This window comes from Pseudonaja textilis, chromosome 4 (genome assembly GCF_049901715.1).
Source record: "Pseudonaja textilis isolate UNSWEBS1 chromosome 4, rPseTex1.2, whole genome shotgun sequence".
Lineage (NCBI taxonomy): Eukaryota > Metazoa > Chordata > Lepidosauria > Squamata > Elapidae > Pseudonaja > Pseudonaja textilis.
Genome location: NC_141993.1, coordinates 19,540,696 through 19,684,874, shown reverse-complemented (window position 1 = coordinate 19,684,874; position 144,179 = coordinate 19,540,696). Strand labels below are relative to the sequence as shown.

Genomic DNA, 144,179 nt, shown 5'->3' with positions numbered 1-144,179 from the left:
CAAACTATAAGACTACCAAAGCAACCCTCCACCATTTTTATTTAGAATAAAATGGTAAATGCAATGCAGTATCTTCGTGTACGTCTTTAGAGTTGCAAAGTAAACAGTATCTTTAAAAAGAAGCCGTGTTAACGTTTTTCAGGTTTTTTTAAAAATGAAACTAAGGGATTCTAGAACAAGCTATGGATATAAACCAACATCAGGCGACGGTCGGGAAAGGGGAGGGGGAGCAGAAGGGGATATTTAATCCGAAAGTAAAGGGTATTAAAACTTCTTGATCACCCTCTAACCTTTTAATCCGGGAAATGCTGAAAAGCGTGGCTCTGCTTGCAAAGACAGCAAAACACGGAGACGCAACAAATAGGGCAGAGTCAAAAGTTAAATATAGAGAGCTGAGAAGATGTGACCATTCACTGGACGTAGTGATTTCAATATCAACGATAGTCAAACGCACCCCTCCCACTTACTAGCCTTGCAGCAGCTCCCAACAATTCCCGCCAGCAGGAAGTATTGCATTGCAGTTCCGCCACGAAGGGGTAAGCTTTGCTACCGCAAACTACGTTGACCGTAATGCCTCGCCTTGGTACTCCCAAGACATGTGAGCGTATGTTGCGTTTTAAATGCTGGAGTCTTTAGAAGTCGCAATTTGTTTAAAGCGCCCTGCTGATTTTTTTTTTCCTTTAACGATAGGATTAAAACAGCAAAGGAGTTGCTAAAAATTGTAAGATTAACGCTGCAAATGCTGAATAATTTTTGCCCAAGATAAAATGCAAAAACAAAAAAACAAAACCATTAAACAAACCGAAACGCTGGTTCTGTTAAACCAGTTTAAAAATAGGCTGCTCAAGAATATAAAAGGAAAGTGAGCTAGCTCCAAGCTGGGATCGATTCTGATAATAGATCTCCGTTTAGCTCCAGGGCTACTCAACTGTAAAAGACGCTCCTCATGTTTCTAAGATAAATGGAAAAACTAGTTTTACCCGAGGATGAATCGCCAGAGAGACGGTTGCTAGCAGTTAATGTAGACCTGGGTTGTTGTTTTTTTCATCTTTGCAGCTGGAAATTATATGAACGTCAACTCCCAGAATTCCCTAGCCAGCCCTGACAGTAGACGGGATAGCTAACTACATATAAAACAGCTTGTCAATTCTCCATGCTAGAATATTCTCCTAATAAACCTTTTAAATCAACATTAGGTACTAGGCTAATTTAAGAGGAAAGTATACAGGCGTAGAACAGAACGGAACAGTATCCTGTAATTTCAAATGTAATGGTCATTTTTAAAAAAGTATTGTTAGTAATAACATTAAAAGAAAAAAGGGTTCCTAGCAAATTCTATTATAAACAACTCCAAACATTTTAATCCTGTTGCTCAAAAGATTTCTTTCTCCTTTTAAAAAGAATAAAACCAAACTCCAATTTAAATATAGGCAGACAATACGTTCAATAATCCATAGCTGCAAATTTGTTTTAGGTTTCTTCTAGTGTTGTCCTGTAATTTTTTTAGCTAATCCTTAGCCCCAGGTTTGTAATTATTCATATTTTGATAGGTTCCAAATACCAAAAGAACATACTACCTAAATTGTGGCAATTTATATGTTTCATTGACAAAGAACATATATATCGTTAGCATGCAGCAAATCATACATGTTACATATGATTAACAAAAACAAAGTTACATAGTTTCAAGTCTAACAATGTCATCCCAAATCTGTGACAATAACAGGACAAGACCAAACCATATGAGTTAGGGTCCTTGGCACTCTCTGAGCTTGGCTGTTTTCTTGCAGATGTTTCACTACCCAACTAGGTAACATTGTCAGTGCTAAAATAGTTTCCTTACAAATAATGTGAATTTGGAAGATTTATGAAATAGAATGTATAGCCACAGAAACAAGAGCACCCAAGAAATATAGTCAGCTTTGTGGTAGTGGTATTCACTATTGGGCAGAGCAGAATAATATCCTAAGTGACAGCTATTTATATAAATGACCCCTTGTTTCTTCACTACCACTGTTCCTGGTTCATCTAAAAATAGTTGTCTCTATGGTTATTGCTTTTGCCTGGTTTTATGAATGTGATATAATTTGGTGGGCTGTTTATTGTTACTTAATTTTAATTGTACCGCAGACTTTATATTGTTGTGATTAAAACACATTGTTTTAATCCCATTAAAACTCATTGTGCTGTAACTTAAGTCCTACATAATAATAAAAAATCAGAAGGGATTTTAGAGACTGATGCACTACTTCTGTGAAGTAAAATGTGAAATACATGGATACTCCTAAAAACAGAAACTAGGGCACACCTGGAGCGCTTGCAAGTAATTTCCCCAGGTGCCTATAAAACTCTTTGCTGATGCCTGTGATTCATTTTTATGTTTAAATTACTTTTAGCTGGGTGGTGAAAGTAATGACCTATGGCCACTTAATGTCTTGATTTCACAAATATACTTTTAGTAAGTAAATCTCAATCCAAAAAAACAAATTAAAATGGATTAAATCAATAAAATAAAATTGTATCGTGCATTGTAATGTTTTTTTTCCTGCACCCTGCATTTCCACTGTTGAGGAGCCAGGATGCTTGAGAGTGATTGCAGGAGAAGGGTGATTTCACATAATGAAATGAAGAAGTGGGAGTCTGGGAATGGGAAGAGCTGAAGGAAGAGCTGAAATATTGAGAAAGTAAATGAATAGAATGGAATAACAGAGCTGGAAGGAGCCTTGGAGGTCTAGTCCAACTCCTTGCTCAAGCAGGGGACCCTGTACCATTTTAGACAAATGGTGGTCCAGTCCCTTCTTAAAAGCCTCCAGTGTTGGAGCACCCACAACTTCTGAAGGCAAGTTGATACGTCTTACTGCCAGAAAATTTCTCCTTAGTTTTCGGTTGCTTCTTTCTTGGTTCACTTTCCATCCATTGCTTCTTGACTTGCCCTTCTGGTGCTTTGGAAAATAGGTTGACACCCCACTTCTTTCTGGCAGCTCCTCAAATATTGAAACATTGCTATCACGTCACCCTTAGTTCTTCTTTTCTCTAGACCAGACATATTACCCAGTTCCTGCAACAGTTCTGCATATGTGTTAGCTTCAGCCCTAAAAATAAAAAAAGTTTGTGTTTGTGTATGTGTGAGAGAGAGGGAGAGAGAAACAGGGAGGAGGAAGGGAGGAATCCTGAACAAGAAAGAAGTGACATTATCTTGTCCCAGACAATATTTATCTTCCCAAAATACCTGGGATAAGGAGCTAAACACTACAAAGGCTTCCATACAAAGTTTCTTTATTGGCTTATATCAGGCATCCTCAAGGTATAACTCACAGTTATGTTGATATTCATCTAATGTCCAATCTTTGCATTGTCGTCTTCATAGTGTGAAAAGATAGTTATCTTCATCCCATAATGATACAGCAAGGAAAGACTCCAGCTCGTTGCTGGGGTTCAAGTAAGAATGAACAAAACTCCCCCCAATCCAACCAGAGGTCAATTCAGTGACCAATCAGGAGTACAGGTGTGACCACATGACATGAACTACATCTCCCAAGAGGCATTAACTACATTTCCCATGAGGTATTCCCTTAAGGGGACAGCTCTCATTCCCAAACTAACCAGCACAGACATGATAAGTTAGGATAGTGCAGCAGAAGTTAAAGATAAAAGAGAATTTGGAACAATTCATCCTCCATATCCATCAGTCTCCCAAGCGTCCCCTATGTCAGCTATGTTTTAGAGATATTCCATGTTCCTCAGGAGCATCTTCATAGAATTATATGGCTTCCAGAAAAACAGGGTTTATTTAACAGAACATTTTAAAGATAAGATTTTCCACATTTACAACTTTCCTAGCTGCCACACAAATTAGGCTAACTCCATACCTTCCAAGCAATGAATGTAAGAACACACAGTTAATTTTAGTTGGCATTGTTTTATTTGTATTGGAATTATGGCTTAACAATCCAATTAATAGAAGTCACATACCTATCAAACTGCAGCCAGGGTTGATCTTAACCACTGAATAGTCAATTCAACTTACAAACATAAGCAAGTACAAGAACAAAAGTAAAGTACTTGTACATAGGTTTCATTAGACAACCATACTGAGAATAACATTCTCAAGTGCTCTGGTTAGGAGTGTGCACTCAAAGCTGGGGAAATGTGGGGAGGTTTTTTAAAAAGAAAGAAACAACGAATGCTATAGCCATATGATCAAACCCCATCTCTTTTTTATCACTTATGCTACAGTAGTAGCACATTAGTATGTCCCCTTCTTGACTTTTATACAAAAATAAATTGGATGTTTACAAAACATATTGGAACAATGTCATCCCTTTATTGGTCTATCCTCCAGGAGAGTAATAAAGATTGTCAAGTATTTCATTAGAAGACATATCTTCATAATGTAAAATGCTGCAATAGTTTCTTACGCGCTAACAAGAGAAACTGAGAAAACCACTCACATTAATCTTTCGTTAATGGGAGGTGAAGCTAGAGTAATTTCTATTATAACTGCTATAAAAAATTCCAGCTTGGTTAGCAGAAAGGTATTTCCACTGATTAACACATGCATATTCTAGCACAGCTAACTTGAACAGATACTTGCTTTTCTCTGGAAAGCTGCCAGAGAAAAATGTACATTTTACAAGCCATAATACCAGAATTCAGTCATTCATTAATTAATCAGTACACTTAAAAAAAAGTAAGGAAAGCTTTGTACAAAGAGAAAAATCTAAACAAATGTAAATCACTGAGCTCATAGAATACATCAATACATTTTACTTTGAGGCTAAATCAGTTGATTTATCACAAGCACCATCAGCATCGAAATAATCCCAAAATTTATAATCTTTCTTATTTTGCATTATTTATATCTTAAGGAGTTCTCAACTGTGGAATCATAAGCAATTCAGAGGAAGGAAGGCACAAATTGTTTAAAAACAGGGTCATCTTTGTGAAATGCAGAACGGAAAAACCACTTTCTGCCTTTCTTCCTTGTTTTGTTTGCACAAGCCCAGTTGTGGTTTTGCAAAATCTCAGAACTGCATGGAATATAGGTGAACATTTAACAGAATTGGATATTTGTTTTGCCCAACTCTAACCCTAACTAAATACTTTTATTTAACAATTATTTAATTATTTGATTTTATTCATGGAGGAATCACACACACACAAAAAATTTGGGAATCTTGTTTCTAAATGTTTAAGAGACTTGTACCAATTAAAGAACTATCTTTCCCTAATAATGAAGTTGTTTGTGTGAATGCCTCTTTCTGTTGCTCCAAAGCTTTACCTATAGTATTGTTGCATAAGTTAGTGGTTTTATCTGATCCATCACATCACCTGGAATGAAAACAACTAATCCTAAATGTGAAAACATTCCATTTATTTCAACCCAGTCATACACCTGCCTATGCTGCATGCATACATAAAGGAAGTCCTCAACTTACCATCATTCATTTAGCAACCATTCAAAGTTGCAAAGGTGCTGAAAAAAAATGACGTGACCATTTTTCACACTTATGACCATTGTCGCATCCCCACAGTCATGTGAACAAAACTTGTGTAGTTGGCAACTGGCATGTATTTATGATGATTGCAGTGTCCTGGGCTCACATGATCACCTTTTTCAACTTTCTGATATTCAATGTCAATGGGAAAGCCAGATTCACTTAACAAAGGTGTTATTAACAACTGCAGGGATTTGCTTAATAACTGCTGTTAAGAAAGGTTGTTAAATGGGGCAAAATTCACTTAACTGTCCTGCTTAGCAATATAAATTTTGGGCTTCATTGCTGTTCTAAGTTAAGAACTATCTGTATTGGCCAAGCAAAATTTCTCCAGGTCAGATAGGATTTTGGTTCTTAAACAAATCATTTTGTAGTTCTTTAAACAAAGCACCTGTAGTATTCCAGTTGGCAGTTTATAATTATGGCCAGTGTCTGTATAATATTAGGGATTTAATGGTACATTTATCTTCTTATGAAATATACCACGTCTATACACTGAATATACAACGGCTTGTTTTTATGGGACTTACTTCTCCTTCCTGACCCAGGTTGATGTGATAGTATTTGGAAATGATCTTGGAAGATGGAATGGTGAGGATGAAAAGATGCTACCTAGGGAATGTCAGATAAGAGAGAACATAGGTGCATAATGGGCAGAGAAAGTGGCTCAGAAGGGAAACACCCCCCCCCTTTCAAGTTCCCAGGCTACAAAGGGGACAGCAAGAGAAATATATTTTCAGATTTGCAAGTTTCTATGAATGTAGCCTTATGACAGAATAGAATTAGCTCACCTGGTCATGTTTCCTATCTTACTTGGGAAAGTATTCTGTTCTTTCTAACTGTAGAGAATAAATGCAAATAAGAAATCTTTATAATTATGAAAAAAATATGTTGAATAGAATGGCACTTATGTCTTTTAGATTGCAAGTCAGCAAATTTCTTGTGTTTTTCTTCCAATTGTGTCTTCATATTAATGGACCTACTGCTAAATCAGACCACTTTGAATTTGGGACAAGGATAGAATTCTCGCACCTTTGGTCTTTTGTATGTGTTAAGGATGATAAAGGTCTCCTACAATTTTAGATAATATGGACCTTTCTTCAAAAACAGCCAATCAACTTGCAAATGTTTGTTCTTCATTCTAAAGGCTGATGGCTTTTTTATGATAATGCCAAGAAGCAACATCTGAAAAACAGGATTGCATTGGTTGCACAAATTAAAATGGTGAAGTATTTTGCAATGGGCCCACTAAAACAAAGAAGCCATCAGAAATTCTAATGACATGTACTCATTCTAAATGATGTAATTGCCTAAATGTTACAAGAGACCCTTTCAGATTGGAAAATAAACTATGGCTCTTTGATTACCAGAAAAGAGAGAGTGAAATATTATTAGTTGATTACAACCCGTTTAATAATATTTGGGGAGGAAGAAGATGATACAATCAAACATAAATGATGGCAAACATAAGCATTCCTTTTAAAAGTGTTGAAATAAAAAATAAATTGTTATAAGTTCACCAATGATAAAACAAAGATTACAAATAATGATCATTGCAAATCACAATTACAGCAAAATAATCAGATATTCTTGCATATGGAAAGGCATCATAAACCTAGGAATAGATGGTTGTTTGAGCTAATCTACACATTGCATGGAAGAGGATACCTATCTACAGTGCAGATAGTTCTCACTTATCAACTACAATTGGGACAAGTAACTCCATCACTAAGTGCTGCAGACACTAAGAAAGACATCATGTAACAATGCCAGGCTTACATTTCTTCTTCCATTGTTACACACCATGATTGAGTGAGACATCCTATGACTGCAACTTGCAATTTCACTTCAGCATTTTCCATTAATTTTGGTTATTGGAAGCTGGTTATGAACCATGCAAATAGTGATCATATGACCACGGGATACTGTGATGGTCTTAAATGTATGTTGGTTGTGAAGCACCCAAATGGTAATCAAGTGACCATGAGACATAACAACCTTGGTGGCTTGGAGATGGATGTTGTCAGGAGCAAATAACCAGAGGCATTTACTGAGTTCAAAGCACAGAAGAGTTTATTGTTGACTAGAAAAATGTAGTCAACTAATGGTCAGTGCTAAATTGGTATTAGATAAAAGTCAATGAAATTCATGGGGGTGGTGGTGGTGGTGGATTTGAGTCACTTGTGGTAATGCAATGACCAATTAATGACGTTTTACTCCATCTTCCAACTCTGCCTGCTCTTCTTCAATATCTTCATAAATGACTTAGATGAGGGAATAGAAGGGGAACTTACCAAATTTGCAGGTGGGCAGGAATAGCTAACACCCTTGAAGATCGGCTCAAGATCCAGATGGATCTTGACAGACTTGAACACTGGTCCCTACCTAACAAAATGAAATTCAATGTAGAGAAAAGTAAAGTCCTACACTTAGGCAAGAAAAACCAAAGGCACACATATAGACTGGGTGAAACCAGGTTTAATAGCAGTAACTGTGAGAGGGATTTTGGAGTCCTAGTGGACAACCAACTAAATGTAAATCAGCAGTATGCAGCGGCAGCCAAAAAAGCCAATGCAATCCTAAGTTGCATTAACAGAGGGATACAATCAAGATCAAGTGACATACTAATACTATTTATAATACTATAAAGCCTTAGTAAGACCACACCTAGAGTACTGCATCCAGCTTTGGTCACTACACTATTAAAAAGATGTTGAGACTCTAGAAAGTGTGCAGAGAAGAGCAACCAGGATGATTAGGGGACTGGAGACTAAAACATACGAAGAACGGTTACAGGAACTGGGCTTGGCTAGTCTAGTAAAGAGAAGGACCAAGGGAGACATGATAGCAGTGTTCCAATATTTGAGGGGCTGCCACAGAGAGGGAAGTGGTCAAGCTATTTTCCAAGGCACCCAAAGGCCAGACAAAGAACAATGGATGGAAACTGAACAAGGAGAGATTTAACCTGGAAATAAGGAGAAATTTTCTGACAGTGAGAACAATCAACCAATGGAACAGCTTGCCCTCAGCAGTTGTGGAAGCTTCATCACTTGAGACTTTCAAGAAGAGATTGGATTGCCATTTGTCAGAAATGGTGTAGGATCTCCTGCTTGGGTGTGGGGGGCTTGGACTAGATGACCTACAAGGTCCCTTCCAACTCTGTTAATCGAATTCTACAACTGTTCTTCAATTCTGTATCCCAGAATTCACCAGCCACCAATTCTATCCACCTTTAAGCCACCAAGACTTTTGTTGATTAAGATTGAATGCTGCATCTTTCTAATTTGTTTGTACTTAGCAAATAAGATATAGGGGGAAAAAGATATTTAGTTGAAATGTTAAATAAAGTGAAAGTTATTGAAATTGTTTGTACCCATCCTGATAAAAGCAGAAATCATTTCTTTAAATATCTTTACTTTACTTTTTTTTACATTTTTTTTCTTCTCCTTTCCTTCCTTTTCAATTTTTTTTAACTGTTCATCTTTGTCTTGGTTTGTATTTGTTTTGTAAAATTTTCTTTAAATCTTTAAAAATATCTGTTTTAAAGCTTTTCATTTTTAAAGTTTAATTTAAAAAGTATTGCTCTCATGGATGATTTAAAGGGTTTGTCAAACACATCCCCGAGTGCGGATCAGTATTTCCCAAACTTGACAACTTTTGAGATGGGCAGACTTCAACTCCCAGAATTCCCCCAGCCTTGTACGGTTGTCTGGAGCATTCTGGGAGTTGAAGTCCACCCCTCTCAAGGTTGCCAAATTTGAGAAACACTGGACTAGATGATGCTGGGGAATCCCTCCCTACTCTAAATTCTAACCCCACTCTCGCTAGTAACTTCCCAACTCCCCTACAGGGAACCCCACCCCATCCTAATCTCCTTTTAAAATCCCCCCCCCCCATTTCATCCGCTACTCGTCTCGCGCGTTCCTTCAGAGCAGGCCGGGGACCACAGAGGCATCGCTCGCGCTTGCGCAGTTCTAGGCCCGCTCGGCCGCCTGTGTGTGACCCACCTCACGTAGGCGCTGCCGCCGCTCCGCTCGCGGCCGCCGCGTTCCAAGGAACGCCCCCCGGAGTCTGGTGGGCGGGGCCAAGTCGAGAGAAGCATTCCGAAAGGGGCCTGCTTGGGAGCGAACGGCGAGAGTTCGAGCGGCGGCTCTTCTCCGAGGTAAGGTGGCCGCGCTGGCGGACTCGATTCCCGCTTTGGCCTGGATGAGCAAGGCTTCCGTTCGCTTCTTCCCAGTAAAGCGAAAGCTCCTCGTCTTGTTTCCCTTTCGCTTCCCTGCGGGGAAACCCAAGTTAGATGCGGGACCAGCGCACGTCTGAATGTGAAACTTCCCTTGAGGATGGTGCCTCGCGTGTCAAGCCTCTCTTATCTTTTTTCCCCCCTCTTTTATCTCTTGTCACGGAAATTCCCCGTGAATGCTTAGCCTTCCTTTGCTCCGATGTCCTGGGGCTCTTTCGTTTCTCTCTCTTTTTTGTTGTCTTTTGCAAAGGCGCGTTGAGCTCCCTTGTGGTGCACCCGGAGTTGATCGATGGACCGATTTGGGGGAACCATCGTTTCCTTCGGATCCCGCAGATAGATCTTTTTTTTTTTCCTCCCCTCCGTGAACCCGGGAGTTGAGCCAACGCTGCAACCGAGGAGCGTGCGAGCCCTGCAGGGATCATTTCCTAGGGATAACTTAACTCCCCGACTTGTCCCCTCTTGTCGAGAGCAAGCCAGAAGATTGCTTTTCTCCCTTTATCCTCCGAAAGGACGGAGACATCTGTGGCTGACGTGGACGGGGATCCTTTTCATACGTTCTAACTTTGGTTCACAGCCTTCCTTCCTCAAAGCAAGCACTTCAGAGAGTTCTTCGCAGTCCCGAAATTATTATTATTTTAACAGATTAAGTGCCCCTCGGGAAGAAATCTGATCCTTCCTAGACAGAATCTCCAAATCTCCTCTAAGATTTATTCGGGAAAAGAGATGGATTATCTCATGCTTCATCTTATTGGCGTTGTCCTCGTTTCAGGATGGATGCAAAACCACTTTATAAAAATCCTCCAGCTTAACTAGATTTCAAAGCTTTGCTTTTGAGGTTAGCCAAGTGAGGGTAGTAATTTGATTTCTTAAAAAAAGAAGATGATGAAATGCACCTTCTAGAAAAAGTATTGGACTGATACTTGGAGAAGTTCCTATGCTGAAATCTTCAGTATTGAAAGTACTGAAAATACAGTAGATCTTCTTGCCAATAATAAGGAACAAAAGAGCGGGGTATGGGTGGAAAAGGTCATAAAAAATAGTTTACGTAGTAATTTAACCTTTTTGTGTTCGGTTGTACTTTTTCAGACTTGGCTAAGAAAGAATTTTGAAGCCAAGTGTCCATTACAGGACATGACTTGGGAGACGTGGCAGTAGCATTTTTCCATTAACCTTTTGCTGTCACATTAGAAATTTCTGGCAAAAAAGTTTTTGCCTTCTTACTATTTGCTTACTAAATATGAATAATATGCACTTTCGGGCCAATGAAAAATCTACACTTTCAAAAATGCGTAATTATGTTGCTTTTTTTTCCCTTAGCCCCTTTGGATAAATTTGGATAGAAAGATGTATAAATCCAAGTTTAAAAATTGGATAAAATCATTTCTTGATTCTCTGTAGTATTTGATTTCCCTTCAAATGTTTCGCAATACTTTTTTGAGGAAGTTGTATTGCCTAATACTAAGTAACATTTTTGAGTTATTAAATTCCGCATGCTTTGTCAGGAGGATAGAAAAATGATAAGAGCTTTTGTTTCATAAAAATTTGTATGGATGCATTATCATTGATTGACCTTCACAAATTCTATTAAATTGATTTGAACCTGAAATGGGCACATAACAGATTTATTTTTCTTGCATAAAAGTATCTGAAGATACTATGTAACTAAGTTATGAAGCACTCAATGTAATATTAGTAGTGATTATATTATCCAGGATGTGATTATATTATATTTTAATTATATTTTAATTCTACGGTATATTGGATTCTCATAGATGTATACAATCTCATCTAGAATGGCTTCCATGTTAATGTATTGTAAAATTTCTTATAGTAGTAGTACAAGATTCCATTGTAATTCAAAATAATTAAAATACAGATGCAGTATCCACAAAAACAACAAAAATATTTTGATAATATGTTTTTAATGATTACACTTTTATTGTACATACTAACATAGATTTTATCATATGGTGATTATATTATCTGGGATGTGCATAGGATATGGTCAAAAGATGGCTTTCCTATGTGCTGGGACTTTCAACTCCCAAAATTAATTGCCACATGGATTAGTTATGTTCGGTGGGAATTTTGAGAACTGTAGGCTTAATGTAAGAGGTAGTTTGTTGTAGTGGTTAAGGCATAAAGCTAGAAACCTGGAGACTATGAGTTCTAGTACTGTTTTGGGCACAAAACGCCTTAAGCCAATCACTTTTTCTCAGGAAGGAGACAGTAGTAAACCACTTCTGAAAAACCTTGCCAAGAAAACTATAGAGTCTTGTCCAGTCAGTGTCCAAGAATTAGACATGATTGAATGGAAAGGAGTGGGGCCTTAACACATCTAAAAGGCAACAATTTTGAGAATGCTATGATTTACATTTATTTAGGTACTTCATATAAATAAGTCTGTCTGTCTGTCTGTCTGTCTCTATCTATCTATCTATCTATCTATCTATCTATCTATCTGGTATCTATCGGTGTCTATCTGTCTGCCTGCCTGTCTAGCTATCTACCGGTGTGTGTGTGTGTGTCTGCCTGCCTGCCTATCTATCTATCTATCTATCTATCTATCTATCTATCTATCTATCTATCTATCCTGGATTGCATTCTAGACTATTTTGTGTTCTGTGTAAGAAAATGTTGAAACTATAGAAACTATTCTGGACTATAGAAGAGCAGTAAAGACATTTGAACAGGGGTCTACCGGTCCATGGTCCATTTGGAACTGGGCCATGCAAGCAGTGGGGGAGCACACATGCGTGGGTATAGGCACTCGCGCATGTTCACTGCTTACATGGAACTATCTCTTCTCCCCCCCACCCTTCTGTGGCTGCTGCCACTGGTCCACAAAGCCAGACTCTAGTTAGACATTTACTGTCCACTCACACACTGTTCTGTTGGAAGAAATAAGAAAAATAGGAGGCAGATGAAGAAGACACCAATGTCTGTTCCAGCTAGACCAGGGGTCTCCAATCTTGGCAACTTTAAGACTTGTGGACTTCAATTCCCAGACTCTGGGGATTGAAGTCCACAAGTCTTAAAGTTGCCAAGATTGGAGACCCCTGAGCTAGACTGTTTCCCAGCCTTTCCAATGTCTTGGGGCCCTTGTTGAAAGGTCTTGAATGGTCAGCCGTCTTTTGAAGTGGTTTCATTTTTCCTTCATTAATATTGTCCTTTTTTCATGTTTTTAATGAATTCAAATCCATACAGACAGGATACTGACACAGTGTAATAAATTATCAGGATCTTTATAATCTGGTTTTGATTTATTTGGAAGATGGAGGCAGCAAAATATGCTAACCCCAAATGCCATATTACAAATAGCACTTGCTCCATCTAGAAAGGCTTATTGCATGATCGCAAAGTTGTTTTAAAAAGGTAAAACCTCCGGGGTCTAAATGGATTCCTGGCAATTTCATTGGATAATATCCACGTTGTTTTGTTGGTGGCAATCCAGACATCGTTTGCCAATTTTTCCAGGATGTTTTTCAACTTCCCAGACTTGGTCCACACATCTGAGAGTTATGATACAGGGGATAAGTAAACCTTTCTGATGTCCACAAACTAGCCATAATATTGTGTAGTGGGACGAATGACAAAAGTGGGCAAACTTAGGATTTTCTTGAATTTGATGCACTGAATGTTCTAATTAAAAGTAATTCCGACAGTGTCTTTTAAAATTGCTTGGAAGAGCTATTTTTTTTTCCTAACAATAATCTTTTGTATACTGTGGAATATTTTACAGCATATGCCTGAGAAAAAATATTTGGAACAATAGGAAAAGAAGGCAGGACAGGTCCCAGCAACAGCTAGTTCATTGCTATCAGTGATTCCCTTTGATCTTAAGCTCATTTTAACACTGGGATTGGTGACTACTGAAATTTAAGTATTCAACTACGGTCTCAGAAATCTTTGAGAACCTGCAGAGGTGAAGGTATTAGGTGGCCATCGGTCATAACTTTACAGGTAGTCCTCAACTTACAAGAGTTCGTTTAGTGACAGTTCAAAGTTACAACAGCACAGAAAGAAGTGACTTATGACTACTTTTCACAAGACGGTTGCAATGGCCCATGGTCCTGTGATCAAAATCCAGACTCTTGGCAACTGGCATGTATTTATGACTGTTGTAGTGTCCCCAGACTGATGTGACTTCCTCTTGCGACCTTCTGATAAGCAAAGTCAATGGGGAAGCCAGATTCACTTAACAACTGCAGTGATTCAGTTAACGACTATGGCAGGAAAGGACATAAAATGGAGAAAAACTCACTTAACTTTCTTGCTCAGCAAAAGAAATTTTGAGCTCAATTGTGATCGTAAGTCGAGGACTATCTCTATTGCAAATGCATACTTTGAGTATATATGATATCCACAGATGGATTCTATTTTAAGATATAACGAAGTTTGAGGCTGATGGGCTGGAGCTATAGATAAGTGAATGAGCTTTTTCTATCCCATTAAAGGAAGTTTCCTGCCCCTTTAATTATCCCTTGAAATTTATTTATCCGTATATAATTTCTTTATTAAATCACCAATCTCCAAATGCTTTAGGGTTTTCTTCTACATAGAAAATACAAGTACATTTAAGATTGTGGTAAAATACAGATCTCTTAATTAGAAACTAAAATATAGTTTCTAGTTTGCTGACATAATTACATTGGAACAGAGATTGTATTATGACCTGCCTAATTAATGAAGTAACTTACCAAAAAACATGTAAAATATGCAGTTGGTACCTCGGTATTCATCGTTAATTGATTCTGGGAGGCACAATGAGTAACAAAAAGATGAGTGCCAAACAGTTTTTTCCCATAAGGAATAATATAGTGAGTCACACAGCAGTCAAAACTGAAAAGTTCTAGCTTGTATGTTGAGTACCAAACAACCAATGAGTACCCGGACATTTTCACAAATTCAATGTTATGCCTAGCAAAAAGCAAAATTGCAGTGCAGAATTCTATAGTAAGTTTTTTTGGGGTGGAGGGAACGTAATACAGTATAAATTTCAAATGATGTTGCTGTTTGAGAAGAGGTAGTTTCTAGTGGAGATTAGATATGGTTGCATTGTACCAGTACGGTGCCAGTTTCAATCAAAGATCCTAAAATCCCTGAACCATAATGAAAATTTGTTTTGGATAAAGTTAATACAGAAAAGTTTTGCCAAACTGATCCTGTCTATTCTAACAAAAGAACATTCTTAATTAGTTTAACACTGGATGGATGGATATAAAATGAAAGAGGAAGGGAGGGAAAAAACTAAAAATGCTGAAAGAAAAAAGTAAATGAAAAACAGAAAGAAACAATATAAAGATAAAGAAGTGGCTTCCAATCTTCTTCAGAACAGTTATAAGTACAATTATATTTTAGTTTCTCTTTCTCTCTCTCTCTCTTTCTCTCACGTTATATTCTATTTTTCCCCCTAAAATGTATCCTGTCTAATCATCAAAACCACTAATAAGTTCATTGTTCTTGCTTTTACGCAAAGATTCTACAAGAGGTTTCCAGTAACTTATAAAGGCAGATAGTGTCTTTTCTCTAATCCAGGGGTCCTCAAAATTCTGGGAGTTGAAATCCACAAGTCTTAAAGTGGCCAAGTTTGGAGACTTCTGCTCTAATCTAAAAAGTCAGTTTAGCCATTTAGAGCCTTGATGGTGCAGTGGTTAAAGTACAGTTTTGCAGGCTACTTCTGCTGACTGCCAGCTGCCTGCAATTTGGCAGATTGAATCTCACCAGGCTCAAAGTTGATTCAGCCTTCTATCCTTCCGAGGTGGGTAAAATGAGGACCCAGATTGTTGGGGACAATAGGCTGACTCTGTTAACCGCTTAGAGAGGGCTGTAAAAAGCACTGTGAAGCAGTATATAAGTCTTAAGTGCTACTGCTATTTCAGCAAGTTCAGTTGTATTCATCAACCATTCCTCCATTGTAGGTATTGCCAAATCTTTCTGCCTTTGTGCATATAATATTCTTGCTGTTGTTATCATATATAAAAACAGTATTTCATGGCTTTTTTCTATTAGTTCAGTTATTAGTTCACTTTTTCTAACTATTAGTTATCCATTAGTTCATGGAGTAAAAGTTCTGCTTTCAATTGAATTGAATTTTTAAAATCCTCTGAATCAATGTATGCATTTGAACCAGATATTTTCTAGCTTTCTTACATGTCTGGCAAACATGACAAACTTACCTTGTTCTTGATGCTCACATTTCCAACATAAATTTGAAGTACTTTCATGCATTCTGGATATGGTACATGGTACATCATTTTATAAACATTTCCTTAAGAAAAATTTCAATGAGTTTGCATATTTTCCCATTGTTCCATTTGTATATTATAACCAAAGTTTTAATCCACTTTATTATGCATTCGTTGATGTATTTTTCTTCTGTTTCAAATTTTGATAAACATTTATATATTTTAGCAATTATTTCCTTTGCATCTTGCACCCTGATTGTTGGGTGATATTATAAATCACCCAGAGAGTATTTTAAAGCACTATGGGGAGGTATATAAGTCTTAAGCGCTATTGCTATTGAATAAAATGAGATCAGGTATAGTTCTTGTCCTGTAACGTCATATTACTTTGTGACTGTAGCCTTCAGTCCATTTCTTAAAAATAATCCCAAGCAGGGAATAATTTTGCTTTTGATTTGCACTGTTGTTTTCAGCACCCTATTCTGTCCTGATGTATTAAAATTCTTTTTTTTCCAAATGTCAGCATTCAGTTAATGCAAAAAATTATGAATTATATGTTTAAAGGGCTGTATGTTGTTTTCTTGATTGATCCCTGATGCTTTCACACCTAAAACCCAGTAAACAGAATCGTGAATATTATATTTCAATTTCAAACGGTTTAGGTGTTCATGTATATAGATATAGGTATTCAGGAATGAGAACCTCTTTTTTAATAAGTCAACTTTCCCAGGTTTTGCACGGTTAATAACTGCATCATTTCTAAATGCCAGAGTAAATGGGACAAAAGTCAGAAATGCTTCTGTAAGAGCTTCGCTGAAAGAATGAAAAATGTCTGAAATAATGGGCTTATGAGAGAGAGGGAGAGAGTGGGGGGGGAGGAACAATATATATTAAATGAGCCTTGAATGACTCTGGAGATAAAACATTACTCATGTGTAATGACCATGGTATGATTTGATAGGACTGCAGCTGGAATAATCATTAATAGAAAAATGGCTTGTAGAAAGTACACAATGTGGGAAAATAAGCAAGTCCTTACACTGACTTCTCCTAAACCAAGTGTACAGTATTTGATAGTTAGCTTGTTACAAGGTTGATTAAATTTTACCGTAATAACATTATATCATCAATTCTATTACAAAGGAATAACAAAATAAATTGAGTTGCTAACATGTACCCCCAGAAATGTTTAGCTGTAGCTTTCATAATTCATCTGATAGCTTGTTTACTGCATAATTCTGCACCAGATAATTTACTATGTTGAGGGCAGATACAGTGTTACGCACAGGTAATAGGATGGCATATCTAAGAACTGATTTTTATCTTTGAATGTACTCTGGATTACAGAAATACAGCTGAATTTGGATTTCAAAATGCTTATTTTCACCCATGGAGTTTACAGGTAGTACTTGACTTAGAACCATTTGTTTCTGAAGTTATAACAGCATTGAAAAAAATGACTTAGCCGTTTTTTACACTTACGATCGTGATCAAAATTGGAACGCTTGGCAACTGGCATATATTTATAATGGTTGCAGTGTCCTGGGGTCATGTGATCACCTTTTGGGACCTTCTGACAAGCACAGTCAATGGGATTCATCTAACAACTCTGTTTGCTAATAACTGCTAAAGCCAGATTCACTTAACAACCAGTGATTCGTTTAACAACTGTAGCAAGAAAGGCTGTGAAATGGGGAAAAATTCACTTAACTGCCTTGTTTAGCAACAAAAAGTTGGAGCTCAGTGGTGGTTGTAAGCTGAGAATTATCTGTAGTAATCTTAAACAACAAAGTATTCTGAAAAGAGCCTTTATATTCTCCTCTTTAATTGTTGAAGGAGGAGGTAGAAGTTGTTCCAGTACAAGTATTGAAATATTGCTCAGGACAAATATTGTGATGTAAAATAGTTTGGGTAATTGAGAAATGAACCTTTCTTCATAATTGTATTAAAATTGTATTTGTAGGTGTGTTAAGGTAAATCAATAGCGAAACTATGATGGTCTCAAGGGAGTGGTATCTTCTGGTCCTCTGGATTCTACTACCTTCTTCTCATGCTCATACAGATTTCTTCACTTCAATTGGTAAGTGATGTTTTGTAAGCACTTCTAACAGATTAAGTAATAACAGCACCAAAGGTGAGATAAATCAATTGCTTGGATTATATTAGTTATCCATCTGCTGAAGGCTAGAATAGTCACAAAATGTAAGCGTTATATAAAAATACCAGCAAATGGGGACTGTAGTGGCTCATGTGGTAAGACGCTGGGCCTGCGCACTGCTGAGGTCGGCTCGATTCCCGTGAGCAAATTAGCCGCGTAGGGACAAGAAAGGAGCCTCCCCCAATTGCCTACTGGCACTCAGGCATCCTGTATGTAAAAAGATAACACTGCCCGAAAAAATTCCATTCACAGAGGCAAGCAGCCACCTCGGTGATCCCTAGCTAACACATGCCATATGCTTAAAAAACAACAACAACCAACCCACCCACCCCCAGCAAATAATAAAATGCCGTAGGTTTAAGCTCTCAAGAAGCAGTAAAAATTTGTTGGAAATACTATTACCAGTTTACATGAATTCTGTTGTTTGTATTTTAGTATTGCTTCTTATTGGTAAAGGGAGAACTGCCTAAGAATATGTGTTAAGATCCGTTGGTGACATTTCTGAATTGGTTGAATATATTGTTTGCAATGTCCAGCAAAATGGCTGGGCACATAATCTGACTGTTATATGCAATAGCACTTTGTCTATAACTAATTTTATTTCAATCCACAATCAGTAAATTATAAAAATAATCTTAACTTTTTGTTCCTGTTTTTACATGGCACAATTCTGTTTCCATGGCATTTCTGGCATCCACTCTGCTATGTTAACATTTACATTAGATATATTTATTTACATTAGAACAATTAATGTAACAGTACTTTATCACAGTTCAATAAATGTCAATTGCCTTGTTGTTTGAACTTATGAAAACAATCGACATAATTCACCTGTCTTCAGTGTTAAATTAGATGTGACTGGTGGCTTTATACTAGAGTATTTGTGCTTTTTTGGTATACCTGCAGGCTCTGCAGACTTAATATCTAGAATTAACTTGAATGAATGTGAAGCTAGAAAGAATAAAAATTAAGATTCTAGCTATGTGCTTACTAATCTGTATGAAATTCTAAATTTTTGTTTCATTGGCTTGTCCATGAAATGACTATTTGGATTACAAAAAGCAAATAAGATAAGATAAGAGCTGCAAAATTATGAGTGTAGTTAATCTGTTGTACACCTTCCACTGAGAAACTGGTTTGTGCATTCAAAATCTGGGACAGTATACCGGGATAATTTAATTTCAGCAGGTCAGTATGAAATTATTTTTGCTGTATTTGCCAGACATGAGTGGCAAAATAGATTGCTGCCTTGCAGCTTGCAATTTATTCAGCTGCAATTTATTCTAGTAATAGTCTTCTTACCTAACAAAATAGGAAAGATTAATTTAATGGTTCCATAGTGAAGAAAAAAATGCTCGTGATAATTTAAAAAAACCTGCAAGAAAGTAAAATTACTTATTTGGGCTTGTTGGCTTTTAAAAGTTAAAAGTTTTGTAATTTCTGTTCTAAAACTGTTAGAATTTCATAGGTAAAGTTCCCCTCGCACATACGTGCTAGTCATTTCTGGCTCTAGTGGGCGGTGCTCATCTCCATTACAAAGCTGAAGAGCCAGTGCTGTCCAAAGACACCTCCATGGTCATGTGGCTGGCATGACTAAATGCCGAAGGTGCATGGAACACTATTACCTTCCCAAAGTGGTCCCTATTTTTCTACTTGCATTTTTTATATGCTTTTGAACTGCTAGGTTGGCAGAAGCTGGGACAAGTAACATTATGTGGTGCTAGGGATTCGAATGTGGTGACTCAGTGGATAAGACATGAGTTTGTCGACCGGAAAGGTTGGTAAAATTTAATAGCAATGTTCATAAACATACTGATTGTATTGATCTGTCTTTTAGGTCATATGACAGACTTGATTCATACAGAAAAGGACCTGGTGATATCACTGAAAGACTATATCAAGGCAGAAGAAAGCAAGTTGGAACAATTAAGGCAGTATGTAATTCTTTGAATACTAATATTTAGCAGTGTTCTATACCAGCCAAAATGAAAAAAAAGTTATGCTAATTAGTTTCATGGCTCTTTTGTGAATAGAACTATATCTATCATTTTTTAAGGGTAAGATTTTCTCTACAATTTTTGTAAAAGTGTATTTGAAGATCTTCAGAGATAAATATCTATGTTGAGTCATGACGTTTTAGTAAGTGCTCCTGAGGTTTGTTCCCTCATTTGTTTCATATCTTTGAAAAAAACAAAAGCATTGTTAAAATCAATTGGGTAAGTTCAGTCTCTCTCAGCTCATCCTACCTCACAGTGTCCCAGAGGGGCTTTTTCCAAAAGGCAACTGGATTTTCTTTGTTTTCTCTTTGAAAACGTTTCCCTTCTCATCCGAGAAACCTCTTCAGTTCATGGGTTCGGTTCAGTGGATGAGAAGGGAAATGTTTTCAGAACAAAAACAAAGAAAGCTCAGTTGCCTTTTGGAAAAAGCACCTTTGGGACAATCGTGACATGGATGATTGAAAATCACCATAGACATCTACCTCACAGTGCATAAAATAGAGGTTTTCATGTAAGCCACCTTGAACTCCTGGAGAAAAGATAGGATATGTGGTGTAGGACAGGGGTGTCACAGTGAGGTCACATGACATATTGGGACTTCTTTCCCCTTCGCTAAACTGGGTGGGGGCGGGGCCAGCATGTGACTCATCCAGCCCACGGGCTGCAAGTTTGACACCCCTGGTATGTGATATGTATCAGAGCCAGTTTGATCTAATGGTTAATTCTTCAGGCTAGAAAGTGGAAGACTGTGAGTTCAAGTCCCCCCTTAGTTATGAAAACCAACTAAATCAGGGGTCCCCATCCCCTGGGCCTCAGATCAGTACTGGTCTGCAGCCAGTTAGGAACCAGGTCGCATGAGTGGCAGACAGGTAAGCGAAGCTTCATCTGTGCTTGCATATGATCTAGGTTGCGCTTGTGAAACCATCCCCCGCTGCCAGTCCATGGAATATAATTTTTGTTCCAAAGCTGAGCACTGAAACCAGGAAGGTTAAGGAACTGCTGAGCTAAATGACTTTGAGCCAGTCACACACACTCGGCCCAACTCAGCTCAGTTGTTGTGGTAAAAATAGGAAGAGGAAGCTGTATTGCATATGTTCACCGACTTCATTTATTTGTATACGTTTTAAAGGTTGGGTAGTAAATATAAAATAAATATAAACAAGAGCAAACTCAAAAACGTATATACCTCACGATAGAGTGTGTATGAGCATGCATGTGTGTTTGGATGTAAGTCTTCATGTTATTCGTAGTGTTGGCTTAACAATTTACTAAGCTTTTATTTCCTATGCTTAGGTGGGCTGAGAGGTTGGATAAGCTGACAGATACTGCAACCAAAGACCCAGAGGGATTTTTGGGACATCCGGTGAATGCATTCAAGTTGATGAAACGACTGAACACTGAGTGGAATGAGCTTGAGAATTTGGTCTTGAAAGACATGTCTGCTGGTAGGACTTTTGGAATCCTTTGAAGCAATCGATCATTAAATACATTGAGTAGCCAAAGAAATCTCGATTTCAGTTCACGTCTTAGGGATGAATTCACTGGGAAGAGTCTCAAGTATGCTTAACTACTAAAAATTAATTTGGTATTAGATCTTCCAGTCTAAGCAGCGCAACTATTTGTATTTTGCCCAAATGCCAGCGTAATGGATACTTCTGGCTGGAAGTGACCAGAGGATGTAACTATAAATAAGTTTAGAACACACCAAGGCAGTGTATACTAATTACATCTGAATGGGAGCCTCTCTCTTCCTGAGTTCAGTTGTTATTCTTCATAATAACATAAAATACCAACAATGATTGGTTTCCTTTGTGATGAGATTGGAATTACATCAAGGATAATATTGCAAATTACTGATGAATGTCATTATCAATAATCTGTTTTATTCCCTTGCAATTAAGAGCATTGGCTTCTTAGCAATCACATATTCAAAAGAAAAGAAACAATTAAGTTCAGGTAGTCCTCAATTTACAACCCAATTAGGACCAGAATTTCCACGCTAAGCAAGTGAGTTGTTACACGAGTCACGTCTTTTTGTTACAGTTGTTAAGTGAATCATGACAGGTGCCAAGTGCCTGGATGTTTATTACTTGACCGTTGGGATGCCACAAGTGTGGCAACCAGTCACTTTTTTCAATGCCGTTGTAACTTTAAATGGTCACTAAACAAACGGTTGTAAGTTGAAGACTACTTGTGCTTTCTTTGCTTCTGAGCTTGCTTAAAAATCTAAATTTTCTTCTTGTTGGAATGACTCCTTTCATTCCTCTGAACCTGCCTTTCTGGCCAGGAAAGAACAAATGCCTCTTTATTGACAATAAAGAGTTCTGCATTAAATGTATTGAATTTAATTTTAGTATTGAGTTATGCCTTTACTGTATAAGTAATTAAATTCTAATAAAGTGTTAAATTGATGGAAGACAATTTTTGTAGCTCAGGGTTGAACTGTGGAGTCTTTTGATGCTCTCTGAGCTTGGTTGTTTCCTTGAAGACATTTCTTTACCAAACTAGATTACATCATCAGAGCAGAAGGGAATGGGATTTGCTCTCATTTTATATACTAATGACTTGCTCTGTCAGTGTTGGTGGGAAAAGTGTAAAACCATTTCCTTTTTGAGAAATCTATGGAACTATCCCATCATTTATTCTGCAATAGGGTTAATTTATGTATGTAAGCACTGATGTACTGTACTGTATGTACAGTACACACTGTATGCACTTTGTATATTTTTGGAAGTGGATTGTTTCAGCCAAATGAAGTTTGTGGGGCTCAAGACATACTGAACAATCCACTTTTGGAAATACAAGCACTATCTTGGATTCACTGGTCCCTTTTGGGAAATACACGGGATATTCCAGTTTGCTTTGGAACACATGTTTTGTATATACTTGATTACAATTAAATGTTTAGTAATCTAATACTTTAAGTAAAGTCCCCTAACTAAAGAAATATTTAAATTTAGTATAGCAAATGAGAACAACAATCTTATGAACAACCCAAAGTATAGACAATAGCTTGTATAATCGTGGAAAAAAACCAGAACGGTTTTAGATTTATTTAAAGAAATTGCTCTAAATTGCCCTAAAAACTTCCCCTCCCCCAGGGAGGAAAAAGAACTCATAAAATGAAAATTGTGTTTCTTTATATGTATTTATTAAAGATAGTAGTCAGAAATTCCAATGAAAGCAAAGGTGGTTTGTAAGGTTAGATAAGATATACAAGGATATGTACATATGTAATAAATACTGTTTTCTGAGAACCATAGGTTTTTTCCTTGACTTGTGCTTCTAATTCTTGAAGAATTTCTTCTTAAAAATTGCTGAAACACCCCCCACTCCACAAAAGGATCCATTGATATGGGGGGGGGGGCTTTTGTTTGTTTTTGGAAGCTTAAGAGAGATTCAACCTAGAATTAAGAAATTTCATAACAGCAAGAACAATTAACGATTGATCAGTAGAACAGCCTGCCTCCAATAGTTGTAGGTGTTGTATCACTGGAGGTTTTTAAGAAAAATCTGGACAGCCATTTCTCCAGAATAATACAGGGGTTGGACTAGGCCATGGGGGGGGGGGCGGGCGGTGTTGGACTTTGACCTGTGGGGTGCTTAGATCTGGCCCGCGGGGCCAGCCTGAAAACAGCAGAAGGACCAGCCCGCGGTGCCTATGCCAGCGAAAACTGAGCATGTGCAGCCCCCATCCAAGCTCCATTTTCACTGGCAGAGGGCTATCAAAACAAACTAAAAACAAAACAAAAGGAGAAATGTTTCCCCTGTTGCATTTGAGCATGCAAGAAGGGACAGAAAATGAGAAAGGGAAAGAGGAAAGATAAAGGAAAGATGGGAAGGGAGCAAGGAAGGAAAAAGAAGGAAAGGGGAAGGAAGAGGGAAGGAAAAAGAAGAAAAGGAAGGAAGGAGATTACAATGAGAGTGAGGAAAGGTCCCAGGGAAGTCCTGCCTTAGCACTTGGCCACCGCAGGTGCCCCCAACATGAGTCTTCTGTCATGGCCACCCTGGCCACTCCCTCATCCCCGGTCCTTCGAGGTCAAACACAATTGTGATGCGGCCCTCAATGAAATCAAGTTTGACACCCGAGTCACTAGAAGATCTCCTTCCAACTCTGTCATTCTATTCTGTTCTGTCGTTGAAACAATCAATTTTACACATCCATGTAAATTTATAATACTCCCGTGTATTCCAGAAATAGTCAAAAGAAATTGTTACTGAACCATAACAATATTTTAAGCCTTATTGCAGTTATGTAAAGTACGCATTTGACCCGTAACCCATTTTTCTTACAAACTAATATCACTTCCATTATCGAAAAGAAGGTGATTTATAACAAGAAGGCTGCAGATGGTGACATTATCCCCTCCTCCCCTCAAAAAAATCTGGGACTGGATCCAGGTTTAGTCATGCCTAAAGCATTCATGAGCCAGTCATCAGTCTGGAAGCAGCTAAGAGGAAGAAGAGGAGGATAAATTATGGACTAAGATGGGGGGAGAAAAGGAAGGCGGGTTGAGATCGGTTTGGAATTGTGATCCATGCAGAGGAACTATAATGCAATTCTTGCAGCAGTTTTGAAAGGTTCATAGGGGGGAAAAAAGCCATATGAGCTGAGATTGTGCCCCTGTAGTCAAGGGAGTATTGAAGCTACAACTCATGTCTGCTATAGTGAATCTTATAAAACGGGGGTATCAAATTCAATTTCATTGAGGGACGCATCAGGGCTGTGGTTGACCTCAGGGTGGAGGGCGTGGCCAACTGGGTGGGTGTGGTCAGCTTGACGCCACTTTCCAAACTGCTGGCATGTTTCCTCTTTGCAATGGGTAGACTGGGCCGAAGCCATGTTGGCCTGATGTTTCCTCTTTGCATTGGGTAGACCAGGCCAAAGCCGACCCCTTACACTTTCCAGACCAGCTCCACGGGCCAGATCTGACCACATTGCAGGCTGGATCCAGCCAGCAGGCCTTGTGTTTGACACCCCTGCTCTGTAAGGACTCACACACCCACTTTGTAACACTTCACCTGATAAAATACCTAGGAAAACATTACATCTCTTCTCTGTACAGTTCTGTGGCCAGTTCAGTCCTATGTAGTTTCTCTGAATATACCCAAATTTTTATACTGTATGCAAAATTAGGCTGACTGCCCATTGATAACCACTAATCTGTTTTTATTTTTTATTTATTTTTATCATTATTTTAAATGCTTTTATTTGTAATGCTGGTCTGTGACTATAATAAAAATCATTTATCTACTTCAAGAATCCCCTTTTAAAATTATTTTTAGGGTTTATTTCCAACATGACAGTTCAACGGCTGGTTTTCCCTGATGATGAAGATCAGACTGGTGCTGGCAAAGCTCTCTTGCGACTCCAAGATACATATAAGTTGGATACTGACACGATCTCAAGGGGAAACCTTCCAGGTATGTAAGATACCGGCATTTTAGGGAAGCAAAATGTTTCCCTAATGTTTTGTTTCAGAGGGACAGGGCGCATTCATATGTGATTTCTAGCTGTAGGGAAGATCAAAACAGCCTCGTAGTTTATTCTCTCTCTCTTCTTTTAAGAAGCTTTGATTTTAAACACACTTTTCTGTGTGTGTGTGTGTGTGTGTGTTTCAAATTTTTCATTGCAGAATAAGTAGAAAGAGGAAGAGAAGAAAGGAATAACAGTAAAAAAGAAAATATATAATTATGCTTTCTGCATTAAAAAATCACTTTTACTTAGAAATAATAATTACAGGTAACATACAGACAATTTTTATGTATGGGACCAAATGATCTCCTCTGAATTTCTATAACTAAGTAAACCTCTGTGCATCATAATGTGTAAAAACTAAAATATATTCGGGTTATTATCGTAGGTATCATTAATTCTTTTAGTATTAGTTATTTCTGGTTGGCCTTTTATGATACGGAAGTTTTGTTTTGTGCATCTTTGTTTTTTTTTTTACCTTAGTCTTGCTGCTATCAATAAGTAAAGCTGGGAATTGCATTGTATATTAATCTTTTTTTTAGAACAGTGCATAATGCAATACATCCCCGTGCATTGTTCATTTAAGAGATTGAATCTCTTAAAGATTTTTTTCAAGATTTCTTATTTCTTAGCATATCATTTTTGGAAAAGGTTAAGTATTGGGGGTGGTAGCTGAAACTAACAGAGGAAAACACACACCTGAGTTTTGTTGGTCTCAGGATTATTCTCCCACTAGATCCATGACATTCAGAATCAAGTGCAAATGGTTCTCCTGTGATTTGAAACTTGTGATTTCCACCACCACCACCATATTTGCTTTAACAGGATTTGCTTTCCTTTGATCTGTTTTTTTTTTAAGTTTCTCTTGCAAGACAAAAGGCAGATTTAGCCTGTGAATTAAAAATTCAGCGTGAGAGGTCTCCCCCTCTCTTTCTCAAAAAGTTAAGTGGCTCTGTCACTATTTTATTGGTACTGCTAGAACTTAGGAAATTAAAAAAAACACCATAGAACACTGCAAAGAAATCTGCCAATCATTGAAAAACTTAACAAATTAAACATTCAGCCATAGATGTATCTCTGAATTATATTTAGGAATATCATACTAGAAAAATACAATATTAACATAAATGTAAAATTGTATGTAATATAATATCTGAAGATTTAGGTAGTCCTTGACTTACAACAGTTCACCTAGAACACGATTGTCAAACCCGTGGCATCACGTTGCTGTCATGTGACGTTTTCCCCTTTGCGGAGCTGGGGCGGACGTGGCCTGCACTTGATGCTTCCGCTCGCAGGCCACCAGTTTGACACCGCTGACCTACAGATTGTTCAAAGTTACAATGGCCTTGAAAAAGTGACTGATGACCATTTTTCATACTTATGACCATCCATGTAGTCACATGATCAAAAATCAGATGCTTAGCAACCAACTTGTATTTATGACGGTTGCAATGTCCCAGGGTCATGTGATCACTTTTTGTGAACTTCTGACAAGCAGAGTCAATGGAGAAGCCAGATTCACTGAACAACCCTGTTACTAACTTTAACGACGGCAGCAATTCATTTAATGGTTGTGGCACAAAAGCTCGTAAAATGGGGCAAAATTCACTTAACAAATGTTTCACTTCCCAACAAAAACTTTGGGCTCAATTGGGGTTGTAAGTCAAGAACTACGTGTACTATATGACAGGGGTCTTCAACCTCGGCAACTTTAAGCCTGACAGACTTCAACTCCCAGAATTCCCCAGCTAGCAAACCTGGCTGGGGAATTCTGAGAGTTGAAGTCTGCCAGGCTTAAAGTTGCCACAGTTGGAGACCTCTGCTATATGATGAAGTGAAGAGAAGGACCAGGGGAGGCATGATAGCAGTCTTCCAATATTTGAGGGGCTGCCACAGAGAGGAAGGGGGTCAAGCTATTCTCCAAGGCACCTGAAGGCCAGACAAGGAATAATGGATGGAAACTGAACAAGGAAAGATTTAATCTGGAAATAAGGAGAAACTTCTGACTGTGAGAACAATCAAACAATGGAACAGCTTGCCCTTGGAAGTTGTGGGAGCGCCATCACTTGAGACCTTCAAGAAGAGATTGGACTGCCATTTGTCAGAAATGGTGTAGGGTCTCCCGCTTGGGTAGGGGGTTGGACTAGATGACCTGTAAAGTCCCTTCCAACTCTGTTATCTGATATCCAGTTTAGTGCAATCACTTCAAAACGAGAAAAAAAAATCGAGAAATGGCATGTCAATTTTTACAACTTTCAATTTCCAAACATTAGGGGTGCTCAAAAATTGTGACATGCCTGGGGGATTGTAAAGATATTTCGGTTACTTTAATATAATTTAGATGTGCTTCATAAGTAATTATATATTGTAAATATCATACTTTTTTACTTTTTGTTTGTTTCATTTGAGAACACAGTTAAATAACTAGTAATCTGTCTAGTTTTATCAATGAGGGCATAAGAATTAAACAGTGTGGCTGCAGGAAAAAAAACATAAATGCAAAACCACATGATTTCAAAGGGTTTTTAACAGCTGTTGCTGGTTCTTATTCCCATAGGAGTGAAACATAAGGTATTTCTAACTGCTGAAGATTGCTTTGAATTAGGAAAGATTGCCTATACTGAAGCAGACTACTACCATACTGAATTGTGGATGGAGCAAGCGCTGAAGCAGTTGGATGCGGGAGAAGTTTCTTCTTCGATCAACAAAGTTTCTGTTCTAGATTACTTAAGTTATGCTATATACCAGCAGGGGGACTTGGACAAAGCAATGATGCTCACCAAACGGTTACTTGAATTGGGTAGGTTAATATTTCTTGTATTCAGCATGTTTGCACTGCTTTAACTTTTTTTTTTCCCCTCAGACATTTTCCACTTGGATGTACAAGCTTTTCAAACTAATTAATGCAGTGGAGTGAAGGACAAAATGTTGCCGGGAATCCCTGTAACTACAAATGTGTTTAGGAAGCATTAATTTTCCCCCCATTGCTTTATGTGCCATTTGCTTCTGTGACATGGGTATTTATATATGAAGATAGAGATACATTCCAGCTGACATAAGTGGGTTAGATGCTGACATATACAGATTTCATCAAAACTTCACGACAACTGAACTCCATCTAAAGGACAAAATCACTTAAAAATTAGCTTTCTTCCATGGAGTTAACCAGTCCTCTGTCTGCTTTTCCAACAGATCCCGAGCATCAGAGAGCAAATGGAAATTTGAAATACTTTGAATACATCATGATTAAAGAAAAAGAAAAAGAAGCCAATGCATCTGTGGCCAGCACAGATGAGCAGACTGGAAAAAAAGTGAAGACTCAGAAAAGAGGACCTTCCAAAGATTATCTGCCCGAGAGACAGAAGTATGAAAAACTATGCCGTGGTGAAGGTCTTAAAATGGTACATTCTCCCTTGTACTGTGTTTTCCCCCAAAATAAGACCTACCCCGAAAATAAGACCTACCTTGATTTTTATTGTGCTTCTAATATAAGCTCATCCCCCCAAATAAGCCCTAGTTAAGATCATCCTAGGTGGGGGATGGTATGGCCAGCACCGGAGGCAGCGAAGGTATGGGGGGCCGATGGTGTCTGACAGCAGCCATAGCCTGCATAGCGCAGGTGAGTTTATTATCTGTCCAAGCAGCAGGCAGAGGCAGGGAGAAGACACGTGATCCGGGCGCATGTTGCACAGGCTGCAAGTAAGCCAAGAGACACACAGACGAGCCTCCCGTGACTGCCCGCTTACTCCATCCCACCATCTTCCAAGTTGGCCACCCTGGTTTTGTGTTTTCCCCCCAAAATAAGCCCTAATGCTTATTTTTTTTGGGGGGGGGGGAAACAAATAAGACTGGGGTTTTTTTTTTAGGGAAACATGGGGGGGATGTCTATGGAAGTTCACAATCATACAAGTCATGGTTTTCCCAAAGGTGCTTTTTCAGAAGGATCTTTCAGCAGTTCCAAGAAGGTTCCACATCCATTTGCACTATTTGGGTGACCCTAAGAGCAGAGATAAGAAAGAGTGCTAATGGCCAGATGACTGCAAGGAATATAAACCCTTCCATTCCCTACCACTCAGTCAAAACTGAAGAAGCTTCTGGGATGAGAAGCCAAACGTCTTTAAGGATAAAGCAAAGAAAGTCCAGTCGCCTTTTGAAAAAGCACCTTTGGGTTCTCCCTTGTGTGCAATGCCAACATAAGAGAATATTTGTGGATGATGAAAAATAATGCATTGAGTTACTAATGCTTGCCCTTTATTTCAAACCTTTAGACTCCTAGAAGAGAAAAGGCGCTGTTTTGCCGTTATTTCGATGGGAACAGGAACCCGTATTACATCCTGGGACCTGTCAAACAAGAAGATGAGTGGGATCGCCCTCGGATTGTTCGCTTTCTTAACATTATCTCGGACGAAGAAATAGAAAAAGTCAAAGAGCTTGCAAAACCAAGGGTAAAGAATCTAAATTGTCCACACTCTTTGAACAAGACCACCAAGGAATAACTTCCTCACCCTAATGCTTGCTTCCTGATTACAGCTTGCTTGAGCCTTGCTAAATATCCTCTTGCAGTCCTTTGGCTTAATAGCATCTTCATTTTATTACTGAAGTAGCAAACTAGCTTCTGCTTATCAGGTTGGGCCCAAGCAGAATAGATTGACAGATAGCTCCAATATTTGAACCATTATTGCTTATCCAACGATTATGTCGAATAAAATGTAGGCCTGCCCTGTTTTGGGAGCTTGTTGTGAAAAACAGTAATGAAAAACTGAACAATTCTTTACTGCAGGCGAACTGACAAATTTTAGTACCATTGTTACACTTTGTCAAGACAAATTCTAATAGTAGATTGAGCTATAATTCTAACAATGGATAATTATGTGCTTGATCCTTTCTGTACAGTACAGTGGTGTATAGTCTTATTTCTGTAGGATTAAAGCATCATGCAGCAAGTTACTAGAATGTTATGTCTGATTGATCCATTCTGTATCAAGGCATTTTTTCAAAAAGAGATTCCAATTTAGTAAAAGTTTAAGGAAGCTTGGATTTATAGTTCTTAATTGAAAAGTTGAGATTAAAGTTTTTCTGCTTATCACCTTTATTAAATAGGAATTCTTTTATAACTAAATCCAAAGATTGCCTTTCTTCAGCAATCAGCTTCTGATGTTTCTTTCTTTTTGTTCATGCTACTACAGGTAGTCCTCAACTTACAGCCATTTGTTTAGTGATTGTTCAAAGTTAAGGTTGTTTTTCACACTTAAGACTGTTGCAGCATCCCCATGGTTGCACAATCAAAATTTGGACACTTGGCAACTGGCTCATATTTATGACAATTGCAGTGTCCTGAGGTCATGTGATCACTTTTTGTGACCTTCTGACAAGCAAAGTCAATTGGGAAGCCAGATTCACATTAACAACCCTATTACTTAACAACTGTGGCAAGAAAGGTTATAACATGGGACAAAATTCACTTAACAAATACCTTGCTAAGCAACAGAAATTTTCGGCTCAATTGTGGTTGTAAGTCAAGGACTACCTGTAAATAGTTTTGTGTCTGTGCTGGCTTCGGCAATGCCACTCTGAGGGTTCAAAGTGTTTTAATCTAGTTAACTTTTCCCAATAATCCTTCCTTTTATTTTAGGAGCACCAGGAAGGTAAGTAACGCGTAGGATGCTCACATGCACTCTTAACACTTTCCCAGTTTAGAATGATAATATAACACTTGTGGCTTCAAAAGGAGCCTAGATTGTTTTCTTCTAGTACACTACAAAAATATAGCAGTAGTACAGGGGTGCGATTCAACCGGTGTAACAACTGGTTCGGTGAGCACATGCTTTGCGCACGTGCAAAGCATTTGCTACTGACCTTCTCCAGCAATCCCTGTATGTTAAACAGCTAACACACGGCAATCCGTTGTGCCGCGCGAATTAGTTGAACTTGAAAAATAGGATATAAAGCACAGCCTAGAGCCCAGGTGGGCAGATGGCCCCAACAGCTGATCATCAGAGCAAACCAAACTCTTTACTCCCAGCTGATCCTCAGAGCTACCGGTTTGCTTGAACCAGGCCGAACCGGTAGAATCCCACCCCTGCATTGGTATGGCAAAAAAATTCAGTATTGCACTTAATATTATTATTTTTGACATTCTTAACTTGTTTCGTGTTCCATGTTTCTTGTTCGGTGGTGGTGGTGGTTTTTGTTCCTTAATGGAAAAGAACCCTACTGAAATTGGGGTTCTGCCCCCGGATTCTGAATGGTCACATAAATGTGATGCAAATATGTACCTTGTAATGCGACTGTTCTGATTGGTTCGCTTCACAGCTGAGGCGGGCCACCATTTCAAACCCCGTAACGGGAGTCTTGGAGACTGCACATTACAGAATTAGCAAAAGGTAAGACTTTACTTGCCATACCTTCGGTCCTTGTGACGAGACCTTCTGTAGTACTCATTTGTGTAGAAGAGTGACCAGAAGAAGAAGAAAAAAGTTGGTTTAAAACTTTTCTGGTCATTTGTGCTATTCACAGAGACTTTTAACACTTTGTTACTGCTGAGTTTCTCAGATGCTTCTTGTAGCCAGAAGTTTTGTCCTTATTTGCTTATTTAAAGTATATTTTGAATATTTGATGCTTGGTGTAACTGATAAAGAGGTTTCATGTTGGATTCTGCCTTGCGGTTTGAAAGTTTCCTCCAAAAAGTCTAGCTTCTTTTTGTTTTGGAATTATGTTTTTCATGATAGTGTGGGCATGCACAATTATTTATTTAGTAATATGCATAGTTTTTTGCTTCCTATATACAAAAATCAAGCTTGTCTTGACAAGGCTACAAATTGATTCTTTATATTGAAATATGCACTGTTTCCATATGTGTCTATTGTAACACTAATATGCCCTATGATTAATTTCCGCTTGGCTTTATTGAAGCCACATATGCTGTTAAGTGGAGTTTAGAATAGTTTTAGGTATGTTTGAGTCTCAAAATACCCTACTTGCTTTCACGAATTCCTCTTAAATCATTGTTATTTATTCATTGTTCCATATATGACTGCTGAAAATGGGGAATTCCCACTTGTTTACACACAATTAGAATAATTTTAAAATTTTAAAATAATTGGATTTCACTCCTGTGTGGAATTCCAACATGTCTCTTACACTGGGAATTTCCAACCTCTCTGGCTAAAATCCAGGTCTTAAAAGTGGTTCCTACCAGATGTTGTTGTAGAGGCGAAGTGAAGTGTTGTGTTTCATTCAGAAACTTTTTTAATTTTGTTAATTTATTCCATTTATTTATTTCACTTTAATGCATACCCCGCTTTTTTTTAATCCCACTTTTTTTCTTTGTGATGACAGAACATTTCCGAATATTTATAGTGTGCCCTATAAATACAGCTGTTAGTTGTTGGAACACCCTAACTTTGATACAGTTTAAGCATGTAACCTATGAATACATATTTTTTCAAAGAAAGAATAAGTGGAAGCAGTAGAAAAGGTGAAGAGCCTTTAACTTCTGGGTTCCGGAGAAGTTCTCTGTGAAACTTGGCAGATACAAGTGGCTTGTATAAGCTTTCCATTTGGGGAAGAAAAAGTGAAAGGACAACCTAACAAAATTTGATTAAACCAATTGAATTAAATTGGGGCAGAGTAATACAGCAGATACTGCAATCCTTTAAGCGTTCCTGCTGATCTGAGCATTACATTCTAACTTGACCAATCGGAACCCTCCCAATTGCCTACGGCTTGCCCAGATGCTTGCTTCTAGAGTAAGCCCTTGTCCTTTCTCTTTTTTTATTTTTTGTAGCTGAGCCGAGCTACTGTGCATGACCCTCAGACTGGGAAATTGACTACAGCACATTACAGAGTCTCTAAGAGGTAAGAGGAGACGGGTACGTCTGAACTACTGCGGGATTTTTCAATTGGGGGTTGGTGTCAAAGGTTGGGACGGGTTTTCCTGATCAATAGACACAGCCTTAAAACAGATTGCTAACACTTATGGCATTGAAAGTTTGGAATGTTTTTTTTTAAAAAGGACACCTTGAGATGTATGTGCTAACCCAAATTAAGTTGATAAAGCATGTCCTTCACTCATTGAACTCAGTGTGGTTTAGTGCTTTTTAAACCAGTTGGTGCATTCTGGGTACTACTTCTCTGCATGATCCTAATAAAAACTAGCACATTGAATTATTTCCACAATCTGTGTGAATTTCCTAACCTGGTGCCTGTACTAGGGAGACTACAGTACTTCCTACCATCTGTTTGCTTTTTCCCATGGAGTCTCAATATCTATCTTAATTTTAAGACTTCTTAAGCAGATAACAAGCAGGAGGCCGCAAGTGGTAATGGTAGTTTGAAATTCCTAGTTCAGCACCTATTTTTAAATAGAGAACACACAAAATATACCGTACATGCTCTTCAGCTGCCTTTAAAAAAATACAATCACAGAATATTTACAAAAAAGTATTTTAATAAGCTGCTGAATGTGGAGTGTGATGTTTTATATTGCTTCGTGGTTGTTTTTATTTTTAAGCTTCACTGGGGATATTTTTGATGTCATTTTGTGAAATACTACATAGAGTAAGAAAATTTACACCTATATCGCCATGATGTAAAAAAGATGTTGAGACTCTAGAAAGAGTGCAGAGAAGAGCAACAAAGATGATTAGGGGACTGGAGGCTAACACATATAAAGAACGGTTTCTGGAATTGGGTATGTCTAATTTAATGAAAAGAAGGACTAGAAGGTGACACGATAGCAGTCTTCCAATATCTAAGGGGTTGCCACAAAGAAGAGGGAGTCAAGCTATTCTCCAAAGCACCTGAGAGCAGGACAAGAAGCAATGAGTAGAAATCAATCAAGGACAAAAGCAATCTAGAACTGAGGAAAAATTTCCTGACAGTGAAAACAATTAATCAGTGGAACTACTTGCCTCCAGAAGTTGTGAATGCTCCAACACTGGAAGTTTTTAAGTTGAGATTGGATAACCATTTGTCTGAAATGCTATATAGGATTTCCTGTCTAAGCAGGGGGTTGAACTAGAAAACCTTCAAGACCCCTTCCAGCTCTGTTTTTCTATTCTATATGTTGAAAGCTCAAATTTTCCAAAGCACAAGCAGCATTGGCAAAACTAACAAGGATGTCAGAACAGTTCCTTGATTTTTTTAAAAAGCCTCCACTAGGACAGTGGCACCCAACCTTTCCAGCTTTGGGGGGGGGGCGTGTGAGTGGCAGTAGAGTGTGTGGGTGGTAATGGACCTTCATGTGCCAGCAGAGGGTACTCGAACACGAAGCTCCATTCACGTAAATGGACCTGTGAGCTCAAGCGCCCTCTGATCGCACCAATGGAACTTCATGCACGCCCGCTTGCCTATCTCTCCTGTGGCCTGGTTTCAAACAGGCTATGGCCTGGTTTCAGGAACCAAAATAACTCCTTGTATTTTAAAGAGAAGACTATTTTCCCTGTCCAGGCATTCCAGTAACTTTTTCCTAGTTAATACTTTTCATACTACAGTATACTCTTTTTAATGACAGGACTTCTGTTCATTCTGAAGTATGTGGCAGGCAGATAGTACAAACTGGCCCAGGATTTTGAGTCAAGCCAAGTGCTGTACTAAAATAATTTGGTCAGTTTAGCCCAACCCTCTGCGAAATGCCGTTAAGGGTGTATACTTCTATGAAACCCACTTTCTTCTCTGTCAAAATTCCTACTTTAAGTAAAAACATTTTTTTTCATCACAGGAGAGAATACTTTAAAATAATATGACTGAAGTATTTTATAAGATCCTCTCTTACAACAGGAGATTTAGTACATTGTCAGTAGAATTGTGGAATCTTGAAAAAAGTAAAAAAAAATCAACCTTTATTATTGCAGTGACAGAGAAAGGTGTACATATCTGATGAATGCTTGTTCATTTGAAATAGTAATAACTTCGGAAACACATTTGTTTGTTTATTTATAAATTATTGGCCACCCATCATACCACAGGGTAATTCTGGGGATCTTACAGTCATACAGTCTGTATGTTAGCTATCATCTATCTACATTAAAACATAAATAAATCATGAAAATTTAAAATCTAATTATATGGGGGGGGGCAGGTTGGGGTAAGGTGGGATCTGTTGTTACTCAGTCAACCACCCCCACTGTGGTAACTATTTAGATTGGCCTTTGAATTAAAAAAATTTCAGATGTAATATTCATATTTGTAACTCCACAACAGTATTTAGCTAGCTTTACTTTTTGAAGAGTAAATTGTATTGTACAGACAATACAAATAATTTTACCTTGGAATACTTTGAACAAAAATGAAATGTGTTGAGATTTCAAGTTCCCTGACAAAGAAATGGATATAAAATTGATGAATTAAAATCAAAATAAGAGAGCCATTGAAGACTAAACTGTAAGGTTCAGTACTGTAAAATGAAAAGTACATGTTACAATAACAGTAAGATGGGAAGGAAGGTGACATATACTACTACAGTGAAGCAATGCAATAAATTTAAGTATTAACTAATTCTTTGCTTTCTTTTTAGCCAAAATGATATTTAAGTTGGCCTGCAAGAGAACCTCATAATTTCTGGGATAATGTAGATCAAAGCAGTATTGAGTAACAATCTAGTAAGAGGCAGGCTTCCTTTTTAACGAACTTAATCAAGAATGTGTTGAAAGCACATCCAGATACTGATGAAAACAGGACTGAAATCAGAACTGCTTTCACATGCATATAGGAAGCATGTAAAGGTTTATATGGGATAAATCATCTCTTGGTGAGTTGGGTGGCAAACAGACAAAATAAATAAACAAACAAAAAACACTTTAAGACAGGGATGTCTAACTTGCGGCGTCACCGTGTCACATGACATATATGACTTTTTCCCTCTTCGCTAAACCACGGGTGAGCATGGCCAGCATGTGAGGCATCCAACCCTCAGGCCGCGAGTTTGACATCCCTGCTTTAAGAAATGATCCAGTTATATAGCAGTTTTTGAATATAATAACCGGCACTTTAAAGTGAGTCTTTAATTCTGAGGAATTCTGAGAATTGAAGTCCACCCACCTTAAAACTGCCAAGAATGAGGAATATGGGTCTAAAAGCTAGTTAGTAGACAAAGCAATCCCAGAGGGATTTAGAAAGCTTTGACTTATTTGACTCTGCTTGACTTATTGCTGCATTCCGTTGTGTCAGGGCCACACATTGAAATTACACTCTTGTACAAATGTACTGAGAGCAAATCCTATCTAAATCAATCAGAGTCACTTCTGAGGATACATTGCGGATAGACAAATTGTAGGTTGCTAAAGCCCAACAGTATAGAATTACTCTTTCAACGGAACAACCTTTATTTTGTTCTCTGTAAGAAGAAGTGTGAGAAAACATTATTATTATTTTAGTTTGGTTGCTAGGAGGTATTGAACTGCCAGCTACATGTAGTTGTTCATTAGTTAAATATGGAATGTACTACATATTCATTGCTTTTAAAACCTTCGCTGCTGTAAACTTAATTTCCCTCTTTAGGAGATAACTCTTCCTGATAATGCTTGATGTAATTTCATCTTGTTTTGAGGCAGGAAAATCTTTTTTTTTTCTTTTTTTGGTCTGCTTTGATTCATATACTAATGATACGCAACACTAACAGTATGCCAGCAATATACTAACAAGTGCATTAACTGAGTATTTTTTTTAAAAAAATCATTCTATATCTGGCAAATGTTCAACAGTATTTCCTCCACACTCTTGAAGATTCTGTAATCTCTGTTGGTTCACGATCTGCTGCTCTTGGTTAGGGATTTGTTGTGTTCCTGTAGAAAGGAAGGTAGCAAATCTGCTGGAGTAAATATGCATAACTTCATCCTTCCAATCCCCCAGAATGTGTAGGATTTCTCGAACCCTTCAGTGGTCATTGATGATTTTTAAAAGTAATCCTGGGTTCTCTTGCAGCTTTGGCTCATTCAGTCTCTTTTGAAATGTGCGCCCCAGAATACAGGTAGTCAGCGACTTACAACATTTAATGACAGTTTGAAGTTACAATGGCACCAAAAAATGTGACTTATACTTATGACCGTTGCAACATCTTCATAGTCATGTGACTAGCATTCTGATTCTTGACTAACTGACTTGCATTTATGATGTTTGCAATGTCCTGGACTCCTGTGATCCCCTTTTTACGACACTCTGACAAGCAAAGTCAATGGGGAAGCCAGATTCACTTAATAAGTGTGTGACTAATTTAACAATTGCAGTGATTCACTTAAAGAAATGCGGCAAGAAAAGCCATAGAATGGGACAAAAATCACTTAACAAATTTCTCACTTAGCAACATAAGTTTTGGGCTCAATTGTGGTCGTAAATTGAGGAGTTCCTGTACACTGATCATTGGTGGTATTAAATTACCAGATATAAGATCACAAGCATCGCCATCACATTTACTGCTTTTAATAGCGATGGGCAAGCACACATCTAGCCAGGATGATTCCTATCTGGAAAGAATTTTTTTTGGTCAGTTCCTAGTTGCTGGAGAAGTGCTATCAGTGGAATAATAATAAATAAAAAACATAATCTGAAAGAACTCCAATCTAGCATGGAAAAAAGTGGCCACAAACCAAACATTTCAGACTAAAACACTTCCTTTGGAGGGGAAAAAAACTCACTTTCATCAGAAAAGTTTACAGTTCATCAGGAAGAAAAGCGGACTTTTCACTGATTTTTCCAGTTTGAAGTCTATATAGATGTCATTTTTTTCCATTTAAATTAATACTTCTTGTATTAAAGTTTGCTTCATAGCATTCTGACAATAATTGGATAAATGAATATTTGAATAATATTCCCCCCTCTTTCAATTATAGTTAATGATGAAGAAATTACATGGGTCTAAAGCAGTGATCCAGTATTTTTTCTGACACACACAACATAAGAGGTCCTGTGTTCACTTATTTACTTCACTTATATAACCCCAAAAATCCAATGCAGAAAATAATACATTCCTCACAGAATATACTGTCCCTAAAGGACTATAAAATCCTGTTGCAATGTCGTAGACATTATACTATCTGAAGTTTGACTCAGCAGATTTTTTTTTAATTAATCATGGATGGTGCTCTAGCTAGACAAGTCTGAATTCCATGTGGAAATAATGTGTGGACTTAAAAATATTTCTTGTAAATTACTTTTAGGTTAAGTTTTATAGCCTACTTTGCACAATTAAAATTAGTTTGTGATTGGTCATGAAAATTAATACTCAAATCTTATTGTTCATGAATAATACTATAATTCCATTTTTAGTGCCTGGCTATCCGGATATGAAAACCCTGTAGTGGCACGTATAAATAAAAGGATACAGGATCTAACAGGGTTGGATGTTTCCACAGCTGAGGAGCTCCAGGTGAGTTTGTAAAAAAAAAAAAAGTATGTGACTGACCAGGTTAGCATGGACCCAAGAAGGATTGAAAAACAAAGAGGTATATGCCAAATCTCCGCATTTTTGTAAGTTGAGGATCTTGTCTTCATTGTGATGCAGCTCTAGTCTTGTATTTTATTGGCGTTGTCTATATGATATTCATCACAGTTAAACTGCTAGAACCTATGGTTATACGTCAATTTATTTAGTTTAGTTTTTTCTTAGAGGAAAAAGAAAGCAAAGTAACCCAAGTTAATTATATTCAGTTCCCAAACTTTCCTTCTGATTTTTTTTCCATTTTTTAAAATAGAGAATGTAGTTGATGCCCAACTCTTAAATATATAATCAAACCCAGTTCAGAATCTATCTATCTATCTCTTACATTGCGGCATAAAACTTTGAAAACATTAAAATTATCTGACATAAAATGAACAAAGTAGATAAACTTTCACTTTATGTTGAATGAAATTGAAAGCATAAAAACAAAATCTTCCATATTACGCATTCCAATACTTGACCTTTGCGTTTGGGAGGGCCACTGAAATAATATGTTCAGATATGTTCAATAACACTTCATGCATTAAGTGTTATTTGCAAGTCTGCAATAGTTCCTGCTTTAGTTTTTTGCAATTGCCTACACAGGTAGTCCTCAACTTACATTTGTTTAGTGATCATTCAAAGTTGAAACAGCACTGAAAAAAGTGACCTATGTCCCTTTGTCACACTTACAACCATTGCACCATCCTCATGGTCACATATGCTTGGCAACTGGCCTATACTTATGACTGTTGCAATGTCCCAGAGTCATTGATCCCCTTTTGCGACCTTTTGACAAGCAAAGTCAATGGGGAAGTCAGAGTCATTGAACAATCATGTTACTAACTTAAGTGCAGTGATTCATTTAACAACTAAGCCAAGAAAGGTTGCAAAATGGGGCAAAACTCACTTAATAGCTGTATGGCTTAGCAATGGAAATTTGGGGCTCAATTGTGGTCGTAAGTTTAGGACTACCAGTATATCCCTTTAGGACAGGGGTGTCAAATTTAATTTCATTGAGGGCCGCATCAGGGCTGTGGTTGACCTCGGGGCGCCGGGCAGGCATGGCCGATTGGGTGGATGTTGCCAACTGGGTTAGTGGAGCCAGCTTGATGCCACTCCCCAAACTGCTGCCCTGTTTCCTCTTCACATTGGATAGACCAGGCCGAAGCCATGCGGGCCAGATACATTTTCCACGACAGCCTCCGCGGGCCAGATCCGACCACATCGCAGCCCGGATGCGGCCTGTGGGCCTTGAGTTTGACACCCCTGCTTTAAGCAGACTTGCTGACTCTGAAGTCAAGTTGTTTTACTGTCTTTCAGCCGGATTTCACGTTAGAAATGAAGCAAACGTATAAAATCCCATCTTAGATCTTTCACTGGGTGTTTGTGCTTCTTCTACTGTAGGTAGCCAATTACGGAGTAGGAGGCCAGTACGAGCCTCATTTTGATTTCGGAAGGGTAAGTCTTTCTTCGCCTTTGGGATTCTTCATATGTCCTGTGTTTCTTTTTTTTTTCCAGGTAGCAAATTATGGAGTGGGAGGACAATATGAGCCTCACTATGACTTTGCTCGGGCAAGTAAAATGATGGGTGAAGGAAAAGTTTGCGGATTTTAGGCTTTTGGGACCCTGTCCAAAGTGCCTTATATCTGTATTAAATTTGGGCTTTTGAGTGGTCTAATCCGTCTGAATCGATAAAGCTTCTTAAATCACCATTTGAACAATAAAAAGATAGTTGCAGTGAATTCTTAAGGAAAGCCTTAAAAGTGTCACTTCATAGAATGTGCTTTATAGAGAAAGGTTGCTGACTCATAGGGAATAAAGCAACTTTATATTATATCAGCAGCACATAGACAAAGCAATAGCTTTTGCTTTTAACTATATTCATTTTTCAAATTTAGCTCATTAAAATAATGACAGTTTGTATCCCTGGTTTAAGTGTTGTGCTGATCAAAAAAATAGTAATAAAATGATTTTGAAATTGAGTATATCTGCATTTTAATGCCTGTTTATTTTTTTTCTTAATGAACTACCTTTTAATCAAAGATATGGATAAATTCAAATGGTGATGTACAGAGCATTGGTGTATAGTAACATTTTCAATTAACATTTTTTCTCCTGTCCGACAGTAATTTAAAAATTCTTGCCTTAACACAAGATCAAACTTTGATTCACCCTATTGCTTAAAATCCTCTGATGTGTTTCTCAAAATCAACAATGTATTAACCTGTATTCATGCATAACTTTAATTTCTGTCCTAATATTTTTGCAGTGTACCTGTGAACTTCTATAGTGTTGTGTTATAAATTCTACTGTGCTACATAATGGCCAACATATTTCAGTTTAACATTTTATTTATTTAATGATGTTTTTATTCCAGCCACTAATGGGCCTTGTCAGGGCTACTTACAATAAAATAGTGATTTATAAGAAAGAAAATCATGAAGTGTAAAATCAGTGCTAAATAATTAGAAGATAAATGCAATACAGTAGCAGCAGAAACATCATGAATCAAATGATATCCCAGTTTCTACAACTTCTGAGACAATTAAGATTTTTTAAAAAATAGATAATTATACTGTACATACATGGTTTAAAAAATATCAGAGCACAGGTGTCAAACAAACCTCCATGGGATGACTGGAGTCCTTGATTTATGATTATAGTTTGTTCCTAGCCATTTAAAGATAAAATCTCCTGTTTAAATTGAGCATAGGAAAGAAACTATTGCAGTACTTAATAGTATGGAAGAAGCACCGCAATTTTTAAAACTATTTTAAACATCTGCATATGAAAGTAATTAAGTTTACCAGCACGAAAAGGTTTATCTTGTAATTCTAGGATGAAAGACATTCTGTTTGTATTGGCAGAACATGGTTAAGCTGTCAAGTATAATTTAGCTATTTGGCTGACATGAATTGCAGCTAGTGGACAGCATACAATCCCTTCTTGTCTGGACTTTTTAAAATTATTTTTAGATGTAGGAGAGTTTGTTTTGTAGGTACTGTAGCACACTGGAAGCTGGGTATAAAGAGATTTGCATATGTCTGCTCTGTTTAACTGATGATTGTTTCTTTGTGGGCTATTTGGAAAACCCGTGTGCTTTAAAGAAGACTCTAATTAGTAATGGCTGTGGTATTGGAATCGTAGTACCTTAAGTAGACTTTATATCACCAGTAATCTTTCAAGTGCGACTGTACATCCAGTCAAGTTTGGCAAATCGCACAAAACAGAAGATTAAAGGCAATTGCATAATGGATTCTCCAAAATACATCGGATCTTGTAAAATAGGAAAAATAAGATATAACCAGGGGTGGGATTCTACCGGTTCTGTCTACCTCTGTGGAACCAGTAGTTCTGAAGAGCAGCAGACAAAGAGCATACATAGAACCGGTTCTATGTTTACTGTTTTGGCCCGCCCGGCTCTTACCTGACTTTTTTTCAACCACAGCTGTTTTTCAACCACAGCTGTTTTGCACAACACAGCTGCAGTTGACAAAGCAAGGAAAAGTGCTTTTTCAACTGCTGTGCACCTGCGCACAGCACTGCTCAGCAGTCCAGGCAGCTGGCTGACGATGATATACATGCACATGCAAAATGTTTGTGCAAAATGTAAAATCACCGAACCGGTAGTTACACCGGTCATATCCCACCCCTGCATATAATATCTGGTGGAAGATCATCCATGATGTGTTCCAGGCATTCATAAAGCGTTGGCTCAAAATGGCTGGAATTTTAATTGCAAAAAAGTGAACCATTGCATTGCAGTGACCTGTTACAAAGACAACATAAATGCGTAGGATATTATTACGTATCTTGGCATTGTTTGGGTGGGTTTCCAAAAAAGGTCCTGATCAATTTCATGAACATAGGCTCTCTTATCTATTCCCAAAAGAAGAGAGTTTTCAACAAGAAAACTCTCTTGTTGAACTTCAACAAGCTGCAGATTTCCCCTTGTATATAAAGTGATGGAATAACAAAACCATGCTTTGTGTCTTAAAAATGTTGTGGGCTAACTATGTAACCCAGGTATTCAAAAGAGTTATTATCTGAATAAAACAATTTTAACTTCAAGGAGAAAACCCTTCCTTGCTTTTCAGACATTCCAATAAGAATTATGTTTAAAAATGTTTTCTCTGTGTGCTGTTGTTTTTTTACTCCTAATACCATCTATGTCTTTGAACACAGAAAGATGAACCAGATGCCTTTAAAGAACTGGGTACAGGCAATAGAATTGCTACGTGGCTATTCTACGTAAGTAAGACAAGATGTCCGCACTTATAATGCAGTCAAGGAATTTGTCCCAGTGGGAGAGAAAATATCAGTTGCTGAAGAATACTGAGTTTGGTGGGGAGTGTTGTATTGTTCTGATTTATGTTATGGCACCATAGAAGGTCAAGTGTTTTGTATTACACACAGCAGTTTGGGAGAAACATTCTGTATTGTACCTCATGAGTTATGTTTTTATAGGTTAATGGAATGAACCAATTTTTCATTGGTATCCATAGCTAGATATCCCTTATCATAAATATCCAGTAAGAACATAATAGGTGTGCTTGATCAAATCAAAGGTTGTCCCATCCAGTGCTGTGTGTTCCAGACTATGCCGATGGACATATCCTAAGTCAGGGAATTGGTGCATTCAATTGAAGATTGTCACCTATAAATGATAGCGCTTCTCTGAAGTCTGTCGAACAGACCAACCAGCTTCCCATAGTACAGTACTTCAGTTGTGACTTTTAATTGAAGATTTAGAACTTTCAGTGTGGAAAGTTTTTACTTCACTATTGTGCTGCCAATTAAGCCATTATTCTGTTACCATGGTGCCCAGCCAAATGCTTCCGGGAAACCCATCAAGGAGCCACGAGCAAAAGATTTCCTCGTCCTCCTGTATTTTTCTTTTCCCTTCAAGTAAATATTGAAAATCATAAGATTTGTTTGCTGTCCATCTCACTTCGAGCCGACTCACAACAATGAAAGCCAGTGAAACCAAGAAGAACAAATATCTTCCATAACAGTAAAGATTAAAGTAAAAAGATGGGGAGGAAGGGAGCAAGATGCATGGGAGGGGGGAGGTAGGGGGGTCTTCTCTTAATCCATCAACCACTTCCAGCACTCCCATTGGGCCCCCAAACCAATTGGCAGAGGCAGGTCTTCGGGTCCTTAGGGAAGGTCAGAAGCATGGAGCAGATCTTGCCTTGGGGTTGGGTGGGGGCAAGGTGTTCCATAGGGCAGGCACTGTTATTGGAGGCATTCATAAGAAGCGGTCATACACATTTCTTTTATCCTGTCCTAAATTTCCCATTGTTCGCCTTCACTGGGAGATCTCAGTTGTAGATGTGAGAAAATGGGGGAATATCTCTCTCGATTGGCTTTCTTTACCACTGTCATCCCCCTTATGTTCATCTGTGTTCACTTTTTTTTAAATTATTTATTCAATTTATTGGCCACCTGTCTTACCCCAGTGTACTCTGGATGGAGTTTCTCCTTGTTATGATGTTGGCTTCAGATTAATTATTTTATTACTTTCTGCCCCTTTTTTAAGGACTACAATATTTTTATGGCAAGCACAAAAAGCACAAAATGTACCAAATCAGGTTAAGCTTTAAGAAAACATGATGATGTTGGTAGCTTTATTTTCTCATTCTTTTCCTCCTGATTTTCCCAACATGGAATTTGTCTTTTTTTCACAGCAAATATCCACAGGGCAATTTTTTTCTCTCAGTTTTCCACCACAATCCCAAAAACTTTTCCCTTGTCCGTAACCTAACAATATAGTTTCATCAGCATTCATACGATCAGCATATATGTACCTCTGTATTACTGAGCTATATGTACTATTTTGCCAAATAAAGAATTCTTGCAGCCTTTTACCATCTTTGATTATTGCTTTCTTTCAATTAGCATAAATAATTTTTGGTGCCATCAAAATTTTACCTTGTTTTATCAGTTCATTGATGGAATCTCTGGGATTCCTTTTCAGTTATGGTTCAAAGAGAGTTGTGAATAGATAGCCACTTTTTCTCCTTTTCAGATGAGTGATGTGGCGGCAGGAGGAGCAACGGTATTCCCTGAAGTCGGAGCCAGCGTTTGGCCAAAGAAGGTAAGCATAAGGTGTACGTGTAAAGTGACCATCTCTGACCATTCTCTCCATGTACCTCATAAAAGTATTAGTATCTTTTCATTTTTGCTGGCAGAAAGGTAAGAGTTGGGTTTTGGAAGTAACACTTTTAAAGGAAAGATAGGACAAGTCCAGGCCGTCTCTCCCTCCCTCCCTCCCTGCCTGTCATGCCTCTGTTGGAGACTGACTCTGAGGAAGAGGAGGGAGGAACAGCCAACAGGGAGTGGGAGTATGGCTCCAGAGGTGGTGGAGGAGGCTGGGGAAGGGCAGAGGCCGGCTGACAGTCAGAGGAGGATCTAGGCCCATCCCCTATCCATCCTAGGTCACGCAGGGAGGAGAGGATCAGGGAAAAGCGAGGTCTACTCAAGAGGAGATTACCATGGTCATCCTCGTGGCTTGCAGCTGGGAGCTATGTATATAAGTTTGTAACTACACAGTTAGAATTGCTGGAGTCAAAGCTAAGAGGTTTATCTTTGCTGGCGTTCTTCCCATGGACTCTCCTCGGTTATTTTCCTGGAGTTTATGATTAGTTATCTTGGCTTGCTTGGGAACTCTCGTCAATGCAGTTTGTTTTGGTTTTCTTTTTGCCTCATTATTTACTTTTGTGACTTTAAACTGTGCCTAATAAAACAGTGAAGTTAAGTTGAAGGCCTTATCGGACTTTAATGTATGTTTTGGGTTTTGGGTTATTTTGAGAGACTACGGGTCATCACACTGCTTGCCATTTTGTTCTCTTACCATACACTGATTCAAAGAATTCTTTATGTCTTCTTCTGATTCCATTTTAGGCTGTATCAATAGTTTGGGTTGCCAGAATAGGAAGCAGTTGTAACAGCTATCTATATCTTACCCACCCTCTGAAATGGTAGCATTTGAGAAATATTAGAAACCAAAGCAGGGGTGATGGGGAGTGCTTTGCCACATCCTGTCAGGCACTTGGTGAATATTTACATTCTGTATTCCCTCTTTAATATGGCATTTTTCAAAAGTTAGCCCACAAATCAGTTGCTGTTACTTTGTGTTTTACCAGGGGACAGCAGTATTTTGGTACAATCTTTTCCCAAGCGGTGAAGGAGACTACAGCACCCGGCACGCCGCATGTCCAGTATTAGTCGGTAACAAATGGGGTATGTATGAAATTTGAAAGATAAGATTTTAATAGTCTCCTTTTAAATCATGTGTGGAACATGCTTGAAATGTCTCATGTAGAAGGAATTATTAAACTTTTTTAGGAAGAGTGTGGAATCAGAATGGAAACACAGTTGAATGTTTTTTGTATATATTTTTACTTTCTCCCATTGCAAACAGCGAAGAGAAGTTGTTTAATCAATGTACGACACGGGCTATGTAGAAATGGGTTGGGGGTGGAAAATGACTTAATGATCCCTCTGATGCTAAGTACCTCTTAGTCCTAGTGGTGATCTATGTGAAGTTCGGGTCCAAAACCAGAACCTGTTTCTAACTTGAAAAATGGTTTGACACTTAGGTATTGTGATGGAATATGCATCTAAAACAGCAGTGAGGAGAATTCCCACAGAAAGGCCTGGATTAAGAGACAGTGCAGACCTGAGCTGGTGGGAGAAGGAGGAAGAGGTTCAGGATAGCCATATCCTGGAATCTCTTAGGTAGTAAAAGGATAGCACTTTTGCTTGACAAGATTCTGTCTATTACGCTGTTTCCCCGAAAATAAGACCCTGTCTTTTTTTTTTTTTTTGGCCACCCAGAAAAGGCACCAGGTCTTATTTTGGGGGGATGTCAACCACCGACTAACCTCACTTGTCGCCCCCGTCCTCCTTTTCGCTGTCCGAGGCCTTCAGGAATTTCTTCTTCTGCAGCTAGCAAAGCTTTCCTGAAAGCCTCTGCAGCCGATCACAGAGCTCCGGATTGATTGGGAGCTTTGTTATCAGTTACAGAGGCCTTCCGGAAAGCCTTGCCGGCTGCAGAAGAAATGGGCCAGCGGGGCAGGTATCGGGGGTGTGTGAGACCTGGCTACAGCTGTCCAAAGGTAAGTATTAGAGCAGCTACACCACCCCCAATCCCCACCCTAGCTTGATTTTTACCAGTGCACTCTGGAGTGGGTGGAATCTTAATTAAGGCTTATTTTGGGAGTAGGGCTTATATTGGGTGCACGTGTAAAAATCAAGCTAAGACTTTCGGGGTAGGTCGTATTTTTGGGGAAACAGGGTAGTTGTAAGCAAATACAGGATTGAACTTGATTGGATCTTGTGTTGTCTTTGGGCTCAGGCCTGACAGACATGGTTCAAGCACAGCACTCTTATTTTTTTAAAAAGATTATTATAAAATTTGGAATTTATTCTATGAATGGCTAGACAGAAGAGTAAGAAGTTGAAATATGTAATAATAGTTACATACTTTAAATTATATTCTTTACTGTGTAATATATCATAATTGATTGAATTAGACTTGAGTAAGAAAATGAATATAATTTAAGTAAAGATGAAATATATTTTTGAAAGGCAATAGCTATAATGTTAATGATAATACAACAATTGATAAATGTGATATAAAATATTGATTAGAGTGGTTATAAATATAAACAAGTAAGAAATGTATGATAATATTATTGTGTGCACAAGATATATGTACCCAACCGACACACCGTTGAACAGAAAGATGGTTTTATTTGTTTGTCTTTGTTTTTGCTATAAAACAAACTCTTTTTAAAAAAGCACAGCACTCTAATTCTCCTCTCCCAATAATAAGTACAGGTAGTCTTCAACCTACAAGTTACAGGGGCGCTGGAAGAAAAGCGACTCATGACATGAACATTTTCTACATTTATGAGTGTTGCAGCATCCCTATGGTCATATATGGCAGCTGATTCATATTTATGACGGTTGTGGTGTCCCAGGGTCACGTGCACCAGCTTTTGCCACCTTCTGACAAGCAAAGCAATGATGGAAGCCAGATTCACTTTAAACCATATTACTAAATTTACAACTGCACTGATTCACTTCACAACTGTAGCAAGAAAGGTCGTAAAATGAGGCAAAACTCATAACATCTGTCTTGCTTAACAATGGAAATTTTGGGCTCAGTTGTGGTCATAAGTCAAGGATTACCTATATCTGTATAGCGAACCTATGGCACCCCTGCCACAGGTGGCATGCAGAACCATTTGTACCGGCATGTGAGACGCAGGCAAACTTACCTCACTCTGCACGCGCCTGCCCCACAGCTGATTTTCAGCCTTTGTAAAAAGCCTCTGCAGGCCCAAATAATAGGCCTGTTTTGTTACTTCCAGTATTACAGAAAGTGAATAAACGGGCCTATTCGAAAATCAGCTGTGAGGCACAATGCAGGTAAGGGGAGGGGCGGTGTGAGGGGATTGTGCACACAATTTTTGGCACAGAAGCCCCAAAAGGTTAGCCACCACTGACCTATACGATGCAATTTATATGACACTTCTATAGGTAGATTAATCATTAAATATAACCAAGTTGAATTACCGGTGTGGTGAGATGGTTATGTTTTGGTTGAGAACTGGGGGAGAAATAGGCTCATCTTCACCCTCGTCCAAGAAATCTCACTAGCTTCTGTCATTGTCTTTCAGCCCAACCTACCCTTTTGATGGTTGCTGGAACAAATGCTGTGTACACTGTCTTGAGCTTTTGAAGGGAAAACCGGATGGACATTTTATGAGCTAACAAATACCTCCTTTTCTTCTTCTTTTATAGTCTCCAATAAATGGATCCATGAACGTGGGCAAGAGTTTCGAAGACGGTGTGCCTTATCAGAGTTTGAATGATACCAGTCCCCTTTTTATTGTTTTGGTCCAAATTATTTTCCCTTTCTCATTGCCTTGATTAACACTGATAGTTTACACTAATATCCCTCTCCAACTTTTGTCTCCAGTGCCAATCATCTATGGACAAATATTTTATCTATGGACAAAATATATACACATACATATTTTGCAGATATACCCATTTAAACATTTTTATTGAGTGATTTATTTCATTTCTAACAACTGTATGATGCCATGGCTAAAACAGTTCTATAGAGACACCAAGATTGTGAAGGAAGCAGAATGGATATATGAACTTCTCATCTGACAAGTGCTTTGCTTGGATGGTAAGATATTATATATCACTTCTACTTGTTTCTTTGGTTTTGAATGCCTGAACTTTTCTGCAGAACTGGGTTAAGGGCTCGTAAACCAGATTGACTTCAAAATTTCTACACCTAGCCATTTGTGCTTCTAGGCCTTCGCTCCAAATTGTCTGGTTTTACCAAGTGCCAAAAAACTTCAGAAACAAATTCTCCTGCCCAGTATCGTTTTTTTCCCCTTATCCCTCACAAATAAATTGAGCTAATTCCAAGAAATGAGCCAGTAACTGTCCACATCTAAAAGACTGCAGCTGTGCTTTGTCTACATATGCCGGAGGACACTGTGTGAAGACAGGTTGCAGAAAATGACTTTTTTGTGTGTGTCTAAGTACAGCTCGTCTTTTTAAATTTCACTGAGACTCAAGATTGTAATTTTAAATGTACTGCTGCTTTTATTCTGTAAGGAAGAACAATTTTACCCCATGAAGGCATGGAGACAAGATCAGTTCTAACTTAAACATAGAGCACTGTGCCTTATCTACCAAGTCTGAATTTGTATGAAACCATATGTATAAGAAAATGCATACTTCCCTTACCAACAATACCAAATCTTATGTTCCAATGGAGGGGCTTTCTGAAAAAAAAGACTATATTTATAATACAAAATCTTTTTTGAAAGTTCTTGATGGTGTGGAGAATGATTTATGCTGTGAGCCTCAGGTGTGCGTTGTCTCCAATAGAAACCTTTAAATGAGGTCTCTGTTCATACAGGAAGGTGTCTGAAATACTAAGTACAAATAATTCTGAAAAACTTACATGTAGCAGTAGCACTTATATACACTCCATAGTGCTTAACTGCCCTCTCAAGGGGTTTACAGAGTCAGCGTATTGCCCTCAACAGTCTGGGTCCTGTTTTACTGATCTCGGTAGGATGGAAGGCTGAGCCAGTCAGGATTGAACTTCTGACAATGGGCAGAGTTAGCCTGCAATCATGTATTCTAACCACTGCTCCACCAACGGCTCATATACCTATACAACAAGCTTCTCTCTTTTTCCATTTCAGGCTTTGTTTAATTTTTTTTTAGTGGCCTCCACTAAGAGTTTTTAGCTTTCTTAAATCTTTCCTAAGAGTTACAGTTCAGTAAAGAGAGATGATTAATAACTTCAGGTACATTGATATTCATTCGTTGTTAACTTCAGTATTTCTAAGCAGAAGGAGCTGTTGTGCTAGATCATTGAAAAGGACCTCTTGCTTCACATGAGCCGATTTAGTTATGAGGCTTCCCAGCTTAATCCAAGATTCTTCAGAGAGCAGTAAATCGTTGTCTTGTCTCTGTAACAGGAAAGTCTTCTTTCCCAAATCGCTGCAGGCTGCACTTTTTTTAGTAAAATCATTCGGTATTGAGCTAAGTTTGAAGGAAAAATGAACTCTTGTATCCATTGCTGCTGCATTTTCATACTTGAAAAATAGCCAGATCACATAAAAGAGCATCAGAGGTATTCAAAGGAGGCTATTAAAAAAAATATATGTCAAGATGGAATTTCTGTGGTCATGGTTGCTCTCTTGACATTTTTTTACCCCCTCCTGCAGATGTCTCTGAAGGCAACACATAAAACGGATTTTAGCCATGAAAGTGAGTTCCCCTACCTTTGCGATTCAGATAATGCACAAAAATATCACTGAATCAAATACTTTCACGGTTCCTCCTGGTTCTATTTCCATGTGTTTCAAGCAAGTGTTCATTCCCCCCCCCCCCGCCATTTATAAAAGATAAACTGCATTTACCTGGGTCACCTTAGCCCATCCAAAGCTGTTTGTGCCTTCTTTTTTTTTTTTGTGCACAGCTGCTTAAGGGATTGGGAAAAGGGAACTTTAGAATCATTTAGGATCCGAATAGAGCTCGAAGGGACCTTTGAGGTCTTCTAGTCCAGCCCCCTGCTCAAGCAGGAGATCCTATACCATTTCAGACAAGTGACTGCCCAGTCTCTTCTTAAAAACCTCCAGTGACGAAGCACCTACAAGTTCTGGTGGCAAGCTGTTCCACTGGTTAATTGTCCTCACTGTTAGGAATTTTTTCCTTAATTCCAGGTTGCTTCTTTCCTTGATTAGTTTCCATCCATTGTTTCTTGTCCAGCCCTCTGGTACTTTGGAAAATAAATTGACCCCTCCTCTTCTTTGTGGCAGCCCCTCAAATATCGGAACACTGCTATCATGTCTCCCCTGTTCCTTCTCGTCACCAGACTAGCCATGACCAGATCTTGTAACTGTTCTTCATGTGTTTTAGTATCCAGTCCCCTAATCATCGTTGCTCATTGAACTGCATCTTGTGGGATAGGTCCCAATGATCTTTCTATTTAGATTGCTTAGATCAGGGGTCGCCAACCTTTTGGACCTCAGGGACCACCAAACTCATAATTTTAGATCCCAGGGACCACTAACCAGTTCTGTGGGCATGGCCTAATTTGTGGGTGTGGCTTGGTCATGTGACTGGCTGGGCATGGCTTGTATGTAAATATAAATATTTATATAAATATTGCATTTTTTATAACAAAAGAGCAACTTTTACCCAAAATCAGGCAAAGCAGGCAGGCAGATTGAGTTGCTCACAGAATCACAGATTCATTCAGAGATCTATCTGCCATGGGCTAGCTAAGTCTGTCACATAAAATTTGCTAGCAAGCAAACTCACAAAATTAACTCACAACACACCTTGTATGTAAATATTGATTTTTTTTATTAAAAAAAGCAACTTTTACCCAAAATCAGGCAAAGCAGGCAGGCAGATTGAGTTGCTCATAGAATCATTCAGTGATCTATCTTATCTGCCATCGGCTAGTTCAGTCTGTCACATAAAATTTGTTTGCTGTGAGTCTGCACTGAATAATAGAACTTTCAGTCCTAAGGGAGGTTTGGCTGTGCTTAAAAGCAGAGCCGAAAATCTAAAGATTAACTAAGAAAGCAAGAAATCCAAGGATTTTCTGCTTTCTAGCTAATCTAAATCTCCCGGCACAGCAGAACAGCTGATGGTCGGAAAAAAGGAAAAATAGCAACTTAGCAGGCAAGTTTGCCAAGTAAGGAATGAGTGGGTGGGGAGGGTTCCTGCAGGTCATGTGGGCAGCGCAGCCTTGTGTTCCTGCGCAGCCTGGATTAATTGCTCTGGGGGGTGCTCTGGGGGTGACGTTTCTCTGCAGCCCACCAAAATTTTCTTGAGACCCACCAGTGGGCCATAGCCCACCAGTTGATGACCACTGGCTTAGATTGAAAATACTTTAATAAACAACCTTAATCAGTGTACCGCTTACCACAATATATTTGAACAAGGATACAAAGAACAATTGAATGCTGAAGCAAGTATTTCTGATCAGCAACAGGAACTGCACAACTAGATCAATTTTACACATAACAATCCAACATCATTGTGTATAAAAAAAATTCATTCTTAAATAAAAGAAAATAGATTCAATTTAGGCATATCTTTAAATTTACAGTAGTTTGAAATGCCAGCGAAGCACTTAAGCTTGTTGTAGTAACTTTGCTTTTAGTGACTATTCCATATTTAAAGCATTTTTTTATAGATTTGTTGCCAAAATGTATTTTTAAAAGTGTTGTAAGAGTAATGGTTGTGGTTCTGTTCCCTTAGAAAACGCTGCAGATGTTAATTTACTTTGATCAGGGTGCTAACCTCATATTTGAGGGAAATCTGGATAGAATGAAGCCCAAGGCCATTAGAGCTGCCCCTTGGTACTTTGCATTAAGTTTAAGCTGTGGGGGAACTATCATGTTAAGCAGTTTTCTTTCTATAACTTAAAAGTTCTGAAAAGGACTGCAAAATCGCAATTTTCATCCTGATTAAAGGGCATCAGTGCACTTTCTCTTGCAAGATAGAATTCAAAAGGAGTTGTTTTTACTCACGCTTTTTAAATCAGCACTGGAAATAATCCTCTGCTGTCAATCACTTAGAAAGAGTTGGAATGCTCTTTGATTTACTTTCACATGGTTCCATCCTGTGAATTAAAATAGCAAGTCTTCCTTCTGCAGAACTTAACTTAAGACTTAAATTCTTCTGCAGAATTTAAGATTACAGGAATGGGGTGAGGAGAGGTCAGTCTTCATTTAAGAGGTGATGACAGGACACATCACTCTTAAATGGTGAGGTGAAGCTTGATAATATAAGTTGAAATTTCTTCTCTTGGAAGAAATTTAATGTTTTATTTCATGTGTCTGTTCAAAACAGGGTAAATGATTGATTGTTCCAGTATTCGTCTGTGGCTTGGTTTTTCTAAGTATTGTTTCTGAAACACTAAATTCCAGTTTAAAGCCTACCATTTACTTTCTCCTCCCTGTAAAAACCACAAATAGGAAAAAAATATGATGGTTTTTTGAAATACTGGATAAGATTTCACAACCTTTCCTGAAGCAAAGTTAAGTAATTTTTTCTCCAGTAAGAAAAAAATTCATGTTTGAACTTAAAATAAAATAGTAACTACGTGATAGTGCCACAGAAACATCTGAGCATCAGAACATCTAAAAACCAGAAAATACCCACTTAATTGTTCATAACAGTGAAATATCTAATTCAGTGAAACTTAAGGTTGATTTTTCTTTTTGGGGGTTAAAAAAAAAAAAAACCTCTTTTACCGAGGAGCAACAGTTTACTGTTTTTCAGATGGTTCCCAATTATTGAAATAACATTTTAAGCCTATTGTAAAATTCCTATTTCTCACCTCGATATCCTGTATAGGTAGATATCCTTGACTTACAACCATTTGTTTAGTGACATTTCGAATTTACAGCAGCACTGAAAAAAGTAACTTATGACTGATTCTCACACTTAGGACTGTTGCAGCCATCCCCAGTGGTCACGAAATCCAAATTTGGACCTTTGGCCATTGGCTGGTATTTATGATGGTTGCAGTGTCCCTGGGGAGGGGGGGGTCACGTGATCATCTTTTGTGACCTTCTCACAAAGAAAGTCAATGGGGAAGCCAGTTTCATTTAACGACTGTGTTATTAACCAACTGCAGTGATTCACTTTAACAACTGTGGCAAGAAAGGCAATAAAATTGGGCAAAATTAACTGTCTTGCTTAGCAGTGGAAGTTTTTGGCTCAGTTGTGGTTGTAAGTCAAGGATTACCTGTATTGTGATAGTCCTTCCCAATTTAAGGTCCTGTGTCTCTGATTATTCAGTTAAGAAGACCTCGCCCTTCTCCATTGCTTTAAGAGGCAAAGCGTGACTTGCTGTGAATGAGGATCATATAAAACACGAATGACCACATGTGAGCTTGCTCTTTGGATGTTCCTTTTTCATAATACCATTTTAATCTTTAAAAAAGAGGGGAGAATCTTGTTTGATGTATTGTGCCATGACTTTTCATTCATAGGATCCAACTGGTATTTGGTGTCTTTTATATAAGTTGTGCCAATTTATATAATGCCTCTACCAGCTTCCAAAGATAGTTACCCCGGCCGGCATGGTTTCACTGCAGGAAGAAGTATAACCATAACTGTAACCCTAACCTTAACCAAGGGAGGAAGAAGTATGCAGGGAAAATAGGAATATTGTCTTTAGCTGCTTACCACAATTTCCTTTTGGTTCTTGGCATACAAGAAAGGAGATTCTGTTTCACGGACAAGACAAGGTTGCCAACGGTATCACACTTGGATTCGCAGCTCAGTTTTCTTGATGTATTTGCAAAAGAGGATCCTAAACTCGTAGGAAATACCTGCATTGGAATAAATAGGATTTTGTGGAATTTGAATGGATAGGTGTGCCAGAACTTTATTGCCCTGTGATTTGTATTTCAAAACTGATCTGCCTCAATAATTTTTACAGCATGAAACTTAAATCATAAAGGAGTGATGAAGCTGAGAATTTTGGTCCACTTTGTGGAACATTAAACATAAAATATAAATGTATCAATTATGGCTGAAATTTCCTAGCAAAGTAGTTTTAAAATATATTAATTTTAAATTCAAACCATAGACACCCCCCACCCAAAAATCCCACTGTGCCACCAAGTCCAAAAACACGGGAGTATTTCCATTTCTCTTCACTCTTTCAAATCTTTCAAATACTTGGTTTAGCACAACTGTAGTAAGGGAGGAGAAAGCATTGGATATGTTTGCCGCCTGAAATTATTTCTAAAAGTAATAAAAATAGAAACCAGGATATTTGTGAGTTCTAATCCTGCCTAAGGCGTGAAAGCCAGCTGGGTGGCTGACCAGTCACTCTCCAGTCTAAGATATCAAGCTTAGGCGACAAGTTGGTTGATCAATTTCTGTTGCAATGAATGAATCAATAACTTAATTTAAAAAGTGCACTTGTTGGAAAAACATTACGAAGAAAAAAACGTAGATTTAAGAGGTGAAGAAATAAATTCCATACATGATTTTCAAAATGTTATTTATTACTTCAATGTTACCCAGTTCTGGGACAACTCTTGGCAGTTCACAATATAAAAATAGCACAAATACAAGAAGATGAAAGGAATACAGGGAAGGAAGGAAAAGGTTTTGAAAATACTACACCAGTTCATTGGTTCTCAAACAAATGAGTGATGATTCAAGTAGCACCTAGTGAATTTCAGGCACCGTCATGACATAAGGATTCGTGTTGGTGGTTTTACCAATATCGGAAATGGAGCTTTGATTTTTGGAAGTGTATCCAGTGTGTCTAAATCCAACATTTGTCTTGTTTAATGGAGAACTCATTTCCTAAAGGAGATTTTTGAGGAACCTGTTCCTAAGCCATGTGAATTCCAATTCAGGGAAAGCTATAATAAAATCATAATCTTCACCTTCTTTTGGAAAAACTGGGTGACTTGTTTGATTAGGGAAAAGACAATAACTATGTTTGTTAGTGACTGGGAAAAAATTGATGGGTTCTTTGCTGAAAACAGAAAAAACCCCATCAAACTTGTGATTTGCCTGTTTGATGATCAGAAGGGATAGAATATGAAAAGAAGAGAGCCATGATGTAACCTTAGAGAGATAAGACAAAATATAAATGCTATAAAGATTGGAAGCCACTTCCTTATATCTTTCTTTTTCTTTTGCCTTTTTTTCATTTCTATTTACTAATCACTTCGCTTTCTTTTTTTTCTTTGTATTTGTGTTGCTTTTACTTTGCCAAACAAATTTTTTTTTAAAAAAAAAGAAAGCTGATTGTGTACATTTCTTCACTGATGAAGCAAATCTGTTTTCAGATGGGTGTTCTGAGTATGCCAATTAATCAAGATTATCTGGGTTTTCTCCAAGAGAGTGTAGTCACAGGAATGTAATTTCTATACAATTGTACACTGAAACACAGCTCGACTGGGGTGTGTCAAGATTTTTCAAAGCTCTCTCAGGTCAGAGCCTAGCTAAAGGAAATTCAATACTGTATGCAGATGCTAGCTGGACAAAGAAATTAAATCAACTGGCAGTTACCATTAAATTTAAGAATTGTTAACCTTATTTTGCTTCTCTGGCAACATTGAATTATTAACTAGGGCATACAAAACCTTTGCCAGACCAATTCTTGAATACAGCTCGTCCGTCTGGAACCCACGCTGTATATCGGACATTAACACAATTGAGGGGATTCAGAGCAGGGATAGGATTCAAATTTTTTAACGACTGGTTCTGTGAGTGTGGCTAGGTGGGCATGGCTAGGTGGGTGTGGTCATGTGGGTGGGTGTGGCTCTTTTGCAGCAACCCCCCCCCCCCCAATTTATTTTTTGCCTCCTGGGTCTCAGGGAAGCCTCTTGGGGGGGTGTTTTTGCTCCCAGAAGACATCTCTGGGGCCTGGGAAGGCAAAAAATGGAACACAGGGAGACACAGCTCTCTCCTGCTCCCCCCACACCCTGTTTTGCCTCCTGGGCCTTAGGGAAACGTCCTGGGCAAAGCAGTAAGACAGCAAGGGGGATTCTGGCACAGCTGATAGTTGGGAGGGGGGAAAAGAAATACCTTAAGGAGTTGCTGGGTGGGGGAGAATGTAGTCAGCAATGTCAGGCATGTGCGTGATGTTACGCATGCACAATAAGGACTGACTGGGCTGGGAGGGGAGGGGTGGGTGAAGAGGGGCGGACCAGCCGGAGCACAATTTGCAAGTTCTCTGAATTGCACAGAATCATAACAGCCAGTTCTACAGAACCGGTCCGAACCGGTAGAATCCCACCCGTGGTTCAGAGATATTTCTCGAGAAAAGTACTCCACTCCTCCACTCACAATAGAATTCCCTATGCCTCCAGCCTCGAAATTCTAGGCCTGGACAATCTGGAACTGCACTGCCTGTTGTCCGATCTAAACATAGTTCACAAAATTATCTGCTGTAACATCTTGCCTATAAATGACTTCTTCAGCTTCAATCACAATAATACATGGGCAAACAACCAATACAAACTCAAGGTAAACCGCTCCAAACTCAATTGCAGAAAATACGACTTCAGCAACAGTCAGTGCCTGGAATGCCCTAACAGAGTCCATTGTTACAGCCTCAACCCCTCACAGCTTCAACCTCAAACTTTCTACCATGGACCTCGCCCCATTCTTAAGAGGTCCTTAAAGGTGGCGTGCATAAGCGCACCAGCATGCCTACCGTCCGTGTCTTACTGTCCCCATTTATCTGTAATTACTTCCTTTGTTCTTGTTTATGTTCATATTTATACTTGTTATCTTGTACATGTTTAACAAATAAATAAATAAATCACTGGGCTTCCTCTCCACCCAAATCTTTATTCCTTTTTCTTCAGCGTATCTTCTGTTCATTCTTCATCCTTGAAGGTTTTTTTTTTTTTTTTGCTCTTAATAGTTCTGCAGCAAATGCAGGCAGTTATCCCAGGCTGTTTATTCTTCTTGACTCTACATAGCCTTTTCCATTCTGTATAAACTTCAATATTCTAAGAATTTAATCAATATTGAGCTAGAAGATGTTTTCCCAAGCAGCATAGCAATTGACTGAATTAAATGCAAGCATCGGCTTCACATTCATTGCAGAACCTGAGGCCCCTTTCCCTGCAGGAAAGAATCATTTCCGTGTCTTCCTATCCTCTCTAAAAGCTTTTTTTTTTAACCTACTTCAAACCATTCTCCAGCTGTTCTATAACTTTGACAGAAACCATTTGGCTGCATTATTCATAACAAAAACCTATCTAGAGAGCTCAGTTCTGCTAAGTTTCCCACTAAACAAAATGCTGGTTTTAAATGTTGCAACATCCCCCAGCAGATCTCTAGAAAAAGTACAGATCCAGGTGGCCCCAGGGGTGGGATTCTACCAGTTCGCACCTATTCACTAGAACTGGTTGTTAACATTCTAAGCAGTTCGGAGAACCGGTTGTTAGAAGAAATTACTGGCCTAATCCTGTAAGGAAGGCAGGAAGGAAACATTCTGGTGTTGCTTACAGAAACTGCCTCTTTATTAACCCTTAATACATTCTTGGCAGGACTAGACTTCCTGTCTCTGGAACTTCCCTGGAGTTTTTCCCCCCTCCTTTGCTGGTACTTTGCTTGTGTGGAGTGACCATTCAAAGTTAGAATGGCACTGAAAAACGTGACTTATGACCATTTTTCACACTTATGACTGTTGCAGCATCCCCACAGTCATGAGAGGCCAGGCGAGGAGATGCGTGCCTCGATGTGAGTGATATTGTGTTGGCCACACCCAGCCAATAACATGACCACCAAGCCACGCTCACCCAGAACCGATTGTTAAAAATTTGAATCCCACCCCTGGGCGGCCCTTATAGGTTGACTTCTTGATGCAAAGAAGGGTTCATTTGCAAATGGACATCTTTCCTTAGCCAGGTGCTGGCATGGTAATTCAGGAGCTTTAATAGTCCAATGTCCTCTCTGTGCCAACTTTTAATGGATTACCAATGCCCACATTTTCAGTAATAAATTGCTGAAGTCTCCAAATGCAAAAGAAATGAAGATGCAGAGTAATTCTGTTCTCCTTTGCATCATACATAAGGCAAGTCCAATGAAGGATGTTAATGAATGGGAAAGTCTGAATTATAGAGCCATTGTGACATCAGTAGAACCATTTAAGCACAGAGCAAAAATCAAGTCTTGGATTCAGGTACTATTCAGCCTTTAAAAATGCTTTGAATATGGACACCATATATAAGCTATCTGTGTCCCTGTGTGTGTCATGTATGGCCATTATTTTTATGGCCACTGTAGTTAGGGACCTCTCTGTGGTTCTCTAAGAGTCCCTGTATAGATTCAATTGGATCTGGCCCAGTATGGCTCTGCGTTATGATTTGCTACTCACGATGGTCATCCTATGGAACATAACAAGACTTATTCCCAAGCAAGCATACTGTAAGACATAGAAGATGAAAAATATCACACGGAAAAATAAAAGCCGAAATGTTTGGCTATGAATTATATCTCTCGAGATATGCCCCCCCACACACAAAAAATGTACATGCTCTCTAATGAAAGTTGAAGATGGATGGATAGATAGATAGATAGATAGATAGATAGATAGATAGATAGATAGATAGATAGATAGACAGACAGACAAACAGACCTCAGTTCTGTGGCCTCTGATTAAAAAACAAGATTTACATTCTCTGGATAGAATATAAGATGTGAAAAAGTTAGATGCATTTTAAATGCCCTTGATAGCATTTTGTAATCCTATATAGGTAATCCTCAGCTGGCAAACTTTTGTTTAGTGACCATTCATAGTTACAGTGGTACTGAAGAAAGTAATTTATGACAAGTCCTAGCACTTACATCAGTTGCAGGATTCCCCAGGGTCATGTGATTAAAATTTGGGCGTTTGGCAACTGGCATGTGTTCATAACAGTTGCAGCATCCTGGGGTCACACAAAGCGTGTGATCACTGAACCAGTTGTTATACCAGTGGAATCCCACCCCTGTTTATAGCCTATCCATCATGGAACCTACGTTGTGAATCACTCCCAAATTCTAAATAACCCAAGTGGCCTAAAAGTAGGACCACCAGATGGGGACAGCAAAAAAAAAAAAATACTTGAGAGCCCTAAATGGCAGCAAAAGGTCATCCAGTTTAGCCAACCTGGGAGAGAGAGAAAAAATCCCAACTCCTTACTGTATTTTATTGTAAAGCTCAATGCATTTATCACCATTCAAATCCTACTAAGTATTTTTTTAAAAAAAATAATAACTGGGGCATACCATATGAAAGTCTGTGACTCAGTCAATTTGTAAAAACATCTTAGGTCATCGAGGCCTTACATGAAATATTCAGCAAGAAAAGATTCCTTTGCATCAATATCTGTCACAGAAACCAAGCCAGCTCCTCATTCGCAGTGGTTCTGGGGACTTCACCCCCCCCCCGAATTCCACGCATCTCAACACTGATACGGTTGAGAAACATGGAGCTAAGTAATTCAAGGACACTTGGAAGAAATCGCACAAGTGGAGATGTGAGGTCAACAGGGGGAGCTGCTGTGCTGAGCTTTTCTGGAGGAAATTTCTCTGCAGCATTGAAAGCTGGTTTTATTTCATATATCTCAAATTCCTAGAAAGCTATTTTATCATTCATATTTCAATATGCAGTATATCTTTGGCACGACTGAAGGGGGTTTATGTAAATCTCTCCTTTGACTTCACCACCCATAAGTACGGATAGTCTTCCACTAAAAACTATTTGTTACGTGACTATTCAAAATTACAATGACACTGAAAAGAAGTCACTTAGGAACATTTTCCGTTAGGAGAATCCCCATGGTCACATGATCAAAATTTGAACCTTTTGCAGCCTTCTGACAAGCAAAGTCAATGGGGAAGCCAGATTGACTTAACAATCCTGTGACTAACTTAACAACTGCAGGGAAGATGATAAAATGGAGCAAAACTAGAGGTGGTATTCAGCAGGTTCTGACCAGTTCTAGAGAACCGGTAGTGGAAATTTTGAGTAGTTCAAAGAACTGGCAAATACTACCTCTGACTGGTCCTGCCCCCATCTAGTCTCTGCCTCCTGAGTCCCAGCTGATCGGCTGGATCTTCTTTTGTTGCCCTGCATAGGAGAACGGAGTTGGAAAGCAGGTTAGTGAGGTGGCGAGAGATCGGGGATTTTACAGTATCCTTCCCCTGTCATGCCCACCAAGCCACGCCCACAGAACCAGTAGTAAAAAAATTTGAATCCCACCACTGGACAAAACTCACATCTCATTCAGTGATGTAAATTTTTGGCTGAGTTGTGGTTGTAAGTTGAGGACTACCTGTGTTATCATAGAGATGCAAATACATACAATCACCTGGCTTTCAATGACAACCAGAATTAATACATATCTTTGTAAGTAATGTCTCCTGATTCAATGTTGAAAATATGGTCAATGTTGACCTGCTCCTGGCTTTGGTACAGTAAGTGCTTAAATCTGGCTAATCTTAAAAACTCTAAGGAGGCTCAGACAAAGATCCCAAGAAATCCAAAGAATAAATAGCAACAGCACTTAGACTTATAAATCTCTTCATAGTGCTTTATAGCCGTCTCTAAATAGTTTACAAAGTCAGCATATTGCCCGCAACAATATGGGTCCTCAATATGGTTTTGGGAGAAATTATTAGCAGGGATACAGAACTGGAAGAACAAACATTCAGTGTACCTTCAAGAAATATTTGAAAAATTATTATGGGGACTGAGTGAAAGAAGTGTCATTCAGATAAATTTTTATTATTCACTCTGCTGTATTTTCCATCCATAACTCTATCAAACATTAATGAAGTCCCTTTTGAAAATTGCTCCATTTCAAAGCAATTTCAGCGCAGGTTTTATAAGCCCAGAATCCTGATCCAGCCATCTGATTGATAAGAGAAGCATCACTTGTCTTGAAAGTGCCTTGAAGCTATTTTCATATCCATTAAGTGAGTCTGGAATAGACATAATTTTAACTTTCACAGGTGATTTTTTTTATTTGTTTTTTGCTTGCTTGCTATACTTTTTATTCCAAATTGCTGCCAATCACCTCCAAGTTGGGGCTTTGTTTTAAATGACCTACATCTTAAACTGTTACATTCCAATAGAGCAATCACTTTTAAATGTAATCAGTGAGGGGAAATGACGGTGTTGTATTTTCTTAATTCCATAGAATTTCCTTCATTCTGAGACCTGCTGTTTCAGAGCCACAAAGTTAAGCAAAGAAACACCCCCAGGCCACGCAAGCATAAATCTCCGCATTAAGTAATAATTCAGTAAGCTTTCAGGTGGAATTCAGGTACTGCGAACTGTCGCTTATTTATTTTGTTTATTTGGTTTGTCAATTGCTTACAAGATAATAGGTATAAGTAAAAACATAATTATGAATACATGGATACATATAAGGAAAATAAAAGAAACAATAGGACAGGGACGGTAGGCACATTGGTGCACTTATGCACGCCCCCTTGCACTTACGCACGTCTTATGCAAAGGCTTGTTTGGCATGAAGCCTGAATATTTGAAGAACGATTTAAGGAACTCCAGATGTTCTCTCTTGGAACATCTGACATGAGTTTTGGGTTCCATCTATTAAGGAGTGCCATCTTGTGGCTCCCAAGAATCATGCCTTCTCTGAAATGGTTCCTAATCTCTAGAGAGCACTCTACTCACCCATCCCCAACCCAACCGTCTTTCAAGAAAGCCTTGAAGATTTAGTTTTTCTTCAGGCTCTGGGCTAGGATGCAGGTATATTCATAGTGGAGTAAATGGCCATGCATTTCAACAATTATGGCCCTTTTCCTCTGGCATCTTGATTTGCTATTTATGGCTTTGAATGTATTGCTTCTCTGTTGTAATCCTTCTATACAAACTGAGAGTCATGAATGGGTAGGCAGCTCTAGAAATTTAAATGACAACTACTTACATACTATACATACCTAGTCCTTAGGCTTATTTCTGCATTACTTTTAAGCCACATCCCTAAAGGAAGTTAATATCAGGTCTTCAATTCACTAAGTAATTGGGGTCATGTGTTACTTTTAACCTACCGTAAGGTTACAGTCATAGATTACATATAGATGATTATAATGATATGCTAGACAAGCCATGACCTGCTGGGTCAGTCTTTCAGAGATATTTCCTTACCAAGTTCCTCAATGTGTTCAAAAATAGCAGAACTTTTTTTTTTAAGAAAAGACTGGACAATATATCTCTAATGTACTGTCTTCACTGGGAAAAGCTGGGATACAGTCAAACATCAGCAGAGGAAATGTTTTATAACATTGTGTATTATGTCATAAACTTTTTTATGATCATTTTGTTATAAAAAGTTTTATAAAATTTGAATTTCACAGACGATATGGATTCCAAATTTTGGACACATTCTATAAGCTAGCCCATTTGAGGTAATTTGGTTGAATGATTATTGCTCTATGTTACACTGTTTTGCCCAGTTAAAGGTTACAGGAATTTTAATAGTATATAGATGGGCATCCTTTGTTAAAGAATATTCCCTCATTAATAACAGCTATATCATTTGTTGTTTATTTTTGGTTCTGTTGTCTGTTGTTTTTTCATGGTTTTATTTTTTTTCTTTGTTCCACTTAAATAAATAAAGAGAAAAATACGCAATATATTAGCGGGTCCCCGAAGCAGTTTGCATATTAAAAACAGCATGTTACTTTGATAATATACTCCAAGGCTTAGAACAGCAGCCCAAGCACCATCAATCCAACCTTCTTTACAAGGTTATTGTAAGGATAAATCAGAAAACCATTTTATCTCCTTCTTTTAATTGCTGGAGATAATTGAAATAGAAATCATTTGTCAAAAGTAAACCAAGGAATCAATAGCTGCATATGTATATAGTAACTTTTCTACTATACATTCCCTAGCCAGGTTGATGTTAATGGTTCAAAGGTTGGGTGGGGACCTAGCTCCTACTACCGTGATGGCGAACCTATGGCATGCATGCCGGAAGTGGTACGCAGAGCCATTACTGCCGGTAAGTGAGCCCTTGCCCAGAGCAAGTCTACTGCGCATGCGTGTGTGCCGCCCGCCCAACCGCTGATTGTCGGGTATCTGGTGCACATATGGGGGGCAGGGGGGCATGAGAGATGTGTGTGCATGCGCAGAGATGCACGGCGCATGGGGGGTTGCATGCGCATGCGCAGGGGACCTGCGTGCATTGCCTTCTGAGCACGCACACAATTATCAGCACAGGAGCCCAAAAAGGTTAGCCACCAGCCATAGACATTCATTGGAGGATCTTTTCTCAGCCCAGTCTAATTGCCAGAGTTGTGGAGGATATAAATCTAACCAATAAATAAAATAATAAATATACATTCCCATTAAATTAATGGATATATAATAAAAACCATAAATGTGAACATTGTTGACCTACTTACTCTTTCATGATCATAACTAATAAAAGCAGTAGAAAAAGTTCAGTGCTAATATGTTTTGCATGCTCAGTCATATATTTCTGCAACTAGCAATAGCAATGCCAATAGCACTTAGACTTATATACCATTTTACAGTGGTTTCCAGCCCTCTCTAAGCAGTTTACAGAGTCAGCCTATTGCCTCCAAACAATCTGGATCCTCATTTTACCCACCTTGGAAGGATGGAAGGCAGAGTCAACCTTGAGCCTTGTGAGATTTGAACTGCCAAATTGCAGGCAGCCGACAGTCAGCAGAAGTAGTCTGCAGTACTGTATTCTAGCTACTGCACCACTGTGGCTCATGTATATGGAATATATTCATAGAATATATTGAATAATAGAGTAGGAAGGACCTTGGAGGTCGTAGTCTAACCCCCTGCTCAAACAGGAGATCCTATACCATTCTGGAGGTATAGGCTGTCCAGTCTCTTCTTGAAAACCTCCAGTGATGGAGTACCCACAACTACTAGAGCAAGTTGTTCTACTGATTAATTGTTCCCACTCTGCAAATTTCTTTTTACTTCTAGGTTGGACCTCTCTTTAATGGCCTACCCTTTACTTCTTATACTGCCCTCAGGTGTTTTGGAGAATAGGTTGACCCAGTGGTGGGATTCAATTTTTTTTACTACCGGTTCTGTGGGCGTGGCTTGGTGGGCGTGGCTTGGTGTGCATGGCAGGGGAAGGATACAATAAAATATCCATTCCCACCCCACTTCTGGGGGAAGGTTACTGAAAAATCCCATTCCTTCCCCACCCCACTAACCTGATTTCCAGCTCCGTTCTCCTGTGCAGGGCAACAAAAGAAGACCCAGCCGATCAGCTGGGAGGCAGAGAACAGAGGGGGGCAGGGCCAATCAGAGGTAGTATTTGCTGCTTCTCCAAACTACTCAAAATTTCTGCTACTGGTGAACAAAAATTTCTCCTGAACTGGTCAGAACCTGCTGAATACCATCTCTGGGTTGACCCCCTTCTTCTCAGTGACAAGTACTGGAAGACTGCTATCATATCACCCCTGGTCTTTCTCTTTGTTAGAGTCTTTCCAGTTCCCTCAATCTGTATGAAACAAGAATGATCAGATTTCTTATGAAAACCCACTATATAAAGAATAGGCTTACAATTTTACAAGCTGGTTATAGATGTATTTTCCATGGCATAAACTATAGCCTTTGGCTCATCTATATAGACCAAAGCATGGGTCTGTACAAGGATTTTGAAAGCTGTAACCCTTTTATTATATATACTGAGATGATTCACTGAGGAAGTACTTTTATTGCCCCTTGAAGCAAAACAGAGTGGACAACATGACTTTTGAACCTGTTTTCCTCTATTTCAGCTGTTATTGATAGCAGGTCATCCAAATTACAAATAATATTTCAGAAGGAAAGGAAAACAAGCATTTAACATCTGGTGGACTCAGGTCAAATTGATCTGGTTTTAAATTGTAGTACATGACTAAAACGGAGAATCAAACAGATGGTAACAAAATGTAGGAAGGAAAAGTGTTTTATCTGATCACCTTTTTCTATGTGCAGCGTTTCACGAAGTGTCATATTGCAGAACATTAGATACTCATCTCTTATGAAAATATGTCATCTTAGAACTGAAAAATACAGTATATCCTAGGCAGGTGTATGCAGTTAAAGAGTAACCCGGTTGGTAGAACACAACATAACAAACAAGAGGTATTTTCTAGATGAGATTCATCCAGATTAGTATTCTGCTGCCCTAAAACCCAAAACAACTTGGTTTTAAGATCTAATCCACTTGTGAATTGATAAAAAAGCAGCATCAAAGTAGAAATGTTATATTTTATTTTATATTTCCATATATTTGATCTATTTCATAATCCATTGATCACTAAGATTGCTCTCAGGATTTTTTGGTGAGTGAAAAAATCTTCAGAATATCAGAATTACAAAGTTGGAAGGTATCTTAGAGGTTTGGTCTTCTAGTCCAACGCCTGGTTCAAGCAAACACACAACTTCTGGAGGCAAGGCATTCCACTGATTTAATTGTCAGAAAATTTCTCCTTCGTTCAGTATTAGCTCTCTCCTTCCATTGCTTCTTGTCCTGCCTTCAGGTGCTTTGGCGAATAGGTTGACCCCTTCTTCATTGTGGCAGCCTCTTAGATATTGAAACAATGCTATCATGTCACTCCTGTTCCTTTTCATTAAACTGGATATACCTAATTCCTACAGCCATTCTTCATACATTTTAGCTTCTGCCCCCCTAAATAATCTTTGTTGCTCTTCTTTGCATCCTTTCCAGAGTCTCATCATCTTTTTTTATATTGTGGTAACCAAAACTGGATGCAGTATTCCAAGCATGGTCTAACCAAGGCACTACAAACCAACACTAACACTTCACCATGATCTTGATGCTTATTACTCTGTTAATGCAGCCTAGGACTGTGTTGGGTTTTTTTGGCAGTGGCAGCACACTGTTGGCATATATTTAAGTGATTCCAAGAATCCATCACAATTTAAGAAGATTATATCAATGGGTTCACTTCTATTTATGTGATAATTTTTACTCCATATCATATCTTATAGAGCTAGTCATGACTTTGGAATATACATTGTGAGGTTATCAAAATATTTTTTTTCCACAAATCCAGCTAGCCACCTTTGATCCTCATCAAACTAGTCTGTAGTTTTCAAGTTGTCTCCTGGATCACTATTTCACATGTGAATTTTTTTTTTTGAACATTAGAAGTGATGGAGCAAATTTTAATTCTAAAAGGAGTTATTCTACAAGGTAGAAGCAGGAACTGAGAAACAGCATCTTCTAGACTCCATTTCCAATATAGCAATACTCAACACAAAAACCAATAATCCAATAAGGGCCACAAAGTGAAGATTATAGCCACCAAATAACAAAAAGTCCTCCATAATTTCAATTAGGCAGTGATATGCATGGCACCAGAGAATGGGATTGATTGAGTAAATCACAGTTCTTCACCGTGATGTGGAAAAACAGCTGATTTGAGTAAATTCAGCCATATGACCCCCCCCCCTTGTTTTAAAGCAGGGGTGGGGAACTACGGCCCCTTCATGACCTGTGGACTTCAACCCCCAGAACTGGATACGACTCCCAGAATTTTTAAAGGACTCTTAAAGAGATACCCTCTGACTTGGTTCATCAGTAATGATTAGAACAAGAATATTCAGTTGAGAATCAGAAACAACTGGGGTCCCCAAGGATATCATAATAATGAGATGTCCACACAGCCAATAATTAAAAACTCAACATCTAGTTTAATTTCAAATTCAATTGAAAACTTGTGAGTTTTGACATTCTTGCCCCCAAATCTTGCAGAAGTTTCTACAGGAACATGAACATCTTGCAAGAGTTGGTTGTTTCATCAGATTTCAATCATTTAAAAGAAGAGATAAATGTAAACTATTTTTTTCTTTAATTTTAGGAACCTGCAGACATCTTCAGAAGATCATCATATGCACCATCCTAGCCAAGCCATTATGCTGCTGACTCCATTAATCCTGAAAATGTTTCAGAAGCAATGTAGTGGTCCGCATAAAGAAGATTAGAAACAATTTGTATTGAAACATAATTTTTGTCACTATTTCACTCAGTTTCTCAACATTATGGGTGCAGTCACCGCTCAGAGTCTTAGTCTAATCTATAAACCTCAGGTGTGTAGCAAAACCAGTCAATTGTTACCTGGGTTAAGCAAGTTAGGCCTTTAGCATTAGCCAAGGTATCTGTCAAATTTTTGCAATCAGAGGAGGGCATCAGATGGTTAGTTACATAAATTGTTCTTATTGTAGTTTTAGTGTCAGAGATTGGAACAGGTTCTTATCATATTTCCCACCTCATAGACTAAAATAATTCACCTAGTTTTGAGGTATTGTGCCCTTGACCTAGAACAAACCATAGTATATGCTTTGAGGCTAACTCTCTCAAATAATGAAATATATTGAGCCAGCCTTGAGTGGAAATTCCATGTCTTGTAAAATATCAGTGAGATAGTTTGCCTTCAGAAAGAAGCAGCAAAAAGCTAATTCTGTGTGGCACTGAGAATCACAAAGTTAGGAAAACTCTCTGAAAATATCTACTTCTGATGAGGTATTGTGTCCTGAGGCTGGCAAAGGTCAGTGATGTATGTCAAGGGTATAGCATATCGTATAAAGATATAAGATATAGCATCTTTCCTTTCAATACACGCATGAGAATAAAATTACAGAGGCTTCTTTGAAACCTCCCAGACTGTACTTAAACTCAAATAAACTTCCTACTTTGCTGCCCCATATGCAGGGGTGGGATTCAAATTTCTTGACAACCAGTTCTATGGGCATGGCCTAATTTGTGGGTGTGGCTTGGTGATCATGTGACTGGGTGGGGGTGGCTTGCTAACTGGAGGGGTGGCTTGGTGGTCACATGACTGGATGGGCGTGGCTTGTATGTAAATGTTGTAAATTATGTTAATTTTGAAATTTTTATTGAAAAAAAGAGCAACTTTCACCCAAAATCAGGCAAAGCAGATTGAGTTGCTTGCAAAATCACAGATTCACTCGTAGATCTACCTTTCTGCAATCTGCTGCCTGAGTCTGCACTGAAAAATAGAAGTTTCAGTCCTAAGGAAGGTTCAGCTCTACTCTCAGGCCACTTCTCCCCCACCCCCCAATCCCCTGAATTCCACCCCTGACTGGGCCTCAGAGAAGCCTCCTGGGTGAAGGCAAACAACGATTTAGATTAGCTAGAAAGCAAGAGGGGAGAAGCCAGCTGGTGGCGTGATTTGCCGGTTCTCCGAACTGCACAGAATCGTAACAACCGGTTCTATAGAACTGGTCCGAACTGGTAGAATCCCACTCCTACCTATGTGGTATATCTTACTTGTGGGAAAATCTCACTGAGCTTAATAGGGGATTATTGATTAGCTGAAGTTGTAGAGATTTGTATGATGAAGTGCATCCTGACCTGCAGTAACATTCATCAAAGGATTAAAGTGTACAGCCTCTAGACAAAACCTGGATGGCACTTCTGCATTGAAACAAATGACTCAATTGCTTTGCTGCTCAAGGAGACAACCTCGTCTCTCCCCTTTCTCCTTCTTTCACTGCCTGCAATGAGAGGGAGATTGCTTTTGTCTTTAAGCTTTACTTGACTGCCATAAGAGTAAATAATTTTGTTGTTGTTGTTAGTTGTGAAGTCGTGTCCGACCCATCATGACCCCGTGGACAACGTTCCTCCAGGCCTTCCTGTCCTCTACCATCTTCTGGAGTCCATTTAAGCTCACGCCGACTGCTTCAGCGACTCCATCCAGCCATTTCATTCTCTGACGTCCCCTTCTTCTTTTGCCCTCAATCGTTCCCAGCATTAGGCTCTTCTCCAGGGAGTCCTTCCTTCTCATGAGGTGGCCAAAGTATTTGAGTTTCATCTTCAGGATCTGGCCTTCTAAAGAGCAGGCAGGGTGGATCTCCTCTAGGACTGACCGGTTGGATGGCCTTGCAGTCCAAGGGACTCGCAGGCGTTCAAAGGCCTCAATTCTTTGGCACTCAGCCTTTCTTATGGTCCAACTTTACACAAATTTACAAATATCCAAATATACAGAGGATAATTCTCCATCTGAAAGACTATCCAGTCCAAATGAAAGTTGGGGGTGGGGGGGAAAGGATGGAGATTCTACAACTGACTCCAGAGGAACAAATCCAGCAACCCTTACCATTGACCCAGATGGTGGGAGCTTCTGAAGTTTCAGAATACCACTGATAGAAATGGGGTTACTTAAAGTTGCCCACCAGGATAATAAGCTGAATACAAACTGAAAAGGTATCCCAGGAACTTGGTCTTAATGATTCCTTGTAATTCTATTGAAATTAAAGTAGTTATTTTAAAATTTGCAATTCTACCTAGGCAGCAATATATATGGTGTGTGTGTGTGTGTGTGTGTGTGTGTGTGTGTGTGTGTGTATCTCCTTCTTGTTGTTTGATGGGGTAAGTGGTCATCTCACTGCTGTGTAGGGAGACGAAATGACTTGTTCCAGGGGCTGGGGAGTTAAAGAGGAGGGTGGGATTTGAAATCTGGATGGTGTGTTGGGTTCTAGCAGGTCCTGCTCTACCAAGATTGAATCTATATGCCCCAAAACTCTTATTTTACATGCTGGCTGGAGCAGCTTCCTCATAAGGGTCAAGAAAGTGTGTCCCAAGTCCTTCCTCAGCAGGAGATTAGGGACAATAAGAGGAACCTCTTTAGTCGTGGCCCCCATTTTGTGAAATTATTGACCCCAGGAGTTTCAGGTGCCTCCTGAATTCTAGTGTTCCAATAAAGTACTGAAACAACTAAATTTTCCTAGATTTTCAATAGCAGATGTTTTTGGATGCACCACTGGGAAGAGGCCTCCCCACTTCTTTAATATAGTTTATATGCCATTACCCCTGCATTTGCTTTTGGAACAGTTTTTGGGCTGTGAGACCGAGGATACCCTGAGGTTGGGGGAAATACCTGTCTTTCAAAAACTAAGGTGGGAGGCTCACTCTCTTTTATGCTTTTTTTCAAACATAAAAACTGCTCCAGGCCTTTCAGCAGAAGCCATAAATAGCTCAATGGACCCATAATGGAGGTTTGGATGGGGGTACTCAAAGGTTTGGGGGAGAGGATAAGTTTGCCTGTGGGAGTTTATGATTAGCCTTGGAATCCTGCCAACTCCAGCGTCCTCCTGAGCAGAGCATATCAAAGCCCTTCAATATTGGGCAACACACGCTGTTCATGTGAACTTTGTGCTCCATGATTAGGGTGACTTCATCCTGTTAACACAGCAGTGTTTAAAGTCCACCGCAAAAGCACACTCAAAATACCTCCAGTCTTGTTATCCCAATCCCACTGGCACCGCTTCTGTTTGTGGAGATTTCCTGGGACCAATTTTGCTTTGTCCAACTTCAGCATGAAGCTGTTCATCGGGGCACTGATTCTGTGCTTATCTCTGAGTCAAGGGAAATGCACTGAAGAAACCATGCAGGATAATGTCATCCCTCCTTCTCCATTGCCGGAGGAAAGCTCCTATTCCGACTGGGGAATTGGGACCATCCGAGATGGCATTGATGCTGTTAATGGCTATTTTGACTTTGTCTCAGAGATATTAGGAGGGAAGAATGGAGTCTGTCAATACAGGTGCAGATACGGTAAGCATTTCTGCCCCTCCTCCTTCCATATCCAGCCCCTGATAGCTCAACATTGTTATTTTGTGTTGACAGTTCTTGTTTCCCTACACTAGGCAGTGTTTCCTTGTTTTGTTTGACTAGATGCTTTAATGATGAGTAATTGATCAAGACACTGTATTCTTACTGTCATGTTTTATTTTACTTCACTGAACTGTTTCACTTTTAATTAGTGTATTTGAACTCAGCACTGCCTCTATTGTCATGTACATCATTATATATTTAATCTACAAGAATGGATGTATCTTGGTATTCCTTTAAATATAATTTATTCTAGCAAAACAGCTAATACTAAACAGTCAGCATTACTCTTCGGTTGCAAAGACTGGGATGCATATCATTTTTCTAACAAGTGGTTAGAAGGGGACAGTTCTCTTTACAGTATGCTTCTGTAACTAAAATGTGGTATATTGGCAGAACTCTCTCCAAATGATTGTTTATTTTGCCTTACTAATAGAATTGTTCTACTTCCCATGCATTTTAAGAAGCCAGATTTGTCAAAATGCCAACTTAACTCCTGTACTAAGTGAGGTTTTGAATGCCTTCTAGTTTTGTAGGATCACAGTACAACCTTCATCCCAGTGGTGGGATTCAATTTTTTTTACTACTGGTCCAGTGGGTGTAGCTTGGTGGGCATGGCAGGGGAAGGATACTGTAAAATCTCCAGTCAGAGGTGGTACATGCCGGTTCTCCAAACTACTCAAAATTTCCGCTACCGGTTCTCCAGAACTGGTCAGAACCTGCTGAATACCACTTCTGCTTCATCCTCAACCTACAACAGTGGGGAAAATGGGGTACTGTTTACACAGCTGAAGGGTACGAGGTTGAGAAAGAGTAATTAGATTATATATTTATGGAATTTTCAAACACTGGACAAGAACAATATGGATATCCATAATCCTCTTTTCTTCTTGCATAGACCCATAATCCCTGTCTTTTTTTTTAACCTCTCACATAATGACTACCCATCATCTAAGAAATGGGTAACAAACTACTGATTTCTAACTGCAAAGAGCAATTAAAAACAGTGACAATAATCAGGATGGCCAGGGAGAGAGAGCTTCTTAGCTAGATGTGTGAGTGAGTGAGTAAAAGAGTGGATATATTATATAAGTAATATAATTTTATAAATAAAATAATGATTTTATTTTTCTTATATGTATCCATTTCATGTATTCATAACTATGTTTATACTTTACCTATTATCTTGTAAGCGACTGACAAATCAAATCAAATAAAAAATAAAAATAAATACATAAATATACGTATGGGAGTGCATTCACACTGGTTATGGCCCTTATCCATCAGCCTTGCTTAACTGTGGATTCCTTGAATGGTTTCTCAGTATAAAATCATAATATGTTCCCCATCCATTCAAAAACCTAGAAGGCCGTCTATCATAGGTTGAGGAAAATCATTTGCCTTGATGAGGCCATGTGGATTCAGGACTCAAGTAACTTCTGGAATGGCATTTTTTTCTGTGTGATGCTGTCAAGACTGATTTTTTTTTTCTTTTAGAATACAGAGGCACATTCCATTCTTCTCCCCGAACAAAAGCTAAAAATGCATTTTTGGATCAGTGAAATTAATACATGCAAAGGTCCTTGTGATGCATAACTGGTCCCTTGTGGCTGTGAAATGGTGACAGCAAAAAGCATGGATAATCTTGTTGGATGCAAATTATTATATTCTTGTCCTTTCTTTGTTTTTCTGGTTTGCTTGATAATGTATATTGTTTTAATTATACTTTCTACACTCCATTAGCCTCTGAATTGGTACTAATGAATTCCCCAGCTGCTGTTAATCAAATTCTTACTTTCTTTTTCCCACTCATATGGCTGATAATTATTTACTCTGACTTCCTTCCCTTTTACTTTAAGGTACACAAAAAAGGACATTTGATTCACACATAGACATGCCAAGGTGTATAGAAGATTCAGTGCCAGTTCTTACATTATCACAATAAAAAGCATGTCATTCTAATATCCTCATTACAGAGCTGAGATTGCTTATAACGATTTATATTTTAATTGCCTCATTTACATGATGGCAATATACTCTGAATACTGCTTTCCTTGAAAAGTGTTTGCGAAACTACAGATGGTGCAAACTGTAGCATTTTGGCTTTGATCAGAAAAGTGTTTTGAAGATCATGTTGGAACAACTTTACCACCTTCCAGTTATTTTTTTTTGACATAAATCAAGTTGTCCCTCTTTTTAATCTACAAAATCCATGGAGTCACCTCTAGGGTAGCTGAAGGATCATTTCCTTTCTTATTAAATTACATTACCCAAAATCTATTAAAATTACCATCAGCCTTGTTCCAAGTTCATGTCTTTGGCAGGATCTACTGTACATTGGAATCAGAGGTGGTATTTGTCGTATATCTCATACGAACAAAGGACGCGAGTCAGTGACTTGGTTCAGCTCATTTATTGGGGTAAAAACACAAGTCGGGAGAGTGGGGAAAAAGCGCGGCTTAAAAAGGCTTTCTGCTGAGTGCTGCGGCCAATCGGGTCGTTTTGAATCGCCCGCGATCGGTTCAGCCAATCGCGGTTGATTCCGAACGACCAATCAGTGCCGCGCACTCAGCCAATCCGGTGGCCGTGCGCTTTAGCCAATCCGGGCTGCCGGATTTCGAGTATGCAGATGTCTGTACAGAACACCCCTCCCCTCTTGGTTTGGTCCTACGTGACGTAGTCCCGTAAGTAGGCGGGGCTCCGTATTTTCCGACTTGACTTGCGCTGGTCAGTTGTCTCCTGGTTGTCGGCCGGTTCGGGTGGGACTCCTGTCGCTCTCCGCCTCGTTGATGGAACCGCCTGGAAGGGTGAGTCAGGCCTCTCGCCGCGGCTCCCTCCTGGTCTTCCCGGGTCGGTCGAGCTGCTGGCTTCGCTGCTCCCGCTCGGCTTTTCCGGGCTGGTTGAGCTGGCTTGGCTGCTCCCGCTCGGGCTTCCGGGGTCGGTTGAGCTGGCTCGGCTGCTCCTTCCAGGTGAGGCTTCGAGTGGGTCGCTCTCCGGTTCTTCAGATGGTGAGTACTGCTGGTTCCTTTTTGGGTGGGTTTGTTCTTTGGGGGCTTCCCTCCCCTCTTGGTTGGTGTCTTGCCGGTTCCCTTCTGTACCTGGTGTCTGCGTGTCGGTTGTGTTTCCCGCGGTGGCTCTTGATCTCAGTTGGTCGATGTGGCGTTTCCACGCTCGTCCGTCAGCTGTTTGGAGGCGGTACGAGAGTGGGCCTGTTGCTTGGGTGATCGTCGCCGGTACCCAGAGGGGGTCTCCGGTGAGGTTTCTTGCGTAGACCTTGTCTCCTGGTGAGAATGTTCTGTATTTGCTGGTAGAGTCAGGGGGTCTTTCCGGGTTGTATGTGGGGTGCAGGCGGTCGAGCGGGGATCGCAGTTTTCTTCCAATTAGTAGCTCCGCTGGGCTTTTGTTCGTTGTGGTACTCGGGGTTATGTGTTGAATTAGGAGCATCCGATTAATCTTGTCCTGTATGTCCCCGGTTTCGATCTTTTGAATGGTCTTTTTTGTAAATTGAACCATTTTCTCCGCTCTACCGTTCGCCGCCGGGTGCGCCGGTGCCGTTAGTGCGTGCCGGATTCCTCGTTCTGCTAAGAATTTCTCGAACGGTAGTGCGGTGAACTGGGGCCCATTGTCTGATACGATGACATCTGGGAGGCCGTGGGTTGTGAAGAGTTTGCTGAGTTGTCTGATGACGGAGTCTGTGGTGGTCGTCTTCATGTTGCTTACCTCCAGCCAGTTGGAGTAAGCATCTACGGTTACCAGGAAGGTGTGTCCTCTGGTTGGTCCCGCGAAGTCTACGTGGATTCGGGACCATGGCCCCCTGGGGGTTTCCCACTCCCGGATTGGGGCGGCTGGGGGGTTTGGTCTTGATTCCTGGCACTGCTTGCAGGAGGCTACCCAGGCTTCGATCTCCTTGTCCATCCCTGGCCACCAGGCGTGGCTTCTGGCCAGGGCTTTTGTCCTGACGATGCCGGGGTGCCCTTCGTGCAGCATGCTCAGGACTCTTTTTTGTAACTTTTCCGGAATTACGACCCTGTCCCCCCACAGTAAACAACCTTTTTGTATTGACAGTTCTGTTTGTCGGTTCCGGTAAGCTTTGAACTCGCTGTCCCCGTCTTTTTCCGGCCAGCCTTTCCCCACCCATCTCAGGACCTGCGCCAGACGTTTGTCTTTATTGGTTGCTAGGGCAATGTCTGACGCGGTCAGGGGTAGGTTGGGTAAGGTCTCGATGCTCAGGGTTGACGTGGTTGGTGCTGGGTCGGCGTCCAGGGTTGGCAGCGGTGTGCGGCTGAGGGCGTCTGCGTGCGGAATTGTCTTACCGGGGCGGTGGATTAGCCGGTAATTATAGGCGGCGAGAAATTCGGACCACCTTGTCATCCTTGGAGAGAGGATGATTGGGGTGGCCCGGTCTCCTGCCAGTATTCCCAGCAGCGGTTTGTGGTCCGTGATTATGGTGAAGGTCCTGCCGTAAAGGTATTCGTGGAATTTCTTTACGGCCGCGACGATGGCTAGAGCCTCTTTATCCAATTGGCTGTAGTTTCGTTCGGGTTTTGAAAGGGTCCTCGAGAAAAAGGCGATGGGTGCTTCTTTTCTGTCGGCGAGGGTATGGCTGAGGACGGCTCCTACTCCGAAAGGGGATGCGTCGCACGTTACCGTGATGGGGAGTGTCTCGCTGTACTGGATGAGGACAGCGTCTGATGTGAGAAGGTCCTTGGTTCTGTTGAAGGCGTCCTCTTCTCGTCTCCCCCACGTCCAGGTGGCTGCCTTGTCGAGCAGCCTATGCAACGGCTCCGCCACGGTCGCCTTTTGGGGCAGGAAAACATTGTAGAAATTAATCAACCCCAGGAACGCTTGTAATTCCGTTTTGTTTCGGGGCTTCGGGGCTTCTTTAACGGCTTTTATTTTGCCCTCGGTGGGGTGGATTCCATGCCGATCTAGTAAGTACCCCAGGAACTCGACCCGTGCCGTGTGCAGTTGGCACTTCTCTCTCTTAACCTTGAGCCCCGCACTTTGGAATCTCCTCAGTACTTCCCGTAGGCGGTCCTCTAATTGTTTCTGGTCAGCCCCGGCTACCAACACATCGTCGAAGTAAGGCACTACCCCTTTTATGCCCCGGAGGAGTCTTTCCATGAGGCTTTGAAATACTCCCGGGGCTACGCTGACTCCGAATTGGAGCCTCTTGCAACGGAAAGCCCCCCGGTGGGTAACTATTGTCTGCGCCTCGGCGGTTTCCTCGTCGACCGGCAATTGCTGATAGGCTTGGGCCAGGTCGAGTTTGGCGAAAACCCTGCCCCCTCCCAGCGAGTGCAAGAGGTGTTGTACTACTGGGACGGGGTAGGCGCTTTGTTGTAGCGCGCGGTTCAGGGTTGCCTTATAGTCCCCGCAGATTCTCACAGACCCGTCTGGCTTTATCGGGGTGACTATAGGGGTCTCCCATCGGGCATGGTCTGTGGCTTCGAGGACTCCTTGTTCGATGAGCTTGTTTAATTGTTCATCGATTTTGGGCCGGAGAGCGAAAGGCACTCGCCGGGGTTTGAGGCGGATGGGAGCAATGGTGGGGTCTAGGCTGAAGGATATTGGGGGGCCCCGGTACTTGCCTAGATTTCCGTCGAAGACCTCCTGGAACTCGCGCACGAGCTGTTCCTCCCAGTCCGCCTCGGCGACGTGGTTGGTGCCGGTCACTTCTAGTCCCAGCGGCGCAAACCATTGCAGTCCCAAGAGGCTGGGGCGGTCTCGTTCGACGACGGTTAGCGGAAGTATCTCGGTGCGCCCTTTGAAGGTAACCTTGAAGTGCCCGGTCCCTACCACGGGAATGCGATTCCCTAGGTAATCTTTAAGGATGAGCGTCTGGTTCTCCAGCTCGTGCCGCTTCATGGAAGGTACCAGTCGCTTAATTTCCCGCCACGCGACCATGGACAGGTACGATCCGGAGTCGACGTCCATTTTGCAGGGGCGGTCCTCGATTTCGACCTCCACGTGGACTTTCCGGCCGTCCCAGTTGGAGGAATGGCCGACGATGACCGTTTGGTGGGTTTCCTCGCGCTGGCGGCCTTCGTGGAAACGGCGGCTCCTCGATTCCCGGCTCCAGCGGCTCTCACCGTCCCGATCGCGGTTCCTCGGTGGGGTGTTGTTGTGCCTGGCACTTTCGCGCCTCCGGGGGGTGGTGTCTCGGTGGCGGGGGCTGTGGTTCCTCTTGAAACGGCAGACCTTTGCGATGTGTCCCCGTTTGTCGCAATGGCGGCAGATCGCGTCGAAAAAACGGCATTCTGACCTTGGGTGCTCCCCCCCCGCAGCTGGCACACTGGAACTTCGATTTTCGGTTCCGTGGTTTGCGCCTGTCTTGTCCCGTCTGCAGGCGATGGACGTCTTCCTCGTCGTCTTCCGATCCGGAGGAGGACTCGAGGTCGCCGTGGTGCGTGGATGTGGCCGCCCGGTAGTTGTCGTCGGTCCGGTTTTCGGGTGTCGCGGCTGCGGCGGCCCGTTCCGCGGTGCCGGTTTGCTTCAGCTGGGCCGCTGATCTCCGGGTTGCTTCCGCCACTGTGGCTTCTGCGAGGGCATCGGCGAGGGCGATGTCGCCTTTCACCATGATCCGGCTTTGCAGGACGGTGTCCCGGAGGCCGAGGACGACGCGGTCCCGTAGAGCCTCGTCTAAGTCGGTAAACCCGCACAGCCCTCCGAGGTCCCTGAGTTCAGCCACAAATTTGCTGACGCTCTCACCCGGCTTCTGGTCGCGGCGATAGAATTCGTGCCGCCGAATGAGGGTGGGCACAGCGGGCGCGTAGTGGTTCCTCAGCAGAGGTTCGAGATCGGCCCAGTCCATGATCTTCACATCGATCGGCTTGGCAAGGGCTTTTGCCATTTTGAAGACCGCGGGGCCGCAGTGTGTGAGAAAAACGGCTCGTTTCCTCTGCCCATTTGCGTCCTTGAGATTGCTACTCTCTAAGAACATGAGGAATCTGTCGATGTAAGATTCCCAGTCCTCGGTAGCCGCGTTGAAAGGAGCGGGTGGCACGTTGCCGCTGGCCATGTTGCCGGTTGCGGTTCCGTGGGCCACGTGCGATGTGGAATTTTGTTAGAATCCCACCCTCGTCGCCAGTGTCGTATATCTCATACGAACAAAGGACGCGAGTCAGTGACTTGGTTCAGCTCATTTATTGGGGTAAAAACACAAGTGGGGAGAGTGGGGAAAAAGCGCGGCTTAAAAAGGCTTTCTGCTGAGTGCTGCGGCCAATCGGGTCGTTTTGAATCGCCCGCGATCGGTTCAGCCAATCGCGGTCGATTCCGAACGACCAATCAGTGCCGCGCACTCAGCCAATCCGGTGGCCGTGTGCTTTAGCCAATCCGGGCTGCCGGATTTCGAGTATGCAGATGTCTGTACAGAACAGTATTCAGCAGGTTCTGACCAGTTCTGGAGAACCAGTAGCGGAAATTTTGAGTAGTTTGGAGAACTAGCAAATACCACCTCTGAATGGAGATTTTACAGTACCCTTCCCAGCCACTCCCATCAAGCCATGCCCACAGAACCGGTAGTAAAAAAATTGAATCCCACCACTGATTGGAATCCCTTTTGAGGTGCTATTTCTCTGAAATGCAACTACTAATCAGCAAGCATCTATACTGAACCATTTAGCACAACATCCACTACATTGAACCATTTAGCACAAGACACATGGTTCCAGAAAGCCTTTTACTTTTTACTGCCTTTTACAGGCAGTAGTTCTGCCATTGTGTTTGTTTGAAAAGTTAGTTAAATCCCTCGAAATGTGCAGATCTGTTCATAGAAACAAAGCTTTAACATTAAAATGCCTGATGTTAATGGTTAAACTTCAACTGTGTGTTTGTGCACAAGGTTATATATCTGTGTTCCTGTTCCTTTGAATAGCTCAAAATACTGCTTCTTCACCTGGCAACTTTAAGATGTCTGGACTTCAACTCTCAGAATTTCCTAGAGTTACGCTTCTCAGCTTCATGACTATGGGTGGCAAGCTACAGTTAACAATATAAAATAGTAGCAGTAGCAATAGCGTTTATATACCGCTTCACAGCACTTTACAGCCCTCTCTAAGCAGTTTACAGAGTCAGCCTATTTCCCCCAACAATCTGGGTCCTCATTTTACCAACCTTGGAAGGATGGAAGGCTGAGTCAAGCTTGAGCCGGTGAGAATCGAACTGCTGGCAGTCGGCAGAATTAGCCTGCAATTCTGCATTCTAACCACTGCACCACCACGGCTCTTAATATATTGTTATTAGTAATAATATGACAACTGAATACAAATCGGCAGCTGAGGCAAAAAAAATATCACAAGTATCAGCATCCCATTCCATCCCATCCACATGTGCTGTGGCATAATCAAGTCTTCAGAGGCCTGCAGGGTAAGGGCTAATCTTCTCTCTGGGAGAGTGGATGTATAATAGAGTGTGTTGATGAGAAGAAGACCATCCTAATTGATCAGATGCCTAAAAAGTGAAAGTAGGAAATCTGTACTTCCACTTTTGCAAGATTTACGGATTTATTTGTGTCAGAAGCACCATTGTTACATTTTTATACATAAGCATAAATGCAAACATAAGAACAAAACATTTAAAAAGTATAAAAACCTGATTTAAGCCATGCTTGTCCAGAAGTATGCAGCTTCAATTGCATTCTGTTGCACTGTCATAACAGTACATTGGGCGGGGCACAAGGAGCAAGTGAATACGTGTGTGTGGTTGTCTGTAAATCTCCACACTTGCAGTAGGCAGAAGTCACCAAATATCCCCCTTTATTCAAATATCTATTGATCTTGCTGTAGCCATGCACAATCTATTTAGCGCAGGGATCCCCAAACTTGGCAACGTTTTGCTGGCTGGAGAATCCTGGGAGTTGAAGTCCACAAGTCTCAGTGTTGCCAAGTTTGAAGGCCTCTGATTTAGCGATTGCCAAATTTCCCACTTTTCATCATGGGCAGGTTCCAGCTTCTCTGCAGGTTCCATCCAGTGTTGGACTTCTGTAGCTTGTAAAATTAACCGTGATGGAATCTTACTACGAGGTAGAACGAGTCCATCTAGTCATGCTTCTAGTCTAGTTAGGAGGATTGATATCAATCTTGCAACTCTAAAAATACAACTTCCTGCCACCACCAATCGATTGAGTTCTTCCTATGTTTGTTCCTCTGACCATTAAGCCACTGAGGGCTCCCGCTTCTCTCTTCTGATTGCTTCCTAGACAGCATATCTTCCAGTGGTGGGATTCAAAAAATTTTTTACTACCGGTTCTGTGGGCATGGCTTGGTGGGCATGATGTGGCTTGGTGGGCATAGCAGGGGAAGGATACAGTAAAATCTCCATTCCCACCCCGCTCCAGGGAGAAGCTTACTGCAAAATCCCATTCTCACCCCATCCCACTAACCTGCTTTTCAGTTCTGTTCTCCTGTGCAGGGCAACATAAGAAGACTCAGCCGATCAGCTGGGACTCAGGAGGCAGAGAATAGATGGGAGCAGGGCCAGTCAGAGGTGATATTTACCAGTTCTCCTAACTACTCAAATTTTCCACTATCGGTTCTCCAGAACTGGTCAGAACCTGCTGAATACCACCTCTGGATGTGCCTCTCCTATCTGATCTGTTGGGATGAGGAGACACAATCAGGAAGACATGGTCCCTCAGATACTTCTAACTTTATTACTCTATGATTTGTATGCTCTAAAGTTTACACAGCTCATTTTTTAAAAAACAAAACAGGTTGCCATGATAAACTTTAATCCACAATTACATTGTACATTGCTAAAGGGTGCCTACTAGGGTGCAATTTATAAATGGAAAATGACATCCATATAGATGAAAAGCAAACATACTGTGCATTGAGTCATAAATCTGGGTTAAATGGGGATTCAGTGTAAAGTATGCTTCTTGCCTCCTAAAATAAAGAGCCCCTGTTAAAAATGTTGGAGCAGAAAATTGAGGGAAACAACCTATTAGGTCATGACAATAGGATGAGGTCACCCTGCTCTTATTATGTCCTTAGAATGTCAGCCTTCCTTGGCAACCCATGAAAGTTCACACAACTTCCTGCCAGTCTTCGTACCGCAGGGAATTCTGTAGACTATTAAGCTACTAAAAAGTAATACAGTATTTTGAACTTCCTTCCCACCCATTTTTTTTTGAGTGATGCCAATAGAGGATAGACACAGATGTTCATTTGCATGTAAGCATTATGCATAGCTATTTCACATACCAGTTGTCTGTTCCCATGCTTTTCATTTCAACAGCTACAAGGTAGTCAACTAACCTTTCATGCACATAAACTGTGGTTTGTATGTGTGTGTGTATCTGTGTCTGCCTGCCTGCCTGCCTGCCTGCCTCTCTCTCTCTCTCTCCCTCTCTCTCGGCACAATTCAATAGTTGAGATGATACTTTGCTTACAAACGAACAGAATAACAGAGTTGGAAGGGACCTTGGAGGTCTTCTAGACTGACCCCTCTTCAAGTAGGAAACCCTATACCAGTGAAGACAAATCTTTTCAGCACTGAGTGCCCAAACCAGAACACATGTGCATATGTGGGTGCCGGAGCGCAGTGCTCTTTTTTTTGGCCATTTTCAGGCCATTCTTTGGGCCATTTTCAAATCCTTTGGGGGCCATTTTCAGGATGTTTGGGGGCTGTTTGGGGGGCATTTTTCAGGGGGGTTGTTTTTGGTTGCTTTAGGCCCAGAAACAGGCCTGAAAATGGCCCTGACAAACAGCCAGAAAAATGGCCTGTTTTTTGAGCCATTTTCTGGCACTCTGATGCCTGCATAGCCCAGCATGCCAGAAGCCAGAAGAGCAGCTGGCGATGGTATGCATGCTCACAGAGAGGGCTCTGTGTGCCATGTCTGGCATGCATGCCATAGGTTCGCCATCACGCCCTATACCATTTCAAATAGTTGTCCAACCTCTTCTTAAAAACTACCAGTGTTAGATCTCCTCAAGTTCTGGAAGTAAGTTGTTCCATTAATTGTTCTGTCAGGAAATTTTTCCTTAACTCTAGTTTGGTTCTCTCCTTGATTAGTTTCCATCTGTTACCTTCACACACCTTCACACACTGCCTTCAGGTGCTTTGGAGAATAGCCTGACATCACCTTCCCCTTTTATTGAGGTAGACTGAACCAGCTATACCTGGTTCAATCCCATGATCTTCTGAAGTAAGACGTTAGTACAAAATTATTGGAACAGCTTTAGTATATCATGAGCTTCTAGCTCTTGCAAGTATTTTGGGTGCTACAAACTGCCTCCGTTACTCCTTCTTAAGAAAGTTTTGACAAAATGAAAGGATAAAAATAATTCCTAAAATATGCACATTTCTGTTGACTAATCAAGTCTGAGCATAACCCAGGCAAGCATCCCATGATTAGGTGAGCTTTCTCCAAACAAGCTTATTCAGCATCAATGGTTTTAAAACTGATAAAAAGAACTTATCATTCAGTCTTCAGATAGCACTGGACTAGACAGGGAAGCAGATTTTAGATTGTTTTGCACTAAGCAACTGTTTGACAGATAATCTTTTTTCCCCCAGTGCTAATCATCTCTGCCCAAAGATGAACTCTTTTGCTATGTGAGTGGGTTTCCCTGTTGAAATGATGTTGACAACATGTGAAATAGCACATTTTTCACTGTCTACAAGCAGATGGGACTGTAGCAGGAAAAACCATCTACAAAGGGGCTAGGATGAAGAGTTTTATTTTATAAAATAATATTACTTCTTTGATAGGGTACTTGTCTGCTCACTGCTTTCCGGAAGAGATTAAACCTGAACTTCAGTACCTTTTCAACTCTTTTTGAGTACTAAGACTTGGAATCATTTTGCCAACCTAATTAGAATTGTTATCAGTGGTGGGATTCAATTTCTTTTACTAACGGTTCTGTGGATGTGGCTTGGTGGGCGTGACAGGGGAAGGATACTGTAAAATCTCCAGTCAGAGGTGGTACTTGCCGGTTCTCCAAACTACTCAAAATATCCACCACCGGTTCTCCAGAACTGGTCAGAACCTGCTGAATAGGGGTCCCCAAACTTGGCAACTTTAAGACTCGTGGACTTCAACTCCCAGAATAGCATAGCTGGCTGGAGAATTCTGGGAGTTGAAGTTGACAAGTCTTAAAGCTGCCAAGTTTGGGGACCCCTGCTTTATGTTAAACATTGTTACTTATGTGAATAAGTAATGATGAGTGTTAATTTTTGCTTGCAGCTGATGTTTTCCTCTTTATTTGATAATTGTCAACTCAAACTGCGTATCTGCAGGTGAGTGTGTGGGACAAAGAAGTCACGATGATGGTCACAACCACATATAGGTTGTCCTCGACTTAACAACCATTCATTTAGTGACCTGGTGAACTTAACAATGTCATTGAAAAAGGGACTTATGATTGGTTTTCATCAGTGGTGGGATTCAAATTTTTTTACTACCGGTTCTGTGGGCATGGCTTGGTGGGCATGGGTTAGTGGGCATGGCAGGGGAAGGATACTGCAAAATCTCCATTCCCTCCCCACCCCACTAGCCTGCTTTCCAGCTCCGTTCTCCTGTGCAGGGCAACCAAAGAAGACCCAGCCAATCAGCTGGGACTTGGGAGGCAGAGAATAGATGGCGGCAGGGCCAGTCAGAGGTGGTATTTGCCGGTTCTCCGAACAACTCAAAATTTCTGCTACCGGTTCTCCAGAACTGATCAGATCCTGCTGAATACCACCTCTGGTTTTCATGCTTATGATTGTTGAGGCATCCCCGTAGTCATGCGATCATAAATCTGGACACTTGGCAACTGGCATGCATTTACGAAGGTCCCAGGGTCATGTGATCACAATTTGTAACCTTCCCAGCTGACTTCCAACAAGTAAAGTCAATGGGGGGAGCCGGATTCACTTAATGACTGGCAATTCACTTAACAACTGCAGTGATTTGCTTCAAAACCAGGGCAAAGAAGGTCTTAACATTCAACACAATTCACTTAACAGCCATCTTGCTTACCAATGGAAATTCTGCTCCCAAATTTGGCCATTATTTATTTATTTTTATTTATTTGATTTGTCAATTGCTTACAAGATAATAGGTATAAGTATAAACATGAATAAGAATACAGGAAATAGGAACAAATAATTGGGGACAATAGGACAGGGACAGTAGGCATGATGGTGCCCTTATGCATGCCCCTTACAGACCTCTTAGGAATGGGGTGAGGTCAATAGTGGATAGTTTGAGGTTAAAGGAATGGGGGTTAGAGTTGAGGACTAGCTGTATATGAAGCCCCACCCATTTTTTTTCAACTGCCTGGCACATGTGACATACAGAAAAAGGACACAGGGCTTCCATTCTGCAGTTGTTATTGGCATTTTGACTCCTTGGAACCCTCATGTATAAGTATCTGATCTTAAAACCGGCTTCTTTATTTTCATGGTCATGGTCATGACTTCATTATAAACAAAGAAAAACATCTTTGTATTTTGTCTTATCAAAAAACTTATTGAGTTTCTAACGAGAGCATGATCTGCAACATTAAATATGAAATAGAAAAACTATAGTCTTTGATTACTGGTGTAGCACATTATTTGTTAAATTTGATAATAAAGGTAACACGAAGTGGCATATGTTGAATTTTGATATCCAAAAGTTTGATATCATGAATTTTGATATCCAAAAGTTCTTTTGTTTGCAGTGGCAACATCTAAAGGCCTAAAGACAAAAGGAAACCCTTTCAAAGTCTGCTTTTATATTTCAGAAGGACAGAGAACAACTCAAAACTTAAACGTCCAGAACTGAATTATAGCTCTAGTCAGAAGAGTGAACACAAGTAAAGTTTCTGATCTTCTATACGCATATTGGATTTTGTTTCAAGGATTCCTAATTCAATTTATGTCCTTGTCTTTGGCAAACCCCTAGCTGTGTCTTTCCTATTTTCCAACAACGCTGTAAAGGACGGACATGCAATTGCTAGCTTTTGAGCTTTATCATCCTTTATCACTGGCCATGCTGATTAGGCCTGATGATAATTGGAATTCAACCTCTGAAGGACATCAGGTGCATGTACAGGACTTTATGCTATGTACTGTATAATTCTTTTCTATCCTGCCACAAAGCAGTTTTCTTTTCTTTTTTCCAGGTAAAGCACCATTGCCTAGACCAAATTATAAATCTCCAGAACCCAATGGCTGTAGCTCCTATTTCCTGGGTCTCAAGGTACCAGAAAGTGTATGTACTAATAGCCCATTTCCTTGATGAAATAATTAACTGATCAAAACATCCAGGAAGAAAGAAGTGTTTGACTTTGCTGTAAACAGCTGCAATTGCTCAACTGATTCTATTCAAAGTATGCCTAGGCAGTCATTCTCCTCATGTTATGCAAGCTATTTCCCTATGCATGCCAAAGGGGATGGCTAGCTGTGTATGGCAGACAAAATGAATGTGTTTTTGTCTGACCACTGCCCATAAAAGTCACTCTTTGATTGGTTGGGCAACAGACTACTTAATCCCCAACTGTTAGGAGCAGCTGTGCTGTTAAATATATCTTCTAGAAATTGCAGATTTGGAAATGGATGCTGGCTAGAAAACACCTTTCAATTAAAGTTAAAGGCCCAGAGTACTGTAACATGAATATTAGTAATAAGGAGACTGCTAAAACACTCAAGTCTGATTCAGATTAGACTCCATTAATCTCACCTCAACTGGTGCTACGACTTAATTTAATTTAGCCAGCATTTGATATTTCCTAGCAGATATACAATTTGCTAGCATTGAAATTCCCACATTACAGAATTCTTTGTTGCAAGAAGGATCTGCATTTGCTGAATGGAATTTGCATTCTCCATATTGCACATTTCCTTTGTACAACTTCATCCTGGATGTTATATTATACTGCACCAGTTCAGGTTCATTGTTCATCGATTGCTGGTATTTTCAACATGATGCAACAGAAGGGAAGTCTTGCTCTGCAACCCTAAAATTTCCTGGTAAATCTCCAATAAATTTTGGGACAGTTGCCGCTTTGTTGACCTATTCAGATTGGCTGAACGTATCCTTGGACGTTGAACAATATCTTGTCGCTAAAAGCCATGGGCAGATACAGCTCCGGAGATCCTCTCCTGGTTCCTATTTATTCCCAAAATAAATAGAAGATCAATTTGCCTAATCTCACATTTCACTGCAGTTCTCCTGCTGGGCAGGGCAGTCAAATATATAGCACTTTCACTTGTTAAAATATTCATGGTGGAGAGGCATGAAGAGCATTTTTATAGGAGAAATATGGGAGGAGGGGAGAATCATTTCAAATCCCAGAGTTATTTTTTTTCCCTGTCTCTTGGCATTCTTTTACAGCTTGATATGGGCATCCCGGCCATGACTAAATGCTGCAACCAGCTGGATGCGTGTTATGATACCTGTGGGTCTAATAAATATCGCTGCGATGCCAAGTTTCGTTGGTGCATGCAGTCCATCTGCTCTGACCTTAAACGTAGCCTTGGTTTTGTCTCCAAGGTAGAAGGTAAGTTTCCTGTTGGGGAAGATGTTAAACACATCAACACAGGACTACAGTGTCACACCGCGTTCTGAGCTCACAGTAGGGAGAGGGACAATAGCAATAGTAATAGCACTTGGACTTATATACTGCTTTACAGTGCTTTCTGGCCCTCTCTAAGTGGTTTACAGAGTCAGCATATTGGCCCCAACAATCTGGGTCCTCATTTTACCCACCTCAAAAGGATGGATGGCTGAGTCAATCTTGAGCCTGGTGAGATTCGAACTGCTAAATTGCAGGAAACCGGCAGTCAACAGAAGGACCCTGCAGTACTGCACTCTAACCACTGCACCACCAAGGCGCATATAGTAACCTGGACTCGGGCCCTTGTGAATCAGCTCAAAAATCAAACATAAGTAGTCCCCGACACACAACAGTTCATTCAGTGACCGTCTGAAGTTGCAATAGCACTGAAAGAAGGGACTTGGGACTGTTTTCCCACTTAGATCCATTGCAGCCTCCCATAGTCACATGAACTGAACTGTGATGCTTGGCACTTGGTTCATATTTATGATGGTTGCAGTGTCCTGGGGTCACATGATCCCCTTTTGCGAACTTCCGACAAGCAAAGTCAACAGGGAGGCTAGATTCACTTAACGGTGTTACTAACTGAACAACAGCAGTAAGTTACTTTACCACAATGGCAAAAAGGGTTGAAAAAATGGAGCAAAATTCACTTAACAAATGTCTCGCTTAGCCATGGAAATTTTGGGCTCCATTATAGTCATAAGTCAAGGACTACCTGTATTGAGATTATCTGAATTTTTAAAAAATCTATCACCCTGATGGACAGAGAAGGCTAAACCAGACTTATATTCATCCTGAAATAATTAAAAAGCATACCAAGTGCATTTTTTTCTTATGAGATTTATAAGATATAATTAAGTAGGAATGGAAGTAAAGTAATTTCAGATGGATGTTACAAAGGTGTCATGCCCCTGTTAGAATCTGACTCTGAGGGAGAGGAGGAATAGCCAACAGAAAGTGGGAGTATGGCTCTGGAGGTTGTGGAGGAAACTGGGGAAGGGCGCAGGCCAGCTGAGCATTCAGAGGAAAACCCAGGCCCATCCCCTCTTTAGTATTTTTAGTATTTATTAGATTTGTCAATCGCTTACAAGATACAGGTATAAGAATAAATATAATTTTGAATACATGAGATACTTATAAGAAAAATAAAAAACAATAGGACAGGGACGGTAGGCACGATTGGTGTGCTTATGCATGCCCCCTACAGGCCTCTTAGGAAGAGGGTGAGGTCAATAGTAGACAGTCTAAGGTTAAAGTTTTGGAGTTTGGGGAAGAAAACACAGAGTCAGGTAGAATATTCCAAACATTGACCACTCTGTTGCTGAAGTCGTATTTTCTGCAGTCAAGTTTGGTGCAGTTAACCTTGAGTTTGTATCTATTGTGTGCTCTTGTATTGTTATGATTGAATCTGAAGTATTCATTTGCAGGCAGGACATTGCAATGTTATGATTTTATATACTATATTTAGAACGGACCGGAGGGGGCATAGTTCTAGGTTTTCTAGGTCTAGAGTTTCAAGTCTGGTGGCATAAAGTATTCTGCAATGAGTAGAGGAGCGGAGAAGTCTTCTTGTGAAATATTTCTGGACTTTTTAAATTGTGTTAATATCAGATACATGATGTGGATTCAAGACTGATGAGCTGTATTCAAGTATAGGTCTAGCAAATGTTTTGTATGCTCTGTTAGTAGTGTGATATTACCAGAGAAGAAGCTACATAGGATTAGATTAACAGCTCTTAATGCCTTTTTGCCTATGTAGTTACAGTGGGCTCTAGCACTTAGATCATTTGAGAGGAGTGTTCCAAGTTGCTTGACAAAGTTTGGATCATCAACAAGGTCTTGACTATTTAGCTTGTATTTTATTTTCTGATTTTTTTCTGCCAATATGTAAGACAAAGCATTTATTTGTTGAGATTTGAAGTTGCCATTTGATTGACCATTCTGACACATAATCAAGGTCTTTTTTCGGGGTAGTAGTATTGTCTATGGTGTTGAACAGCTTTACATCATCAGCGAAGAGAACATAGTTGCTCTTAGTATGATCATAGAGGTCATTTATGTAAAGTATGGAGATAGTTGGTCCTAGAACACTGCCTTGGGGGACACCACTATTGACAGGTACAGAATTTGATAGGATGCTCCCAATTTTGACCATTTGTTGTCTGTTTGACAGGAATGCTTCTATCCAGAATGTCCAGAGATACCATAAGATTTTAGTTTTAGTAGTAGTTTGTCGTATACCACTGAATCAAAGGTTTTACAGAAGTCTATGTAGATTGCGTCTATTGCTTTGCCCTGATCAAGTTGTGTAGTCCATATGTTTTTGCAGTGTAAGAGTTGCAGATTGCAGGATAGTTTTTTTTTCCTGAAACCAAATTGTTTATTGGAGAGTAGGTTGTTTGTCTCTAAGTGGAGGATAATGGATTAGTTAATAATTGATTCCACGACTTTACAGATGATGCAGCATAAGGAGATTAGTCTGTAATTTTCAATGAGGCTGGGGTCTCCCTTTTTGAAGATGGGGATGACCGTGGCTTGTGACCATAGGTTAGGCAAGGAGCTGGTCCTGAAAGATTTTTCAAAGATTATGCTTAGAGGTTCGGCTATGGCAGTGGGTAGCTTTTTTAAGAAGTAGGAACATATTCCATCCAGTCCAATAGATAGAGATGGTTTTAGATTGTGCAGTGCTTTTTCAACAATGTCTTCTGTAAAATCGATATATATTAGATCATTGTAGTTGTCTGTGGTTCGACTAGGAAGTACTGGGCTTGATCCATTGCTGTTTACAAATACTGAGCCAAAGAATGTGTTAAAGAGTTTTGCTTTGATGGTGTCATCGTTGTAGTCTTTACCATTAGGTCCTTTCAGGGGTGGGATGGACCTTGAGTCTTTCAGTTTGTTGTTTACAAAATTGTAGAAAGCACGGGTGGAATTTGTGCATAGGTTTTCCTCTTGTTGAATGTGATAATTAATGCATTCAATTTTTATCTGGTGGTATAAATTTTTGAAGTTTGGCAACATGACCAGATTTGTTTTTTTGCCAGAGTGATCTCTTTTTGGATTGAAGCTTCCTATTGTTATGTGTAACCTGTTTTTCCTGGTTTTGGGAGTTGTTATTGGTACATATAGTTTGATGGCTCTTTTGATTTCTAGTAAGAATATGTTGTAATGGTTTTCAACAGTATTGCTCTTCATCCTAGGGCACACAGGGTGAAGCGGATAAGGGAGAAACGTGAATGGTGTGGTCTACGGGGAGGAAAGGGCCTTGATCCCCTTCATGGGCTGTAGCTGTGAGGATTGTTTAAAAGGACAAACTGTGCATGGGCTAGTGCTGGAAGCAAAGTGTGAAAATATTTCTAGTCTGTCAGTTCTTATCTGAGTTCTGGTGTCCTTCCCAGTGTATGTATTTCAACATCCGTGGATGTCTTCAGGCCCTTATCCTCCCTTGTCTCATTAATTCTTCAGTGTGATTTGTGTTTTTTTTCTATTTATAATTTATATGTATTTTGAGTTTGAACGGAAGTTCTTCCTTTTCGCAACTGTTTGTGGGGGAGTTTTTTTTTCTCCGGTCAATGATAATTGGACCTTTAAAGCCAAGTTGAAGGAACTAAAGGGACATCACCTGTTTTTGTGACTTTGTTGCTTTTGTATCCCACCCTGGGCAAAAGGTGACTCAACCATTTTTTATTGCATGCTTGCACTCCTGAAAGGGCCAATAGGAAAAGGATGGTTCTTCACATATTAGACCTCAACTCCCACTCTGGAGCTGAAGCCCCAAAAAGTTTGCAGGTTTTACAGGTAGTCCTTGATTCGTGATCATAATTAGGATCAAAATTTCTGTTGCTAAGCAAGGGGGCTGATAAGTGAATTATACTCAAAGTTATAGCCTTTCTTGCCACGTCTGTTAAACAAATCCCTGAGGTTGTTCAATGAACCATGTGGTTGTTAAACAAATCCCGCTTCCCCCAGTGACTTTGCTTGTTATCAGCCAGCTGGGAAATTTTTCAAATGGCGATCACGGGACCTTGGGACACTGCAACCGTCAAAAATATACGCTGGTTGCCAAGCACCTGAATTTTGTTCATGGGCCTGTGGAGATGCTGCAATAGTCATCAGTGTGAGCTCATAGGCCACCTTTTTCAGTGCTGTTGTAATTTTGAAAAGTTGCTAAACAAATTACTGTAAATCTGGACTACCTGTATCATCATTATCTTCTTCTAATGACCCCATAATCCCTTTCAGGGTGGAGTCTGGGCAATTGAATGAAGCTAGCAGAGTGTTTTAATGGCCAGATGCCTTTCCTGTCGCCAATATGGAGTTTTGTTCAGCAGATATATTCTCAGTGTGCCCAGAGAGAGAAATATCTGCCTCTACCTAGGATTGAACTCAGAGCCTCCTGATTGTGAGGCGAGAGCTCCACCTTTAGGTCACCACACCACTCCAAGCCTGGACTACCCGAATCTCCCTCTGAATAACTAAAAACAAAATTTCCTATAAAACCAGCCGGCTAAAGGAAAGAAGGAAGGAAGGAAGGAAGGAAGGAAGGAAGGAAGGAAGGAAGGAAGGAAGGAAGGAAGGAAGGAAGACTATTGCATTGAAAGATGCAGAGATTTATTAAAACATATTTGCAAATTAAAAAAGGTGTGGAACACTGAACAAAGTATTTCAAAAAAGTTCATTCAAGCAGAAAGCAGCATTTCATCCTCATGCACCATTAAATTCTCTTAGGCTAAATCAGAAGCAATTAGATTATTTTTCAAATGTAATAATTAAGATAAATTAGGAAATTCATACTTCAGAGGTACTGATGTACAGGACTTTCGCAGAAAAAGTGACAATAATTCATTGGCTTCATTAGGGTGATAAAATGTGTAGATTTGCCACTTCCTGGTCACATGGCTTGAATACCACACTTCTTACTCAAAGTTTGTCCTCTTTTTTGTCTTTCCCCATTTCAGCCATAATTATTTATATATCTGTAAATAGGGGTGAGGACTGATTTGATTTCCATGAAATTTGGGATTAGGATATACTGTTCTCTAATTCTGGGTATGTGTAGCCCAGTTCTGCATGGAGCTACTCTAGAAATTTACCTTAATACACAAGATTAGTGATAGTTACAGTACATTCACTGGTATTATCTTTTAGCTGTTCAGACAGGGATCTTTCTTAGTTCTTTCTGCAGATGCCAGGAACTGAACCTATGATCTTATGTATACAGACAATTTGCTGTCCCATTTCCTCCATTTTCTTACTTAGTTTCTAGCAAAATTTCTTCCTGCACTTAGAAACATGAGACAATATTCACTATATTTCTCTTTTATGGGGTGAATGACTTTTCCAGCAGGCTAATATTAGAAATGATCACAGAGCAATAGCACTTAGATTCATATACCACTCCACAGTGTTTTACAGCACTCTCAAAGCAGTCTACCAGGTCAGCCTATTGCGCCAACAATCTGGGTCTTCATTTTACTGACATTGGAAAGATGGAAGGCTGAGTCAATCTTGAGCCAGTCAGGATCAAACTCCTGGCTGTGGGCAGAGTCAGCCTGCAATACTGCATTCTAACCACTGTGTCACAACAGCACCGATGTAACACAGGGGGCAACATTTCATTATGTCTGTGATCATAGACCAAAGCACATCTTCCTCCAATCTACTAAGGAGAACTTTAACCTTATCCTATCTGAAGAGCATCCCATCCCAACTTCAATCTTTTTAAAACAAGCAGTTACATGATGGACAGTTTGAGTGATCTACCCTTCTAAGGGAAAAATGGAAGAAAAGAAAGACGATGGAATTATAGTGTCTTGACCATTCCGATGAATTGCGAATGTAATAGTATAATCCATTTTTCATAAATACCATATTAGAGGCATCACTAGAGTACTTTGTTCTGGGAAGGTTTGCTTGAAGGTATGTCTCTATTATTCAATAATTATTGAATTATTAATTAAAATTATGATTTAAATATAGTGCTATGATTAAATCTGCTCCAATTTACATTATAAATATAATTGAATGTTAACAGTTTATAGAAAAGGATGAAGGAACCCTGTGAGTTATAAATATATTTATTAATAAAAATAATTATTCATAATAAACATTATTAATGAAACAAAGCCACAAATCATAAATGCACATCCTGTAGAAAAAAATGATTGGATGGTTAATAAACTCTATTTCACATTAGCTAAATTTATGCTTCAGTTAGCCTTAGCCTGAATAAATTCCCCAAAATGCTGAATCATGCTAACTAGAACAGAAAATCTAATTTGTATTTCTGAATTAATATACACTTCTTTTAAAAATTATAATATCCAAGCATATTACAGCTAGCTCTGAAAATATTAGGTTTCTAGATTCCAAACCTTTGCTATATTCTGCCTTCAAAATTAATTTAGTTGAAAGAAATAATGAAACCCATGTTTTTAATTCGGAAGCACTTTCCCTTCCAGTTATATGATTTTCTGCTGTCTCACAGATCTAGACACCCTTTTAAATATTTGATCCTTGAATTCTGTATTTATTTTCCTTGCCTTGAATTTCTCTCTTCTTTCTTTTTAATCCTCCTTTAAGTATTTATTTGGAAGGAGATGTTCTTTTTTTTCTTTTAGCAAATGTCTCATGCATATTTATAAAGCTATATATTTTAAATCATGTTGCCAAAAACCTTTTCCAGATTAGTTCTACTAGTTAATAAAGGTGAATAAAGTTATAAATATTGGCTAGAACGCCAAGAAGTAAAAAACTCTTCTGAAAAGAAGAAACTATTTCTCATAAATCATTTCAGAAGCCAGGAAGAAGAAACCACAGTGGGGAAAATAGTTGGTTTTTTTTACCAAGACTTAGGATACTTCTGCACAGAAGTATGAAAGTCCCTCTATCTTCCTACGAGGTCAGAAATGTTTAGACATGCTGCATCTCCATTTTCCCAATACTCTAGTCTCCAGCTCTTTATTTCAGACCTATAAGGAAAATGGTAGTTTGATATTTTTGACAAATCTCCTTCCATAAAGAAATCTAGGTGTCCTAGTTTACAGGGATCTCCAACCTTGGCAACTTTAAGACTTGTGGACTTCAACTCCCAGAATTCCTCAGCCAGCTTTGCCAGCTTACAATTCTGGGAGTTGAAGTCCACAAGTCTTAAAGTTGCCAAGGTTGGAGACCCCTGTCCTAGTAATCACCACCTGAGTACGAGCCAGCGATGTGTTGCCATTGCCCCCAAAAGCCAATGCAATCCTGGCTGCATCAACAGAACAGAAGGATAGTGTTAAGATCATAAGAAGTGATAATACTGCTCTATACCACACCATCAATGAGGTCACACTTGGAATACTGCATCCAGTCAGTCAGAATAGAGCAACAGGAGGCCCTAGACCATTTCAGACAAGTGACCGTCCAGTCCAGGCACTTCTTAAAAGCCTCCTGTGATGAAGCACCCACGACTTCTGGAGGCAAGCTGTTCCATTGATGAATTGTCCTCACTGTTAGGAAGTTTCTCCTTAATTCCAGGTAGTTGCCATTCATTCTTTCTTGTCCTTCTCTCTGGTGCGTTGAAAAATAAGTTGACCCCACTCTTCTTTGTGGCAGCCCCACAAATACTAGAATAATGCTATCATGTCACCCCAGTCCTCCTTCTTTCTAGCCTAGCCATACCCCAATCCTGCAACCGTTCTTTGTATGTTTTAGTCTCAAGGCCTTCCAATCGTCTGAATAATGGCCACCATATTACAGAAAAGATGTCCAGACCCTAGAAAGTGTGCAGAGAAGAGCAACAAAGATGATGAAGGGTCTGGAGTTTAAATCATATGACCAACAGTTGAGGGAGCTAAATAGGATTAGCCCATCAAAGAGGAGGATTAAGAAGGACATGATAGCTGTCTTCCAGTACTGGAGGGGCTGTCACTAGATTGAGTCTCCAAAGGACAGGGTAAGAAGTCATGGGTGGAAGCTTGTTAAAGAAAGATCCGACCTAGAAGTAAGGAGAAATTTTCTGCACTGAGAATAATTAATCAATGGAATAGCATGTCTCCTGGAGTTGTGGGTGCTCCATCACTGGAAGTTTTCAAAAACAGACTGGACAACCATTTAATTGGAATGGTATAGAGTCTCTTGCCTTGAGCAAGGGGTTGAATAAGAAGACCACCGAATTCCCTTCCAGCCCTATGATTCGGTGTTCTGTATTCTAACATGCCTGAAAGTTCGCAAGTACCATACCAGAGGCAGCTTTGAAAATGACTCCGTTTCTCCTTTTCCTTGGGTTTTCCCACCTAACGCTATTTTCCTTTCCATGAATGAAAGTGAATATATTAGATGTATTCCAAGAGAATGTTGCAGGATCCAATCTCAATCAGTCACCAGGACCAAGAGGTTTTGTCTTCCGAGCTTTTGGACCAGTGGTGGGATTCAAATGTTTTACTACCGGTTCTGTGGGTGTGGCTTGGTGGGCGTAGCTTGGTGGGTATGGTAGGAGAAGGAGGATACTATAAAATCTCCATTCCCACCCCACTCCTGGGGAAGGATACTGCAAAATCCCCGCTCCCTCCCCACCCCACTAACCTGCTTTCCAGCTCCGTTCTCCTGTGCAGGGCAACCAAAGAAGACCCAGCCGATCAGCTGAGACTCGATGGGAGGCAGAGAAGAGATGGGGAGGGGACAGTCAAAGGTGGCATGTGCCAGTTCTCCGAACAATTCAAAATTTCCACTACTGGTTCTCCAGAACTGGTCAGAACCTGCTGAATACCACCTCTGTTTTGGACTTATCCTGGAGCCCATCTTTAGGGAACTTCTGGCTAGAGAGAAGCTCCTTGAAGACTGGCTTTCTCACAAGTCTGAAAGTTCAGAAGACAAAACCTCTCGTCCCTGTAACCGAACCAGATTGGATTCTCTTTTCCTTCCCCTCCAGGGGAAAAAAAGGTCCTAAAAATGACAGGACATGGTCATGACCGCATGACTGAAACTTCACTATTTTTTCTTGATTCTTGACCATCCATCTGCACCCCTTATGCTAACTTTTTTTTTTGGACCTCTCCATAGATACTGTTGTCCTTTCCATTTCCCTTCTTTGTGAAATGGGATTGAGCACCTCTTGTTTTCGATCTTTCACGTTGGATGAATTGGACAGAAATGATTTCCACAGAGTTGGGTTCCATGGTTGTTTTCTTGCAGATGTTTCATGACCCAACAAGGAAACATCTTCAGTGCTAGAAGAGATGGAGTTTGTTCTCTGTTTGTATACAATGGTTTGCCATGTTAAGTTTGATAGTCTTGATGGTACTGGTGATTTCCAAAGTGTTTCTGAACAAAAGCCTAGAGCTGTGAAAAAGCATTTTAGGCACACCTATTAAAAATTCTGCCTTAACTAGATAGATAAAGGTTTAGGATAAAGTGACCCTAAAATTATCAAGAGGGCTGAAATTTAGCCATAGGGTGACAATGTGGCAACAGGGGAAGGAGGGATTTTTTAAAAAAGGAAAATGGCATAGAAAAAAAAATTATTGAAACCACTTTCCTCATCGCCATGTTTCTAGATCAGCTCATTCTCTTTCACGCTCCCAGAAAACAAGAGCTTTTATTTTTTAAAAAATGGCAATCTTTACTATATTTTTAGCATGTTATCGTGCCAAATTAAAAGGGACAATGACAGCCTTTTGCAGCTTATTGAATCCTCCCGCTAATGGGAAAGAATTTAGAATCCAATTTATCTCAAAGGTGCCAGAGAAAGGAGAAATTGGACTGTTTCCAATGTGTTTGAGGGACCAAAGAACTGCCAAGAATGGCTGAGTGGCAAAGATGTACTTGTTCTGCTAAGCCTGCAACAAAACCTGAGGTCCAGCTCACGCACCTCTTAGGACCAACCAGAATGGTGGCAACCCCTTTAGAGATAAAAGTCCTTTGGGGCTCAAGAAGAAATGCCCTTGGTGAGAAACGTAGTATTGGGCAGCTTATGATTTCTTGATATATATGATTTCTTTATATATATATATAAAAGCAAAATACCACTCACACATCACCACAAAATCTCCAGAACCATAAAGCCTACAAACTTGGAAATTTGGCACCTATTGTTCTTCTTGGCTTCTAGGTGCTCACTCAGAAAGGATTTTGCAAAATGACCACCAGAGCATTGGCATTTCCTATATTATTATTAACAGGCTCTGATGCTAAGGCCTTCTACTCCCCCTCCCCCACCTGAAAAGAAATCTCTTTTAAATGCAAAACACAAGCAGAGGAGAGGAGTTTCAGTTTTAGTTTTACAGCAGCAAGCAGCTTTAGTACGGAACAGTTGAGCTAAGCCATGCCCAGGCTCCTTGCTATCTCCTTCTTGCTCACACAGCAAATACTGTTTCAGTTTCCAAATAGCCCTCAACTCTTTCACACACTGACAGGACGCTAGCCAGATGAATACCGATGGATGCTGGTAGGCAGAAGCAGAATTTCCACCCCCCTTATTTGCCTTCCCAAAAGCTAAGCCCAACCACATAGTTGCATAGTGAAGCACGGGTATCGAGCTAGTATTAAAATAAAGGGGCAAAGTGCTTTTTTTTTTTTTTTTAAAGGTATCTTTATCCCATGTTTCTGTCAATGCTATAGTTATAATGCTATTATAGCAAATGTTCCTGAGGTGAGTCCTGCACCTTTTCAAAATTAAAATCAATCAGAAGAGAGGTGGAAGAGATCTTGGAAGTCTTCTAATCTAGTCCACACACACACACACACACCCTGCTCAAGCAGGAGACCTATATTCAATCATAACTGGATATTGAATGCATTTTTGGAAGCTTTTGTAAAATAAGAAAACTGTTGCTTTGGGGAACGGCAAGGCCCTGTTTGCTGGCGTGGCATGGAAACATTAGGCTCAGGTTCTGGAGTTTGTTGAGTCAGATCTTGATTGCTTTTCTATGGTCTACAGCAGAGGTCTCCAACCTTGGCAACCTTGGCAACTTTAAACCTGGAGGACTTCAACTCCCAGAATTCCCCAGCCAGCTTTGTTGAAGTCCTCCAGGCTTAAAGTTGCCAAGGTCGGAGACCCCTAGTCTAAGGAAAAGAAATCCCAGTCATCTTATAAAAGAAAGGGTGTGATGGATTTGATCTCGTTCTCTTTTGCTACAGCATGTGAATCCATAGCCGATACGATATTCCAAACAGTCAGGACCTTGGGTTGCCGTCCCTTCATGAACAGCCAAAGAAGTGCCTGCATCTGTAGTGAAGAAGAACGAGACGAATTGTGAAAATGACCATCAAGCTGTCTGGTAGCGTGACAACGGTGGCTTCTGGTGTCCTTTGTTTACATGAAGCTTGGTCTTCTGTCTTCTGGAACAAGCACATAAGTATCTTAACTTTGGGCCTTGGGAATCAATCCCAAGGCTGGTGAACACCCAGGCATTAATTGTCAAGCCAGCATGATTGAGAAAGGAATCCCCCCAAAAGCAATGGAATGGCTTGGTCCAATACCCTCCTCTGTTCTATCTAATGACTTTTATCCACTTCCCAGAGCATCGGCTTGATTTAGAGATGATTCGTCATGTAAGAAGAACAGCTGAGATGGACACAAGTGGTCCAGGCATCAGAGAAGATCTGCAAGATGATTCTGACAATATTATACACCTTTGCAGCCCATATGTATATGATAAGCCCACGGCTTTCCTCAGAGGCTGTCGCTTTTGCTTTTCAAAGGGATACAAAGTCATGGAAACCTCACATTGCTGTTAAAAAAAAAAAGAAGCCCATCAATATTGACTGGATTATCCATTACAGAACTCAGTTTGAGTTGTGGGCATCTGCTTGAAGACAAAGGAGAGAAGATCAAGAAGATCGGAGTATGAAGTCATTGTGCATAATGCTCATTTTATTTTCCCTTTAGATCACTGTTCCCTTAGAAGAGTAAAAAAACATACAAATCATCTTATAATAAGAAAAAAAATATAAATGGTACATGAGGGTAAAAAAAATAATGTAAGATGCAGAGCATTCCAAACTTTTATTAAATAAGACATATAGCTTAAAATAATATCAGAGATTGCAAGGAACTTACTTCCTATCTACTTAGAATTAACTAGTACTCTACAGCTTTAAGTGACACAACTATATATAGTTCATACATGTAAAACTCTTGTGGGCCTCCTGATTCTTTTTCTATATCCTCCTCTTTAAAATTGAAGCATTCTGGTCAATTGCCCATTGCTTTCTAAAGAAAGAAAACTGTTTCCCCACCCCACCCCCAGAACACAGGGTAATGGAATTAAACCTCCTTCTTACTGAGATTAAAGTATTTGGAGCTGCTTTATTGTACTGCAGTAATTGGATTTGCATCGGCCAACCTTTTACATCAGAAGGATTGGTTCTTTTTCATCATCCCCTGAAGAAAATTTTCCCTTTCCCCCTTGTTCCTGTGATCCTGAGAAAGACATCGGGAATCTTTCCTTGGTTCCCACAAATTGTTATTATCCCAATGCAGTTAGTCCTTGATGTATGGCCAAAAGTTGGGTCCCAAATTTTTGTTGCTAAGCGAGACATTTTTAAAGTGAATTTTGTCACGTTTTACGACCTTTCTTGCCACCACCGTTAAGTTACTAGCAATAGCATTTAGACTTCTATACTGCTTCATGGTGCTTTCTAAGCGGTTTACAGAGTCAGCATATTGCCCCCAACAATCTGGGTCCTCGTTTTACCGAGCTCGGAAGGATGGAAAGCTGAGTCAAACTTGAGCCTGGTGAGATTTGATCACCAAGAACGTTCTCACTGCTTGCGGAACTGCTAGGAAAGCATCAGAATGCCTGTTGCTCTTTTCACACAACCACCCAATCATCACTAACATTTTTGCACCATCACTTTCCCTTCTTCTTCCTCTTCCTGCAGCTGGCCAACGGGGCATCATTAAAATGCATGTTAATTGCTGAGGGGTCCTTAGTGCTCTCTGAGCTTGGTTGTTTTCTTGCAGCACTGATGATGTTAGCCAGTTGGGTAATGAAATGTCTGCAAGAAAACAAACAAGCTCAGAGACCACCAAGAGCCCCTCATTTCAACCCTGAGCTACAAATAGTCGCCCTTATGGGTGCCAGGTTAACTTGTACCCTACGCCTTCTTTCTTATTTTCATGTTGCATTTACCTTTTTGTGAAGTTAGGTGTTTTCTCTCTCTCTCAAAAGAATATGATCATTCTGCAGTGGCACAAAAAAAACATAGTTCTCAAAGCAGCCTGAAGGTAGTGGAGCGATAGTGTAAATTATCATATCAATACTTTCATTTCAGAAGGGAAGGGAAAATCTTGGGAACAGGAAACTGAGGAAGATAGGAATTCCAAGAAGGAACTGCACTGCCTATTCTAGGGAAGGATCTTCTAGGAGGATCTGCCACAAATATGCCTTTCCATTAGATCAGTAGCCGATTAACTTCTGAATTTAATTGGTTGAGAAGGAAAAGACTGCCAGGAGCCCCAAAGTATTGTGATGGTGCATAAGGGCAGTGCCTGTCTCCGATCAGTAGGGAAAGGTCCTAGATCCATGAAATCATAAATCATCAGCCTATGAGGATGTTAACTTTTCAAAACATACAGACACAATTAAGCATGACAATTTAATATGTTGATACATTTCCACCACTCCCAACTGTTATCCTAGTGTCACAACTGCTTTACAGAAATTCAAAATGTTGACATGTATGTCAAAGAAAGAAAGAAAAGGGAGCAAGGCTTCAACGGTTACAGCTGTAGCTTCAACTTGACATTTGAGCTGTGGATGCCCCAAAGGAGCATTTTTGGCTGTGCTTTGAATAAATCATGTGTCAGGGTTCCAAGTAATAAATCCATTGCAAGCAAAAACTCTGAGCCCCAGGTGGATTCCTCAAAGAATAACTTTATTGGAAATATCATATTGGCACATATCTGGTGAAAACCAACTCTGAAGGGTCCCTCAGTTTTCATCTAATTAAAAGTAAAAGTTTCCTCCCCAATCCCAAACAATCAATCACATGCTCAATCAATGCTCAATCAGGCAGTGTCCACTGGTCTGGTGACATCATTCCTCCTTCTTCCAGCCAGGTGTGAGAATATCCTTAGTTCCCCAAAGAAAGTATTATATTTTGACTACACAACCCCAGCTATTTCTAATCCCCCCTCCCAATCCCTCGCTCCAGTGTGGCAACACTGAAGCTCCAAGATGGCTTCGTCCAGGCCAGCTTCAGGGTTGATCATGTCTAAGTGAAGCAGACTCTGCTTTGACCCTACAAAATCAAATTTCCCATTCAACGTCTCCGCCACATGCAACGGAATTGAGATGTAGACTATATCTAGTTTGAACTCAAGGGGAAGAAGGGCATATAGATATATATATTCACACATCTATTCCATCTGTTCATCCATCTATGGATGTATATATTCATACATCTATTCTTGCACATCAATTTTAATTGGGCCACTTGTCAGGATATGGTGTGCGATGTGATCGCCTTCCTCTTGTGATCGGGCTCTTCTGCGCATCCGTCTGTGACAGCCCTGTGCACAGCGAGATCTCTTGTCTGTTACTCCACACACAAGAACACGGCAATGAAGGAACACTTCCTAAATGGGGAAAAAAAGCACATTTATGTCTATCTACCTACCTACACACATACTACATACATTATTGGGGAAGGAAATGCAGCAGCTCAGAAAAAATGCTATTTCACACTGCTTTGCTTTTTAGGTGCAAAGAATATCTAAGCTTCTATAGATTTTCCTTCCAGAAATTGAAAGAAGCACACACACACACACACGCACAGAGAGAGAGAGAGAGAGAGAGAGAGAGAGCCTGGAGATTGACTTTCTATAAGAGATGTATTCATTTTGCCTTAGCTGCAGTTCTTGGTACAATATTTTTAAACGTCTCTCATTCAGGAGGTGAAGACAGAAACCACACAGTAGAAACAATATTAACCTGGTGGAATCTTATCTGCACTGAATCTTCAGCCATCCCATAATATGGAGCAGACACTAATCCTGCAATAATCTTTACCTCAAACATTAGATACATTTTTGTAAATGCAAATTTAATATATCTGTCCAATAGTAGGTGTGAGCTTCAGAGAATGAGTCAGAACATTTTGATTGGAAATCTTTAAAAGCAGCCAGATTTTATATCATTTTAGGCAACAATATTATTTTACCCCTTAAAACTTAAAAGGAGTAATGTTGTTAACTTCTTTTCAAGAAAAACTGATGACACGTCTACACTGTAGAATAAAAGCTGGTTTCCCTGTCATTCTTTCCTTGAAATTTTGAAATTGCTGGGGTGCCAGGTATCCGAAACTCCATGTTGAATGTTATGGTTATTGCCATAAAATGTGTTGTGATGATGAATTCTTAGGATGAGCCCACCTATATTTATTGATCTTGCAAACATTGTTAAGAAGTGCTTTGCACATGAAAAGTTCTTGTTTCAGAACAGAGATGTTTTGATGTTACCTAGTCTAAAATAATAGTACAAAATTTCCAGCGGAAGCAAGCTGTGAAATCATCTATTTGGTGCAATGGGTGATGTTTAGGAACCATATCTCAGATGGTCCATTTCATTAAACAACAGCTCAGGAGAAAGAAAATATGGTAGGTTTGGGAAATAGAAGAAGAAAACGGCAGGGTCAAAATCCCCATTTACCAATAATATTCATTCCCCATATTTAAATCCCCATTTACCAATAATATTCATTCTCATGTTCTCCTAATCAAGTCTATCAAAAGTGAGAGAAGATCTTGGTGGCATCTGGATCTTCTGCTAGTCCATTTCAATAGACTTTTGTCTTTGTCAGCTCTCCCGAAATTCATGAATTTGAATTTTTGCTCACCTTGTTGTCTTTGCCCACAAATTTGAACACTGGGACCTGAAAGTGTTTAGCCAGATGATCTTTTGATGTGTACTGCTTTATGGAATCATCCGAAACGCAGCTGAAGAGAAAGGGAGAGAAGAAAAACATCAACAGCTTTCATAGAATGATGCCCAAAAGACAGAAGATATTTTAGTGCCTTCCAGGGAGGCTGGCAGGCATTCATATTGCTGTCTTAACTCTACTGGTAGGTCAGCCAAGACTGAAGATGAAAAAACAGAACAGGAGTCTAATTGTATTGCCAAAAATGTAAAAAATACCCATTGCAATTTTAAAAAATGATTAAAAGAATGCATTAGGCTTCCTTCAATCTGGATTTGCAGTTCTGCTAATGACCAAAAGATTTACCATCATCCTAAATCAAAGAAATCCTTAGCCAACCTTTGATTTTTTTTCAACAAAAATATAGATATGACTCAGAGACGTGGCAAAACCAAAGAACTAATGGAGAAAATATTGTAGGATTTTTTTTTTCCTTCTCAGGTTCCCAACTACGTGGGATGAATGACAACACATCAAATAATTTTTCCTGATAATTCTTAATCTGAACTTTCCTGTTTATTTTTGTATATTTCTTTAAAGTAGATTGCAAATCTTTGTGTTGAAGAAAGTTTTTAAACATGGGTTGAAAGTGGGCCTTTTGAATGTAGAGGATAGAATCAATGTCCTCTATTTAATTATGTTGTTGTTGGCAAATAATCATATGTGTTTACAAAGAGGGAAACAACAAAATGGCTGTCACACTCCTGGGATCAAAGCCCTGTCCCTTTTGAATGTACACTGTGATATACCACAAAAAAGAGCAAGACATCAATCAGAGGGCTGTGGTGGCCATCTTCATTTCCTGCCAGATACTTCTGCAAATAACTAAGACATTTATCTGAGAGAAGAAATAGGCAACATAATGTATTATTCCCAAGTGATTTAGTTCCATTATGCTTATAAAGTTACAGGATTTCTGAGTCCAAAAATTGAATTAATCAAATGATTACAAACATCTTTTTGTTTGTTTGTTTTGTCAATGTGTAATAGCCTCTGAGCCTTAATGGAGAATCAAAACCAACTGAATTAATATAAAGAAAATAGACTGAGGAAAACAAAATGAATTTCCTTGAAAAATGAGATGTCATTCTAAGGACACAAAAATACTGAGAATGAGCTGATAGGGTGTTGTTATTCCTCAGTGCTTAGCTTCTTGTGTGACTGTGTCTGTGTCTTCAAAGAAAAAGTATATTCTTTGGTGTTGAATGATAACACAAAGGAATGCTTACCAGCAATCTAATCTCCAGAATGCAGACTTTGAACATTATAAAACTTGCTACACAGAACAAAAAGCAAAGGAAAAGTACTAGACGTGGACAGCGATGTCCTACATAGAAATAACCTTTGGCTCTTGGAATCTGACATAAATTGCTCATTAACTGCATTTATCCTGAGTGAGAAGAGCCTATTAGATAGAACTTGAAGGTGGACTTTTGTTCCTTGTATTATTGCTAGATGGGGAGGGGAATCATTTTGTAAGCATATCAAGAAAAGTTCAACAATTATTTATGTGGTAAGCACCCAGGACAGGCTTGGAAGAATAAAATAGATCAGTTAAGAAAACATTGCTATCTTTGCTAGTTAAAACCTATGCTATAATAAATCAGCTGTTTTTAAGATAACACTAGATTCTTTGCTTTTCTTACAATTCTCAAATACATTTATAAACAGAAATATAGTAGCATGTACTGAGCAAGGTCCATTCCAACATTTGCTTCAGCACCTTAAAAGATCAGATGGAATCACTATCTTGAGTCACAGCTATAAAAGCCACCTGTTCAAGTACAATTTCAAGGATTACTTCCCTCCTTTACATGCTTCTATTTATTAGGCCATTGGTTTTCACTGATGTATGTGTGTGTGTGTGTGTGTGTGAGAGAGAGATATCTCAAATAAATACTCTCTGAGAGCTTTAAAAAAAATCAGTGGCATCTGGAATATGGATTATAATGCTACCATGTTCTACAAAGAAAGCTGAATGGTAGAATATTCCTTGGTTTAGTAGCAGGAATGGAGCTGCTTTGAATTATGAGGCACACCTAGGTTTACTTTCAAGGCCAACCTTGGAGGGTATGGAATAGATGAGGAGAAATTCAAAAATTCAAGGAGGTTACTATTCAAATTCAAAGCCTGGACCTTTTTGGGGGATGCGTATTATAGATAAAAAGGGTGGAGCTTTGATCTCACAATCACAGCTGTCTCTTGATTTGTTTTTACCCCTACAACAGATGCTACTGTATACTTTTTTGCCTTTGTGAAGTTTTCTCCATTTCTCTAATGTTCGACCAACATGTGTCTTCGTGATTAACAGCAGAACTACTCCAAAGACAAGTGGCAGGAAGACCCTGAAGCAATAGTAAGGAATCCAAAGAGATGATCTTTCACCCAAGACTTCCATTTTAGCATTACAAGAATAAGAATGCCAGAATAGCAGCGGCAATTGCACTTAGACTGATAAAACCGCTTCATAGTGTTTTACAGTCTTCTCTAAGTGGTTTTACAGAGTCAGCCTATTTCCCCCAACAATCTGGGTCCTTATTTTACTGACCTGGAAGGATGAAAGGCTGAGTCAAGCTTAAGCCGGTGAGAATCGAACACCTGAGTGAGCCTAGAATACCGCATTCTAACCACTGAGCCACCAGGGCTCCAGAATGCCAATTTTGTAAATTCCCCCCATGTCACTTTATGTCAGTGAGACTCAATGAACTTTATAAAACATTTATGAAGGAACTTGACATTGTTATTCACAAAGGAAAATGTTAATTTACAGTATGAGCTTAGGGATAATACATCTAAAATTGTTTCATAAATAACAGGTACAAAGATGATCCACAGGGGAACTTATAAATGTATGAAGTACATCAGAAAACACCACCACCAATATAAATTAAGAGACTGGATAAACACCAGATGCTACATAAGGCCTTCTTGGAAGACATGATCACTTTGCATTGATTTAAAAGGGTACTTTATTTTGTTATTTAAAAAGAAAACAGAACCATGTATTAGATATTCAGGATGAGAATGTCATTCACTGCTTATTCTGGGGGGAAAACCTTCTGTATTTTAGGAACTGTAGTATTTGCTAGGATGGAATATACCCCATTCAAACTTATGGCATAGGAAATTGGCTAATATTTATAGTGCTGCAAGAGGCACAACCTCTCCATCCCATTATGTTAAAAAAATGCCATATTTTCCCCTTGCTATTAAAATAGCCTGGTCTAGGAAGAGATAGAGTATGTCCTTAACAGCGGGCAATTTGGCTTTTTAAGAACGCAATTGAGAAACCTTTTTTTAAAATTGTGCTTCACTTGGGTATCTTTCTTCATCAAAAGCCTTCTTCAGAGTTTGCACAGTTTATGATCACATTGTGCCATAGGCAAGGAGATGCTCCTTCCCATGATTAAGAATGCAGGCAAGAACTGGCTCTATAGAATTCCTGTGCATGGCCCTCCTTCAACACAAAGGTGGTTTCTAAAAGAATTTCAGCAGCAGAGAAAACAACCGTTGCATGAAATTTGAGTTGTCTCCCATCTATAGAGTAAGTGTACTCCTAGTTCCCAAGCTGGGTGTCAAGCTGCCACCTCATGCTTATGTTTTACTATTGTTTGGCAACAATCTGCCATGAACTCTGGGGAGGGGAGGGAGGGAGGGCGGAGGTTTCAAGGAAGCAAAAAGTTTGCTGTATCTCCCTGAGACGCAACTTCAAGGTAAACTGGCTGGAACGGAACACAGTTGCATGCCAACCAGTGGTGGGATTCAAATGTCTTTACTACCAGTTTTGTGGCATGGCTTGGTGGGTGTGGTGTCACTTGGTGGGTGTGGCAGGGGAAGGTTACTGCAAAATCTCATTCCCTCCCCACCCCACTAGCCTGCTTTCCAGCTCTGTTCTCCTGTGCAGGGCAACCAAAGAAGACCCAGCCGATCAGCTAGGCCTCAGGAGGCGGAGAATAGATGGGGGCGGGGCCAGTCAGAGGTGGTATTTGCTGGTTCTCTGAAATACTTGAAATTTCCACTACTGGTTCTCCAGAACTGGTCAGAACCTGCTGAATACCACCTCTGATGCCAACCTACATGTAAAGTGACCATTCAAAAAACATCTTCTTTGAATTTAATTGGACATACGGGGAGCAGCATTGGAAGACACCTAAGGGAAGGAAAAGTTAGACTTGGGGATTTTGGCACACAATTTTTAGTTTTGACTTTACTGTAATTCACTTGACTTCAAGTAAACTATACCTTTCTCAACAAATGGAGTCAAGGATCATTTTTACTTAGAGGTTTAAGCTGAGGCAGGTCTGACACTGGGTTTTAAAAGAGGAATTTCTTTTGCAATAAATTTTGTGATTTGTTTGGGTTGTCCCCAGCCTTTATGCAGTATGTGTGTTAGGGTAATAATTTCCAGCCCATCAATCCCATAAGTGTGGTATAGTGTAATGAGTAAATGCTTTTCCCCCCTTCCATCTGCTTACGGGATTTATATTTCAAGGGACCCCAACTGTTCATTTAATCTCTCATTTCTCTAAAGGAACACTATATACCCTTAGACTTGCCTAAACATTATAGTTAATGTATATACTTATAGTTGCAATGATGAGTGGCTCAAGACTGCCATTTCCTGTTGCTGTTCCTTTGGGTTTTTTATTTGCTCTTGCCGTCATTTTATTATTTGTGTTGATGTTCAGCAGAGCATAGAATTTGAATTTTGAGCATCCTGAAACATGGAACAAACTAATGAAAATGATAAAGAAACAAGAATTATTCTTGAGCCAAGCTGTGATTAGTTTTAACATTCTGAAGCTGGTTATCTGTTAACTAGTTCAGAAACAATTCATTTGAAAGCAGTCAGAGATATTGTGAATTTGTTACTGCTTTTATACAATCCCTCCCTAATCTGCTTAAATAACTTGAGGCTAAAGCATAAATAACTTGAGGCTAAAAGTTAAATAAATAACTTGAGGCTAAAACATAAATTGAACCGTAGGCTGGGTAAGTTCTATTCACCTCCAGTTGAACACAGGCATTTTACATGGTAGTTTATTGGGGCTCCCGGTTGCATTGAGTTTGTACTTCTTTTAATCAGCTCTTATATTTCATGATCTCTCTGGTCACCAGCAAGAAGATTAGGGGACATATGGCCATTTCATGTAAATATAAGGTGAGACCAACTTACTTCTCATGTTTCTGTATGTCCTTTTATCTAGGGGTGGATGGCTGGGGGTTCCCAGGGGTTCGGGAGAGCCCATGACTAAGATTCTATGCAGTTCAGAGAACCCCCAAACCCCATTCCTGGCTGGCCCTGCCCCATCCTGCCCCTCCCAGAAGTCCCCATGCAGCCCGTTTGGGGTGCAGGTAAGTGCAAGGGCACATGGGGAGGTTCAGGGACGGTAAAAAACGGGCTTCCCAGAAGGTTGGGAAGGCTGAAAATGGGCCTGTCTCCAGCTTCCAGAAGGCCTCTGGAGCCCATGGAGGCTGTTTTCGTCCTCCTGGAGGCTCGAAGAAAGCATCCGGAGCCCAAGGAGGGCAAAAAACGCCCCCTGCCATAGTGCAGGAGGCTGACTAGGCCACACCCACCATGGCCACACCCACCCAGCAATGTTTATCATACCTCAAAAAGTATAAGTTTTACTAGCTTGTGTTTCCTAATCATTCTCTTTTCCTCTAGCCACCTGGTTGTGTCATATTTTCCTCTCTAGTGCTCAAATTCTCTTCCCCTGCACTAGTTTGTGGTTCATTTGAGATATTTTGCCATCTCTGGATGGCCGTTCTCAAGAGTCAGTCTACAAATCTGTTGGCTAATCTCTCTCTCTCTCTCATAGTCATGTTGGTTTGGGCTACCTAAGCACAGGGGTAACAAGATTTTGAATCAAATTACATATAGCGTGATATAACAGACCATCACATACATCCAATTGTACTGAACGACTTAAGGTTTACAATACAAAGGCTTATCCAATGAAAAACAATTAGGATAAAAATGCCTTCCTTGAGTTATATATACAAAGTGTGTGCATGCACACACATATAAAGGTGGGATAAAATATGATATTAAAGTAACAATTGTTAATAAAAAAGTCAAAAAAGTAATACCTGGATTCAGCAAAATAAAAAGAAAAGAAAAGGAGAAGATTACAACATGATTTAAGTTTTCTATTTGACCTAAAACAGAAGTTGAATTGGTGTGTCAAAAGAAAACAAAGTTAGTACCAATAATAATAAGTACCTTGGGGGCAATCCAGAAACAACTGCAGCACTGCTTCAATACCATTGGCATTGACAAAATCACCACCAGTCAATTGCAAAAGACAGCCCTGCTTGGAACATCTTATACCTGCAACAATACGTCTAATACCACTTACACAACTTCTGCCTATTCCAGGTCTTTGGGAAGGACTCAATAGCTAGATAAAAATGCCAAATCCAGTCAATACAATTCTCATACAAAACACAAATTCTTCGCAAAGGCAAAAGGACTGGGCTCTGTTTGAAGTCTGGAACAGCTGTAAAAGGTCATTCTGCTCATTCCTGTTAAATATGCTCTAATGATGGATGAACAGCTGGGCTACATAAAAAGGGTAAATGTCTTTAATTATGGCCACCAAATTGTTCAAGCATTATCATGAGAAAGGAAAGTTTCTCTGCTAAACAGGATTGTAATTTTAATTGTAAATGAGAGCCACTTTGGTCTAGTGGTTAAGGCACCAGGCTAGAAAATGGAAAGCTATGTGTTCAAGTCCCAGCTTAGCCATGAAAGCCAACTGAGTGACTTAGGGCTACTCACTTCTAATCCAACTGACCTCACAGGATTGTTGTTATGGGGTAAATAGGAAGGGGAAGGTGTGTCGGATATATTAACTGCCTTAAGTTGTTTGTAAAAATAATAAAGGTAGGATACAAATAAATACATTTCAAATATTTGCTCAACCTCTGTTTTCTTTTTATGGAGTGGCTAGTTTTGCCTGCATAATCATGACCGCTGGCCGTTGTTCTAATTTCTCAGCTGGCTAAAAGGTATGCTGACAGTCTCAGGAAAGATTTGAGTTCCTTTCTTTCCTTGAACTTCGATGACTAAATAATCAAGTTTTAAAATCTCAGAACAAAGACAAAAGCAGTCAAGGCTTACCCATCTCGAATTAAGTGGTACTTCAGGATCTCGTCTGTTTTGGATGTAGGGGTAGCAAAGCAACTCTCTACCAATGTCTCCAGACCATTGACATGCACCAAGGGCTCAATCCCAAAATACAAAGAGTCTCGGAGTTTAAGAGTAGGAAGGGAGTCCTGATAGGACTCTTCAAAATCTTTGTCTTTGAATATCTCAAGTGTGAAAGGGAAGACGCCTTGATTGTGCCCCATAATTTCCAGGGGCAAATTCTTCACATTGGGGATATAACCTTCCGAGATAGTGTAGTGGCGAGGAAATTCACAAGTCACAGGGATTAACAGCTTTCCTGTATGGACAATGATGTCCCCATTACTGCCGGGTGTTTGCTTTGGCAAGCCGGTGACCATATTGGTAGCAACTATTTTGTCATTTACTACCTGTAGACAGAGGGCGAAGATGGTATGGTAAAGTTAGACGGACTGCCTGAATAAAAGAATATGTCAGGAACAACATTATTCAACATCATCTGGACTAGGTGATCATCTGCAAGAATACAAAAAAAAAAACCTAGCCAAAAGGGGAAGTCAAGAACCAGAAACCAGCCATCTAGGATTATATTTTTTGTATTTATCTCTTTTTAAGAATACATTTCTAGCTCGCATATTAGCTTCTAATAAGCTATGCATGACTAATAAGCTTTCCAGGGTTATTGAGCAGGGCTGGTTATATTATTATCTACCATAACAAACAAAGTACATTAGAAGAAGAAGGGAAATTAATGGTGCCCATAGATCATAACAATTCTGCTTAAACAATGACTTCTTAGAGAAGTAAAATATTCCAGTATTTATTATTTTCATTAAAAACAGTTTATAGTTAATTAAAAATGCCCTTCTGGAGAGAAATTGGAATTCTGCTTGGGCTAACCGAGCACAAAAGCCAAATTTTAGCAAGTTACAAAAATCGACTGCAGAATTTGTCAAGAAAAGCAAAAGTCAAGCATAATGAATACAATAGCCTACAATAATAAAAGCCTACAATAATAAAAGAAGAGTCCCTTTCTCAATTCCATGAAATATGTTTCTAATTGGGATATCATCAAATAACTGATACCACTGCAGGACTCGATAGGTGATAGGTAAGTTAACTTGCACTCTCTCTTTTAGAATAGTCTTTTTCAAATTTGGCAACTTAAAGCTGGGTGGATTTCAACCCCCAAAAGCATGTGTGTGTGTATGTATGTATACAGTAATCCTTAACTTACAATCATTCATTTGGGGACCATTCAAAGTTACAACAGCACTGCAAAAAGTTACTTATGACCATTTTTCACACTTATGACCGTTGTAGCTTCTCCATAGTCACATGATCAAAATTCAGAAGCTTGGCTACTGGCTCGTATTTATGATGGTTGCAGTCTCCTAGGGTTATGTGATCACCTTTTGTGACCTTCTGACAAGCAAGGTCAATGGGTAAGCCAGATGTATTTAATGACCGTGTTATTAACAGATTTAACAGAATAATAGAGTTGGAAGGGACCTTATAGGTCATCTAGTCCAACCACCTGCCCAAGCAGGAAACCCTACACCATTTCTGACAGATGGCAGTCCAATCTCTTCTTGAAAGCCTCCAGTGATGAAGCTTCCACAACTTCTGAAGGCAACTTCTGTTCTATTGCTTGACTGTTCTCACTGTCAGGAAATATCTCCTTATTTCCAGGTTGAATCTCTCCTTGTTCAGTTTCCATCAATTATTCCTTGTTTGGCCTTCAGGTGCTTTGGAAAATAGCTTGACCCCTTCCTCTCTGGGGCAGCCCCTCAAATTTTGGAAGATGGCTATCATGTCTCCCCTGGTCTTTCTATTCACTAGACTAGCCATTCCCAGTTCCTGTAACCATTCATCGTATGTTTTAGCCTCCAGTGCCCTGATTATCCCGGTTGCTCTTCTCTGTACTTTTAACTTACTACAAATGCAGCGATTCATTTAACAACCGTGACAAGGAAGGTTGTAAAATGGGGCAAAACTCACTTAAATGTCTCGCTTAGCAACATAAATTTTGGGTTCAATTGCATCATAAGTTGAGGACACTTTTTTTTTGAAAAAAAAAGGTGAATGGTGTGGAATAGGAGATGCTATTTCAGGTTCTACTCTTGCCTGGATATTTTAAGACAAATCATAACAGCAGTCGTCATTATTTCTGTATTTTCTCTTATTCCGGAGTCTGCTCCTGGATGGAACAAGGGGACCAACATTCTGAAAGCTTGGAGAAATTTCCTCTTCTAGGATTCTTTAGGAAGGTCACACAGTGAGGTTGGCAGAAACACCCCTCTAGGTCTGTTCCACTGATCTACAGATTTATTTAAACAACAATGGCCTTTGCACAGTGGCAGAGAAGCAGGTTGAAAGCAAAAGGTTGGGAATTATTATTTTTTTTTTTGCTCCACACAGTTGCTAGGCAATCTATATATAGAGCAATTATTTAGGTCTGCACCTCCGGTGACAGATGCGTCCATTCATTTAAGTATGCTGAAGCCACTGTGGAAAATTTTAATAATGAAGGAATAAAACATAAGGGCCTTGGGACACAGCAATGGTCATAAATATGAGTCTGTTGCCAAGCATCTTAATTTTGATTGCACAATCATAGAGATGCATGATCATGGGTCGTAACTGTGAAAAACAGTCACAAGTCAGAGTTTTCAGTGCCCTTGTATCTTTGAACAGTCACTAAATGAACCATTGTAAGTCAAGGACTACCTATATTATGCACATAACATGAGGAGAGATTTCCCATGGACTGTACCTTGAGATCTCATATGATGACCCCACCCAAAAGCAACAAAGTCACAAAAGTAAGTAAAGTCCCTTTAATTCCTCCAACTTGGCCTCCAATGTCCAGTTATCATCGGCTGAAGAAAAAACTCTCCCAAGAACAGTTTTTAACGGGAAGAAATTTAGTCCAAACCCAAAGTACATATAAATTATAAATAAAAACCAACATAAACCCACTGCTGCAGCAGTTAATGAGACAGGGCAAGATAAGGAATTGCAGAACTCAAAAGATAATGTAACACATACAGTTGGGAGGACGCCAGAACCCAGATAAGACTTGACAAACAAAGATAATGCATGCTTTGCTTCCAGCAAGGATCTGTGTGCAAACATCCTCTTTATCCTGTTTTCCCAGATGAAGCTAATGAAGGGAATCAGGGCCTTTTTCTCCCCCGTAACCCACGTTGCTCCCCTATCCGTTCCTCCCTGTGCCCTAGGATGAAGAGGGGGTGGCCCTGGGTCTTCCTCTGAATGCCCAGCTGGACTCTGCCCTTCCCCAGTTTCCTCCACAGCCACTGGAGCCACACTCCCACTCTCTGTCATCTGTTCGACCTCCCCCTCAGAATCAGATTCCAACAGGGCATGACATCTCAAGAGGAAAGGTAGGATATCAATGCAACACTAAAACAAACAAATGCAATCAGTACATACATCGATAGATGTTCCACAGGTTTTCAGTGAGAAGATAAGGTTGACATGAGTGCCATTGGATACTCCTTTGCAGGAGCCATTGGTAAGCGAGAGGTCCATTCCCCCAACAAGATCCTTGGGAATATTCACTTCTATAGACGTAGATTTACATATAACTGGAACTGTAAAAAGGAGCACAGCTAGTAAGTGAGTCGGAAGTTAAAACACTGCCTTTCAGTGATGTTCCTGTAAGAAGCAGGATTAAGTCTTTTTGAATATCTGTCACTTCTAAATCAAATGTTTCCAGATTCTGGCCTCAGAAAATGATGCCGTGGTGATACAGTGGTTAACATACAGTATCGCCGGCTGACTCTGCCCACTGCCAGCAGTTTGATTCTCACCAGCTCATAGTTGACTCAGCCTTCTATCCTTCTGAGGTCGGTAAAATGAGGACCCAGATTGTTGGGAGCAATAGGTTAACTCTGTAAACCACTTAGAGAGGGCTGTAAAGCACTGTGAAGCTGTATATAAGTCTAATTGCTGTTGCTAGTGCGTGAATATAAAATGGTTGGATGGCCATTGTTATAGAAAGCAATGGTATTTGAGATGAGCAATTTAAAATACTCAACAAAGGACCAAGAAGGCTTACTTCCCTTTTGACAGTGTTATTGTACAATAGAACAACATTCTGCATCCTGATAGAAGTGTAATTTTGTCATTAACTTTGAGGCCGAGAAGTTTCTCCACAGAAAAATGGGGTGAAGTTTTGAATTAACTGAATCATCAATTAATTCATGACATATATGAAGAACATTTGCAGAAACTGGTGTGTCTATTCTAATGAAAAGAAGGACTGGGGTGACATTACAGTATCTAAGAGACTGCCACAATGAAGAGAGGGGTGTCAATCTATTCTCCAAAACACCTAAAGGCAGAACAAGAAGCAGTGGATGGAAACTAATCAAGGAGAGAACCAACCTAAAACTAAGGAAAAATTTCCTAACAGTGAGGACAATTAACCAGTGGAACAGCTTGCCTTCAGAAGTTGTTGGTGCTCTATCACTGGACGTTTTTAAGAAGAGATTGAGCAGCCATTTGCCTGAAATAGTATAGAGCTTCCTGCTTCAGCAGGGGGTTGGACTAGAAGCCCTCCAAGGTCTCTTCCAACTCTGTTATTCTGTTATTCTTTCTGTGGGTTTGTAGTGGACCAGAAGTATTGGACACTAGCTTCTATAATTCCCAAGGAAACTGACCTGCTGACTGCTGCCTCCCACCTAAGCAGGATGTTGACAGAAATTTTAGCTTACACTCACTCCTGGCTCTTTGTCAGCTGTACTGTAATCCAGCCTGACTTCTGAGGCTCAGTAATTCTAAAACCAGCCAGCCGAACCTATCAATAATTCAGATGGATATCTGAAGCTTATGGTCCAGGTGGAACAGAGATCCAGGAGGTGTGTAACCCCTTCAAAAAGACAGATTCCTCAATGGAGGGAAGCCATGTTTGCTTCAACCCTCAGTTCCAATCAATCTCACTTCCAGTCCTTCCAGCTCATCAGTCACCACACATCTGTGGTGGCAGCAATTCAGTGGCAATGCCAACACCAGCTGCCACGAGATTGACAATATTGGAATTGGTGAGACTGTCAGCCCAACCTTAGCCAGACATAAAGGCAAGAAGCACCAAGCTGAAAGATTGGAAGGACTTCCCTAAACTTCTCCCAAAAGAATATATTAAAAAATAATCTTTACTGCTCCCTTGAGCTTTGGAGGCCAAAGTTTTTTTTCTTTCTTTCTCTGAAAGGAAGTCTCCAAGAAAATTGCACATGCTTGTCCATGCCTCCCTTCTTAGAGAAGAATAATAATATATCACAATAGGAAAGGAGAGAGAAATTGAATGCAGGGCATGGTTTTGCATACACATGCTTCACCTCTCTCTCTCTCTCTGTCTCTCTCTGTCTCTCTGTCTCTGTCTCTCTCTCCATCTCTGTCTCTCTCTCCATCTCTGTCTCTCTCTCTGTCTCTGTCTCTGTGTCTTTCTCTCTCTCTCTCTCTCTCTCTCTCTCTGTCTCTGTCTCTATCTCTCTTTCTTTCTCTCTGTCTGTGTGTCTCTCTGTCTGTCTCTGTCTCTCTCTCTGTCTGTCTCTCTGTCTCTCTCTGTCTCTCCCTCCTCCCCCTTTGATGTTTACTGTCATGCTCCAAATAGACTCCTGGTGGTGTACAATTAAAAGAAAAATGGGCAGAAAAGCAATATACTAACTAACTATACTAACTACAGGAATTAAAAACCATATTAGAATAGGTCACTCCCTTGAGAGACATCTGTAAGAGGGACTTCAAGGGTAAAAAGAAATAAAGAGGGTGGCTCTCTCTGTGCAATTAAATCTCATTCCTTTTTAATGGAGGGACGCCCATAATGGCCTCACTCGACTGCTGGACCAAAGGTATCCCTGGAATAAATTTGTTCACTAATTCATGAAAAGCCAGAAGGATGGAGGTTGAGTGTACTTGTGGGGGAGGGGGAAAGAGAGAGATGTTCTATAAAATGGAAGGTGTTTCTGAAAAGGCTCGCTTCCTTATCCCAGCCCACATATGTCAGAAAGTGGAGCAACACTTGGCAGGTCCTCTTGCCATGATCAAATCGGGCACATATGTGTGGATATGCCACTCATGGTCTCCATAAAAAGCAGCATCCAGCCCTTTAATATTAACCTTCCCTATGGAAGTGGCATATGACATTATTTCTGTCCATAGTTCAATCTTCTTTAAGTCTTCTTCAATGCCCTCTATAAATGTGTTGGGCAACCACTTCTACAATTCCTAGGAAGCCATCAAGCCATTGCTTGCTAAATCTCTTAGGTTGTTGCTCCTTGTGGTCTTCACCTGTTGGCCAATGTCTGATGGGAACTCAAATCTAAACTCTCTGGAGGGACCAGATTGCAAGTTCTGGGCTGGCTGGTAAAATATAATGGGGATGACCTGCAGATTAAATTTATGTTCTGATTCAGTCTTTTTCAAAATACGATTCCATGCTGATAGGACAAGGCACAGAAATAAGATAGCAATGTAACAATAATTACCCCAGAACTTTAGGTTCAGGAACCATCTCAATCCTGGAAGCTCACCAGAAGATAGTTGCGGCCTTCACCCCCTGAGGCAAAAGCAGGATATACACCTACCAAATTAACAAATCACCCTAGACCAGCCACATCCCTTTTTCCCTTTGTACCTTGGCAGGTGTGGTTGTCCTCTGACAAAACAAGACCTCGAGGGCATTCACATTGATAACTGGTTTCCAACATGTTGCATCTATGGCTGCAGCCTCCATTGTTGTTGTGACACCCTTCAATTTCTAAGGCAGAAATAATGAGTAGATCAATAACCTTTTCCCATCTAGCAGTGCCTCTGCAACCATGTCCCTTATCTGCTCACATTGAATGAAGCTGTAGGATCAGGTAAACACGAGGGGGAATTATATTCATTTATTACACAGTCATTTAAACTGTCTGAATGTTTCATTGTCCTCTTAATTGTATCGGGCAAAGATTTGTGGAGGTTTCAGGAATCTCTGCATTGAAATTAATGAGAGTTGTGGAAAGCACAGAGAACAGACAGGGGCTGTTTCAGGGTTATTCCTATTAAGTCTTACAAATATAAACTATGTGAAGGAACTAGAAGTTTAATGAGCTCCCAAAGTGGATCCTCCTTAGCTGGGTGTGTGTCTACTTTGTGGAAGCAGGTCACTTCAATTGATGCTTCCACAAAGAAAACTGTTCTTTGGGTATGCACATCCCTATTTGTGAATTCTGGGCTTTCAATAGAAGACCCAGTTACATGAAGATGTACATTTGTCTATGAATTTTTTTTCCACCCACGTCTCACCTGAAAAAAGAAGCCTGAAAAGGAGCCTGAAAAAAGAAAGAAAGCTGTCACAGTATTGCCCTATCTCTTCTCTTCTCTTCTCTTCTCTTCTCTTCTCTTCTCTTCTCTTCTCTTCTCTTCTCTTCTCTTCTCTTCTCTTCTCTTCTCTTCCCTTCTCTTTTCTTCTCTTCCCTTCCCTTCCCTTCCCATTTCTTCTTTTCTATTCCCTTCCTTTCCCTTCTCTTTTCTCTTTTTTCTCTTCTCTTCCCTGTTCCCCTCCCCTCTACTTTCATTCCCCATCTCTTCTTCTCTTCCTTTTCCTCCCCTTTCCTCCTCGTCCTTTCCCCTTCCTTCCCCTCCCCTCCCCTCCTCATCCATGTCTCATCCCATCCCATCCCATCCTAACCTTTCCTCTTTCTCCTCTCCCCTCTACTTTCATCCCCTTTCTCCTCTCCTATTCCCTCCTCTCCCCTTCCATTCCCTCCCCCTTCCTCTTTCCCTTCCCTCAAACACAACCACTGACTTCTAGGGTATTTTCTGGCACTTTGGACTTTATCCTCTCATGAATCTTAAAGCAAGTTAATTAAATCAATCTACTAATCATAGGCAAAAGTTCAGCTAATAATTCTAAATCATTTCCTTACCTTCACAAGTCTTTCCATCCGGCCCCAGGACACGTCCAACTCCACATTCACAGCGATAGGAGTTCTTTAGGTTAATACAGAATTCGCTGCAGCCGCCATTGTTCCTTTCGCATTCATTTTCATCTACAAAAAAACATGGCTGAAAGGCTTCCAACTTAGCAGCAACGCTAAAAGCAGCTAAGAGCTGGAGTGCAGGACATGTATGCTCGAGCAGGGGTCATCAACCTTTTGGACCTCAGGGACCACCAAACTCAAAATTTTAAATCCCAGGGATCACTAACCGGTTCTGTGGGGGTGGCCTAATTTGTGGGTGTGGCTTGGTGGTCATGTGACTGGCTGGGCAGGGCTTGTATGTAAATATTATAAATATTTATATAAATATTGATTTTTTTTATAAAAAAGGGCAACTTTTACCCAAAATCAGGCAAAGCAGGCAGGCAGATTGAGTTGCTCACAGAATCATCCACTGATCTATCTATCATCAGCTACCTGAGTCTGTCATATAAAATTTGCTTGCTGTGAGTCTATACTGCATAATAAAATCTTCAGTCCTAAAGGAGGCTTGGCTGTGCTTAAAAGCAAAGCCGAAGATCTAAAGACTAGCTAGAAAGCAAGAAATCCAACCATTTCCTGCTTCCCAGCTAATCTAAATCTCCCGGCACAGCAGAACAGGTGATGGTCGGGGGGAAAAAAAAGGAAAAATAATGTACCTGAAAGTGGCTGAATTTGAAAAACAGCTAACACTTACCAAGTTGCAGTGAAAAGCTAGTCCAACTGATATGACAGATGAAAATGTTTAGGACTGATAACTCCATGTCTAACTATGACTTTACCAATCTAATTTAATTGTGCAGGCCCTCAACTAGAAAACAAGGAGAGCTTACGGACTACGAAAAGGGGAAGAAAAGTCTGACCATGCTTGAAATAATATTATTCAGAGCTAAGCAAATTAATTAGAAAGATAAATGAGGCGCATCGTTAGGAGGACTTGGAATGTTCACTTTAGACAGGGACTGTACAAGAACACAAAGTCACCCTCCTTGTCCCTTCTGTCCAGTTGAATAATGTGCAAAGCTCCACTTTCTTTGAGGCTCTACCTCCTGTCCAGTAAGATCCACAAATATTTTTTTTTTTAAAGTAAGGAGCGATTCTACTGATGTTGCCACCAATTAGCTATGAACTAATACAACACGCTAAGTCAGCTTACTGAGTTATTCACACTTGCATTTGTATCATTCAATGAACTATAAACTATCTGTCTGGCAATCCTATCCTTAAAATTAAATATTGTTCAGCTTTTTTGTTGTTCAGTTTTTGTTCTTTTGTTCTAAACTCTGGACTGTTTTCGCAACAGTAATCATCCAAATTTTCGTGTAATATGATCGTGTAAATTGTCTATTTTCTGCCTCTCGTCCATTGACAGACTCCACAGACGAGATTTACGTTTAGTTTATTTCCTGATTCCAGCAATCAGTTTCGATCCAGCCCCTTCGAATCTACGATCACTGGCATCTGAACATCCCATAACTCATATGTTTCTATGGTGAAATTGGAAAAACATGTGGTTGTTGATTCTGCATTATCACTAGCATATGTTCTTGAAAATTAAGATTTGTTGGGGAAATGTTGCAGGTGAAAAACAGTATTTCTGATACTGGAAAAAGTAATTTCATGTACATGTGAGCCTCAGAACATTTTTGGCTTGTTTTTCACTGTAAAATTTTATCCAGGAGGCCAAGAAAGCTAGTGTGTCTTCCTTTCCTCCACCTTAAATTTGTCCTCCTTTCTAATTGTCTGTGCTCTCCTTTGCCTGGCCAGATATCTAGTAACCCTGATAAAGGATGAATTCACATAGCACATTAAATATTCAAGGTGAACATGAATGTAACTTAGTACTGTAAGTTGCATGAATACAGCTTGTAAAATCATTGAGTTGTAGAGTTGAGAGGAACCACAAGGCTCATCTCGTTGCAATCTCCAAAATGTGCATGGAAGGCCAATTAGACCACCCATGAATGGTGGTTGTCCAGCCTCTTCTTAAAAACCTTCAGTACTGGAGAACCCAGAGCAACTGTTGGTAGACTTTCCTATTGTTGTAACAATTTTACTATCAGAAAGCTTTTTCTTATCTTTGAACAAAATCTAGACAGCTGAAACTTATATGTCCTATTATTTTGCTTTCTGTTTTCTGTGGCCATTAATAATAGCTGATGGCCTAAATTTTCAGAGAAGTGGCAGAGAAGAGCAACAAAGGCTTATTAGGGGACTGGAGACTAAAACATATGAAGAAGCCTTGCAGGAACTGGGCATGGCTAATCTACTGAAGAGAAGGACCAGGGGAGACATGATAGCAGTCTTCCAATATTTGAGGGGCTGCCACGGAGAAGAAGGGGTCAAGCTATTTTCTAAAGCATCCAAAGGCCAAACAAGGAATAATGGATGGAAACTGAACAAGGAGAGATTCAACCTGGAAATAAGGAGAAACTTTCTGACAGTAAGAATGATCAACCAATGGAACAGAAGTTGCCTTCAGAAGTTGTGAGACCTTCTTCACCGGAATCTTTCAAGAAGAGGCTGGACTGCCATCTGTCAGAAATGGTGTAGGCTCTCCTGCTTGGATGGGTGTGTGTGTGTGGACTAGATGGTCTACGAGGTCCCTTCCAACTCTGTTAATCTGTTAATATTCTTTTCTTTAGCTTGAACTTCTTGGATACTTTCAGACTCTCCTGACAGGGCACATCCTCAAGTTCTTGCATCATTTTCCTTGCCATTCTCTAATCTGCTAGTTTTTTTCTGACTTAAGATGATGTGTGTGAATGCAGTCATTAAGAGTTCCTTCTTATCTGCACCACAGTAATGAGCAGGAGGTGGGCGTGGCTTTGGGGGCACAGCAGGTATGTGTGTATGTGTGTGTGTGTGTGTGTGTGTGTGTGTGCATCGTGTGAGAGATTCAGAATGCATGAAAAAGAATCAGACTTTGATGGTGGAGTGAAACAAATCAAATAATCAAAGGAAACTTCAAATGGACTTTCTAAAGGGCTTCTGGGTGGGTGGGGGAATATATATAAAAGCAGAATATTTGTTCGTAAAGGTGAAATTCATGCTTTATGAAGCATCTCATCTGAATGCTCTTCACACATTTCATACATAATCTTTCATGAGCCTGATTATTCTGAAACATAATTTAAAGCCTAATAGTGATGCAGCTGCTTTCTGACTGTGGTAATTGATTAGATCACCAAGTGGTATTGCATTGGAGATTACTGTCCTTTCTCCAACTTCAGCAAATTAAAAGTATTGGCACAGCTGTCAAAACCCAAAATCTAATTAAAACAAAGCTTAGACTGAATTTAACTTTTCCCCCCTTACCTGGAGCTGACTTTTATTAACTTTCTTTAATGTCTTGCTTTGGTTAAATACATTGGGATACTGCTTTGGAGAGAATAACAGAATAACAGGGACCTTGGAAGGGACCTTGGAAGTCTTCTAGTCCAGTAATGGAGCATCCCCCAATTTCTGAAGGTAAGCCTTTTCACCAGTTAATTGTTTTAACTGCCAAGAAATCTCTTCTTAGTTTTAGGTGGGTTCTCTCTCTTTGCTTAGTTTCCATCCATTGCTTCTTGTCCTGCCTTCAGGTGCTTTGGAAAATAGCTTGATTTCCTTTTTGTGTGATAGCCCCTCAAATATCGGAAGACTGCTATCATGTCAGCCTTAGTCCTTCTTTTCACTATAGATATACCCAATTCTCTGGCTGCTCTTCCTGTTTTAGCTTCCAGACCCCTAATCCTCTTTGATGTTCTTCTCTACACTCTTTCTAGAATCTGCAAATCTACTTATTTGTTTTTTCATTGTAAAGCCTACAGTTATGACATAGTTTCCCAGAGTAGTCTGGGATCAATGGCTATCATTTTACACCAAGAATACCAGAATACTGCATGCAGTTTTAGTCACCATATTACTGTATAAAAAAGAAATTGAGTCTCTGGAAAGAGGGCAGAAAAGAGCAACAAAGATGATTGGGGGCTAAAGGTTAAACTGTTGCAGGAATTGGGCATGTCTAGTCTAGTGGTGACATGATAGCAATGTTCCAATATTTGAAGGGCTGCCACAAAGAAGAAGAGGCCAATCTATTTCCTGAAGCACCAGAAGACAGGACAAGAAGCAAATTAACTAAGGAGAGAAGCAGCCTAGAATGGTATAGGGCAGTGGTGGCTAATCTTTTTGGGCTCCTGTGCCCAAAATTGTGCACGTGCATGTGTGCGCATGCCCGTGTGCCAGCACCCAGAAGGCAATGCCCCCCCATGCCCCTGCACATGCACATGCTATCCTCCCCCCCGCCCCCTTAACTGCACTGCACATGCGCATGCCTCCCAGTTGATTTTTGGGCCTTTTTCAGCTTCCCAGAGGCTCGTGGGAAACCTCTGCAGCCTTTGGAGGCCGAAAAATGGGGCTGTTTCATCGCTTCCAGTATTTCCGGAAAATGTATTTCTGGAAATACCAGAAGTGACTAAACGGGCCTGTTTTTCAGCCACAAAGGCTGCAGAGGCTTCCCACCAGCCTCTGGGAGGTTGAAAAAGGCCTGAAAATCAGCTGGGAGGGATGCGCATGCGCATGTGGTAACTTTGCCTGGGGCTTGTGTGCCCGCACAAATGGCAAATAGGTTTGCCGTCACAGGTATAGGATCTCCTGCTTGTGCAGGGGTTGTACTTGAAGAACTCAAAGTTTCCTTCCACTTCTGTTTTTCCGTTAGAGCAGGGGTGTCAAACTCAAGGCCTGGGGGCAGATCCAGCCCACGGGGTGATTAGATCTGGCCCACAGGGCCACCCTGGAAACGGCGAAAGACTGGCCTGCGATGCCTCTGCCAGCAAAAACAGAACTTGGGTGGGCAGCATGCAGCCCTCTTGAGCTCTGTTTTCATTGGCAGAGGGTTACTTACAGGAGGCCGTTGCAGCCGAAAATGGAGCTCAGGAGCCTGTTTTCTCTGGCAGAGGGCTTGGGCCACCACAGGCACCGCTGACACGAGTGATGTCGAGCTGACCACTCCCACTCTGGCCACGCCCACTCTGGCCCTCCGAGGTAAAATACAATCCTGATGCGGCCTTCAATGAAATCGAGTTTGACACCCCTGTGTTAGAGCATGCAGAAGAAATGTAATCAACTCCCCAATACCCTTGTTTCTACCCAGAAGAAAAAAATCAGGTGAAACTGAAGCTTGTACACATCAGCTGGAAGAGCTCCAGATTATTTTCTGAAGATGAGTTCATTCGGAATTAGTATGTAATTAGGTTCCTGTTCTACGTACTTTTTCAGAGATCAGCTTGCATGTGTGGGAATGATGAGAAGATGGCACTTACAATGAAAGTTAGTTCCTTTTCACCGTGATAATGATTACTTATATTCCTCTTTTTTTTCCTTGTCACTTAAGAAAAATGGAGCAATCCATAAGCATTTTTTTAAATTTTCCCCACCTCAGATTTCTCCCCTGCCTTGGTATTTTCCTTTCAGTTCTCATATTTCTCTATTTATTTATTTCTTCTTTCTTTTGTCAAGCGATTATTAGATAACAGGTATAAGTATAATATAAACATGGTTAGGAATACATGAAATGGATAGGAATAAGGAAAAAAAAAACAATAGGACAGGGATGGTAGGCATGTTGGTGCGCTTATGCACGCCCCCTACAGACCTCTTAGGAAAGGGGTGAGGTCAATAGTAGACAGTCCAAGGTTAAAGTTTTTGGGGTTTGGGGAAGAAACCACAGAGTTAGGTAGAGTATTCCAGACATTGACCATTCTGTAGCTGAAGTCGTATTTCCTGCAATCAAGTTTGGTGCGTGTATCTATTGTGTGCTCTTGTATTGTTGTGGTTGAAGCTGAAGTATTCATTGACAAGTAGGACATTGCAATGTATAATTTTATGTACTATACTTAGATTGAACTGAAAGGCGGCGTAGTTCTAGGTTGTCTAGGTCTAAAATTTCAAGTCTGGTGACATAAAGTATTCTGCTACAAGTAGAGGAGTGGAGAACTTTTCTTGTGAAAAATTTCTGAACTTTCTCAATTGTATTAATATCAGATATGTAATGTGGGTTCCAGACTGATGAGCTGTATTCAAATATTGGTCTAGCAAATGTTTTGTATGGTCTAGTTAGTAGAGTGATATTACCAGAGAAAAAGCTATGCAGGGTTAGGTTTACAACTCTTAATGCCTTTTTGGCTATGTAGTTACAGTGGGCTTTAGCACTTAGATCATTAGAGATGAGTACTCCAAGGTCCTTGACAAAGTTTACGTCATCAACAAGGTCTTGACTATTCAGCCTGTATTTTATTTTCTGAATTTTTTTTTGCCAATATGTAAGACATATTGTGTAGAGGCTTCTTACCAAGACAGGTCTGTCCATCTGGTCCCATAATTGTCCCCAAGGAACAAATGCAATCTCCAGTGTCCAAACAGGAACCTTGACAATCAACCACATCACAGATGTCATAGAAATCTGCAGAACGATAAAGGAAAGTTATTAGAAAAGCAGATAACTGATTGGATGTACTTAATTAAATTAGTTGGGCTTAAGCCAAGAGCGAGTCACTTTCTCTCAGCCCAACTCAACTCAAAGGGTTGTTACTGTGGGAAAAAACAGGAGGAGGAAGGAGTATCCTCCTGGGTCATGTGATTAAAATTTGGGGATGTGAAAACTGATACATATTTATGACAGTTGCTGCATTCTGTGGTCATATGATCATCATTTGGAATCTTCCCAGCCAGCTTCCAACAAGCAAATGGGGAAATGACCACACAATCCACTTAACAACTGCAATAATTTGGTTAATAGCCATGACAAAAAATATTGGACTCACTTAACAAGCATCTTGGTAAGCAATAGAAATTCTAGTCTCCAATTCTGGTCATACATTGAGGACTACATATATGCATTAAGTCTTATGTCATGTAGCAATACAGTGATGATTTTGCATTGCTATGCAATTCTAGCTTGGGATGAGTTCTACTGCAAATAATAGCTTTAAAATTTAGACTGTTTTATCTGCCAGCAGAGACAATTCGTCAAATTCAGAATGATGTACGTTATCAAAATTTAAAAAAAAAACACACAGTAGAAAATAGCAACAAACAGTAAAACTAACAGTAGACAAATCAATGAAAGTATTATCTCAAAGGCTTAAAAATGTAGATTGTCTTTCTAAATGCCAGCAGAGAAGGAACTGTTCTGATCTCACAGACTAATTCATCAAAAAGACCTGCTGGGTATTATCTATGAATGCTTAGAACCACTAGTTCTAATCTGAAAAGCTGAAAAGCATCAAAACTATATTTCATGTATTCATATCTAAGTTTATACTTATACCTGTTATCTTATAATCGCTTGAAAAAATAAATAAAATAAAAAATAAAATTGGTCACAATATTTTTGGACTACAACAGAAGCATATTAAGAACTTTGAGATCTTGTAGACGTACTCACAAAATGGCTATTAAGAGAGAATTGTATATTTGTAAAATGTTTATCATGGTCAGTCATAAAATATATTTGCCAAAAGTGAAGCTAACTATCAGATAGCTCTCTTCCAGTCCATTGGGTTCTTTATGGGAATCAAATAAAATGTCTGAAAACACATATGAAGGTAGAATCTTGTGCTTTGATTTACAACACACCAATTTCTATTTAGAACACAGAATAAGAGTTGGAAGGGACCTCTAAGATCTTCTAGTCCATCCTCCTGCTAGAGCCGCAGACCCTATACCATTTCAGCAAATGGTTGCCCAGTCTTTTCTTAAAAACCAGTGTTGGAGCACCCTCAACTTCTGGAGGCAAATTGTTCTAATTTACAGGGAATATCTCCTTATTTCTAGTTTGCTTCTCTCCTTGGTTAGTTTCAAACTATTATTTCTGGTACCTGGAAAAAAGGTTGACCCCCTCATCTTTGTAGGAGCCCCTCAAATATTGGAATAGTACTATCATGTCCCACCTAGTTCTTCTTTTCACTGGACTTGGCATACCCAATTCCTGTAACCGTTGTTCCATATGTTTTAGTCTCCAGACCCCTAATCATTTTTACTGCTTTTTTCTACACTCTTTCCAGAGTCTTAACATCCTTTTTTGTGTTGTGGTGACCAGCACTGGATGCAGTATTCCAAGTGTGGACTTACTAAGGCTTTTAAAGCAGTATTAGAACTTCATATTTACTTGTAAGAAGTAAACTTCACATTTACTTATTACAAGTAAGTGAATAGAATAGAATAGAATAGAATAGAATAGAATAGAACAGAACAGAACAGAACAGAACAGAACAGAACAGAATAGAATAGAATAGAATAGAATAGAATAATTTATTGGCCAAGTGTGATTGGACACACAAGGAATTTGTCTTTGGTGCATATGCTCTCAGTGTACATAAGAAAAATAAAATAAAAATAAAAATACATTCATCAAGAATCATAAGATACAACACTTAGTGCTGGACATAGGTTACTAATACTCAGGTTACTAAAGAAGTAAACTTCACATTTACTTATTTATATTAGAAGTTCTTTGCTAGATTTATAGCTTTCCTTTAATGCAGGTGTTCAATGAGATATACATAGCACTCCATTATTCTTCACAACCATTCTATCCTACTAAGATAGGTTAGGCTGAAAAAAATGACCAATTCAAATTCCATCTGTGAGCTTCCATGGACTTGAATCAAGATATCTCTGGTCCCTATCAACAACTTATGCACTATACCCATCCCCCCCCCTCTCTCTAAAATAAACTTTTCAGAAAAGGTGGTGTGGCAGAGAGGAGACCAAGGGGAATATATTAGGGCAGGGGTCTCCAACGTTGGCAACTTTAAGACTTGTGGACTTCAACTCCCAGAGTTCCTCAGTCAGCAAAGCTGAAGAGTTGAAGTCCACAAGTCTTAAAGTTGTCAAGGTTGGGGACCCCTGTAGTAGGGCACATTAGCACCATGCCATCTAGTGTTACTGTAGACCTGTCAAGATCTAAATGCTATAATGTGAAAAAGACTGGACATACCTGCAAAACGTTGGTGTTATTGATTTGTAACTGTTTTATAGGTCAATTTGATAAGTCTTTGAACAAGAAGAGGAAAAAAATGAATAGTTTATCCTCCAAGAAAAAGGGAAGGAAAGTATTTTTCAAGGTCAGCTGGATACTCATTTGGATATGTCATAAAGTTAATAGATTTTCTTCCACGGTTTTCTGAAATTGTACCTCTTTCTGCTAATTCAATGTATATTTGCTTAATTTTCAAAGGCATTTGTTGCTGTCTTAGAACTATTTAATGAATTCACTTAATAATCTCCCCTCATGGTGTTATATTTTGTATGTAGGGTAAAATTCCTCCATTAAGATACTCACAAACGTAGTCAGCCATAAATACATGCACAAAGATACAGGTAATCCTTGACTTATGACCACAATTGAGCCCAAAATTTCCATTGCTTAGCTAATGCTAAGCTGCTAAGTGAGTTTTGCCCCATTTTATGACCTTTCTTGCCACAGCTGTTAAGTGAATCATTACAGTTGTTAAGCTAGTAACACAATTGTTCAGTGTTTCTAACTGGCTTTCCCATTGTGGTTGCTTGTCAGAAAGTCGCAAAAAGTGATCACAGGACCCTGGGACACTGCAGTTGTTGTACCTACATGCCAGTTGCCAAGTGTCTGGATTTTGATCACCTGACTGCAGGGATGCTGTAATGGTTGTAAAGCAGGAGTGGGATGCTACTGGTTCAGCCCGGTTCTATAGAACCTGTAGCTGCGAAGAGTAGCTGACACTGAACTGGTTCGGTGTTTGGCCCACCCACCGGCCTGGGTTCTAGGCTGTCCTTTATTCCCTGCTTTTCCCTCCTCAGCTGCTTTAAGCGGCACAGCTGAGATTGAAAAAAGCAGGAAACAGGAGGACTCTGCGCACCCAAGCGCAGTGCTTGTCAGCTGTCCAGGTGGCACGGCTGATGGTTTCTTGCAAACGCTGCACGCACGATTGTCCCCAGTTTGGAGAACCGGCAAATCGCTTCACTGGCTGGCCCTGCCCCTCCCTGCCCACTCACCCCTTACCTGGCATGCGAGCCATCCAACTTGCCTGGTTTGGTAAGTTGCTATTTTTCCTTTTTTTTCCCCCGACCATCAGCTATTCTGCTGTGCCAGGAGATTTAGATTAGCTAGAAAGCAAGAAATCCTGATTTCTTGCTTTCTAGCTAATCTAAAAGTAGAGCCGAACCTTCCTTAGGACTGAAGCTTTTCAGTGCAGACTCAGGTAGCCAATTGCAGATCGATAGATCTCTAAGTTAATCTGTGATTTTGTGAGCAACTCAGTCTGCCTGCCTGTTTTGCCTGCTTTGGGGTAAAAGTTGCTCTTTTTTCATAAAAAATCAATATATACATAAATATTTATAATATTTACCTACAAGCCATGCCCACCCAGTCAGATGACCACCAAGCCACACCCACAAATTAGGCCACACCCACAGAAAAGGATGTTAAGAAATTTGAATTCCACCCCTGGTTGTAAGTATGAACAGCAATCATGTCACTTTCTGCAGTGCAGTTGTAACTTGGAATGGTCACTAAATGAATGATTGCAAGCCAAGGGCTACTTGTATGCTCACAACAGCTATGTACAGCTTAGACCAGAGGTCCCCAAACTTGGCAACTTTAAGACTTGTGGACTTCAACTCCCAGAATTCTCCAGCCAGCTTTGAATTCTGGGAGTTGAAGTCCACAAGTCTTAAAGTTGCCAAGTTTGGAGACCTCTGACTTAGACAATTTACAAAATGTCCACTTTTAAAACAGTATGGAATATTACTAAAAAAATATACCAGTGTACTGACAAATTCAGAATAAAAGAATAGCAGAGATGGAAGGGACCTTGGGGGTCTTCTAGTCCAACCTCTTGCACAAGCAAGAGACTCTATACAATTTCAGACAAACGGCTGCCCCAATGTCTTCTTAAAATCCTTCAGTGGTGGAACACCCACAAATTCCAAGTCAAGCTGTTTCTGTCAACTAAAAATACTTCTTTGGTCTTTTTAATTGCCAGCAGAAAGGGAGTGGGGAAAGCAGTGCATTCCTCAACTGCTTCAGATAATTGCTAGGCAGCTGAAGCTGTTGGTGCACAAGATTATTACTGGAGAGCATGATTGATGACTCTTGGCTATGGATGTGTCTCCATTGGAGAATATAAATCCAGGGAGTGGGGGGAAGACCAGGGTCAAGGGGGAAATGAATGATGTATCTTAGGGTTGGCTGCACCCAGGTAATGCCGACTTGGTCACTCCGAATAAATCTTTTTTTTTTTTGCTCTGAGAGATGCGGCTAGAGACTTATGATTTGAATGGGAGTGGATTTGTCGGAAGCTTGACAGCTTCACTGATTAATCGTTCTCACTGTCAGGGAATGTGTCCTTCGTTCTAGGTGGCTTCCCTCCTAGATTAGTTTCCATCCGTTGCCTCTTAGTCTGCCTTCAATTGCCTTACAGAACCTGTCTTCTTTGTAGCCACTCCTTTGATATTGGAACACAGCTATCATGTCACCCCCCCTAGTCCTCCTACCAGTGTCCCAATATTTGAGGGACTGCCACAAAGAAGAGGGGGAGTTTTCCAAAACTCGACGGTCCAAAGTTTGGACTGTCCAAATTTGACAGTCCAAAACTTTTCCCCAAAGAAAGGGCGTGGCTGTCCTCTAAAAATTACTGGTCTAGACTGTGCAAAAAAAAATATTCAAAGGAAAGATGCCATAGCAGAAAAGATCAGATATTTCAAACTGATCCCTTCCCAGCTCAGAGAGGAAGCCTTTCTCTTCAGCTGACTAGAATGCACCCAGCAGATTTCCCAGATGACATCCATTACTGAAATGATTTCTCTGTTATAAGCTGTAAAGGTCAATGAGCAATGCAATGAAAAGCTATCAACAACATTGCCCAAGAGCTATGCAGAGCTAAATTGGAAATTCATAGACTGATTTCTCAGGGAAATTAACTGATCTTTTTTTTAAAAAAAAATCAGTTGTGGGATAAAAAGCAATTGTAATCTGAGTCCAATGAAGACAATTTTTGATAGCAACTTCAATGTATTTTTGTGTGATGTTTATGTCTGTGTGCATGTGGAGAAAGTGTGGGACAACAGAACAGAAGGGCTATTTTGTTGCTATAGATATATAGATATATAATAACAGAATAACAGAGATGGAAGAGATCTTGGAGGTCATCTAGTCTAAACCCCTGCTCAGGCAGGAAACCCTACACCATCTCAGACAAATGTTTGTCTAATCCCCTCTGAAAAACCTCCAGTGTTGGAGCACCCGCAACTCCTGGAGGAAAGTTGTTCCACTGTTGTTGTTTTGTCAGGAAATTTCTCATTAGTTCTACGTTGCTTCTCTCCTTGATTAATTTCCATCCATCGCTTCTTGATATAAAGATAGAGATGATAGAGATAGATGATGGAATAGAGAGAAATAATAAAGATACAGTTAGAGATGATAGAGATAGAAATGATATAGAGATGATATAAAGATGATAGAGATAGAAATGATAGAGATAGAAGCAGAGGTAGAGATAAATACACTGTCAGTGTAGATTTAAAACTTCCAAAACAGTTAAGAGACAGGCAAAAGCACATATATGTATTATCCATGAAATACAATCAATCGCTTTCTGAGCCCCAGCTTCTATTGTCAAAGCATGATTATTCGTAATTCTCCAACCTGAACTGTATAATCATGGTAGGTTAAAAAAAAATTTAATAGCTATTCTGCAATGTGGTTGACTATTCTACCAGGCTGGAGAGCTGAAGGAGCTCCTGAACAGATCTATGACTGGAATCCAAACAGTTGTGCAACTAAATGCCAAAGAAAATTCAGGATGGTGTCGAAACTGTGTGGCAAGCGATCAGAGGGAAAAATAAAACAGAGCAGTTCATCGATAGAAGCTAGATGCTAACTGATCACCCTTACAACCAATTCTGGTGACTCTCCCCAATCTGGAATGCAGGGCCTGGCATTCTGTCATGAATGGGGTTCAAGGATGCTAAACTTTGCAATGCCAGACAAGGCATTGGGTCTCAGATTCTGCTTGTTGACATAGTTTGCTATGAGCAGGAATAAGGTCCATTTTTGAGATGATCTTCTTGCCAAGAAATTGGTTGGGAGCTGCTTTTGCAGAAATGTATCATTCCAAACTTCAGGGTGTCAAAGATCTGAATGTTGTACTACTAAAAAAAACATACTTGTCATAATGAATGAACAAATTGCCAAAGAGGTCAAGGTTGACTCATCTCTATCTGTATCTCTATCATTTCTCTCTATTCCATCATCTATCTCTATCATCTCTAACTATATCTCTACCATTTCTATCTCTATCTTTATATCAAGAAGCGATGGATGGAAATTAATCAAGGAGAGAAACAACGTAGAACTAATGAGAAATTTCCTGACAAAACAACAACAACAGTGGAACGACTTTCCTCCTTCCAAGGTGGGTAAAATGAGGATCCAGATTGTTGGGGGCAATAGGCTAACTCTATAAACTGCTTAGAGAGGGCTGGAAAGCACTATAAAGCGGTACATAAGTCTAAGTGCTATTGCTATTACAAGGGAAAAGAATCACGTCAAGGGGTAAACTAGATTAATTAAATTAGATTAATTTAGCAAAGGAGGTTTGCTAAAACCATGACGTAACATTCATACATGGAAGCACATGTGGCGCAGTGGTTAGAGTGCAGTACTGCAAGCTACTTCTGCAGCCAGCTGCCTGCAATTTGGCAGTTGAAATCCCACCAGGCTCAAGGTTGACTCAGCCTTCCCTCCTTCCGAGGTGGGTCAAATGAGGGCCCAGATTGTTGAGGGCAATATGCTGACTCTGTAAACCACTTAGAGATGGCTGTAAAGCACTATAAAGCGGCATATAAGTCTAAGTGCTATTGCTATAATATGCCCCCAAAGTGAAATTCTTCTTGTTATACCGTGCTCAAATAAGAGTATACATAAGAAAGGACAATTAAGTAAAGAGTCCTTGGAGTTCTCTGAGCCTGGTTACTTTCTTTCAGATGTTTCATTGCCAAACTAGCTAACATCATCATGGCTAGTAGGGAGTGGTGTTCAAAACCATTCAAAAGAGAAAATAAAAAAGCCAAAAAGGAAACAAAAGACCAAGACACATCCTCACCAGCAATCAACACCCAGGTCAGCAGAGAGTAACACCAAAATTAACATTAGACCAACAACCAAGAAGCAAACTACACTCCAGTCAAGGAACTACCAAATCAGACAAATAAGTTAACAACAAGCAGCCTATTCTAGAACCTCCAAGACCGCTCCTGCCAATACTGACAGGGCAAGCAACTGGGTAGTATATAAAATGAGAGCAAACCCCACTCCCTATTAGCACTGATGATGTTACCTAGTTTGGTAATGAAACATCTGCAAGAAAACAAGCAAGCTCAGAGAGGACCAGGGACTCCTCAGCTCCAAATATTCTCTTCTATGGGAAAGAACTATTAAGGTTTGGTCACTTACGTCCACAGTAAGCATGGTAGCAGACACTGGGCTTGGCTAAATGGTAGACGTAATAACCTCCAGGACACGCCTTGATTTCAACAGTTGTATTCCAGAGGCAGCAGTTTCCATTAAAAGTTGCACAGGCCTGCCTTTGGACAATGCCCTCTGATTCTTGAGGATGGCTGCCATTCAGCCAGATTGGGGCATGGGTGCCACAGTGGTTCTCAGGAATGCAGAAGGTAGGCATGGCGTCCCCAGCCATCCCCGTAAAGCGATACCATTCCCCATCCACATGACTGTCACATTCAGGCTGGTCAGTAGAATCGTTGAACTGGAATTCCGTGTTCCTCCAAGGCTCATTCAGACTAATGTAGGCAGAACAAGGATCGAGAGCTGGAAGATGACAGGAAGAGAAAACCATAGCAGGATGTTAATCATACTGGAACCTGTAGCAATATAACTAGGAAGAGATAAATAAACAAATAAATGTTTGACTGCAGGAATAGAACCAGCCAGTTGTTGGATTCTTGGGAGCATTTTACTTTCTACACAATTACACGAGGTTATATATTTATCCATAGTCCAGCTTCGTGGTCAAGTGGCGCCCATCTCACAGTAATTTGCTGTATTTTCTTTATAAAATATTGACTAACATAAAACCATATATTTGGTCATGAATGATTAATAACTGATAAATATATAAGCATATGTTAGTTTGACAATGCGAGAATTTATATAAACTGTGAGTAATGACTATGAAAGGATAGCACAAAAGAATGGTAACCAACTGATACACTGTATGTATATAAAATGGAAGATGGCTTTATGGTTTTATGTTTTATTTGTATACGTTTGTTTTAATATATATATATATATATATATACATACATACATATATACATACATATATAAAAATTTATATTTGTTTTCTTACTCTGAGAAGCACAGAGCAGAAGACACAAGCCTGAAGATGATGAATGAGACTTCATCGAAACGTTGCCTAGATACTTCCAATCTTATGCAGGAGAAAACCCGAATAACCAAAGATCCATAATTTATATTTATAATTTATATTTATATATATAATTTATATTTATATATATATATATATATATAAAACCATGTATTTGGGAAAGGCCATTGAAGCCAAACTGCTGCCCAGTACATGAATTTGATTATAACCAGTTATGAGAAAACATGCCATTTCTCTAAGCCAGGGTGTCAAACTGGTGGCCCACGGACCAGATGTGCCATGTGTAGGCCACGCCCACCCCAGCTTCATGAAGGGGAAAAAAGTCATGATATGTCACATGATGGCACCTTGACATGGCGAGTTTGACACCTGTGCTCTAAGTAGTTGGTTCTGATGTTAAACCAATCTTCCTACTTAAATATTTTCAGCTGGATCTGCTTTTCCACAATATTATTTGGCTTTGAACTCTCTGCGTTACAGAATTAACTCATGGCCTTTTTCTATTATTCAAGTATGTGTGTCTTCCGGAGGCTAAATGAACCCTGTTCCCTCAATCTTTCATTTTGGAAGCTATTTCCTGGTCTGATAATCATTTGTTGCCTGAGGGGGAATCTGGATGTATCACCACATTCAATATCCATAAGATGCAGTTTTAAATTATGGGGCCTGTAGGGTTGATTTTTCTTTTACTTAAGACCAGGCGAACCTTGAGGAATTTCCAACTCTGCAATTCATGATTCTATGATATTTTCTTGTAGGTTAATTGAAACTCAGTAGGAGGTTCACAAAAAATTATCTTGACATGGAATCTTGGCTATATTATAAGTTCAACATTCTCAGCAATCTCTCATAAACCAACTTGGTTCATTTCTAGAAAATATGTCCAATACTAACTTGAAGAAATAATTGCAGATTTCAACTGCTGTAATAAGGAAAAGCCCAGGCCATCTTCTACTGAGATCAAACATGGAAGACTTAATAAAAACAGGGTTTCTTCCTCCTTCTACAACACCTAATATTCAAGTAATACCTGAAACCCCAAATTTAACAAGGTTTCAAGATTCTAAAATATTGCAAACCCATACAATTGACAGCAGTGTTTCTATTCGGTCAGTTTATTCAGAAACTTCTGAGATTTGAAGATACTGATTTTCCAAATCCAGAGTTGTAATTTCATCTGCATAAATCACCCTTCTAATTGAATAACGATGTCCTTTAAAAGGAGAAGATGGAAAATGCATGCATATTGTCAATATATCATTGAATTCAGGCTTTCCCCACCTGTTGCAAGTCCCACCCGTGTGACCAATGGGAAATTGTGAGCATTATAATTGCAACAGCCAACACAGATAGATGGCTTCAGTTTGGGGAAAACTTATTTAATCAATAGTTGAGAGTGAGAATGTCTCTGAGAAGAAGGAAGACTTCCCTACTTCTGATAAAGAGAGATAAAGCAAAGCTTTCTCTTGCTTGGCTGTGTGATTAGGGTGTCTTCTCAATTTCCTACGGTGATAATTGGAGACAGCTCTGTCAGGAAGGGCTGCTTGTAACCAGCAAAGGAAGGACTAATCTGATCGATGCATAAGGCAAGCCAGATGATTTTTCTTTTGCCACGAAAAGAAAGTTGTGTTATATGAGTCCATCGATCTTCTATGGGTAAGCAAAAGAAGGAGATTTTTCCTCTGATCAGTAGGTCTGGAGGGAAACAGTGTGTTTGTGTGTATGCCTTCAAGTCAGTGTTGATTCCTAACAAATGCTTGCACCAGTCCGTGCGGTTTTCTTGGCAAGATCTTGGAAGTGGTTTGCCATTGTCTGCTTCCTAGGAAAGCTGAGGGGGAAATGACTGGCTCAAGGTCTCCAAGATGGTTTTGTGCCCAAGTGTTGGAAGAAATATCCATCTGGTCCAGTTCCAAGTGGGGAGAAAGACACTGGAAACATGGAGGCTGATTGGAAAGACGGTTTATTGGTGAGCAGGACCACGTGGGTTTGAGGTCCTGGACAGCTGATTACATGGAGTGGAGAGTGAGGGTTATTTATACCCTCCCTTGGGCCTTGCCCTTGAGCTTCCTGTTCCTGTGCAAGAAATGCATTCTATTAGTTGTTGTGGGTGTCACTGCTAACTTTGTAGTCTGTCTGAGTCCCAGGCTTGGTTGAAGCTTGCTGGATGATGCAATGAAGGGGCTTGTTGTGCCATATGGTGAGCTCTGCTGCTAGATGGTAGAGGGCTAATCGTATTATGTCCTGAGGGGTTGTGTCTTAATCCCATAGCTCTGGAGCTGAAGGTTTTTGTCTTGTGGATAGGCTGGCCTAGTCCTTCTCAATGGGCACCAAATTTCTGCTTGGGGCAGGGAGCTGAGTTTCTGTCTCCCTTAAGATTTCTATTTCTCTTTTAGGGGGAAATATAATATTCTGCCCTTTTAATATTTCCTAAAACATTTCATTCTTCTAAGAGGGATGGGTGTTAACGTTCTACACAAGGCAGGACTAGAACTCACAGTCTCCTTGTTTTCAGCCTGCAACCTTAATTATTAACTGCCCTGCCTAACCAAACTGGCTCTCTTATATACAGCACGTATATAAGGAATCCCTTCAGGCTTCAGAGAATCTAAATTGACTAGACCCCTGCATTAGAGAACACTCCTTGATCAGAAGGACTAGGAGCTTGTTCACTCTGCCTGATCACCCTGAGACCTAGAAAAAGCCATAGATGGACCAGGCCCTATGTCATAAAGTGATAACCAGCATCTTGAAGTGCCAACTGATAACCAGTGCAGGTCACAAAACGGTTATGGTCACAGGTGCAAGTCACAGCCAACAACTCTTCATTTTAATGGAAACAAGTGAATCCCAAAAGATTTGCAGCCAGGTTATAGGAAAGCTAGTGTTATCCTGCGAAGAAGATGCTTTTCTTTTTCTTTTCCTTTTTTTTTTAAACAAGACATAACCAAACGGGACTGCAAAAATTGTTGCGTGGTTAAATAGGCTTAAAAAGTGACAAGACAAAAATCATAGCGATTTTAAACGGCTTGCCTTCTGAAGTTGTGGCTGCTCCATCATTGGAGGCCTTTAAGAAGAGACTGGACTTGTGACAATACAGTTTAACAGAGTTGGAAGGGACTTCATAGGTCATCCAGTCTAACCTCCCCCCCACAGCCGCCCAAGCAGGAGACCCTACACCAGGGATGGGATGCTACCGGTTCGGCCCACTTCTATAGAACCGGTAGCTCTGAAGAGTAGCAGACACTGAAACAGTTCGGTGCGACAACCTTTCGGTCATCTGTTTGGCCTGCCTGCCTGCCTGCCTGGGCACCTGGCTGTCCTTATTTCCTGCTTTTTCAACCTCAGCTGCTGTGCATGGCACAGCTGAGGTTGAAAAAGCAGGGAAGAAGAGGATTTTCAAACACTTGCACACCCACTTGCAGCGTTTGTCAGCTGTCCGGGTGGCACAGCTGATGTTTTTCTGCAAATGCTGTACATGCGTGCACAGCTCTCACCAAACCAGTAGTAACACCGGTTGAATCCCACCCCGCCCTACACCATTTCTGACAGATGGCAGTCCAGTCTCTTCTTGAAAGCTTCCAGTGATGAAGCTCCCACTTGTCTGGAATGTCTTATCTCCTGCCTGAGCATGGGGTTGGACTAGGGCAGGGGTGGGATTCAAATTTTTAACCACCAGTTCTGTGGGCGTGGCTTAGGTGGTGGGTGTGGCTTGGTGGTCATATGATTGGTTGGACATGGCTTGATGGTTATGTTATTGGCTCGGCATGGCCAAATCAATATCACTCACATCGAGGCACGCCTCTCCTTGCCTGGCCTCTCATGACTGTGGGGATGCTGCAACAGTCGTAAGTGTGAAAAATGGTCATAAGTCGCCTTTTTCAGTGCCATTGTAACTTTGAATGGTCACTCCACACAAGCAAAGTACCAGCAAAGGAGGGGAAAAAAACTCCAGAGACACTCCTGAGATAGGAAGTCTAGTCCTGCCAAGAATCTAATAAGGGTTAATGGAGAGGCATTTTCTATAAGCAAAACCAGAATGTTTCCTTCCTGCCTTCCTTACAGGATTAGCCCAGTAATTTCTTCTAACAACCGGTTCTCTGAACTGCTTAGAATGTTAACAACCGGTTCTAGCGAATAGGTGCGAACTGGTAGAATCCCACCCCTGGACTAGGGGAACTTCAAGGTCTCTTCCAACTCTGCTATTCAGTTATTCTGACTTATACCTGAGAGCTAGAGACTTCCAGTTTATGCAGATAAAGAATGCAGGATCAACATTCCTAATGAAAGAATCAGCGTTCTGTGTCATTTGGTGATAATGAGCTATCTTCAAAGATTGATCCTTGCGATGCTTTTTTTCCAGCTCTCCCTGTCTTCCTTCAGATCTCCTAGGAGCAGCTGCCTTTGAACAATTCTCAGATCTTGATTAACCAACAACCTGTCACCTGCAATGCAAGCGTTTGGGTGAGCAAAGGACATCTCTGTCAACCTCTTCCCAGCAAAGAGAATTTCAGAAAACTCCCAAGAGTTAAAGTGAAGGCTGCCAACGAGTATATAATAAAAACATTCATTGCACTTTTCATCCGGGATGCATCGCTGCAGCTTCCAAATTTGCCCTTTATATCTGTGCATAACCTAGGGATTTACTACCATATGTGGTGGACTTGCACCAAAGCAAAACAATATTGGGAGAAAATAGAGAGCTTGCTGGAAAAAAATAACCAAACAGAAGATAGACTGGAAACTAGAAGTATACCTGCTGCAGTGGTGGGATTCAATTTTTTTTAAATTACCGGTTCTGTGGGTGTGGTTTGGTGGGCGTGGCAGGGGAAGGTTAATGTAAAAATTTCAGTCAGAAGTGGCATTTGCTGGTTCTCCAAACTACTCAAAATTTCCGCTACCGGTTCTCTAGAACTGGTCAGAACCTGCTGAATACCACCTCTGACCTGCTGGGCATAATCCCAGAGGGTTATGATAAAGAAAATGCATACTTTGTTTTACATATATTGACAGCAGCAAGGATTAGCTATGCAAAATTCTGGAAAAATGAGAATACCCCGTCAGATGGAGAGGTAATCAGGAAAATCCTAGAATGTGCTGAGATGGACAGATTAAAAATAAAAGAAGACTCAGAATATTACTTGATATGGAATAGATTCTATGAGTGGTGAGAGACAAGGGGTAGTAGTTAGAGGAAGAAAAATGATGAATGTTTTTATTAAAAACAGAGATGGTATGTAACTAGTCTAGTGAAGAGAAGGACCAGGGGAGACATGAGAGCAGTCTTCCAATATTTGAGGGGCTGCCACAGAGAGGAAGGGGTCAAGCTATTTTCCAAGGCACCCAAAGGGCAGACAAGGAACAATGAATGGAAACTAAACAAGGAGAGATTTAACCTGGAAATAAGGAGAAACTTTCTGACAGTGAGAACAATCAACCAATGGAACAGCTTGCTCTCAGAAGTTGTGGGAGCGCCATCACTGGAGGCTTTCAAGAAGAGATTGGACTGCCATCTGTCAGAAATGGTGTAGGATCTCCCGCTTGGGCAGTGGGTTGGACTAGATGACCTACAAGATCCCTTCCAACTCTGATTATCTGTTATCTGTTAACTATAATCGATATAAGCACTAAAATATGAATGAGTTAAACATAAAGAAAACATGTGTTTATGTGCTATTATATTATTAGTACTATTATTAGTAAACGGGAACATATATTTTATAGTACGAGCTATGGTTTTTGTTTCTTGTAAACAGCATACTTGGACAAAATGCTGTATTCAAAAATGTTTATGAAAAAAACTTTTAAAAAATAAATATATATTTGTGCATATACTTAACACTTGATTAAGCACCAGGTAATCCCAGCTGACTGTGGGATTAAAGCAGGATTTATTATTAACCTTCTTTGGATTGAAGCAAATGGATTGTTTTTCCTCATTCTTTTGCTAAATAAGTCAATTGTTCTAATTTGGTACATCAAAATGAAGCAAAAATATTTCCCCCCTTTTAAAATTTTCATTGGTCGCTGGGCTGCCTTGAATTCTTACGTGATTCAACCTGTATTTTAGGAACCATGAAATATCGATTTAATTTGAAAAGAAAAATGCCTTGTTACTTAATGAGAAAATACCGTGATGGTTGGTAATTTATTGTTGGTTCATTTGCTTATGAGTATACAGTAGATGGTGGAGTGGGTACAATTCATCACATTATTTTTTTCCAGTATTCAGACAATGTATGCGACTTGGTAGAGTAAAAAGAAAAACCACCACAACTTTTTGCAGATGTATAAATAATCTACAAAAGAAAAGAGCCATAAAGTAAAATGGAATGCACCATCAAAAGTACCCAAAGCTTGGAACGGAATGAAAAATTGGAGAGGGAGTAACAAAGTATGAAAAGAACAATTGCTTGATAAACTGAACAATGTAGTTGTTGGATGTTCAACATGTATCTCTTGTCACTGAATGTTCTGCATTATGTACGTAATTTCTGATTTATTTGGCTTTTTTAAAAAAATAGATGGTTATGTGGGTCAGGGTGAGAAATGAACCCAATGCACATGATATGTGAGTGCTGCAGCATTTTGGTTGTGTGTGATGATTTTAACTCTATGAGTGTCTTGCTTTACTTTTCTGTGTTGTAGTTATGTGAGCTCAGCAGTTATATATATCTTGTAACTGACTGACTGTGCATGTTTCTGCATTGTTGTTTTCACAGAACTCTTAATCATGATTTACTTAATTTAAACCAATTTTCTGAGGTTGCAAGCAACATATGAACTAAGTCTGGGTATCGTATTAGTGGAGAAGTAAGTTAAGGTTTTTGGGCGTCAGGGCAAAAACTCAGATGAAACCTCTGTGTTAATTTTAGGAATCAGCTTATGACTTAATGGCCAATTTCAAGGGATCAGATTTGTTAGTGACCAGGAGTTGTACACACAATGTCTTTGAAGAGGAACTGCAGCAATGCAGTTCAGGACACTCTCTTGGGGATGAATCGGTGCCATTAAGTTGTCTCAGTACTAAGTTATCAGATATAGGTTGTAAGTATCCAGTTGACCTCAAGATGATAGCAATGAGGAGGCTGTATCTCTTTGCTGCCACCTAGTGGCCAGTCTAGTCAGTATTCACTGAGTGTGGCCACTCTATTCGCTCACAGCCCCTCCCTCATGTCACTCTGTCCAACCCAGGCCACCCTTCTGGGCAACTTGGCTCCTCTAAGGATGTATTTTGGCCCTACCTGTAGAATATCAGAAACAGGTTGGTTTGGTTTAAAGGCTGAAAGTCTGACCCTGTGTTAGAAAATAATCATCATGTCTGCTAAGGCTATCAGATTTGGATTACAAGAATTCAAGTAACCATTTGTAAAATTAGAATAGAATAGAATAGAATAGAATAGAATAGAATAGAAGAGAAGAGAAGAGAAGAGAAGAGAAGAGAAGAGAAGAGAAGAGAAGAGAAGAGAAGAGAAGAGAAGAGAATTCTTTATTGGCCAAGTGTGATTGGACACACAAGGAATTTTTCTTGGTGCAAATGCTCTCAGTATACATAAAAGAAAAGATACATTCGTCAAGAGTCAAGAATCATAAGGTACAACACTTAATAATAGTCATAGGGCAATCAAATCATACTAGGAAACAGTTAAAGAAAAATCGTAAGGATACAAGTAAACATCCAGATTTTGCAGTCCAGATTGAGTAACTTCATTTGATACTAAAACATGATTGGCTGGTCTATAATTTGGTAGATCTTTTCTACCATTACATTTCTTAAAAATTAAATTTCTTCTGAATGTATTGGTTGCACAGAATTTAGAATAATTAATTTCACCTAGTTAATATGATAGTATTATGGATTATGTTTCATATAATGCTGGCCATTTCCACAAACCTCTGAATGGACTGGTTTTTGAAGATGGATTGTTGCCACTGGAATTTATCAACACTAGTCTCCCTTTGAATTACTTTAATTGTAGTTACCATATTTGGGGCACATTATGTGAAGATCAAACTCCCTTGAGAAGTCTATAATTCTGGGAAAGACAGAAGACATGAAGAGGATGACCAGAGGCAATCTGGATGGACTCACAGTGATGAGTGGACCATTGGAAAACCTGAAGGACCAATCTCAGAATTGTTTATCCTAGTGGAGATCCAACTACGAATGCTGACTTGATGTCACACAACCAATAAATCAATTTCTCTTTTGAAATCACTCCTTGATTTCAAAATAGCAGTGAGTGTGTGTATGTTCCCATGTTTTGTCACCACCTTGAGAGACATCTTCATTGAATTCTAATTCAATAGAATTGCTCATCAAATAAATATGGAAATATAGCAACACTCAATATTTGCTTGACTATCCCAAGTATAATGAAACATCTGTCATGAACCTTATGGGGGCAGTGGGAAAGCCGTCTTTTGAACTATTGTGTATAACCTATCTGGGGTAAAAAAAAAAAAAAAGTAAATTTCTAGGCACACATTATTAGCCTCCAAATAAAAGATATCACACAAATACATCAGAGTATTCAAAAATATGTTAAAATATAGAAGATTCTGCTCAGCTGTTATGCATGGTAGTTCATGATCTGAAAGAAATTTACAACTCACACAGAATCATGTTATAATAACATGCTTTAAATTAGCAGCATCTATTTGCAATAATTCTCTACTTACATTAATTTCATTTTATGCTTCACTCAGATAATCTAATTTAATTTTAATATATCACCTCAATATTCATCCCTTACATTGTGTGAGTGAGTGAGTGGGGGAGGGAGAGGGGGGGAGGCGAGGGAGGGAGAGAGAGAGAGAGAGAAGAGGGGGATTTCTGGGACAATTGTAGAATCCAGTTTATTCCTTGTATATTTTAGCAATAGAATGGCTACTTCTCATTACTTTTTTCTGAAGTTATCTGAAATTCTGCTGCTGAGTCTATAAGGTTCTTTATCCAGCTATGGCATAAGCAAGCAGGGAATAATAGATGTGGGGAGAATTCTGGGTCACGTCAGTCCTTTTTTCACATAATATATGAAGGTTTGGTTGCTCTAACTTCTCTGGAGTTACAAGAACAATATACTGGACTAAATGTGACAGAAATTCACATTGCCTGAAAAGCAAAGCAAAACAAAACAAAAAGTGCAAATCTTCTTCCGAATTGTATGCAGCAAGCAAGCAACTGAGCATTTTGTTCATGACATATGAATGGCCTGTAAAGGCTTCAAAAGAAATGGCAACTCTGCACAAGAACATGGACTTTTGGGGCTTCCAGTTAAGGGACATTTGCAAGTACTCACCCACTGTATTCTGCAAGGACTGCGTGTTTGCGTGGAAGCCAAAGGACAACATGAACAACAGGAGCATCTCTTGGTGGCAAAGACACCTGAAGCGAGAAATCCCAGCAGGGCCCATTGAAGAAGACAAGGTGAGTCTACTTCTTATAATCCCACCAGGTGCCTTCAGGCTCTGGTGTTTTGAAGCAAAGTGTCCATATGGAGAGAAAGTCTTGTGGGCACTGGGGCTTTTATCAGAGGAAGAGGCCAAGATGATAATAACTTCCACTGTAGCCTTGACCTGCCCACAGCAGCAATGCTTTTAAGAGACAAAAGGGGAGTATTTTTTTTCTCCCCGGAGTCATTCATTTTGTTTGCAAAGCCATCCTCCAATTGTTTGCTTGCAATGTGCCCTGCGGTGACCCATCTGCTATCTTATCCAGAAGGACAACTAAGGAAGAGACACACAGACATCCTGTGGAGATGAGGGAAGATGGTGGCCCTTATCTATCTTTTCTGCTTTTGTGAATAAGAAAAGCAACTCTGAAAGGGAAGAACAGTGGAGAATGAGACTCCACTCCTGGTTTTGCTAAAGTGGAGGAAAGCAGATTGGAGTGGAGGGAGCCCCACAAAGCCTTCCCCAAATCTTGTGTTCTCCAGCTGCCAATTCCCTCACCAGCTGGCTATAATCTGACAGATTTGGCTGATAACCAGGTAATACAGGCAAGCAAAATGAATAAACTAAAAGTATTTTCCACTCTTTTAGAGGTAATCTATTTCCGGTATGTTGGTGTAGAACTTTTGTGCAAGGAATTCAAGGAAGAGCCATCAGCAATTTTAGGCTAGAGCACACACAACTCGGACTTCGAAGGTTGTTTTTTCCTGCCCCTCTTTGTCCTTGCTCCTTTGTTATGATGGATTGACATTATCCGTAGCCGGTGATTTTGCATGCTGTTGCAAATCCCGTAAACATCAATCGTCAGTCAAACTGAAAAGGATGCTGGTTTCCTTGGGCCTGCTGGACCAAGTAATACTTCTACTGCAAGGAATATTATTTGGGAATTTCAACCCCTCTTCCTTGCTTATCTAAGAAACATTCACAGCACGTGCAAAAAAAATTCTTTCCAAACAACCCAACACTACATCGAATACCGAAATACAGCATTGCAAAGCAAGAAAAAGAGAATAGAGACTAAAATACAGAAATATATATTTCATACATTCAG

The 144,179-nt window shown here is 40.0% G+C and overlaps 4 protein-coding genes across 10 annotated transcripts in view; 2 read left to right on the top strand and 2 right to left on the bottom strand.

Annotated features, from left to right (window-relative positions):
* The window catches only part of NUDT13 (nudix hydrolase 13), a 20,250-nt gene extending 19,761 nt beyond the window's left edge, over positions 1-489 (bottom strand). The window contains exon 1 of the mRNA XM_026713511.2: positions 291-489. The gene's annotated coding sequence lies outside the window, so the exon portion shown is untranslated. The remainder of the gene's footprint in view (positions 1-290) is intronic.
* Positions 490-9,598: 9,109 nt separating this feature from the next.
* P4HA1 (prolyl 4-hydroxylase subunit alpha 1) lies at positions 9,599-49,847 on the top strand. 6 transcript variants are annotated; one of them, XM_026713466.2, is made up of 15 exons: positions 9,599-9,660; positions 17,890-18,006; positions 19,922-20,018; positions 21,375-21,526; positions 25,368-25,505; positions 28,118-28,360; positions 28,753-28,961; positions 29,829-30,005; positions 33,347-33,417; positions 38,824-38,923; positions 40,496-40,549; positions 43,163-43,228; positions 45,009-45,077; positions 46,126-46,222; positions 48,794-49,847. In XM_026713466.2, the coding sequence occupies exons 2-15, from the start codon at positions 17,919-17,921 to the stop codon at positions 48,862-48,864; spliced, it is 1,632 nt and encodes a 543-aa protein (XP_026569251.1). In that variant the 5' UTR covers positions 9,599-9,660; positions 17,890-17,918; the 3' UTR covers positions 48,865-49,847. The 6 variants fall into 6 exon arrangements, with proteins under 6 accessions (XP_026569251.1, XP_087788468.1, XP_087788467.1 ...); XM_087932342.1 differs by having other exon boundaries at positions 40,496-40,553; positions 43,167-43,228; XM_087932341.1 differs by lacking the exon at positions 40,496-40,549 and adding an exon at positions 40,382-40,435.
* A 21,436-nt stretch (positions 49,848-71,283) lies between these two features.
* PLA2G12B (phospholipase A2 group XIIB) lies at positions 71,284-99,515 on the top strand. 2 transcript variants are annotated; one of them, XM_026713504.2, is made up of 4 exons: positions 71,284-71,640; positions 85,791-85,879; positions 87,002-87,167; positions 98,346-99,515. In XM_026713504.2, exons 1-4 carry the CDS (start codon positions 71,403-71,405, stop codon positions 98,462-98,464), a joined length of 612 nt encoding a protein of 203 aa, XP_026569289.1. In that variant the 5' UTR covers positions 71,284-71,402; the 3' UTR covers positions 98,465-99,515. The 2 variants fall into 2 exon arrangements, with proteins under 2 accessions (XP_026569289.1, XP_026569290.1); XM_026713505.2 differs by having other exon boundaries at positions 71,288-71,640; positions 85,791-85,867.
* Positions 99,516-101,066: 1,551 nt separating this feature from the next.
* On the bottom strand, positions 101,067-143,611 carry OIT3 (oncoprotein induced transcript 3). Its single transcript, XM_026713559.2, has 9 exons — positions 142,978-143,611; positions 132,724-133,098; positions 124,582-124,692; positions 118,200-118,322; positions 116,924-117,046; positions 113,719-113,879; positions 110,257-110,672; positions 103,050-103,149; positions 101,067-101,790 (listed from the first exon to the last, which is right to left on the bottom strand). Exons 1-9 carry the CDS (start codon positions 143,090-143,092, stop codon positions 101,617-101,619), a joined length of 1,698 nt encoding a protein of 565 aa, XP_026569344.1. The 5' UTR covers positions 143,093-143,611; the 3' UTR covers positions 101,067-101,616.
* Between the last annotated feature and the right edge of the window lie 568 nt (positions 143,612-144,179).

Coding starts and splice junctions, on each gene's coding strand:
- P4HA1 (XM_026713466.2), top strand. CDS start 17,919: ATGATGGTCTCAAGGGAGTGGTATCTTCTGGTCCTCTGGATTCTACTA. Junction 20,019..21,374: donor AAGTTGGAACAATTAAGGCA/GTATGTAATTCT, acceptor TCCTATGCTTAG/GTGGGCTGAGAGGTTGGATA. Junction 28,361..28,752: donor CAAACGGTTACTTGAATTGG/GTAGGTTAATAT, acceptor CTTTTCCAACAG/ATCCCGAGCATCAGAGAGCA.
- PLA2G12B (XM_026713504.2), top strand. CDS start 71,403: ATGAAGCTGTTCATCGGGGCACTGATTCTGTGCTTATCTCTGAGTCAA. Junction 85,880..87,001: donor GTCTCAAGGTACCAGAAAGT/GTATGTACTAAT, acceptor ATTCTTTTACAG/CTTGATATGGGCATCCCGGC. Junction 87,168..98,345: donor TTTTGTCTCCAAGGTAGAAG/GTAAGTTTCCTG, acceptor CTTTTGCTACAG/CATGTGAATCCATAGCCGAT.
- OIT3 (XM_026713559.2), bottom strand. CDS start 143,092: ATGGGCCCTGCTGGGATTTCTCGCTTCAGGTGTCTTTGCCACCAAGAG. Junction 117,047..118,199: donor GGATGGAAAGACTTGTGAAG/GTAAGGAAATGA, acceptor TTTCTGCCTTAG/AAATTGAAGGGTGTCACAAC. Junction 103,150..110,256: donor TACCACTTAATTCGAGATGG/GTAAGCCTTGAC, acceptor CTTTCTCTTCAG/CTGCGTTTCGGATGATTCCA.